Source organism: Puma concolor, chromosome E2 (genome assembly GCF_028749965.1).
Source record: "Puma concolor isolate L17-30 chromosome E2, mPumCon1.1.hap2, whole genome shotgun sequence".
NCBI classification, from domain to species: domain Eukaryota; kingdom Metazoa; phylum Chordata; class Mammalia; order Carnivora; family Felidae; genus Puma; species Puma concolor.
Window position 1 is genome coordinate 59136082 of NC_141681.1, and position 138401 is coordinate 59274482.

The 138401-nt window shown below is 51.6% G+C and overlaps 7 protein-coding genes and 1 long non-coding RNA gene across 14 annotated transcripts; 3 read left to right on the plus strand and 5 right to left on the minus strand.

The window, feature by feature from the left end:
• Positions 1–333: 333 nt before the first annotated feature.
• LOC112850915 (leukocyte immunoglobulin-like receptor subfamily B member 3) lies at positions 334–6796 on the plus strand. The gene is made up of 12 exons (XM_086690653.1): positions 334–397; positions 603–638; positions 805–1089; positions 1235–1534; positions 1775–2056; positions 2344–2643; positions 3135–3170; positions 4111–4227; positions 4612–4660; positions 4744–4784; positions 5006–5058; positions 5767–6796. The coding sequence occupies exons 1-12, from the start codon at positions 349–351 to the stop codon at positions 5956–5958; spliced, it is 1740 nt and encodes a 579-aa protein (XP_086546779.1). The 5' UTR covers positions 334–348; the 3' UTR covers positions 5959–6796.
• Positions 6785–13144, minus strand: RPS9 (ribosomal protein S9). Of its 2 annotated transcripts, XM_025914688.2 has the most exons (5): positions 13040–13144; positions 12679–12800; positions 12329–12451; positions 7897–8083; positions 6785–7039 (listed from the first exon to the last, which is right to left on the minus strand). In XM_025914688.2, the coding sequence occupies exons 2-5, from the start codon at positions 12773–12775 to the stop codon at positions 6862–6864; spliced, it is 585 nt and encodes a 194-aa protein (XP_025770473.1). In that variant the 5' UTR covers positions 12776–12800; positions 13040–13144; the 3' UTR covers positions 6785–6861. The 2 variants fall into 2 exon arrangements, with proteins under 2 accessions (XP_025770473.1, XP_086546791.1); XM_086690665.1 differs by lacking the exon at positions 13040–13144 and having other exon boundaries at positions 12679–12833.
• On the plus strand, positions 13065–27214 carry LOC112851150 (uncharacterized). 2 transcript variants are annotated; one of them, XR_015245055.1, is made up of 4 exons: positions 13065–13196; positions 18543–18794; positions 23717–24048; positions 24142–27214. It is a non-coding gene; the product is annotated as an uncharacterized LOC112851150 (long non-coding RNA). The 2 variants fall into 2 exon arrangements; XR_003222745.2 differs by lacking the exons at positions 13065–13196; positions 18543–18794 and adding an exon at positions 22382–22509.
• LOC147573840 (leukocyte immunoglobulin-like receptor subfamily B member 3) lies at positions 15976–22384 on the minus strand. Of its 3 annotated transcripts, none has more exons than XM_086690651.1 (13): positions 22251–22372; positions 22058–22093; positions 21591–21875; positions 21139–21441; positions 20618–20914; positions 20096–20398; positions 19723–19773; positions 18692–18808; positions 18319–18361; positions 18204–18241; positions 17967–18019; positions 17043–17198; positions 15976–16964 (listed from the first exon to the last, which is right to left on the minus strand). In XM_086690651.1, exons 1-13 carry the CDS (start codon positions 22282–22284, stop codon positions 16818–16820), a joined length of 1863 nt encoding a protein of 620 aa, XP_086546777.1. In that variant the 5' UTR covers positions 22285–22372; the 3' UTR covers positions 15976–16817. The 3 variants fall into 3 exon arrangements, with proteins under 3 accessions (XP_086546777.1, XP_086546775.1, XP_086546776.1); XM_086690649.1 differs by having other exon boundaries at positions 17967–18022; XM_086690650.1 differs by lacking the exon at positions 21591–21875 and having other exon boundaries at positions 17967–18022; positions 22251–22384.
• A 10262-nt stretch (positions 27215–37476) lies between the features above and the next one.
• LOC112851114 (leukocyte immunoglobulin-like receptor subfamily A member 6) lies at positions 37477–45517 on the minus strand. Its single transcript, XM_025914652.2, is given in 9 exon segments — positions 37477–37792; positions 37934–37981; positions 42914–43213; positions 43519–43638; positions 43641–43799; positions 44039–44338; positions 44484–44768; positions 44935–44970; positions 45176–45517. Coding segments are annotated over 9 exon segments (1434 nt in total). The 5' UTR covers positions 45225–45517; the 3' UTR covers positions 37477–37655.
• A 2652-nt stretch (positions 45518–48169) lies between these two features.
• On the minus strand, positions 48170–64537 carry LOC112851128 (leukocyte immunoglobulin-like receptor subfamily A member 6). The gene is made up of 18 exons (XM_086688676.1): positions 64444–64537; positions 64251–64286; positions 63784–64068; positions 63331–63633; positions 62982–63032; positions 61468–61587; positions 59271–59313; positions 59161–59180; positions 58885–58955; positions 57806–57999; positions 54372–54394; positions 54020–54094; positions 53827–53862; positions 53361–53645; positions 52912–53214; positions 52187–52306; positions 48600–48650; positions 48170–48453 (listed from the first exon to the last, which is right to left on the minus strand). The coding sequence occupies exons 1-18, from the start codon at positions 64475–64477 to the stop codon at positions 48317–48319; spliced, it is 2187 nt and encodes a 728-aa protein (XP_086544802.1). The 5' UTR covers positions 64478–64537; the 3' UTR covers positions 48170–48316.
• Positions 64538–82166: 17629 nt separating this feature from the next.
• On the minus strand, positions 82167–89817 carry LAIR1 (leukocyte associated immunoglobulin like receptor 1). 3 transcript variants are annotated; one of them, XM_086690668.1, is made up of 10 exons: positions 89667–89817; positions 89248–89283; positions 86603–86875; positions 86394–86444; positions 84231–84269; positions 83831–83941; positions 83691–83733; positions 83564–83601; positions 83345–83397; positions 82167–82812 (listed from the first exon to the last, which is right to left on the minus strand). In XM_086690668.1, the coding sequence occupies exons 1-10, from the start codon at positions 89698–89700 to the stop codon at positions 82666–82668; spliced, it is 825 nt and encodes a 274-aa protein (XP_086546794.1). In that variant the 5' UTR covers positions 89701–89817; the 3' UTR covers positions 82167–82665. The 3 variants fall into 3 exon arrangements, with proteins under 3 accessions (XP_086546794.1, XP_086546793.1, XP_086546795.1); XM_086690667.1 differs by having other exon boundaries at positions 89248–89366; positions 89667–89809; XM_086690669.1 differs by lacking the exon at positions 86394–86444 and having other exon boundaries at positions 89248–89366; positions 89667–89810.
• Positions 89818–122553: 32736 nt separating this feature from the next.
• On the plus strand, positions 122554–136806 carry TTYH1 (tweety family member 1). The gene is made up of 13 exons (XM_086690673.1): positions 122554–122784; positions 125384–125562; positions 127447–127558; positions 128025–128245; positions 130616–130711; positions 131976–132048; positions 132367–132442; positions 132872–132927; positions 133070–133162; positions 133305–133397; positions 136135–136277; positions 136397–136442; positions 136532–136806. The coding sequence occupies exons 1-13, from the start codon at positions 122659–122661 to the stop codon at positions 136568–136570; spliced, it is 1353 nt and encodes a 450-aa protein (XP_086546799.1). The 5' UTR covers positions 122554–122658; the 3' UTR covers positions 136571–136806.
• The last annotated feature ends 1595 nt before the right edge of the window (positions 136807–138401 follow it).

Consider the following 138401-nt stretch of genomic DNA (forward strand, 5'->3'; position numbering starts at 1 on the left):
TGGAACTGAAATTGGGCCGGCTCCCAGGTCCGGCCCACCCTCCCCGACCTTGGCTTCTGGGACCAGAGTCACTCTCTGGACTTGGGCTTGGCGGGGAACAGGCAGAGTGGCAGGGCCGTGTGGGGTCTGGTGAGACTCGCATCTGGTCTGAAAGGTCGCAGGGCCTCTGCTGTCGGGCGTCCTTCAGGGACAGCAGAGCAAGGCCCCGGAGGGGGTGTTCCCCTTCCTGTAAGGCCTCTCGTGAGGAACCCATGATGGGGACCACAGAGCCTGGGCCATGTCACACCCTGTGCATGTGTCTGTCCTGTGGACTCTGAGGACTTTTAAGCTGTCTGCACCGCTGGGACCATGGGAGGCAGCGTCAGGACCCAGACCCTCACCGCCCTTCTGTGTCTCGGTGAGCTTTCTGGACAAGAGGAGGGATGGGTGGCTCCCGCCCTGCCCCCAGGCCCTGGGCCCTGAGAGACCTCAGGACTTGGGAGGCATGTTGGGGGCAGGACTTCTGGGGGCCAGAGAGTGACCCCCGTGGTCATTGGACCTGACTGGGCCTGGAACAGCTACATGCGGTTGGGGGGACACTCTCACAGGGAACTCTCTTCCAGGGCTGTGTCGGGGTCCGTGGGACCAGGTACAGGCAAGTGAGTGCTCCCCAGACCTCCTGTTTCCACCCAACAACCCGCTGGGCAGCTGGGGGGCACAGAGGGTCTGGGCTGATGGTGACCAGTCCGGGAGGGGCCTTGGGGTGACAGGTGGGAAACAGGGGAGAAGGGCACCCTTGCAATTCCCCATCTGACTCCTTTCCAGGGTACCTTCCCAAACCCTCCATCAGGGCTGACCCCAGCCCCAATGTCACCGGGGGGACCCCTGTGACCATCTGGTGCCAGGCATCTCTGCAGGCTGATGTCTACTATCTGTATAAAGAGAGGGTCTCAGAACCCATGTCCATGGAGATCTCACAGGAGTCCAGCGACAAGGCCAGTTTCTCCCTTGGATTCACGAGTCCGCACAATGCAGGGCGATACCAGTGTCAATATCACAGCAGGAACAGCTGGTCACAGCGGAGTGACCTCCTGCCCCTGGTGGTGACAGGTAAGGCAGAAGCTGGCCCCTCCCCTGGGGCCCCTCCTCCAGGTGGAAGGGAACAGAGTGTGGCCTCAGGGGACTCTCGCTCACCGTCCACACTGGGGTACGTGGGGCGATGGCCCCTTTAACACTGCCCCTCCTTCTCCCTCAGGAGTGTACAACCCACCCTCCCTGTCAGCCATCCCAGGCCCTGTGGTGGCCTCAGGAGGGAACGTGTCCCTCTCCTGTAGCTCACCACATCCATGGCAAACCTTCCGTCTGCTGAAGGAGGGGGGAGCTGACGCGCCCCGACACCTGGAATTGAAGTTCCCTCGTGAGAAGAGGCAGGCACTGTTCCCTGTGGGCCCCGTGAGCACCTCCCATGGGGGGACCTACAGGTGCTACGTTTCTCCAGCTTCCTACCCGTATGTGTGGTCACTCCCCAGTGACCCTCTGCACCTTCAGGTCACAGGTGAGGGGCCCCTGCACTGCCCTGCCCCACCTACTTCCTGGGCCCAAATGACTGACCTAAGCCGTGTGCCCAGTGGAGCCCTGGGGGTGATAGAAAGTGGGTGGGGCACTGGCCTCCTGAAGTCAGACGACACATGGAAGCTATGGTGGAGGGGGGGCGGTGCTCATGAGAGCCTCGCCTCAGGCCCTGGGGCCAACGTGGGGTGTGCATCCCCTGGTGCCTCTGTCCCCTCCCGTCCAGGCGCCTACAGGGAGCCCACCCTCTTAGCCCAGCCGGGCTCGCTGGTGCAGCCTGGAGACAACCTGACCCTCCAGTGTCATTCAGAAGCCGGATTTGACACATTCGCTCTGATGAAGGATGAGGGGATCACACCTCCCGTGCGTTTAGATGGGCAGCCCAGCCCCAACTTCCCCCTCGGCCTTGTGAGCATCACCCATGGGGGCCGGTACAGATGCTATGGTGGACACAACCTCTCCTCCACGTGGTCGGCCCCCAGTGTCCCCTTGGACATCTTCATCACAGGTGAGAGACCCACTCCCCATATTTCTGTCTGCTCAGGGGGTTGGGGCCATGGTCACCGCTAGGGGTGATAGGGTCCAGGTAGAGGATAAGAGGCAGAGGCTGAGATGGAGTCTAGGAACAGGGACACAGAAGGCCAAGGAAACAAAGGACACCCATCAGAGAGACAAGAGGAACTGAGACGGGGCACACAGAGTCCCAGCAGAGAGGACAGTCATCACCCAGCTCAGGGTCAAGGGTGTGTGAAGGGGGAAGCAGATCTATACAGGTCATGAATTTTCCTCCCGCAGGCCTGTACAGGAAACCGTCCCTCTCCGCCCAGCCGGGGCCCTCAGTGTCCTGGGGAGAGAATGTGACCCTGCAGTGTCGCTCGGAAATCTGGCTCGACACCTTCTACCTGTCCAAGGAGGGGTCACCTGCTCCTCCCCAGCACATTCGTCTGCAGGACACAACTGCACCTTATCAGGTCAGCTTCAACATGAGTCCTGTGACCTCAGACCATGAGGGGACCTACAGGTGCTACGTCTCATCCAGCAACTCCTCCTACCTGTGGTCACACCCCAGTGACCCCCTGGAGCTGCTGGTCTCAGGTGAGGGGCCCCAGTCCTGTCCCCTGTGTGTCATCGTGGTCAGGGACCTGTCAACGGAGAAATGCTAGGCTGGGACGGGAGTGAGGGGGTCACAGAAGGAGGGGAGCGGCAGACGGGAACCTCAGCTCTCAGAGGGATGGTCACAGCAACCCCCATCCCTGCCTCCTACCCTGCCTGCTGAGGTCCTGACAGAAAGGAGGGAGGTGAGGCCAGAGGCCGACCACCCCCATCCTCCTCCAGTCTCCAGTCCTAAGAGCTCCTCACCGAGAGACACCAACACGAGAGTGGGGGACTAGCAGAGGCGTGGATCCCTGGGGGGACCAAGATCACCATCTCTGGCACGGCTTGTGTCAGGGGTGACCACGGGGCTCCGGGGGGCTCTGAGTCTGGGCCAGATGGCGGAGGGAAAGGTGGGCTCCCACCTGGGGGACCAGCACCCTGAAGTGGGGAGCAGAGAGCACCCCTCCTTACCTCTCTTTCCTGGTCCCCAGGAGGCTCTGAGGATGCACCAGTCACCCCATGGAGGGGTAAGTGGAGTCTCTGTTGGGAGATGCGGTTGGGAGGAGCTCAGCCTAGGCTTGCCTCAGTCTCTTCCTGAGATTATGGCCTGAGAAGCTCCTTCTCACCGAGACAAGTCCTCTGATTGCAAAGGGCAAGAAGGTGGCTGCACTGTGTGTGGGGTGCGGCAGGGTGGGGGGCGTGGGCACACACAGGAGGTGTCTGAGTTCACCCCCGCAGACGGCAACGGGGGCTCAGCCCGAGAGTTGCTGTGCAGTCGGGGAGAGAGCAAGGCTTGGAAATCAGGTTCAGGCCCAGATCTGCTTCTCCCCCGCTGTGGGATCCTGGACAAGTCCATCCCTTTCCGAGACCCATGGCTAACTGTCAGCACAACAGGCCTCCTGTCGCCTCCCTCAGGCCCACTGAGAGATTCTGGTGAATGCCCTCAGCATGGCCCCTTTTAGAGCTCTGGAAGGGGAGAGCCCTCCCTCCTGCCCTTGTGGACGCGTGTCCACACACACACACACACACACACACACACACACACACGGCACATCCACACAGGCCCCCAAGGGGTGTTGGGCCTGTGCACAGTGGGAGACAGATCTGGGCTTGGGCGGGGCGGAGATTGGGTTTGGTGAACAGGTCTCCACTCTGGTGTTCTGCCAGTGCGGGAGGGGTAAGGGGACAGCATGGAAAAAACCCAAAATCCCATTAGGAAACCCACAGCCCGGGTTCCAGTCCCAGCCCTGCCGCCTCCACGCTGGGCCACCTGGGACACGTGATCAGCCTCCCTGTGCCTCACTTTCCTGTCTGTGGAGTGTGGGGGGGGGGGGGGCGGCAGTCCCCTGCTGCGTGACCCTTGACAGGGTCAGAGGTGAATGCCCAGAGCCCAGCACGTGCCTGGCACACAGCAGGCGCCCAGTTAAATGGCATCACTGGCTCCTTCACGGTGTGGCTCTGCCCAAGGTCCCAACCGGTACCTGTACGTCCTCATCGGGGCCGCGGGGGCCTTCGTCCTGCTGCTCTGCCTCCTCGTCGTCCTCCTCGTCCGTCGCCGGCGTCAGGGCAAAGGCAGGAAGCCAGGTGAGAAGGGACGGGGGTGACCAGCCCCAGGGGGTGGTGGCTCTCCCGTGGGTGGATGGAGAGTGGCTCAGGGCGCCAGCCAGAGGGAAACCAGACGTGGGAAAGGCCAGCGTAGAACTCCAGCATCGCCCAGTGAGAAAGTCTGGAGAGAGGAGTACATGTGAGCATACGTGTAAATATTTTAATTTTTTGCCTTCTCAAATTTATGAAATGCTTGAAAACACATCCAAGTTTTGTTTTTTGTTTGGAACGTCTTTGTTTTGAATTCTATACGGTGATTGGAAGGGATTATAATCTTTCCAGTTCTGAGATCCTCAGCTTAAGGGAGGCCCAGGGGAGGGTTTCACGGTGGGGTGCCGGAGGCTGATTTCCAACTCCCCGCAGCAGCAGCAGCCACAATCCCAGCGCCTGAGGATGAAGGCCTGCGTGGGAGGTAAGACCTCTCCGAGACGAGACCCCACTGTCACCAGCTGGTGGCCCCCTCACTGCCGCCTAACAGCCCTGTCTTCTCCCCAGCTCCGGTCCCGCTGCCACGGCCGCCCAGGATGAGAACTTGTGTAAGGGGAAGTGTGGGGCCACCAGGGGGAGGAGGCGGGCCCAGAGAATGTGGGTGGGCAGTGGAGGCTGTGGATTGGGAGAGGGTCCTGGGCTCGGGTGTGAGAGAGCATCTGATCACCTTGTGGCCTGGTAACATCACTGATCTTCTCTGGGCTCCTGCCATACAAGATCTCAAGGGATCTTGGCAAGAGATGGGACCGCCTTTTTCTGTCCCTACCAGATGCTGTCATGAAAGACACACAGGCTGAAGAGGACAGACAGCTGGACAGCCAGGTGGGCTCCCTGTGGTCCTGACCAGGGCACCCCTGCCTCTCTGTTCATGTGATAAATCCAGCAGACACTCCACCCGGCAGCCCGCAGCCTCTCCCTTCTGGAAGCACGCCACTCTGGGCGGCTACAACCTCAGGGTCCTTGGTCTCTTCTGTTGAGCTGTTGGGGACACTCAGGCCAAGGGGGCAGGGTTGGAGTTTAGGGCTGCCTGTGCCCTGCACAAAGGGCTGAAATCCAGGCCCTGGGCCAGTAGAGGCCCAGAGGCGGCACCTCCTAAAACCTACACAAAGTGGTCCTGTAGCTTAGCTCAGTCCTCTTTCTGTTCAGTCTTTCCCCATCTGTCCCACCCACAGCCACGGCTGTTCACGCGATTCACCCTGGCCAACGGGCTGAACCCCCTGTGGGGGCGTGGGGGCCTGTCCATCCACGTTGATGGCCACACTCAATTCCTACCTCCAGCCTTGCCCTCCCCCAGCACCAGATTCCAGGGGCCAACCATCCACGTACCAGCTGTGTCCAGGCAGTAGGCACTTTGGACCCCAACAGCCCTCCTCCCCCAGATACAAACTGAAGGAGGGCAAGGGGGGCTCAAGACCATCCCTCACGGTGTCTAACAGGGCCTTAGACCCCCCTGTGGGTGCATCCTCTCCTCCCCAGGCCTCAGGGTTTCTTCTGCTCCAGCCACATGCCTTTTCTCTCCTTCTGCTCCAGGCTGTAGTCTCTGAAGACTCCCAAGATGGGACTTATGCCCAGATCAACAGCTTGGTCTCTGAAGACCCTCAGGATGTGACCTATGCCCAGCTCAACTGCCTGACCCTCAGGCGGGTGACAAGTGGACCCGCTTCCTCCCAAGAAGAGCCTCCGGCAGAGCCCAGTGTGTATGCATCTCTGGCCATCCGCTAGCCCAAGCAGGACCCACACCCCACACTCCGGGGGTCTGCGAGGTCTCCTGCAGGGAGCCTGAGGGCAAAGGAGCTGCCCACAGTGGGTTCTACCTGATCCCACCCAGCCTGGAGGCAGGACAAGGACCCAACTACTGGGACCTTGTGGAAACTGCTTCCAGGAATTCCCATCACCATACAGCTGACCTTAGGGTTCCTGTAAAGTGACCCTGACTCCAAGGATTCCCATGGAAATGCCAAGACCACCAAGTGGTAACCCTGGTGGTGGGGGGAAGGGCAGGGCCTACCAACCAGCACTAGGATAGGACTACTCAGGACCTTCTGTAGGCTTCGTGGCAGCCAGGCAGCCTCCCAGGACCATCACTGCGAAGCTGGGTCTTAAATGTCCTTTCCCACAGGCCCCTAATTAGGACTCACCCACTTCCCAACCCCACCAAAATGAGCTTTGAAATCAGTCTGTTCACCTTCTCAAGGGCTTCCTACCAAAACCCAACTACAGTAGTTCGTCTCCACCAGTGACCCCAGGTTCAGCTCTTTGCGCCCACCCCCAACATTTAACCCCTGACCCCCACTCACTACTTCTCTGCCGGGAAAGGACTCCACCCCACCCCACTGCAAACAGCTGGCTCCCAGCAGCAGACATGAGTGGGGTGCACTTCCCCTACCCCAACAAGGATCCCCAGCTGGTAGGCTCCCCAGGCCCCTCTAAGCAAGAGGCAATGCTCCAAGTGTGAACTTGCTAGGATGAGGAAGCCTGAACTTTTTCCCACCACAGAAGCCTGTGTGTTCAGAGAAGGAAGGAGAACAGACCCACCAATAAACACCAGTTCCAAAGGGTTGATTCTGTTTTATTATCGGACTAGAAAACTAGGCAATCCATAGCCCAGCGGTGGGGCGGGTGGGCTCAATCCTCCTCCTCGTCATCTCCGGCTCCAGCCCCACCCTGGCCCTTCTTGGCATTCTTCCTCTTCACGCGACCAGGGCGGCCGCCCCCGTATGGAGAGCGTAGGGAGAAGTCGATGTGCTTCTGGGAGTCCAGGCGGACAATGAAGGACGGGATGTTCACCACCTGCTTTCGGACCCTGGAGGGGGGATGGCAGGTGAGGGGAGGGGGGAAAGGATCCCAGCAGGATGAGACCCTACTCTCTGCTTCGACTCTGCAGCCGGCAGAGTGGGTGCTGCAGCCACACTGACCCCACAGCGCCTGTGCGATCAGGAGGGCGTCAGAGCATCGCGGGAGAGAGTTTTTCCTGTTCGCATCTTACAGAAGCGGAAACATCCACAAGTAAACCCCACATGTGACCACTAAGTAAGAAGGCAACATGGCAGCAATTCCAGGATCTGATTTTTAAAACTCAACTGAGCTTCAGGTGTAGTACCTGAGATGCAGCATCACAGTCCTTCAAGCAGCCACCCGTCCAGGTTCTCTGGAACCAGACAGAGGGCAAACAGAGCACCCAGATACAGAACCCTTCTGCCCTGACAGCTGCCACCTGGAGCCAGCCAGACCCCTGCAGTCCCTGGCACTTGAGCATCAGACCACGGACTGAGGCGAGCTTACCAAATTAACGCCCACATTGTGCAAGAACGTGACGGCCACCAGGTAGGGGGCCCAACAGACAGCCGAACCCACGAACCCAATCAAGCCAGCTGGGCGCACCCAGAGCGGTTACCTGTCCAGCTGTCTGCACGCCCGCAGAAGCCTTCACAAGGTGTACGGCTCAGGCCGCAGTGACCCTTGCGCTGGGCTAGGGGGAGGACGAGGCCGTCCCCAGCACCCCATGAGCTCTCTGCTTGGGTCAACCTGTACCCTCAAGGTATGTTCACACCCGTCACCTCCAAGGGCTGCACAGGAGGTAAGGACAGCAAACTCAGCGAGGGCAACCACCAGAGGAGAGGATGGGGTGGAAGAGAGACTCCGGGAGCCCAGAAGGAGTACCTGATATGGCGCTGGCGGATCAGCACGCGGGCATGGTGGATGGATTTGGCCAAGCCCAGCTTGAAGACCTGGGTCTGCAGGCGCCTCTCCAAGAAATCCTCAATCTTGAGGCCCAGGATGTAATCCAGCTTCATCTTGCCCTCGTCCAGCACCCCAATGCGCACGAGTCGCCGCAGCAGAGCGTTACCTGGTAGGAGGGGAAGGAAGCACGCATTCAGGCTTCTGGCTCACTTCAGACTTCTTGGGGGCTCCCTAGCATGGAGGTGGGATGTGAGTGGGAAGCAGGGCCCATGACTCTGATGTAAGATCCAACACAGTGGCCACAGTGTGGCTCCTACAATCCTCACAACCACGCAACACCTACCTGTCTTACCAAGGAGGGCAGGTGACCACACCCACCTCTGTTCTCTGAAACAAGGAACAGAACCTTCCGTGAGCTGTCAGGAGAGTAATGAGACAATCCTGCCAGAGGACTTAACCACTCCCCACCGCCCCCAAAGACTAGGTGCTGCGGCTGCTAACCCATTATTCCCACAATGGAGCGCAGCAGTCAAGACCTAACCTGCTGGAGTCAAGAAACCGCTACTAGTCAGTCAAATCTGAGGCTCAACCGCCTTCCCTGACAATATAGGGCCGTCAGCACTTAGCCTCTAGGCCCTAGAAGCCTCAGACTGGGCACACGTTTAAGGAGTATGTCATATGCTCTACCATTCTATCTGTGGTTTCCTGCTGAGAAATCATGGTGTGTTCATGCCAACAATGGCATGAGGTCATGCCCTTCTGCCAGTAACCCCCAGGTGCAGGAGGCCTTGCAATTTGCCCATAGCCCCTGACCACGCCACAGCGGCCAGGACTTGGGATCCCGGAGGCAAACCCTGTCCCCAGAGTTCATACTCACACAGGCTCATAGCCTAACACCGTGACACTGGGGTAAAAGCTCAACTTTGCTTTTCCTTAAAAAGGATTAGTTTCACTTCTCGTCAAGTGACCTTATCATTCATTACAGCAAGACAATTCAAGGAAGCTCTCTGTACTATCCCGGATTCTTGACATCATGACCCCTTGCCCCTGGAAAACTGCAGTCTTTCTAGCACAGCTAATGGAGAAAGACGATCAAAATGGAGACACACACTCTACCTTTCCCAACATCCCAAGTCCTAGTATGGCTTCGTTCTTCACTCTAACGAATGCTCAACCTAAGATAGGATATTTTCCCATTTACAAAAACATCAACAGGGGTGCCTGGGTGGCTCAATTCGCTGAGCATCTGACTTTGGCTCAGGTCATAATCTCATGGCTCATGGATTTGAGTCCCACATTGGTCTCTGCTGTCAGTGCAGAGTCAGCTTCAGATCCTGTGCTCCCCCCACCATCAAAAAAACAAAAACAAAAAAACCCCTAAAACATTAAAATAGAAAGGTATTCCATGCCTATGGTTTGGAAGTATTGTTACAATATCCATGATAACCAGGTGCCTGGGTGGCTCAATCGGTTCAGCCTCTGACTCTTGATTTTGGCTTAGGTCATGATCTCACCATTTGTGGGACTGAGCCCTGCAGCCAGCTGCGTGCTGATTAACAGAACCTGCTTGGGATTCTCTCCCTCTCTGCCCCTCCCCTGGCTTGTGCTCTCTCAGGATAAAGGGAAATGCAAATCAAAACGACAGTGATGTCACCTCACACCTGCCAAAAACAATATCAAAGACAAAAAAACAGTCCGTGAAATGTAAAGAAAGGGAACCCTCCCCTCATGCACTGTTGGTGAGAATGTGTAGGGGCGCCTGGGTGACTCGGTTGAGCACCCGACTTTGGCTCAGGTCAGGATCTCGCAGTTTGTGAGTTCAAGCCCTGCGGTGGGCTCTGTGCTGACAGCTCAGAGCCTGAAGCCTGTTTTGGATTCTGTGTCTCTCTCTCTGCCCCTTCCCTGCTCATGCTCTGTCTCTCAAAAATGAACAAACGTTAAATTTAAAAGAGAATGTGAGATTGGTGCAGCCAGTCTGGAAAACAGGATGGAGTTTCCTCAGAAGTCAAACCCAGAACTATGATGACATAGCAATGTCACTTCTGGATATTTATCCAAAGAAAACGAATGCGCTAACTGGAAAAGGGAAGCTCCCCCCACACTCTCTGTAGCATTACTTGCAGTGGCCAAGACATGGAAACAACTTTAAGTGTTCACCGAATGACAGCTGAACGGGTAAAAGATGCGGCACCCACAAAGCGGGCGATTACTCAGCCATAAAAAAGAATGAAATCTTAGCACCTGCAACAGCACGGACAGACCCCGAGGTCCATGCCAAGTGGAGTCAATCAGAGACAAAGGCCATGATCTCATTTATACATGGAATCCACACAAAGCTACCATCAAAAGAAATACCCCAAATTCGCAGACTCAGAGTACATTATGGTGGTTGCCGGAGTAACAAGGGCAGTGGGTGAATGTGGTCAAAAAGTACCACATTCCAGTTAGAATACTCACTGTATACGAGAAAGTTGTCAAGAGAGCACATCTTTAAGACTTTATTTCTAAAGTAATATCTGCACCTCACGTGAGGCTAGAATTCACAACCCTGAGTCAAGAGTTGCTGCACCAATGGAGTACATCTTAAAAGATCTCATTACAAGAAAACTTTTTTTAAGCTACAGATAGTGACAGAAATGAACTAGATCACTTATTGTGATCATTTCATGGTACAAAGAAATATCGAATCATGCCACACATCTAAAAACCACATATAGTCTGTGAATTATACCTTGGTTAAAAAGAGACATTATTCAAATATTAATACAAAAAATGCCCCCACACAAAAACTAGTTTGGGATTATCTACCAGCTAGGATACTTTTTGCCTTTTTTGTCCTCAGGCTAGAGAACAGAAACTTGACATCAATTTTAGAATCTCTTTAGAAATTTCTATGTAAAATAAAACCACTATCATTAAAAGGCCTTTCCTCGTCCTAATGGCACGAAACAAGCATTAAAATGCCTTAGTTTCTGATCTGAAAAATGGATGTTACACCTGTTTCTTTATAGCTGCCATGGGGATGGAGCCACAAACCGCTCCCAGCCAAGTGCTGGCTGCAACTAGTTTAAGAGGCAAAGCCTTTTTAATAAAAATCAGAACACTTTCTCACCCAGTCACTTGCCTTTAGTGGGGAAGGCTAGACCTCAGGCTGGACCAGTGACAAACACCTCCAGGGATAGGCAGAGAGCCTGCAGGCTCCTTCCTGTCTAGTCGGGCTAAACACCTTCGTTTACTAAATGCCTACAAACCTATGGGCTGCCTTCCCCAGTAAAGTCCACTTCTGCCATGGGAAACCACAAATACTCTGGGTTCACCTGCCCGGTCAGCCACAAGACTGCGTATCTGACCATGGGTTGGAGTAGCTTGATCTTCAGAAAGTCCCTCTGCCCTCAATTAACTGGCTGGCTCCACAAAGACTTTTAGATCAAGTCCCACCCAGGCATCCACAGGGGAGGGGATTCCTGAATTTTCATGATCACGTGATCTGTCGGTGACGGTTAAACAAGCTCCAGAGCTTTCTCAACCTCTAATATGACTGACTGCCCAACCATAACGGTGAAGGCTCAAATGTAAAAGCAGTTTCCTTCTCAGCTATAGATTGGAAAAGAAATCAAAAATTTAGAAACAAGCAAAACATGATTCCCAGCCCCCCCTATAAACCAAGTGTCCCCGAGCTCAGGCCAAAAGCAGTATGAGGAGGAGAGCTTCCAGGTAGCCCAACTTTAGGAGTTAACACAGAGCAAGTGACCTGTACACTTGTGACAGAAGCTTTCACAAGCCATTGTGGGATAGATACTCTGACTTCTTTCACATTCAGATACTGTTTCAACTGTTGGTCATGTTCTCTAAGCTTCCTGGAAACTCTTCTCAGTCCACCCCATCACTGAGTTTGTCTGGACCCACTACGAGAGGATCACCTGTAAAATGTATCATAAGCTACCCCTAGGAAGCTGTCCTGCAGATTAAGTAACAAATCTAAAAAACCCAGAAAAATAAAACTCCAGCTACTTTAACATTATTGCCATCTTACAACCCTGAAAAACAAGAAAATCATAAGGTGATTGAAATCAGCTGTTGCTCTGGAAAGGTGGTCAAGTTCCCAAATGATCTGCATTCCCTTCCCAAATCGTCACCCTACAGGCTGCCTTCCCGGTCAGGCTTTTGGAAAACACCGCTGACCACCTTATAAAAGTAGGCAATGCTTGGGGAGCCCCGCGTCACACGCTTACAGAAAAGGGGGATTTGGCTCCAGACCCACTTTTCCCACGGATGACTTCCACTCAGGGCCAGAGGTGGGCTCCCCCCGCTCAGCCCAGACCTTTGACCAACGGACGAGCAGAGGCGGGAGGGAGGCCGGCGGCGCCCCGCACCCAGTGTCCCTCCCGTGGGCTCGCGCACACTGCCTCACCTTCAAACAGCCGCCGCGGGTCCTTCTCGTCCAGCGTCAGCAGCTCCCGGGCAGCCTTGCGGATCTTGGCCAGGGTGAACTTGACCCTCCACACCTCACGTTTGTTGCGGAGCCCATACTCGCCTGCGAAGAGAGGAATCTGGCTGCTGGGCGAGCGAGCTCGGCCCCCCGGCCAAGTGCAAACGTAAGGCTGGACAACCCCGCCAGACCCCAAACCATGCCCACCTCCGGGGGGGAGGCGGGACGCTCACGCGAGAACGCCCGCGGCAATGAGCACGTGTGCGGCCTCACCCACGCGCCGGCCAAGCCCCACCTGGCCCGGAAACAGAAACCCGGGTCACACTACTCACCGATCAGCTTCAACTCTTGATCGAGGCGGGATTTCTCGAAGGGCCTCCGAGGGGTCACGTAGGTTTTGCGGCAAACCCAGCTCCGGGCCACCGGCATGTTGGCCGCGAATGTCCGCGTGCGCCTGCGCGGGACGGAAACCCGAGCCTATGAGAGCCGCGCACGGCGCCTGCGCAGTCCCACAACGCCGCCGCAGGCTCGCGAAAACCGCCCGCGACGCCGCCAAAGCCGGCTCGCCCAGCGCCACCGCTCTGCAGTCCCGTCCAACCACCTCCGACCGCCTTAACATACTCATTTCGTGTCGGAAGGTCCTTACGCCCCTGCAACCCACACCCTGACCAGAGAGCCGGGCAGCACACTCACCCTCACCGTAGTCTCCGAGAGCTGAGAAAGAGAAACCTCCGCGGCCCGGCCTCGCTTTTATAGCAACGACGCTGCCTGGTGACGTCAGCGCGCACGCCGCCAGCCTGCACCAATCAGAAGAGGTGGTGCCGAGCGGCAAAGCACTCGGAGAGGACAGGTAGGGCCAGGGCGGCGAGCTGAGTGTGCCGCCCGCGTCTGTCCTTGACCGGAGTCACGGCGTCCGCCCCCGGGGAAGTGAGGACCGTCCTGCGCCCCTGGGCGGTCACCTCACAGGGCCCGCTAGCGAGCCTCTGAGTGGCGATGTCCACCTTCTCTGGGCTGCAGCCGCCCCCGCTCTAGGATTATAGGCACACCTGGGGATGTTGGGGAATTAATTCCAGACCACCAATAAGGGAATATGGCAATAAAGCAAATGGAATGAATTTTTTGGTTTTCTAGAGGGTATAAAAATCCTGTTTATACTATACTGTGGTCTATTACGTGGGCAATAGCATTATCTCTTTAAAAAAAAAAAAAGTACATACCTTAATTTTAAAATGCTGGGGCTCCTGGGTGGCTGAGGTCGATTGAACATGCCACTCTTTCTGGGTCAGGTCCTGATCCTAGGATTGAGCCCCGCGTCAGACTCGCGCTGAGCACAGAGTCAGCCTCTGTCTCCTTCTCCTTCTCCCTTGCTCGCGCTCTCTTTCTAAAAATAAAATCTTAACGCAGAGTTGCCCAAACCTTCAGTGTGTAAAAACGCGCCATGAAGCGACATGTCATAAGATGAATCGTGCCTCTATCGCATGTAATTAAAACCTCTCCCAATTCTTTGGGACTCTGGGAATTAACCTAACACCTTAACTTATCCATATTTATTTTATTTTTAAATTTTATCTAAATCCAAGTTAGTTAACATATAGTGTAATAACAGTTTCAGGAGTAGAATTTAGCGATTCATCACTTGCATAGAACACCCAGTGCTCGTCATTTATCTGCATTTCTTACAATCTTAGTAGAGGAACATCACTGTATGATGCATCCAGTAAACATCCCCATGCAGATGGTGGTCATCTGCTTTCGCTGCCTCAGAGTTTGAAATAATGTGCCTGCGGCCAGCGCTCTGAAAGGAGAGGACCCCGCAGTTTGACCCTCTGCCTTTGTACTTGGTGCCCCTAACCTGCTCTCCCCATTCTCTGGGCCCCCAAAGTGGACGTCTGAAATGCAATTGATTTTTATTTTTATTTTTAAAAGGTTATTTATTTAGTGAGAGAGCAAGCATGAGTGGGGAAAAGGGCAGAGAGAGAGAGAGAGAATCCCAAGCAGGCCCTGCACTCTGATGTGGAGTTTGAACCCGCGAACCGTGACATCATGATCTGAGCCGAAACTAAAGAGTCGGATGCTTAATCAACTGAGCCCCCCAAGGGCCCCCTAGAAATGCAGTTGATTTTTGGACATTGATGATGTGTCCAGACACATTGCATAAGTCCTTTTCAAATTAGAATCATGGATCTTTATATGATTTTGAATAGTCCATGCACACAATTTTGGGATCCATTAATAATCAATACAGCATTATTCTATCCATTTAGTGCTTATCACTTTTTTTTTTTTTTGCCTTATTTAATTGGCTGGTTACTTATTGAATACAAGTGGCAGCACCGAACATGGTTGTCTGAGTCTCCTTCACAGCACAGTCTCCTTTTACAAGCTTTTGCCTGTAAAAATTATCCCTACTATAAATTGGCAATCTGTTTTATCAAAAGCTTTGCATCTGTTGCTATTGTCTTGCTTTACTATTTCTTATTTTAATGTTTGAAGTGTATTGATTTTGGATATAAAACTCACCAGGCATTCCTGAAAAAAAAAGATACCTGCATTGTCATGACATGTCAACCTATTTTATAGATCGCTGAACCTTGTCTCTGGATATTTTGTTTAGGGACCTATACCTGAGTCCATGCGAAGGAGCTCACCGTGATTTTCCCAGTTTGTAGTTTTCTTTTTTTTTTTTTTTTAAATTTTTTTTTTTTCAACGTTTTTATTTATTTTTGGGACAGAGAGAGACAGAGCATGAACGGGGGAGGGGCAGAGAGAGAGGGAGACACAGAATCGGAAACAGGCTCCAGGCTCCGAGCCATCAGCCCAGAGCCCGACGCGGGGCTCGAACTCACGGACCGCGAGATCGCGAGATCCCGCGAGATCGTGAGATCCTGCGAGATCGTGAGATCCTGCGAGATCGTGACCTGGCTGAAGTCGGACGCTTAACCGACTGCGCCACCCAGGCGCCCCCCAGTTTGTAGTTTTCTTGCCAATTTTTGTTTTTCTGGCCTGATAAAATGTGTCAGGGGAGCATTCCTTCTTTCTCTGTTCTCTGGGGAAGGCTGTGTAAGTTTGGTATGCGTATGTGTGCCTGTGTGTTCACATGTGTGCTCACGTGTTTGTGGATGTAGGTGTGTCCATATGCCCACGTTTGCATACGTGTGTTCACAGGTTCTTGTGTGTGTATGTGTGTGTTCCTGTGTGTAGGTGTTTCTGTGTCTGTGTGTGCTCAAGTGTGTGTTCACATGTTCACATGTATGTAGGTCTGTCCATGTGTCTGTGTGTGCGTTCACATATTTGTGTGTGTTCACGTGTTCACATGTGTGTAAGCCTGTCCATGTGTCTCTGCGTGCGTGTGTTCCTGTGTTTGTGCGTGTATATGTGTCCATGTGTTCACGTGTGCGTTCACATATTTGTGTGTGTTCACGTGTTCACATGTATGTAGGCCTGTCCATGTGTCTGTGCATGCATGTGTGTTCACGTGTTTGTGTTTATATGTGTATATTTGTGCCTGTGTGTCCACATGTGTGTTTGCATGTTCACATGTATGTAGGTGTGTCCATGCATGTGTGTGTGTATTTTTATGAGTACATCAGTGTTTGGAGGCATTCATCAGTGAAACTTTCCAGACTCAGTTCACTTTGTGGAAAAAACTTTAATTGTGTATTCAACATATTTTATACATACGGCATTTAGAGTTTCTATTTATCCCTATTCATCATTTTGCATTTTTGAGAATTGTCCATTTCCTCTACATTTTCTAATGTATTAGCACAAAATCGTTAATAATATAATAATAAGTAATAAAAATAAACAATAATTCTGTTATGTATTTAAAGTCTATAGGATGTGATGCTGTGCTCATAATGTCCTTTTTCTCTGTCTCTGTCTGTCTCTCTCTCTCTCTCTCTCTGTCTTTCTTGGCATTGTGGCTAGGATTTATGAATATGTTTCATGTTTTCACGAATAAACGTTTTGGGCTTTATTGATTATGCTCTATTTTTTGTTTGTCTTCATTAGTAGCTACTCTTATCGCTATAATTTCCTGCCTTCTACCTTGATTTGGAATAATTTGCTGTTTTTTCTAAATTCTTGGTACAATAATTTATGCCATTGACTTTTTAGGCTTTTTCTTTTCTAATACGTTCGTTCCTGGTTGCTAATTTTCCTGCGCCATAGGTCTGATGTGTAACATTTACATTATTCAGCGTAAGCATTCTCCCATTTCCATTTTGGTTTTCTTATTTCACTCACGGATTATCGAGAAGTCTGTTGCTTTATTTCCAAAATGTAGGGGCTCTAGCTATCTTTGATGGCAGAATCCGGTCACTCCCAGAGGGTCCCAGGAGTTCTTACTGGTCTATGTTAGGAGTCCAGGCTGGCTGGGGCCATTAGGCGGCCTCCGTGGGCAGCTCCTGCGCCTCCTGGGGTCCCCGCGGTCCCCTCCCTGGAGTGTGGGCTGTGGGTCCTTCCTGGGCTAGCGGATGGCCAGAGCAGCATACACGCTGGGCTCTGCTGGAGGCTCCCCGGCTCGGGAGGAATGGGGTGCACTCGTCTCCCGTCTGAGCGTCAAGCGGTTCAGCTGGGCGTAGGTCACATCTGGGGGGGCGTCAGATGCGGCAGCCTGCAGTGGGCGGAGGGAGAGGGGAGGTGTGTGGTTGGGGTGGGGCGAGCCTGGGAGCCTGGAGAAGAGAGGACCCACCTGACTGTCCAACTGCCTGTCTTCCTCTGCTTCTGTGTCCGGCAATCCCCCCCACAGGGGGGAAGGAGAAGTGGCCGGTCCCCGACTGAGTCTTGATCTTGAGTGGCTCACCTGGGCATACGTCGTTCCTTGGGGGTCTCCATCCTCCGCGTCCTGCTGGGGACAGACAGTGAGGGGGAGATTCGTCTCCTTGATTCCACTGGACAGCCTCGGTGAATTTTCCACACTGTTGCCAGAGTGATGCTTTCGAACTTTTAGGCAGCTTAGGTCAATCTCCTGGTGGACTCCTCAGGGACTTCCTGAGCCTTGGGGCATCTGGGTGCTTCCTACGGCTCTGAATCTGTTCCTGACACTGTTTCTTGCTCATTTGGCTCCAACCACATGGCCGCCACCCCCACCTTCCCGAAAACGCATGTTGCCGCCTAAGGACCTTTGCGCCTGCTACCCTCACCTCCTGCCTTATTTTCCCCAGCCACACTTTGCACTCCAGGACACTGCCCACTTCCTCGCATACGGTCTGTCGCCCACAAGGTGAGCTCGCCGAGCGTGGGTCAGGTTTGCTCACTGTCGTGCCTGCAGCACTAGGTGGGGCCTGGTAAACGGTGGGCTCTCTGTGCACATTTGCCGGGCAAATGAACGAATGGGGCCTAGAGACCTGCGGGTGATTCCTTTCTTCACGCACCCTCTTGAGACCCGGGCGAGCACCCCAACAACCGGAAGTCCGACGGCGGGTGAGGACCAGTCAAGGGGGGCACGTGGGAGGCCCCGCGAGGTCACGGCAAGAGGCCCCGGGGTGCCCAAGGAGGGAGAGGGCACCCGTGGGACACCGCCACGACCGGGTGGTGTGAGGACACAGGAGTGTCCGTTGGTTTACTTTTGGCACCAGGAGGGCCCTCGGGGTCTGCACGGGAGCAGGGGTCTCACCCGCTGGTCCAGCTCCACCCCCTCCTCGGGCTGTGCGTCTTGCACGGCGGCATCTGCTGGGGCAGAAAGGGGGGCGTAGCTCTTGGCAAGGTCCCCTGGGCTCACACCCCACCCCGCGGTCCAGGGGCTCCAGTGGCGGGTGAGGGGCCGAGGCCACACGTGCAGCAACGCCGTCCTCACTCCCAGCCCCCAGCCCCTCCCAGCCCCCACCCCCCGGGGCGGCCCCACTCCTCTCACAGAGGGTCTCCTCCTGGGTGGCGGCAGCTGGCCCGGAGCTGGGGAGGAGATGGGGTGTTAGGGGGCACAGACGGGCAGGCGGGTGGGGGCCCGGGGGTCTGCGGGCACGAGTTACCTGTCCTGCAGGCCTCTGTCCTGGGGCTCTGGGTCTGCGGCCCCTGCAGGAAGTTGGGAATCAGCCTCCCCCTGGGCTGGGAGGTTACGGACCCCTGCCACGTGATCCCAGAGGAAAGGAACCCTTCACACATATTGCCCGTGTTTCAACATCTCCCGAGACGGAAGAGAAGAAAACACCTCCAATTGGCACATGGGTGCCGACCTTAGGTGTTTTCTTTCTAGCCTCTCCGACGTGAGACTCTGCAGAAGTGTCTTTCCACGCTGGCCTTTCCCGCGTCTGGTTTCCCTCTGGCTGGCGCCCTGAGCCACTCTCCATCCACCCGCGGGAGAGCCACCACCCCCTGGGGCTGGTCACCCCCGTCCCTTCTCACCCGGCTTCCTGCCTTTGCCCTGACGCCGGCGACGGACGAGGAGGACGACGAGGAGGCAGAGCAGCAGGACGAAGGCCCCCGCGGCCCCGATGAGGACGTACAGGTACCGGTTGGGACCTTGGGCAGAGCCACACCGTGAAGGAGCCAGTGATGCCATTTAACTGGGCGCCTGCTGTGTGCCAGGCACGTGCTGGGCTCTGGGCATTCACCTCTGACCCTGTCAAGGGTCACGCAGCAGGGGACTGCCACCCCCCCCCCCCCCCACTCCACAGACAGGAAAGTGAGGCACAGGGAGGCTGATCACGTGTCCCAGGTGGCCCAGCGTGGAGGCGGCAGGGCTGGGACTGGAACCCGGGCTGTGGGTTCCCTGCGCTCTCCTCATGCTGCCCCCCCCCCCCAGGCCGACACCAGCTTGGGGCTCTGGGCTCCTCATCTGTAGGCGGGTCTGTCCCAGCGTCTTCGTCTGGGGCCGAGGGTCCTTCCAGATTCCCCTCACTACCTGAAGGCCCCCAGCCATTGTCCTCCCGCCCCTCCCCCTCCAGGGTCATCCCACTGCTGCAGAGGGCCAGGTCCCCATAGAATCCCGACCCGGAGGGGCTTCCCCGTGAGCCCTCCTCTCCCCGCGGAAGGGGGCCGGAGCCACGGCCAGAACTGAGGGGAAATCTAATCTGGGCCACGACTCTCTCCTTTACACCTGGGGAAACTGAGGCCCAGGCAGGGGAGGGGCGTGTCCTAGCCAGTGTCTCCAGAGGTGTCTGAACTGACGGTGTAACCAACCCCTGCTCCCATGGACCCACCCGCCTCCTCCTGACAGAGACCTTCACTTGCCCGCAGAGGCTCCTGGGGTCAGGGAGGGTGGGGGGTGGGCAGAGGGGGCTGCCTCTTCCCCAGCTGGGCCCCCACCCTCTCCCTCTGCCATGACCATCCCAGCCCTCCTCCCCCTGGCCTCAGAGCTCCTGGAGCCTGGTGGCCACCCTGGCATCTCTGAAACACGGGAAGGAAAGCCCTGGACAGAAGCCACTGTGACTCACCAGCTGTTGAGCTGGGATCTGTGGCTGGGGGGCCGGACTCTCCAGAGGATCCTGGGGGGAAAGACAGTAGTAGAGGAGGGGGCTGGAGTTTCCCTTCAAGACCCTGTCTCTGCTTACAGTCTTCTCCCTCATGTGCCCTGCGGCCCCCAGGGCCCTCCTCCTCCACCTGGAGAATTGTGGTGACGGGGACAAGGAAAGGGGCAGGGAGGGAGGGAGGGAGGGGCGTGTTTCCCTCCTGTGCTCTGAGGGGCGGACCCCTAGGGTGACACTTCCCCTGAGCCCCTTCCATTATGTCTCAGCCCAGGGCTCTCTTGGGCACAGGGCCCTGAAGACAACATTGGGACACAGAGGGGACAGGGCTGGGGCCCCTCACCTGAGACCTGGAGCTCCATGGGGTCACTGGGGTGTGACAACAGGTAGGGGAAGTTGCTGTATGAGCCGTAGCACCTGTAGGTCCCCCCTTGGGCTGAGGTCACAGGATTCATGGAGAATTTGGCCTGGTAATGCCCAGCTCCGTACTTTGATTTAAGACGCAGGGGAGGGTCGGCTGCCCCCTCCTTGGACAGAAGGAAAGTGTCCACAAAGCTCCAGGACTGACACAGCAGGGTCACATTCTCCCCTGAGGCCACCATGGGTCCTGGCTGCACTGAGAGGGAGGGTGTGTAGGAGAGCTGTCCTAGAGAGAGGAAGGCAGGTGAGGGGCTGTCCATCCTTGCTCTGAACTGAGTCTGTCTGTCTGTCCTCTGAGTCTCTCTCCTTCCCCTTCCCGTCTGTCTCTCTGTCTCTCTCCCTCCCTGGGGACCCCACACCCCTGACCCCAGCCACCACCACCTGGGACACCCCCAGCAGGGCCTGTGCAGAGTCTGGGGCCCTGACTGAACCCGTGTCCCCTCACCTGTGACCAGGATGTCCAGGGGGTCACTGGGGGCCGACCACTCGGAGGAGAGGTTGTGTCCACCATAGCACGTGTACCGGCCCCCGTGGGAGCTGCTCACTGGGCCCAGGGGGAAGTCGGCCCTCGAGAGCCCAGCCTGGGACTGCAGGCTAAGGTGCTGGGGAAGGTCATGTGCCGCCTCCTTGTACAGAGCGAATCTGTCATAGCCGACGTCAGAGCGACACTGGAGGGTCAGCCTCTGTCCAGGGGTCACGACGGGGCTCTGCTGGGTCAGGAGGGAGGGCTTCCTGGACATACCTGGGAGACAACCAGTCGTGGATTGAGGAGCAGATTCTCCCCAAACCTCTGTTCTCCTGTCCTGACCCCCAGGTCTCAGTGTCTCTCACATTCTGTGTCTCTGACCTGTGAGATCCCGTGTCCCCCTCACCCCACCCTCTGATCTGGGGCTCCCCTGGGAGCAGAGCCTCCATAACCTGTCTGGTGGTCAAAACACGGATGCAACAAAAATCAGCTTCCCTCACCTGAGACCAGGAGCTCCAGGGGGTCACTGGAGAGTGACCACATGTGGGGGGTGTTGCTGTAATAGCCATAGCATCTGAAGGTCCACCTGAGCCTGGGGGTCACAGGGCCCACAGGAAACAGGGCCTGGAACTGCCCACTGGTGTGTCGCTGGGAGTCGAGGGTCCAGGCGGGTCTGGGTTCTCCTTCCCTCATCAGGACGAACCTATGGAATCCCATCCACGAGGTGCACTGGAGGGTCACCTTCCCTCCTGAGGTCATGACGGGTTTGGGCAGGGCTGAGAGACGGGGTTTGCCATAGAATCCTAGGAGAGGAGGAGGGGGTATGTTAAATGGGGCTCAGATTCTACCCCCCACAACACCCCCAGGGCTGGACTGTGAGGGGAGACATGCTGGGAGGAGACCCCCTCCCTGAGGGCAGAGCCTGGGGCGGGGACCCTGAGGGGGCTCGCACCTGTCACCACCAGCTCCAGGGGGTCACTGCGCTCTGACAAGCCAGTGGGGCTTCGATAGGAACAGTGATACCGTCCTGCATGTCCATCTGTCATGTGTGTGATGGAGAACTTGGCCTTGTTCCCAGGCTCTAGTGTGGGCTGTCTGTCCAGGTACACTGAGCCTTCCTCTTTATACACATGGAGCTTCTGGGCCTCCAGGGTCCCCTGACACCAGATGTTCACAGCGCTACCCCAGGGGACCACAGAGCCTGGCTCAGCCCAGATGGAGGGTGTGGGGAGGGTCCCTGGAAGGAAACAGAGGCTGTATCACAAGACCTTCCCCACCCTCAGTTCTTAGCTCAGCCCCAAACCCCCAGACGTCCCCTCTCCATCTGCCCAGAACTGCTGTCCTCCATTCCCAGCTGCCTGGTGGGTGACCCCCGTCCCCAGTGAGGAGGTGGGATGGGACACCTGGGGACACACTCACCTGCCTGCACTTGGGTCCTGGGTTCCACACTCAGACCTGGAAGAGAGTCCCTGTGAGAGGATGGCCCCGAGTCCTGAGCAATACCCCACCTCCCGATGACCCTCCTGTGCCTGAGGTCTTTGACTGCCCAGGGCCTGGTTGTGGGGTGGGTCCCTCCCAGACTAGGGCATCCCCTCCCCTCCTGAGATCTCACCGAGGAGGAGCAGGGCCGTGAGGGTGGGGGTCATGGCGTCTCTGCCTCTGGCCCTGGCTGTGCAGAGGGAGGGACCTCAGTGCCCACAGGACAGACAGAAGCACAGGGTGTGGCCACTTGGGGGCTGGCCTGCCTGGTCATGGGGTTGTCACGTCAGCAGCCCCACAGGAAGGGGAACAGCCTGTTTCCAGGGGCCCAACTCTGGTGTCCGTGATGGTGCAGCAAGTGGACCCAAGGCTTCCTGAGATGACCCATCCAGGTGAGGAGACCAGGGCACGTCCTTCCCTCCCAGATCCTCCCCTACAAGTTCTCCTTCATTCTCAGCACATCCCCAGGGGTCCTCACCTCCCATGGGGTCCCCAGGCCCCGGAGATGCTGCAGGGGGTGTGGGTTCCGGCTCCTCTGCGGCCTCATGTCAGTGCAGACACAGCTGTGACATTTCTGCATGGCTCAGGTCAAGGTCACCAGGGTCATGCACACAGAGGAGAAACACAGGGAAACAGGGAAGGAAACAAAAACCCTCTCTTCACCTGGGGCCGGGGCTTTCTTTCTGTCTCAGCCTTCAGGGTCTTCTCTATCTTCCTGTGTCATCGTCCACCCCCCATCCTGGGAACACAGCTGTGAGTCCCTCCTGCCTCCCCAGTGCCCCTCATTCCGGGGGCAAAGCTGTCTTAGCCATTCTGGGGTCCTGCCTGTAAACTTTAGGGGACATTTATTTGGGGTAGAGGTTACATTTTGAAGGAAAACATCTTCAGCAAAATATTCCCGGAGCATCCACTGTCAATATGGCCTTGGGTGGTAATGTTCTCTCTCTGAGCCTCAGTTTCCTCATCTGATGCATTTTGTCCTGAACTGCAAACCCCGGGGTGGTTGTGGGGATTTGGTGCCAGGTGCACAGGAGTGAAGAGTCACTGTGAGTTTCCAGACCAGGCAAGATGAGCCTGGGCTGTGTCCTGATGACGTGATGGGATCCGGGGGTCTGATGCTGCAGTCAGCTGTTTGGTTGATGCACCCACTGGAGACCTGGTCTGTTCTGAAACCCAATATTGCCACTCACAGTAATTCTGAAATACGCAGCCATGGACAAATGCAGAGAAACGGGAAATGAAATTTCCAAAAATGGAGTTGGAACCGCAGCAGGGAAGAGAGAACAAAGTTGAGTTCCCACTGGTGCCTGGGACCATGGAGGGATCATAGAGAGGGATTTTCCATCCTTGTGGACCCTAGAGGGACCCCAGTGTCTTTTCACAGGGGAAATATCCAGGCTCCAGGCAAAGGTTGGGAGCTGAGGCTCCCCTTCCCCATGTTTTTGGATGGAAGTCTGTAATACGTGCCCCTGGTCCAGATTGAGTAACCCCGCCCTGTGTGGGCTCAAACAGACGAAATCTCGTGCTGCCAGCTATGGGCATCTCTCCCATGTGCGTATGCATGTGTCTGAAACTGACTCTCATGTTTGGATCAAACAGTCTCAAGGTACTCTCAAGTTGGGAGAAGTGTGAAGGTTAATACAGAGAAACCCCACAAAAAAAGGATCGTGAAGCCAGAAGGGGGAGCTTGCTCGCTACACCTCTTGGTCAAGAATCACCAATCGCTGACCCCACAGAGGAATCATCAACAGTACAGGATCCTCAAATACAGGCCCCAACAGAGAATGCTGGGAGGAGGCAAGAGCAGGTGGAAGAAGCCTTCGCTCACCCTGGAGAATTCCTTTCAACATTCCCGTCCTGAAATGAGTCTGCTTTTTGGAGACCTGTGTAAACAGTGGTGGCATCATCCTACTTCCCTCATTCACAATGAGGTAAATACAAATGTTGATTTGTGTTTATTTTTTATCTGTATGGAATCATACTTTTACGTTGTAAAAGTTGTCCTTTATCAAAACATATTTCAGGAAAGGAGTGTGGGATGGAAGTTGTGCAGACTGTGTCTCAGCTGGCTCCCCCCACCAGCAGGAAATCCAAAACCGCATGCGCGGCCTGTGACGTCGCTTGCTCCCCCCACCAGCAGGAAATCCCAAGGACGCATGTGCAGCCTGTGACTTCGCTTGTTCCCCCCAACCAGCAGGAAATCCCAAAGACGCATGCGCAGCCTGTGACGTCGCTTGCTCCCCCCACCAGCAGGAAATCACAAAGATGCATGTGCAGTGTGTTGCATCCCGGCCAGCCAGCTTTGCAGGCCTCACGGCAGTGCATGCGTTGAACAGCTAACTGTGCTGGCCGAGTTCAGCTTCACTGTGACGATGAGCTCAAGGAGGAAAACGGGGGAATATGGTGAGAAAACATGACTCTTCTCCTGGTTCCTGATTGTGGGTTTTCTCCCTGCCAAGAGCCCTCATCATGGATTTCCCTTTTCTTGCAACAGCGCCCACACATCTTGCTAGAAACGTAGCCCCCTGGTGCCCCTTGTTTCTGTTCGCAGGTATCCCTGCATTGCTCTGGTCCTGCCTTCAGCTTCGGGCTCAGTCGGTTGGGTTTGTGCTCTGAATATGAAGGGAAAACTGACCTTTGTGTAAAGATTCAACTATCAAAAAAAAAAAAAAAAAAGATTCAACTATCATCTAGTGACTGTGTGACTTTGAGAAATATCATCCAGTCTCTGAGCCTGAGTTTCCTCCTTGGGAGAGGTTTGTCATGAACCCTAGTGCTCAGAGCAGGTGTGGGGCCCGTGCTGTCATGTTCATGGGGTGGCTCAGTCATCACTAATTTCAGGCCAGATGAAGAGTCTTGGAAGAGGTGCATGAGAGGATGCGTTGTCTGACTCCACTGTCTAGGTAGACAATGGATGGGCTCACTCAAGAGCCCTGGTTCGTTCCTAACACCGAGAGATGCTATTTATCATATTTCTGAAAAATGTAGCCACAGCCAAGTGCAGAAGAGGAGAAAAGAAAGTTCCCAAATTGAGGAACCTCAACAGATACAAGAGGTCAAAGCTGAGTGGCCACCGGTGTCTGGGACCAACAAGGGGTCATCAGTGTGGATGTTTCCCCTCTGTGTGGACATGAGAGGAACCCCAGGTCTTCACAGGCAAGGATGGGATCAGATCTCTGGTGAGTTTGGAGGCTGTGTTGCTCCCTTCTCCATTTTTGTGGTTGGGCACTGGGATGTTTTTGCCAACAGAACCAGCCGTGGTCAGCACTGAGCCATGGCCCCATGTATGCAGAAGAGAATTCACTGTAGTTCAGGAAGACGTGGACCTCTGTGAGTGTGAGCCCTACATTGGACCCAACTATACGTGCAAGACACAACTATGCGTGGACACTAAGTTTGTGGGAGTGGATGTCACAGGGCAAAACAACTGCAGGCGTGCCTGCCTAATCGTGAATGACTCCCAGTGCAGCTGTAGGAGGAAACCTTTGTGGAAAATAAGGTGTGTGGAAATTCAGCCCTCCCAACAGGAGTATACTGCAAAGAGGAGTCCTGATAAGAAGAAACAGTGCTACAAAGTCAATCTTAATGCTCACTGAGAATTCTGCTAATATATCCATGGACATACAGTGCCAGGAATATGTAGACTTATCTTAAATTAGGTATGTGTTTCATATCAAAAAGATGATGGAGGAACTTGAATTTTAAAGAAAAATCTTTATTTTTGAGAGAGAGAGAACAGGAAAGAGTGGGGGATGGGCAGAGAGAGGGGGACAGAGAATCGGAAGTGGGCTGTGGGCTGACGGCAGTGAACCAAGTGCGGGGCTCAGATTCACAAACCACGAGCTCATGACCAGAGCCGGAGTGGAACGCTCAACCTATTGTGCCACCCAGGTGCCCCCGGAACTTGCATTTTTGAGAAAAGGATATGACTGATACTTGAAGAGGCAATGATAGAAATTAGTTAGAAATTTTTAATGGTGAAGAATCCAGTTGAGTGAATACGTTCTAAGCTTTCATTCTGTCAAGGGGAAGACCTGCCTGAAGAGTTTGTCAGGAAGCTGGAACACAATATTGAGGAAACTTTCCAGACTGCGGAATAGGCCAGAAATGGAGATTTCAGGTACTTGGGAATAGAATGAGGAGGGCCAAGGTCACATCTACTGTGTCAGGAAGAAAGGACGGAGAATGCTGTCTCCCAGCTGCCCAAGAGGCAAGTAATTGGAGTATTTTCCAAAGATGAGGAAAGACCATTTGAATGGTAGTGGATGCACATTTAAAAATAAAACCCGTATGTTGACACTTCATAGTAAAATGAAGAAATCCAGGGTAAATTAGATTTTAAAAATCGTACATTGAATTGTACCTGTAAAAATGGTTAATGTTATTCTTTGTGAATTTCACCTCAATTGAAAAATATGCAACAGAGGCTTGTTGGGTCTGCAGAAACGTCCTAAAATTACTTCCTGGGGAAAGTGCAAAGGCCACCTCCAGGCTCCATTTCCCAAAGGTAAAAATGGGTGCCAGAAGCTACTGACAAATATCCCCAAGGAATGAAGTGTTGGTAGGGAATTGTATACTGAGCCAAATTACTACTGAGGCCAATAGTGAAAGCATCTGCAGAGACAAATTCGTAAATTCTGTGGAATCATGTCACCCCATCTGCCCTGTTAGGACTCATGTCCCACATGTTAAAGTCACCAGGTCAGGGTGTGCCTTCAAGAGAGATGAGGAGGGGTTGTGGGTTCTTTCCTCAACTACCAGATTGATTTCCCCTCCAAGCATGTGCATTTTGTCCTCTCCTTGAAAAGAAAAAAAATTATGAAGTATCTGGATAAAGAGAGAGAACACTATCTGCCAAAGGAAATCTTTGTGGTGGCTTCCAAAGTCTCCCATACTATCCAATCTTCCCCCAACCTCATATAATTAAAAAGTTTATAAGTGTAATGCCTATTTTGAAAGCTTGTTTGTACTAAAAGAAATTTGAAAGTCATTTCTTTAAAATCTTGTTGGCCATTTTGTTCTGGTATTTAGATAGAATTTAAGGTACTACTGAAATATGGTTATAAAAAATAAAATAAGGCATTTCAGAGCTGCAAAGTCTCATCTGTTTTACTGATTTCACACTCAGTGAAAGCAACACTACATGGTGTAATTCAGTTAGAAGAACAAAATATCTGAAATGAAGGAAATAATATGAGATAGTGAGGGAAAATGGCAAAGATATAAACATTGGAAAATTACATGTATATATCCTTACACATATACATTTGTACTTAAGAAAGCTGAATCAAAATATTAGCTGAATCCAAATACCGAAATGTGTAGGTGAGAGACAGACAGAATGACAGAGCTTTTGAGAAATGTAAGTACTAAGAGTTGAGCCAAAGTTTGGGTCCTTTTACTAAAAGAGAGGAGGAATTAAAAAATTGTTCAAAATTATAAATGAGAATTCCTGTAATAACATATAACTACCTAAAATTAGAAGTACGATGTATATGGTACAAAAACAGACACATAGACCAATGGAATAGAACAGAAACCCCAGAACTAGACCCACAAACGTATGGCCAACTAATCTTTGACAAAGCAGGAAAGAACATCCAATGGAAAAAAGACAGTCTCTTTAACAAATGGTGCTGGGAGAACTGGACAGCAACATGCAGAAGGTTGAAACTAGACCACTTTCTCACACCATTCACAAAAATAAACTCAAAATGGATAAAGGACCTGAATGTGAGACAGGAAACCATCAAAACCCTAGAGGAGAAAGCAGGAAAAGACTTCTCTGACCTCAGCCGTAGCAATCTCTTACTCGACACATCCCCAAAGGCAAGAGAATTAAAAGCAAAAATGAATTACTGGGACCTTATGAAGATAAAAAGCTTCTGCACAGCAAAGGAAACAACCAACAAAACTAAAAGGCAACCAACAGAATGGGAAAAGATATTTGCAAATGACATATCGGACAAAGGGCTAGTATCCAAAATCTATAAAGAGCTCACCAAACTCCACACCCGAAAAACAAATAACCCAGTGAAGAAATGGGCAGAAAACATGAATAGACACTTCTCTAAAGAAGACATCCGGATGGCCAACAGGCACATGAAAAGATGCTCAACGTCACTCCTCATCAGGGAAATACAAATCAAAACCACTCAGATATCACCTCACACCAGTCAGAGTGGCCAAAATGAACAAATCAGGAGACTATAGATGCTGGAGAGGATGTGGAGAAACAGGAACCCTCTTGCACTGTTGGTGGGAATGCAAACTGGTGCAGCCACTCTGGAAAACAGTGTGGAGGTTCCTCAGAAAATTAAAAATAGACCTACCCTATGACCCAGCAATAGCACTGCTAGGAATTTACCCAAGGGATACAGGAGTACTGATGCATAGGGGCACTTGTACCCCAATGTTTATAGCAGCACTCTCAACAATAGCCAAATTATGGAAAGAGCCTAAATGTCCATCAACTGATGAATGGATAAAGAAATTGTGGTTTATATACACAATGGAGTACTACAGGGCAATGAGAAAGAATGAAATATGGCCCTTTGTAGCAACGTGGATGGAACTGGAGAGTGTTATGCTAAGTGAAATAAGCCATACAGAGAAAGACAGATACCATATGTTTTCACTCTTATGTGGATCCTGAGAAACTTAACAGAAACCCATGGGGGAGGGGAAGGAAAAAAACAAAAAGAGGTTAGAGTGGGAGAGAGCCAAAGCATAAGAGACTCTTAAAAACTGAGAACAAACTGAGGGTTGATGGGGGGTGGGAGGGAGGGGAGGGTGGGGGATGGGTATTGAGGAGGACACCTTTTGGGATGAGCACTGGGTGTTGTATGGAAACCAATTTGACAATAAATTTCATATATTGAAAAAAAAGGTACAATGTATAGCTTTCAAACTGTAATTGTAGAAAACAAAACAAAAAAATCTTCTTTTCAGCTAATTGTTTATTTTTTAATTTAAATTTGTATTTTTAAATTCAGGTAGAATTAACATACGGAGTTACTTTAGTGTCAAGTGTCCAGTATAATGATTCAACAATTCTGTCCATTACTCAGTGTTCATCAGGGTGTGTTCTTAATCCCTTCACCACCTCCCTTTCAGCAACCACCAGTTTGTCTCTGTATTTAGGAGTCTGGGGTTTTCTTGTTTCTCTCCTTTTTATCTTTGCTTGTTTGGAAAACATGTAAATCTTCATCTAACAAAAAGAAGGCTGGACAGTCAAAAGTAAGCTATGAGAGGGGGCGCCTGGGTGGCGCAGTCGGTTAAGCTTCCGACTTCAGCCAGGTCACGATCTCGCGGTCCATGAGTTCGAGCCCCGCGTCAGGCTCTGGGCTGATGGCTCAGAGCCTGGAGCCTGTTTCCGATTCTGTGTCTCCCTCTCTCTCTGCCCCTCCCCCGTTCATGCTCTGTCTCTCTCTGTCCCAAAAATAAATAAACGTTGAAAAAAAAAAGTAATCTATGAGAGGCAGGGTATCTTAATACATAATAAACCAGTCCTTCAGTAAAGTGGCAGTGATAATTCAAAAGTGTTAACATATTACCACACATCCACAGATTAACTCATCTCCTCAAGGATTAGATCAAATCACCATCTCCATAAGAAGACTCAAATGTACTCACAATAAATCTCATCTAAAACAAAATCATTAAACATGTTCTAAATCAATAAAGTGTGTCGGTCTGTGGTGTTATTATTATTATTTAGTGAAATTAGCTGCTAGCTATAACCAAAATTGAATATAAAACAAAAATGCTTTTATAAAGAAGTTTTTTTTTTTCTGTTTAAATAATTCGTTCACATATAAGATGCAGCACTTATGAACTACAATTGATCTAATCACATCTCCTTGAACTATGTAAGGCATAAATCAATACATAATTGGAAACTTAATGCAACATTTGTAAGATCGAATCTGTGGATGCAAAGGAAATTTATTTATGAATAGACAGTACATGGGTGCCTGGGTGGCTCAGTGGTTTAAGCATCTAACTGTTGATTTTGGTTCAGGTCATGATCTCATGTGTTTGAGGCCCACATGGGGCTCTGTGCTGACAGTGTGGGGTCTCCTTGGGATTCTCTCTCTCCTCTCTCTCTCTGCTCCTTCCATGTTCAGGCTTTCTGTCTCTCTCAAAGTAAATAAATAAACATTTTTTTGACGTTTATTTATTTTTGAGAGACAGAGAAGAAAGAGCATGAGCAGGGGAGGGTAGAGAGGGAGACACAGAATCTGAAGCAGGTTCCAGGCTCTGAGTTGTCAGCACAGCTCAAACCTGTCAGCTCAAACCCAAGAACTGTGAGATCATGACCCGAGCTGAAGTTGAAGGCTTAACTGACTGAGCCACCCAGGCGCCCCAATAAATAAACATTTTTTAAAAAAAGGAGAAATCATACATGCTCAGAGTGATGTCACAGAAATGGTGACGTGGAGACCACAGACTCTGTCCCCCTGCAAAGATCAACAACTGGACAGCTACCCATGAACATAAACAGCGCTGGGAGAGTTCTGGAGTCTACTTGAGAAATGTCAGTCAGTAATACTTTGGATGTTGCTAATCACCAAAGAAATGCAAATCAAACCTGCCATGAGATATCACCTCACACCAGTATGGCCATTATCAAAGAGAGAAGAGACAACAATGCTGGTGAAGATGTAGAGAAAAGAAGATCCCGTACACTGTTGGTGAGACTATACCTTGGTGGAGCCAAGTATGGAAAGCAATATGGAGTTTTCCAAAAAAATTAAAAATGGAACTTCTAGATATTCTGTTAATCTCACTTTTGGGTATGTATCCAAAGGAAATGAAAACAGGATCTTGAAGAGGTGTCTACACTCCCACGAACATATAGCCGAGACCTGGAAACAACAATATCCGTTAATGCCCATCAATGGATGAATGGATAAAAATATGTGGTACATTATCTATCTATCTACCTACCTATCTATCTATCCATCTATCCATCTATCCATCTATCTATCTATCTATCTATCTATCTATCTTATTCAGTCACGAGAAAGAAAGAATTCCTGCCATGTGCAGGAACAAGGGTGGACCTTGAGGGCATTATACTAAGTGAAACAGATCAGACAGAGAAAGACAAATAAATAATGTATGATTTCACTTATGTGTGGAATTTTAAAAAGTTAAGCTCCTAGAAGCAGAAACAAAGAAGAGTAAAGTGGTGTTTAGCAGGGGCAGTGTGGCTGGGGGAAATGGGGAGATGATGGTCAAAGGGTACAAGGCTCCGGTTATAAGATGAATGAATTCTGGAGATGTAATGCAGAGCATAGTGATTATAGGGAATAATACTGTATTAAATCCTTGTAAGCTGCTTAGAGAATAGATCTTCAATATTCTCACCACAAATAAAGAGATGGTAATTATGTGATGTGAGGGAGGAGTTTGCTAAAGCCATGGTGGAGTCAATCAACACTTGTACACCTTACATTCTCACAACGTTTATTATCTGTGCTTTCACTGCACTGCACCTCCTTTCCCTTTCAGTCATCCTGTGACTTGAAGCTGAAGTGAGTCTTCCGTAGGCAGCCTATAGTTGGATGTTATTTCTTTCTGTCCCTCAGTCATGCTGTCTTTTGATAATCCATTTACGTTGGAAGTGGTTGCTGATATGTGAAGACTTACTACTGCCATTTAATTAGTTGTTCTGGTTGTTGTTTTGTAGCTTCTTTCATCCTTTCTTACTCACATGAGGGGATAACAGGATCAGAAAGAACAGATTCACAGAATGTCATATATGAGGAATTTTGATGTAGAAATTCCACAGGAACGGGGAGCTACTTTTTCATCATGAACTTTCTCAAAATCCCCTCACTGGGGGCCAAGAGGAGGCCAGGCATGCTAGTTACAGTTCAATCTTGGACCAAGACCCATAGGATGCCCACACTACCGTCGAATGGGAAGTGGTTGGATCCTATCTCTGAAGTAACACTCATGTCCGTATTGATGACCTCCATCTCAGTTAAAAATTGTAGGGCAGAGGCCCTGTGACCTTTCAAACCAGACGTGAGTCTCACAAGACCCCAATTCTGCCTGCTCCCCACCAAGCCCAAGTCCAGACAGTGAATTTGGTACTGGAGCACGACGTGGGGGAGGGAGAACCGGGCCCGGGAGTCGGTCCAATTTCAGTTCTAGTTCTGCCTGTGCCTCTTGTAGAGGCTGTGTGATCTGGGTGAGACACTTTCCTTTCCTGAGTTCTGTAAATGGAAAGTTTCTTCCTTCTTTCCACCACCCTGGGAAACAACCAACGTTTAGTGAGTAGTTATCACATCTGGTCATGTCACCAAGCACTGGAGATTCATGTTCTGTAGGAGGATGGTGTTGATAGCCAGCAGTGTTAACCCTCTGACCTTAATCTAACCACTGTGTGATGAGCCGATCTGCATTCCACGTGGTGTTGTGGGTTCTTGGGATCCACTCACACACTCCCTGTAACAAATACATTCATAGCTGAGTGGGAAGAGGCAGCGAGAGTTCTTTGTTGTTTTCAGGGCCTCAGAGGTTTGGGAAGTAGTCTGCTGTGTTCAGATGGGCTCAGTGAGTACATCCCAGGAGGACACATGTATAATTATAACCTAGTGTGTGTGGTGTCTGGGGAGGGAGGAGGTGAACTGGGGTGAGTTTGCCTGTGGGGAGAAACAGGCCCTGCCTGGTCATCAGCACGTGGAGTATCAGGTATAGACACGTGGGTCTCATGGGAGGAAGGTGGAGACAAGTGGGTAGGTTTTGTATAGAGGAGGGTCGAGACAGGCATGTTTGGGATCATGAGAATAAAACAGTTCATCAAGGGGTGAGGTCTGGAGTGGGGACCAGAAGGAAGCTGATATGGTAACTCCAACATGATGTCTTGAGTCTTTGTGCTTTACTGTGGTGCTGGAGAGGGTCATGGAAAGAGGGTTCCAGGGCAGAGCTGTCTGGACTGTCATCATGTGAGATGTGGGAGTGAGGAATTGAGAGGTGTTCCACACCTGCCTCGGTTGACAGGAGGACCCAATGGGGCTGTCACAGGCTGGGTGACCCCAAGAGAAGTAGGATGGGGAACACTTTTATAATACTGTTCACTGACTTGCAGAGGGAACCACCCCTGGATCTGGGCTTGGGTTTGTAGGTTTGTTTCTCTTTCACACTTTCTCTCTCTGACCTAGTCTTCCTGTAACAGCAGTACCTTCTCTCCATCAAAACCTGAGTCATTCCTGCCTCCTCACTGCCTCTTGTCCCCCAGACAATTAGCTCTTTGTCCAGACTGTGAATCCTGTCTTTCACTTGGTGCAAAGCACAAATTGGAGGCAATTAATGCATATTTTCATTTTGTTTGTTTGTTCATCCATATATCTGTTGGTGGACATTTGGATTATTGACACTTTTTGTCTCTTGTGAGTCGTTTGTAAGCATACATGCATAACTGTGTGCTTGATGACTTGTATGCAATTCTTTTTTATTTCTGTTTTTCATTGTGGTAAGAGCACTTATCATGAGATCTACTCTCTTTGCAGGTTTCTGTTCCACTAACATATTGTTCGCTACCGGCATGTGGTTACACAGGGATTTCTAGAATTATCTATGTTGCAGAACTAAAACTTATGCCTAGAAGTGAAATTTCCTGGTTATATGGTAATTCTGGGTTTAACTTTTTAATGACCTGCCAAAGGGTTTTCCACAGTGGCCGATCCATTTCACATTTCCAAAAGCAAAATGTGAGGGTTCAGATTCCTCCACATCCTCAATGACACTTGTATTTTTTTCCAAATTATATAGCCAATATAGTGGGAGCGAAGTCGTATCTCATTGTGCTTTTATTTGAATTTCCTAATGATGAATCAGCTGAGATTCTTTTCATATGCTTGCTGCCCATTTGTGTATCCTGTTTGTGAAAATGTCTGTTCAAGCCACTTGACTAATTTTTTAAGTTGATTTTTTGTTTGTTTTTGCTGTTGAGTTAAAGGTGTTCTTTATATATTGTGAATACTACTCTCTGGTTAGATATTTGGTTTGTAAATATTTCTTACTATTTTATAGGCTGTCTTTTCCACTTTCTTTAATTTTTTTAGTGTTTATTCATTTTTGAGAGAAAGACAGAATGTGAGTGGGGGAGGGGCAGAGAGAGAGGGAGACACAGAACTCGAAGCTGACTTCAGGCTCCTAGCTGTCTGCACAGAGCCAGATGCGGGGCTCGAACTCATGAACTGTGAGATCATGACCTGAGCCAAAGTCGAACGCTCAACCAACTCAGCCACCCAGGCACCCCTGTCTTTTCCACTTTCGACTGCACATATATATTTAATTTTGATGAAATTCAATTGATTTGTTTTGTTTCTTTTACTACTTATCTTTTTGGTGTGATATCGAAGGAACTGTTGCCAAGTCAAAGTTATGAAAGTTTAGTCTATGTTCTTCTGTCGGACTGTAGAACTTGAGCTCTTATATCAATCTATTTACAGCTAATTTTTGTGTGTAATGTGTAAGGATCCAGCTTCATTCTCTTGCAGGTGGATATCCAGTTTTCCCAACAAATTTGTGGAAGAGATTATTCTTTATTCACTGAATGGTCTTGGTACCCTTGTCAAAAGTCAACTTATCAACTTATCATATGTATAGGTTTATATCTTATACTCCAAAAATGTTCCATGCATCAGTGTATCTGTGTTGATGCCAATAGCACCCTGTTTGATTACACTGTTTTTAGTAAGTTTGAAATCAAGAAGTGTGTTCTCCAACTTCACCCTTTTCTAGATTTTGGGCATTGTGAGTCTTTTGCAAAGTTTTTTAAACATGTTTGTTTATTTTTGAGAGAGAGCAAGCAGGGTAGGGGCAGAGAGAGAGGGAGACAGAATCTGAAGCAGGCTCTACGCTGACAGCAGTGAGCCCGATGTGGTGCTCCAACTCATGAACTGTGAGATATTGACCTGAGCCGAAGTCATACGCTGAACCGACCGAGCCACTGAGGTGCCCCCTTTTGCAAACTTTGCATTAAAGATTTGTCTTTTTCATTTCTGCTGAAACAGCCTTTGGGACTTTTATAGGGATTGAATTGATCTGGTAGATTGCCTGGGAGAGTAGGTATCATCACTTTTACCACATCACTTCTTACAAGCTGTGATCCTGGGATGCCATTCCATTGACTTAGGTCTTTTCAAATTTCTTTCAGCATATTAAAAAAAAAAAAAAAACCCTAACATGTAAATATTGCACCTTCTCTGCTTAATTCATCCCTGTGTATATTGGGTTGCTTTTGTGATTGAATTATGTCACCCAAATGATACATTCAAGTCTTCATCCCAGGTACCTGTGAATACATGTTTTTTGGAAATAAGGTCTTCATAGATGTCATCAATAAGATAAGATCATATTAAATGAGGATAGAATAATCCTGGTTTTCATAATCTTACATTTTCACTCTCATGTTTGAACATAAAAATACATGATCATTTGCAATCTATTGGTGTATTTTTACAGATATAGAATGTACAATTTTGTACATCCTACATAGGTCATAAGTTTTCTGTGTTTCCTCTTTTCTTGCCTGTGCATATAATCTGATGATGATTTTTGGTTAATATGAGTATCTCTTGTCAGTGTTCTTGTGAAATAATTCTGGTATGTATGTATAATATTCTCTAAAGTTTGTAGTTCACAGCTACAAGAGCAGTAGTACACAGCTAGTAAAATTTGTAGTTCAAGCTACAAGAGATCACAGCTATGTGTCTCTCGCTGTAAGGAGAGAAGTATAATCCTGTCTCTCAATTTCATGTAACTTGCATCCTACAAGTAATGTATTAGGTAGTGTGCTCACGTCCCTCTCCCATGATTGATATTATACTTTTTCTCTTTGCATCTCATCTGGATGTGCTGGAGCTTCGGTCTTGTGATTTCACCGAAACTGTGCCATAAACAGAAGTAGAAACAATTGTTACATTACACATCAAATACTGGGAAACACCAGTGCACTTTGGGGCCAGCAGAGTGGCATTAAAGGGATCCTATGTTGGCTTGTACTGTTTTGTGACATCAGTTCTGCACATGGCTCCCCATCGAGACCTCACAGTGGCACTTTGTTATTGCTTATGAAGGGAGAAGATACACCAGAGACACTGGTCAATGCCACAAATTAGCATTTTGCACAGTGGGTTTCTCAGAGGCAGTGCAGACCAGGTGATGGAAGTGAAGCGATGCATAGAAGTTGTTGGGTATTTTGTGGATTTATCTCATTCAGGCTGCATCTTTTTAGCTGATTTATGATTCTTTAAAACAGCCTGCATTAAAACATGAATAGACACTTCTCGAAAGAAGACATCCAGATGGCCAACAGGTACATGAAAAGATGCTCAACATCACTCCTCATCAGGGAAATACAAATCAAAACCACACTGAGATATCACCTCACGCCAGTTGGAGTGGCTAAAATGAACAAATCAGGAAAATGTGGAGAAACGGGAACCCTCTTGCACTGTTGGTGGGAATGCAAACTGGTGCAGCCACTCTGGAAAACAGTGTGGAGGTTCCTCAGAAAATTAAAAATAGATCTACCCTATGACCCAGCAATAGCACTGCTAGGAATTTACCCAAGGGATACAAGAGTGCTGATGCATGGGGGCACTTGCACCCCAATGTTTATGGCAGCACTTTCAACAATAGCCAAATTATGGAAAGAGCCTAAATGTCCATCAGCTGATGAATGGATAAAGAAATTGTGGTTTATATATACAATGGAATACTACTCGGCAATGAGAAAGAATGAAATCTGGCCTTTTGTAGCAATGTGGATGGAACTGGAGAGTGTTATGCTAAGTGAAATAAGTCATACAGAGAAATACAGATACCATATGTTTTCTCTCTTTTGTGGATCCTGAGAAACTTAACAGAAGACCATGGGGGAAGGGAAGGAAAAAAAAAAAAGTTAGAGAGAGAGGGAGGCAAACCATAAGAGACTCTTAAAAACTGAGAATAAACTGAGGGTTGATGGGGGGGTGGGAGGGAGGGGAGGGTGGGTGATGGGCATTAAGGAGGGCACCTGTTGGGATGAGCACCGGGTGTTGTATGGAAGCCAATGTGACAATAAATTCCGTATTAAAAATAAATAAATAAATAATCCATTTGATAATCTCAAAAAATAAAATAAAATAAGACAGCCTGCACTATCTGAACTGAAGGGATGGAGACCTCTTCATGGACCTCAAGGTACATGGTGATTAGAAGTGGAGGAAAATGGATTATCTAAAACTGTGCCAGAGCGTGATGGTATATGGAGGTGGGGAGTGATATCTACAATGTGGGATATAAGCTGGTTTCAGCGAAAGGAGAAAGAAAAGAGCCAGTCAAGACAACCCAACCATGGTTGGGAAAGAGAGTCCACAGTTTAATGGCAGAACAGTCCAGGCATTTTCCCTGTACATGAGCCATGAGTCCTCCTCCTCACAATGACGAGGGAGGAGTTCACATGGCACAGGGCCCACATACTATTGCAGAAATTCCCGGGCACACTAACTGTTGGCATTGTTGTCTCTTGTGTTTACCTCCTGGCCTCATCTTGGATTCTCCTTTGACTGGAGTGATCCCAAAATAGTAGAATCCCAAGGACCACCAGAATCAAGCCAGCCATGCCCATGCGGATGAGATTCTCCACTGTGTAATCTTTGGAGTGGGAGTCTAGGAATTGAAGAAAAAAGAGGACACTGAGGTCAGGGAGACAAAAATTGTCCTGATGCTGGATGTCCACTCAGAGCACCCGCCTCTTCTTGACAAGACTTCACATTCCACACCAGTCCCATGACAGGTTCGCCTACTCACCACTGTTGGGGTCTGACTTGTTCTGTGATGGGAGGATGGCGTCAGCTGCTTTGGGGAACAAATAAAAAGTGGGGGAAGGTGAGAAGCTGAATGAACTCAAACTTATCCCCTGGCCTGTGGGTTCTTCTATCTCCCCCACTTCTCATGATATAACTATTATGTAGTCCCTAAGCATACCCTCTGTTCTCATTGGATTATTTCTGTCTCCCTGTGTTTTGTGAATTGCAACTTTCTTCTGACTTTTTGGAGCAGAGCTTTGCTGTGCAGAAACACTTGAACCTCTGTATTCTCCTGTTCGTTCTAGGTACAGGACCATGCAAGGGAAGTTGTAGGTGTAAAAGCTTGTATTTATTCAACAACTGAGCACCCAGGATCCATGGATGAGGGGTTGGTTTTCACGGGAACCTGAATTTCAGGTGCACAGAAGGTTGAAACTCTGGGGCAGGTTCCCTTTCACTCTGTCTCCAGCAGCTTCCTTCCTCCAGGTCAGACTTTCAATCTTCACTTGCAAATTCCTCATCCAGATGTTCTTTCATTAAATCATTCTTCATATAGGTAGGTATACTTACAGTGTGACACATACACACACATATGCAGATTCATAATATGTTCTAAATGGTGTTATCAACTTAGTGGGACATTAAATGGTATTTCTGCCTTGGATTGTGATTCTCTGTGAGTCTATGTATGCAGGTAGTTCTGAACAGTGTCACAGAGAAGGCCTCACTTGGAGGTGACATTTCAGCTTAATCCTTAATAGGAGAAGACTGAAGGGAGTCACATGAGGACCAGAGAAGGTGAGTCACAGGCTTTGGGGAGAGCAAGTCCCCAAAAAGTTCTAAGCATGCTCTTCAGTAAGGAATGAAGCCATGTCTGTGGTTGTATGAGGGTCTAGAAGAGAACAGGGAGGTGGCATGTAGGGGCCTGGTGACACGAAATGGACCAGGTATGACAAGATAGATGAGGGAAGTTCCATCATCACCATTATCATCACCATCCCATCATCACCATCATCACCATAATCACCATCACTGCCATCATCAGCATCATTATCACCATAACTACAATCATGGTCATTACCACCACCATGTTCATCATCACCATCATCATCACCAGCTTCATCATCATCATAATTGGTATCATCACCTTCATTATCATCACCACCACCATTATCATCATATTCATCACCATTATCAGCATATTCCACATCATCACCATCATTATCATCATCATCATCACCATCATCACCATCACCACCATCATCACCATCACCACCGTCATCATCATCATGGCCACTATCAAAATAACCACCATCATATTCAACATCATCACCATCATCATTGCTATCAACACCACCATCATCATGACTGTGACCACTGTCATAATCACCACCGTCATATTCATCATCATCAATATTATTACCATCCTTCTCCTCCTCCTTCAATTCCTCCTCTTTCACCTCTTCCTACTCATCTCACTCTTTCCTTGTGTTTCTCTCTTTATCTGCCATGAAGAACTCTAGAAACTGCTGTAAGGGTTCAAGGAGAGAGGACTAATTATTTGATTTTTATCTTAAAATATAACCTCTCTTCTCTCCATATAAATGTCCAGAACCAAAGACATCACAGTCTTGATCTCAAAGTCGTAAGGAAGAGAAAATCAGTGGTGTTAGCAAACTGGGTGAGCAAAAAATTTAGGTAGTCCTTCAACTATATTTTAACTGCTTTGACCTAAAAATGAAAAAAAAAAATGATTTCAAAAAACAAAAACCAATTTCAGGTCGCTGCTTTTTATAATCTCCATGTAAAAATTTTGAGTAAGCTTATATAATTCAGAAAGTAAGAATTAGGTGCCTGGGTAACTCAGTCAGTTAAGTGTCCGACTTCAGCTCAGGTCATGATCTCACAGTTTGTGAGTTCAAGCCCCATGTCAGGCTCTGTGCTGATAGCTTGGAGCCTGGAGCCTGCTTCAGATTCTGTGTCTCCCTCTCTCCATGCCCCTCTCCCACTTGCACTCTGTCTCTCTCTCTCAAAAATAAATAAACATTAAATTGAAAAAAAAAAAAAGAATGAATGACATATGTCATCAGAGTGTTTGAATGATAGATGTCATAGAACAAGTCAAGAGCCTTCAGTGTATCTCACCATGGCCAAATTCAGGGAGAAAACATAATTGTTCATGAGATGTTCAGTTGTCTGGAAAAAATTCCTTGTTTGTTGTTTAAAAATGATTTTTTCCCTAATAAGCCCCTGAAGTAATGGAAAAATAAACTGAAATAGATAAGTCAGTAATTCTATGCTTAGAAAATAGAAATTTTTGCTGTGTTTGCCTGAAAATAATTTGAGTGATAAAAGAAGGTATTTCCTTAAAAAGACCTTCACATCCATCTTAACATTTTACGTTGATATCGGTATCATGTGGTATTTAATGCAAATAAAATATATGTATAGTCTGAAAATTAAGAAGCGAGATTTCAATTTTCTTGTGATGGATGTAATTATTATCAGTAAGTCAGAAGGGTTCCATTGAAAAATAATTGACTTCTTAGAAATATAAAATAAAAATTATAGTAAATAACATTTAAAACCAAACAAACCCAAAATAGACAAATTAATAAAAAGATTTTTAAAAAAGCAAACAGGTGACTAAATTACTCCTGGGAGCTGTGTGTGCCCCCACTTGGTCTCTGTTGTGCCCCGAGTGGCACAAAGGCCCCCAGGTCTGCACAGGGGGCAACAGAATGGTGCCCACAGGAGGGAAGGCTCTTCTCTAGGGGAGTGTCTCATGGAGGCTGACACCACGGTTCAGATTCTGAGATAGAGGCATCAGGAGGTGAGTAGGAGGCCTCTGTCTACTCATGATCATCCTCATTCACCCACACCTCATCCAGCCCACCTAACTCTCATCTCCGCTGAAACTGCAGAATCAGGGACACCTGGTGTGGAAGCCCCTGCTCTTTCCACCCTCTCCTGGGCTGGACCCTCCTCTTTGGAGGCCTCCAGATCCACACATTTGTCACTGTCTCAGGCTTTCCTAAAGGCTGGCTCTGAGCTGATGGAACTCAGAAATGTCATCCATTCAGATGAGATTCTCTGCTGTGTAATCTTGGCTGTTTGAGGCTAGCGAATGTGGACAAAGTGATTGTTGTGATCAGGGCAGACTGAAATCATGCTGGGATGCCTGCGTGTCCACTGTGTCACCTGCATTCATTGACAGAATTTGAACCTGTCAGCCCAGTGCCATAATCAAGAATTTCTCCTCACTCATCTTCTTGGAGTCTGGCTTGTTTTGTGATGGGCTGAGGGTATCAACTACTCATGAGAGTCAAAAATAGAGTGTGGTTGAGGAGACATAGGAATGCATAAGTAATCTCTTCTCTCATGTCGAGGGAGTCCCTGAAACTAGCTAATGACAATCTCAACGCCTGGAGGGAAGCATCTCCAGCGTCTCATCTTCCATCTAATTAGGAGGCAAAAAATAAACATTTGAGGCTTCATTTTGCTCTGAGAATCAGGAGTGTGATGGAGTGAAAGTCTGGATACCTTATCATTCCTTCACATCAGCCAGCTCCTTATCATCCCTGATTTGTGACTGTATTATTTCCAAAGCAGTTTTATTCTTTGACTATCAATTTATTCTTTTTGAAAATAAATGATGGATTCTACACCACACATCAGGCATTTTTCTAGGAGCGAGGATTACCATAACTCACATTGCTTCTAATTATTCAGTTTGTCATCTAGGTATGAAGACTGATAAGAAATGCAAAATAAAGATAAATGACAAAATAAAAATGCAGATGGACACATGAACAAAAATATAGAGATCTACAGATATGAGATAGGCTTTGATCAAATGACGACAGAAATATCAAGAAATAACAAGTACCACTCAGATGGGAGGAGAGAATAGGAAACATGAAATCTTATGAAAGATGTTTTGGAGGATGGCCTGATCCAGCTGACAATCGGGTGCTCACGGAAATTGGGGAGAAATCCAGCCTTTCCCTCCTTCCTTTCAAAAAAATGTCAGTGATTACTGAAGTCCCAAGAGAGAGGAATTCCACCGAATTTACTGACACCAAAGTTCAGAACCGTTTTAGTCTTTTAAATTGGGGATGGGATTCTGCCTTTGACAACTGAGAGAACAAACTCTCAGATCTGAATAGGATTTTGTCAATGACTCAGTGAAGAGTGGCTGAACTGACACAACCTGCGTTATGACTTCCAGTGAACCCCCATCCTCCTGACCAGAAAATGAGAGACGCCCCTCCTCTGCCCTTCATATTGTGGACCTATTTCCATAGGTGCCATGATCCTCTTAGTTTCTAGATATCAGCACCAAGGACAGAGGCGGAGTCTGCTCTTTTCTCAGCACTCAAATGGGCTTCTTCTCCCTCATGCATTTCCCCTCACACTGACTACCACCCAGTGGGCACCAATGAGCTCAATGCTGCTGCACACTTGAGGCCCCTCCCTTCACTTCCCACCTCCCCTGGCCCCAGGTCCTGTGGGAACGGCCTCTCTGTAAATATTCGAAGTGCAGAGGAAAAGCAAAGTTCAGCCTAGGACTGGGGAGGCTGTGTTTCCTCTAGGCTAAGAAGATTCTGTTCCTGGCAGACATGAGGATTGCCCATGGAGGTGACGCTCTGCAGACTCCTAATGCTGTCTGGAACAGGAAGGAGGCTGTGGGTTGTGGTCCTCATGTCCCCCTCAGCACCACTGCTCTGCTCAAAGCTCGTCCTTTAAACTCTTCAGTCTCCTCCCTGCAACCACCTGGTGCTGCCCCATCCCTCTTGTGGTGGTAACACATGGAGATGGCATGGGGCTCCCCATCTTTTCCATCCCCTGTGGGGAGGGATCACCCGGTGGCTGATCCCCCTGTTATTCCTCCTCCCCATCCCATCCCAAAGCTGTCTCGTAACAGGGCGGTGACCCAAGTGTCTGGGTCCAAAATGGACACAAAGTCTGGGTTCCTCACCTGAGACCAGCAGCTCCAGGGGGTCACTGGGGTGTGACAACAAGTAGGGAGAGGTGCTGGATGAGGCGTAGCACCTGTAGGTCCCCTCATGGTCTGAGGTCACAGGACTCATGTTGAAGTTGACCTGATAAGGTGCAGTTGTGTCCTGCAGACGAATGTGCTGGGGAGGAGCAGGTGACCCCTCCTTGGACAGGTAGAAGGCGTCGAGCCAGATTTCCGAGCGACACTGCAGGGTCACATTCTCTCCCCAGGACACTGAGGGCCCCGGCTGGGCCGAGAGGGACGGTTTCCTGTACAGGCCTATGGGAGGAAAATTCATGACCTGTATAGATCTGCTTCCCCCTTCACACACCCTTGACCCTGAGCTGGGTGATGACTGTCCTCTCTGCTGGGACTCTGTGTGACTCCCTTTCAGCTCCTCTTGTCTCTCTTATGAGTGTCCTTTATTTCCTTGGCCCTCACTGTCCGTTTCTCAGTCTCTTTCCTTAGACCACAGCCCCATCTCAGCCTCTGCTTCTGACTCTCCGCCTGGATCCCATCACCCCAAGCAGTGACCATGTGTCCAGGGTCCTGAACAGACTGGTCAAGGGGAGGGGGCTCCTCACTTGTGATCAGGATGTCCAAGGGGGCACTCGGGACCGACCATGTGGAGGAGAGGTTGTGTCCACCGTAACATCTGTACTGGCCCCCGTGGGTGGGGGTCACACAGCCCAGGGAGAAGTTGGGCTGGGCTGCCCATCTAGACACATGGGAGGTGTGAGCCCCTCATCCTTCATCAGAGTGAATGTGTCAAATCCAGCCTCAGAGTGACACTGGAGGGTCAGGTTGTCTCCAGGCTGCACTAGTGAGCCCAACTGGGCTGGGAGGGTGGGCTCCCTGTAGGCGCCTGGACGGGAGGGGACAGAGGCACCAGGGGATGCACACCCCACATTGGCCCCAGGGCCTGAGGCGAGGCTCTCATGAGCACCGCCCCCCCTCCACCATAGTTCCATGTGTCGTCTGACTTCAGGAGGCCAGTGCCCCACCCACTTTCTATCACCCCCAGGGCTCCACTGGGCACACGGCTTAGGTCAGTCATTTGGGCCCAGGAAGTAGGTGGGGCAGGGCAGTGCAGGGGTTCCTCACCTGTGACCTGAAGGTGCAGAGGGTCACTGGGGAGTGACCACACATACGGGTAGGAAGCTGGAGAAACGTAGCACCTGTAGGTCCCCCCATGGGAGGTGCTCACGGGGCCCACAGGGAACAGTGCCTGCCTCTTCTCACGAGGGAACTTCAATTCCAGGTGTCGGGGCGCGTCAGCTCCCCCCTCCTTCAGCAGACGGAAGGTTTGCCATGGATGTGGTGAGCTACAGGAGAGGGACACGTTCCCTCCTGAGGCCACCACAGGGCCTGGGATGGCTGACAGGGAGGGTGGGTTGTACACTCCTGAGGGAGAAGGAGGGGCAGTGTTAAAGGGGCCATCGCCCCACGTACCCCAGTGTGGACGGTGAGCGAGAGTCCCCTGAGGCCACACTCTGTTCCCTTCCACCTGGAGGAGGGGCCCCAGGGGAGGGGCCACCTTCTGCCTTACCTGTCACCATCAGGGGCAGAAGGTCACTCCGCTGTGACCAGCCGTTCCTGCTGTGATATTGACACTGGTATCGCCCTGCATTGTGCGGACTCATGAATCCAAGGGAGAAACTGGCCTTGTCACTGGACTCCTGTGAGATCTCCATGGACGTGGGTTCAGAGACCCTCTCTTTATACAGATAGTAGACATCAGCCTGCAGAGATGCCTGGCACCAGATGGTCACAGGGGTCCCCCTGGTGACATTGGGGCTGGGGTCAGCCCTGATGGAGGGTTTGGGAAGGTACCCTGGAAAGGAGTCAGATGGGGAATTGCAAGGGTGCCCTTCTCCCCTGTTTCCCACCTGTCACCCCAAGGCCCCTCCCGGACTGGTCACCATCAGCCCAGACCCTCTGTGCCCCCCAGCTGCCCAGTGGGTTGTTGGGTGGAAACAGGAGGTCTGGGGAGCACTCACTTGCCTGTACCTGGTCCCACGGACCCCGACACAGCCCTGGAAGAGAGTTCCCTGTGAGAGTGTCACCCCACCCGCATGTAGCTGTTCCAGGCCCAGTCAGGTCCAATGACCACGGGGGTCATTCTCTGGCCCCCAGAAGTCCTGCCCCCAACATGCCTCCCAAGTCCTGAGGTCTCTCAGGGCCCAGGGCCTGGGGGCAGGGCGGGAGCCACCCATCCCTCCTCTTGTCCAGAAAGCTCACCGAGACACAGAAGGGCGGTGAGGGTCTGGGTCCTGACGCTGCCTCCCATGGTCCCAGCGGTGCAGACAGCTTAAAAGTCCTCAGAGTCCACAGGACAGACACATGCACAGGGTGTGACATGGCCCAGGCTCTGTGGTCCCCATCATGGGTTCCTCACGAGAGGCCTTACAGGAAGGGGAACACCCCCTCCGGGGCCTTGCTCTGCTCTCCCTGAAGAACGCCCGACAGCAGAGGTCCTGAGACCTTTCAGACCAGATGTGAGTCTCACCAGACCCCACGCGACCCTGCCACTCTGCCTGTTCCCCGCCAAGCCCAAGTCCAGAGAGTGACTCTGGTCCCGGAACCAGAAGTGGCAGGGGGAGGTCCTAGCCTGGGAGCCGGCCCAATTTCAGTTCCAGTTACAGGCCTCTTACAGAGAGAGGCTGTGTGATCTGGGAGAGACACTTCCCTTTCCTGCGTTCCGTAAATGCAAATTCTCTTCCTTCCTTCCACCACCCTGTCAATCAACTAACATTTAGTGAGTAGTTACCACGTCCAGTCATGGCACCAGGCCCTGGAGATTCATGTTCTGTAGGAGGATGGTGTTGATAGCCAGCAGTGTTAACACTCTGACCTTAATCTGACCACTGCGTGATGAGCTGATCTGAATTCTACATGGTGTTGTGGGTTCTTGGGATCCACTCACATAATCTCTGTAACGAATACATTCACAATCGGGTGGGGAGAGGCAGCGAGAGTTCTTTGTTGTTTTCATGGCCTTGGAGGTTTGGGAAGAGTCTGCTGTGTTCAGATGTGCTCAGCGAGTACATCCTGGGAAGACACACGTGTATTTATAACTCAGTGTGTGTGGTCTGGGGAGGGAGGGGGTGAACTGAGGTGAATTTGCTTGTGGGGAGGAGTGGGCCCTGCTGGGGCTGGAGAGGTTACCTCAGCCTGGTGTCAGCACATGGAGGGCCATGTGTAGAGACATGGGTCTCACGGGAGGAAGGTGGAGAAAGGTGGGCAGGTCGTGTATTCACGGGAGGGTCAGTGACAGATAGGTTTGGAGCCATGAGAATAAAACACTTCATCTGAGGTGAGGGTTGGAGTGGGGACCAGGAGAAAGCTGATATGGTGGCTCCAACATGACGTCTGGAGTCTTTGACTACACTTCACTGTGGTGCTGGATGGGGTCATGGAGGAGGGTTCCAGGGCAAAACTGTCTGGATTGTCATCATGTGAGATGTGGAAGGGAGTGAGAAATTGAGAGGTGTCCCACACCTGCCTCAGTTGACTGGAGGACCCAATGGGGCTGTCATAGTGTGGGTGACCCCAAGATGAGAAGGATGGAAAACACGTTATCATACGGTTCAGCGACTCGCAGAGGGAACCACCCCTCCGATCTGGGCTTGGGTTTGTGGGTTTGTTTCTCTCTCACACACTTCCTCTCTCTGACCTTCTCTTTCTGTGACAGCAGCATCTTCTCTCCATCAAAACCTGAGTCATTCCTGCCTCCTCACAGTCTTGTCCCCCAGATATGAGCTCTTCTGGACTGTGGATTCTGTCTCCTGCTTCGCACAAAGCACTAGTTGGAGACAATTAATAATTTTGTTTTGGTTTGTTGGTTTGGTTTTAATGTTTGTTTGTTTATTCATTCTCAGTTGTTGGACATTTGGATTGTTTCACTTTTGCTTTTTGAGTCCTTCTATGAACATACTTGCCTAAGTGTCTGCTTGATTACCTGTATGTAATTCTGTTTTCTCTTTTGATTTGCGTTGTGGTAAGAGCATTTACTATGAGATCTACTCTCTTTACAAATTTCTGTTCCAGGACAATGTTGTGCTTTCTACCAAGGTGGCATCAGTGAGGTTGGATGGGCAGATAATTGCAAACAGGCCTATTTGTAGACAGTTGCCCTAATTCTGTGTATTTTGACAAATTATTTCATGAGTCTGAGGTCATCTTTATAAGGGAGGAGATGACTCCTACCTAAGAGTTCTCTGGTAAAGACTCAGCAATGGGGTGTGTGCAGCACCCAGTGCAGACCCTGGCACCTGGGACACATCAGAAAATGCTGATCTGTACTGTCGTGTGCAATAACCAGATGGCCTCTGCTCTGTGTGGATCTGGATGCATGGGTGGTGATCTGAATGATCAGACAGGGCTCCAAACTAGGCTCATGCTCTACACTCACCACACTGGTATTTGAACATGGGGGACTGCCTGTTCATTTTCTTCCTTTCTTTGGAAAATGCATCTTTCTTTTTTAAAGTTTACTTATTTAAATTCAAGTTAGTTAACATAGAGTGTAGTATTGGTTTCAGGAGTAGAACCCAGTGATTCATCTCTTACATATAACACCCAGGGTTCATCCCAACAAGTACCCTCTTTAGTGCCCATCACCCATCTAGCCCATCTCCCCTCCCACCCCCATCTCCCCTCCAGTGACCCTTAGATTGTTCTCTGTATTTAGAAGTCTCTTATAGTTTGTCTCCCTGTCTGCCTGTTCATTTTCTATGCTGCCCCACAAATCATGTAGGCGACCCTGCCTCTACAGTTTGCTTTGTCTTTGATTAGCTCATGTTAGTTCACTACTTTTTTGTTAAGTCTCTGTGAGTGGAGTGCAAAAGAGGAACTCTTTGTACCAGGACTGAGCAAGGGACCAAATATACATAAATTAAAGGTGAAGGCAGACAGGGAGGATGCTGAGTTAATTTATTGCAGATTGCTGTGTATGTTTGTGTGGAGGTAAACTTTTCTGTCTGTCTTTCCATTTATAATCAATCCTGAATCCATCCATCCTGCCAAGAATCTATACAAAAGTTAACTAGATTTCACACAATGCACCAAGCATGAATACTAAAGTATGTGCTAAATTCACATGGATCCTGTTCTCTGATCATTACTAGTCCTGGGAATGTTATGGGTGTCAAATAAATAGTGACAAAAGGTATATACTTGACCACTATGTCGTGTGGTATGTGGAATAAGTCCTTGGAGGTTGGAGATGATGTCACAGAGGATGAGGACTGGTCTGGGCAACATGGAATGTTGACAGTTCCCACAGCACATGCCTCACATACTCTTCCAGAAATTCCTGGGCACATAAGATGTGCTTCCCAGACTCTGTCATTCTGATCGTTGCATTGTTCTCTCTTGAGTTTACCTCCTGGATGCATCTTGGATTCCTCTCTGACTGTAGTGATCCTGAAATAGCAGAATCCCGAGGACAACCAGGATCAAGCCAGCCATGACCATGCGGATGAGATTCTCTACTGTGTAATCTTTGGGGTGGGACGCTAGGAATTGAGGACAAAGTGGTCACTGAGGTGAGGGGAGACCCAAATCAGCCCAGATCCTGTATGTCCACCCAGGGTGCCCACCTCCCCTTGACAGGACTTCACGCTCCATGCCACTTCCATAACTGAGACTTTCTCCTACTCACCAGTGTTGTGGTCTGACTTGTTTTGTGATGGGCTGATGGTGTCAGCTGCTCCTGAGAGCCAAAAAAAAGTGGAGAAAGATGAATTTCTGATGAGACTTAAACTTGTCCCCCAGGCTGCGTGTTCTCGTACCTCCCCTTGTTCTCATGCTATAACTTCTTATGCAGTCATTAATTGATACTTTCTCTGTTATAGAAGGATCCTCTCTGTTCTAAATGGATTATTTCAGTCTCCCTGTCTTTTTTGAATTTAGACTTTGCTTCTGAGTTGGTTTGGAGCAGAGTCTTCCTGTGTCCCCCTAGCTCAGAATTTAGTGAGATAAATCATCTCTCAATACAGAAGTACTTGGGCTCTTGTATTCTCTGTGTTTATTCTGAGCACCTAAGCTACCTCTTATGGATAGGAGAACTTGTATTTTCAACAATTCAGGACCTAGAGTCCATGAAACAGGGGTTGGTCACAAATATAATGTATATATATATATATATATATATATATAGAGAGAGAGAGAGAGAGAGAGAGAGAGAGAGAGAGAGAGAATTCAATGCATACAACACAGGTTATGTTAATTACTTGAAATGCCCTAGGTAGGAAGGAGACATGTCTGAACAATGTCAGGGTGAGGGTTGCACTTGGAGAGGACATTTAAGTTGATTCCTGAATAGGAGAAAGAGGCTGAGAGGAGCAATGTGAAGACCCAGAGAGGATGTGTGTAAAGAGCAGGTCCCCAGAAAGATCTAAGCACGCTCTTCAGAAGTAAATGAAGCCATGTTTGTTGTTGTAGGAGGATCCCAGAGGAGAATAGGGAGTCGGGGGGGGGGGGGGGGCTGGTGCATGGAAGATGGGCCAGGTGTGGCAGGATAGATGAGGGATGCTGCATCATCATCATGATCATCATCATCATCGCCACCATCACCACCATCATCATCACCACCATCACCACCACCATCATTATCGGCATCTTCATCACCACCGTTATCATCACCATCCCCATTATCATCATCACCACCACCATCATCAATATTACCACCAACATCATCACCACTGTCCTCCTCCTCTTCTTCTTCCTTCTCCTCTCCTCACTGTCTCTAACTCTGTTTGTCAATCATAACTCTGAAAACGAATGTAAGATTTCAAGGTAGGACACTAGTCATTTGATTTTTATCTTCAAAGACCATCTCTCTCCTCTCCATATAAATGTCCAGAACCAAGGATGTCACACTTCTGGTCTCAAAGCCATAAAGAGCAGAGAAAATCAGTTTTGTTATAAAACTGGTGAGCACAAAATTAGGTAATCCTGCAAACCTATTTCAATCCATTTCACATAATATGCAACAAGATAAAAAAAAAAAAACAAAAAAAATGCAACAAGATAAAAAATTATAGATCAGTCTAATTATAAATCTCCATGTGAAAATTCTACATAAGCTTATAGAATTCACAGAGTATGAATGAAGAATACACATCATTCAGTGGGCTAGTATGCAAATCTTTGGTACCAAGAAGTCTTTCAAATGTATCTCACTGGGGCTATAAATTTAAAAGAATAAGCCTGGAGTTGTACAAGCCCAGAAATAATTCCTAATTTATACTGAGTAAAGAATTTTTTCTGAAGCACCTGGGTGGCTCAGTTGGCTAAGCTTCCCACCTTGGCTCAGGTCATGATCTCATGGTTCACAGGTTTGAGCTCTGGGTCAGGCTCTGTGCTGACATCTAGGAGCCTGGAGCCTGCTTTGGATTCTGTGTCTCCCTCTCTCTGCCCCTCCCCCACTCGTGCTCTGTGTTTCTCTTTCTCAAAAATAAATAAACATGAGGAAAAAAGAAAAGATTTTTTTTTTCTAATGAAACCTGAATGCAACAGAAAAATAGACTGAAATGGACAGGTTAGTATCACTATATGTATAAATATATAGATTTTTTATGTTTGTCTTAAAATAATTAGGGATATCAATGAAGATATTTTCTTAAAGCAACACTGAGTTTTGTATTAATGTCTTACATTGTCATCATTATTATAAGGTATTTGCTGTAAGTAAACTTGGTGCACAATCTGGAAATGAAGAGGTAAGTTTCTTTTTTTTGAGTTTGATAAAATTATTATCAGTAAATCAAAGCAGATCAATTGTAAAGCAACTGAAAAGTGGAGAATCTGTACTGAGTTAATAGAATCATAGAATATAAAACTAATTTAACCAAACCAGTATCGTTTTGTATATACTTAACTATTATTTAGAAAGAAAAAAATCATACTTATAAATGAATAAAGTAGTTGAACAACTTTTAAGCTTTGAGTGTAGACAAAATAATGAATAATACGTTAGAATGTGTCTGCATTATTTATAAACCTCATTTCTAAGCATTTGTATAAAAGAAAACTTCATAAGGGCAGCAGAGTGGTGCCCACAGGTGGGGATACTTCTCTTTCGGGGATTGTCTCGTGGGGGCTCCACCTGCACCCACAGCAATTTCCACCTTGGCCTGAGAAGCTCCAGTCATGATGTGAGAGGGCTCAGGTGTGGGTGGTCTGCCCTCTATGACTGTCCCAGGTCCCCACCTCCACCAGCCCAGCATCCTCACTGTGCTCCAAGTCAGGCCTGGACACCAAGCGCTGCCATCCCACCCCCTCTCCATCCTGTATCCCACACATTCTCCACACCTGGCTGGAGGCCTAAGAATTGTGGTGAAAAGGGCTGGGTGGCTTTTAGGAGAAAATCCCACGGTTTTGTGTGAGATGAGGAGGAACTGAGATGCTAAATCAATGGGGATTTCTGTTCTCCATCGTACTGGGACTTCCTCTTGCCCTGCTGAGACCCAGGCCAGATGCACAAAATCACATGGACCTGCATCTCCCACACCTTTCTGAACCTTCCCACGTCTGAGTTCCGGGGAGAGGCAGGACAGTGGGAGGCCAGAAATGGGATCACTGCTGGCAGCCCCCCCTCTTCAGACAGGGAGCACCTTTCTTAGAAGCTCCACCTCTCGGGAGAGCTGAGCCCACAAAGACTCAGCCCCACAGGTCATCCTCGTCTGTCCTACCTGCCTCCCAGTTGAGCAGCTACCCTGCCCCTGCCCCTGGCTAGCAGCCAACACCCTGCTTCTGAGCCAGAGACACCAGGAGGTAAGTGGGTGGGACCTCTGCCCTGTAACCTCAGTCTGACCTCATTTCCTCTCAGGGTCGAGGGATCTAAGTCCATGCCTCTCTCTCCTCAGCCCTGTCTGAGATTGCAGGGGTGGCGATTCCCCTGGTGGGAGGTCCCGCCTATCCCAGCCCTCCTGGGTGGACCCTCCTCTGTGGAACTGCCCCTTGTGATAGTCTTATTGCATCCTGTCTCAGAATTTCCTGTAGACAGCATCCTGAGCTGGCCTTTTCTGCCCAGAGAGGACAGCAACAGGGAGGGACTCCTCACCTAGGACCAGGGTCCTGCCGCGAATCACCATCTCAGGGAGCACTGAGACCCCTCTCCACCCCATACCTCATAATCAAAGGACAGGGAGGTGAGGTGGTGCTGCTCCCCTAGCTGGGCCCTCACCCTCTCCCTCTGCCATGACCATCCCAGCCCTCCTCCCCGCCGCCTCAGAGACCCTGGACCTGGTGGTCGCTCTGGCATCTCTGAAACACAGGAAGGAAAGCCCTTAGACAGATGCCACTGTGACTCACCAGCTGTTGAGCTGGGATCTGTGGGTGGGGGGCTGGGGCCTCCAGAGGTTCCTGAGGAAAAGGTAGTAGTTGAGTAGGGGACTGAGGCTTCCCTTAGAGACCCCGTCTCTGCTCAGTCTTCTCCCTCATGTGCCCCATGACCCAGCCTCAGAGCCCCTGGACATATGTAGTCACCCAGGCATCTCTACTGGAATCTCAGTTCCCCTGAGACACAGGATTATTTCTGAGTATCTGAGAGGGTGTTAGATCCTCTGAGGGGCTCTCAGAACTGATCTTGGGTGATCTGTGCTCAGAAGGAGCACAAACAGCCCAGTAGCACAACAATCTTGAGTTGGATCCTGTGTGTGTGTGTGGGGGGGGGAATTGGGGCTAATCCAGGAGTCCCCATCTCACTCAGACTTCTTCTACACCTGCCCTGTGGCCTCCCCATGACCCTCCCGTTGCTCACCTGGCATCTTTAGACCCAGGAGAAGGACAAAGGGTGGGCAGGTGTGAGAGCGTTTCTGTTGACCTACTGAGGGGCAGATCTCCCTTTGAGTGACCCTCTTTGGAGCGCCACCCCCCCCCCGGCTCCCATCCCAGCCCAGGTAACTCTTGAGGACAGAGCCCTGAATAGATCATCAGGACACAGAGGGCATAGGGCCGGACTCCCTCACCTGAGACCAGGAGCTCCAGGGGATCACTGGAGAGTGACCACATGTGGGGGGTGTTTCTGAAGTAGCCATAGCATCTGAACGTCCACCTGGCGCTGGGGGTCACAGGGCCCACAAGAAACAGGGCCTGGAACTGCCCACTGGTGGGTCGCTGGGAGTCCAGGGTCCAGGTGGGTCTGGGTTCTCCTTCCTTCATCAGGACGAACCTATGGAATCCCGTCCATGAGGTGCACTGGAGGGTCACCTTCCCTCCTGAGGTCACCATGGGGTTGGGCAGGGCTGAGAGAGTGGGTTTGCCATGGAATCCTAGGAGAGGAGGAAGGGACACGTTAAATAGGACACAGATCCCCCCACAGTATCACCAAGGCTGGGCTGTGAGAGGGAGACACTCTGAGAGAAGACCCCCTCCCTGAGGGCAGAGCCTGGGGCGGGGACCCTGAGGGGGCTCGCACCTGTCACCACCAGCTCCAGGGGGTCACTGTGCTCTGACAAGCCAGCGGGGCTCCGATAGTAACAGTGATATTGGCCTGCATACTGCTCTGTCATGTATATGATGGAGAACTTGGCCTTGTCTCTGGGCTCCACTGCGGGTTGTCTGTCCCAGGGCACTGAGTGTCCATCTTTATCCAGATAGAACTCCGCGGCCTCCAGGGTCCCCTGACACCAAATGGTCACAGCGCTACCCCAAGGGACCACAGAGCCTGGCTCAGCCCAGATGGAGGGTGTGGGGAGGGTCCCTGGAAGGAAACAGAGGCTGTATCACAAGACCTTCCCCACCCTCAGTTCTTAGCTCAGCCCCAAACCCCAGAAGTCCCCTCTCCATCTGCCCAGAACTGCTGTCCTCCATTCCCAGCTGCCTGGTGGATGACCCCCATCCCCAGTGAGGAGGTGGGATGGGACACCTGGGGACACACTCACCTGCCTGCACTTGGGTCCTGGGTTCCACACTCAGCCCTGGAAGAGAGTTCCTGTGAGAGGATGGCCCCGAATCCTGAGCAGAACCCCTCCTCCCCATAAGCCTCCTGTGCCTGGGGTCTCTGAAACCCCAGGGCCTGGCTGTGACGCGGGTCCCTCCCAGACTAGGGCATCCCCTCCCCTCCTGAGATCTCACCGAGGAGGAGCAGGGCCATGAGGGTGGGGGTCATGGCGTCTCTGCCTCTGGCCCTGGCTATGCAGATGGAGGGACCTCAGTGCCCACAGGACAGACAGAAGCACAGGGTGTGGCCACTTGGGGGCTGGTCTGCCTGGTCATGGGGTTGTCACGTCAGCAGCCCCACAGGAAGGGGAACAGCCTGTTTCCAGGGGACCAACTCTGATGTCCATGATGGTGCAGCAAGTGGACCCAAGGCTTCCTGAGATGTCCCATCCAGGTGAGGAGACCAGGGCACATCCTTCCCTCCCAGAGCCTCCCTTACGGGTTCTCCTTCATTCTCAGCACATCCCTGAGGGTCCTCACCTCCCACGGGGTCCCCAGGCCCCGGAGATGCTGCAGGGGGTGTGGGTTCCACCTCCTCTGCGGCCTCATGTCAGTGCAAACACAGCTGTGACATTTCTGCCTGGCTCAGGTCAAGGTCACGTGGTGATGCACACAGAGGAGAAATATAGTGAAATAGAGAAGGAAGTAAGATTTCACTCTTGGCCCCAGATTTGGGTTTTCTTTGTATGTCAGCATTCATGGACTTCTCTATTTCCCTGTGACAGCGTCCATGCCCCAAGCATGGAAACACGCCTGTGAGTCCCTCCTGCTTCCTCAGTGCCCCTTGCCTTTGGGGCAGAGCCCTCCTCCCCATTCTGGGGGCCTGCCTATAAGATTTAGGGGACAATGCTTAGATTAAGTCCCCAATTTGTTGGGGAGAATTCTTTATTGAATTCTTTATTGAAATATTTGTCTTTATTGAATTCTTTATTGAAATATTTGTCTCCTCCCCATTATGCATGTGAACGGAGCAGTAATGTAATTAGATATTTCCCCCCATTTTTTACGTTATTTTACATCTAAGCGTATGTGGGAGAGCAAAGTGTGATATTCTTGTTACGAAATGTACGGGAATGCATTTGCTATAAAAATGTCTATACCAATGGTGTTTGTCATCCATAATTGTTCGGAGGCGCTCACAGTAAAATTTGCTGGGCCCGGAGTGAGTTTTGTGGGATCATTTTAACCGGCAGTGTAACTGATTTAAAAGCTCAAAGGTGGGGCATCCGGGTGGCTCCGTGGATTACGCATCTGACTTCGGCTCAGGTCATGATCTCACGGTTCATGGGTCCGAGCCCCGCGCCAGGCTCTGTGCTGACAGCTCGGAGCCTGGAGCCTGCTTCGGATTCTGTGTCTCCCTCTCTCTCTGCCCCTCCCTTGCTCTCTCTCTTAAAAATAAATAAACATTAAAAAAGAAAAAAGAAGAGGCCCAGAGAGCGCTCTCTCCGTCTCTCTCTACGTGCTCACAGCGAGCAAAGGCCAGGCGAGCACACAGGAAGAAGGGGCTCCCTGCAACCCCAGCCGACAGCCCAAACCAGACAGCAGCCGTGCTGGCATCTTCCCTGAAACTTCCGTAGCTTAAACCACCCAGTCTGCGATCTTTGTTAACAGAAGCCGGAACAGACGAATGCAGATTTCAGTACCAAGAAGTGCGGTGCTGTGGGAACAAATATCCAAAATGCGGAAGCAGCGGGGGGGGGGGGGGGGGGGGGGGGCACCCGGGCAGCTCAGTCCGTTAGGCGCCCAACTCTTGGTTTCCGGCTCTGCTCATGATCTGTTTGTGGGATCAAGCCCTGGTTGGGGCCCTGTGCTGACAGCGTGGAGCCTGCTTGGGATTCTCTCTCTCTCTCTCTCTGTCTGCTCCTTCCCCACTCACGCTTGAGCCCTCTCTCAAAATGAATAAATACAACTTAAAAAAGAAAAAAAGATGCGGAATCTTTGAGAGTGACAACGGTAAGAGGCTGGAGGAGTTTAGAAGTGCCAAACAGAAGTATGGGCGGGTAACTCCGTTCGGGCAGGACCTCAGGCCAAAATGAAGAACGAGGCACTGGATCGTGGGGAAAAACGTGACCCCTGTTTGAAAGCGGCAAAGAACGTGGCTGAGCTGTGTCTTGACGTTTGTGGAGCACAGGGCAAGCGCCCCACACAGTCGCATGTTTCGCGGAGGAGACGCCTAAGCAAAGGGTTGGCGTGTGCCCGGAGCAACGCGGGTGGGGGCCCCCCTGAGACTCCAGAGCGGGGAGGTGGACGGAGGCACGGACTGTTGAGCCAGAGGACACAGAACAAAGAGCGGGAAGACTGTCCGACAGATGAGAGAGAGGAGCCAACATTAAGGGACCGTAGGAGCGGACGTGCGGCCAGGGGACGGGGACTGTCCCCTGGGACAGCGGGAATGAAAGCCGTCAAGTCTTCTCAGACTCTACGAGATGGGACGGTGGGCTTGTCTACAAACGTGTGCTGGTTTTCCAGAAGAGGGAAGAATGTCCCCCAAAAGGCAATTCAGAGATCAGGCTGGCTCCTTGGTTTCAGTTTGGAAACTGCCTCAGTTTCCACAGGGCAGGCCCTGCGCGGAGCCTTGGGGGGTCCTCACCCAGAAGGACCACGCAGCCGTGCACCACGGAGGTGGCGCCGTGCCACGGAGGGCCTGGCGGGCAGAGCCTGGAGACCAAGAGGGTCATCCTGGAGCCTGCCGATCTATGGAAGCTGCGTTGCTCCACTTCGAACACCGTCACCTCTGTCTTCTTTCTTATCGCTTCCTCAGGGAGTGGGAATGCTCTCTCCTACCCCTGCCCCGGCTTTGTACTCTGGAGGCACATCACTTGTCTGGCTCACGGGTTCACACCTGCAGAGGAATTCTGCCTTAGAAGGAGCCATACCCCGAAGCTCCCCCATATCTGATTTGTAAGATATTTAGATGCAACTCTGGATGTTAGATTTGACTGTTGATGCTGGAATGAGTGTAGATTTCGGGGAGGGACGGGCTGTAGGGATGGAATGAATGTACTTTGCGTGGGAGAAGGACGTGAATCCTGGGGGAGGGACACAGGGTGGAATGAAACGGTCTGGGTGTCTATGTCCCTCCCCCCTCCAGAAATTCATGTTGAAGCCTTAACTCCCAGTGTGGTTGTGTTTGGAGAGGGGGCCTCTAAGGAATGATGAAGGTTGGTGAGGCGGTCATAAGGGTGGGCGGTCAAAGAAGGTAAGTGACCCTATAAGAAGAAACAGGAGGGCTCTCTCTCTTTCCCTCACACACCCACCGAGGAAAGGCCACACGAGCAGCCGTCCGTCAGCCGTGCGGAGAACCCTCGAAGGACGCCAGACCACCAAACATGTCAGCACCTTGGGCTTGGGCTTCCGGACTCCAGAATTATGAAGAAATACATTTCTGTTGTTTAACGACACCGCCTCCCCCATCTATGGTATCTTATTACAGCAGCCCAAGCTCACGCAATTGATTGTTCTCTTTTTTATTCTTTGCGATCAGCGTAAGGTCTTCTGATTTTCACCCACTGCCATGGGATGAATTTGCTATCCTTTCTCCAGCTCCCATAGAACATTGCCTGCATTGTTGACTTTCAGGCTGTCTTCTCTTGGCACTAATTGCATTCAGGCACTGACTTTCCCCATTTCGTGTTGGCATATGGCATTTACATTACCATTTAGGTAAAACTATGCGTTGTCATGGGAGTAAAAAAAAAAAAAAAAAAAAAAAAAAAAGAAATCCTATCTTCATCTGTGGCTGGCTTCTCTTGTCCACTGGTTATTTAGAAGTGTTTTCTTTTCTTTCTAAAAATATGGAGCTGATATTTCTCTTCATCTGGCGAATTAGATGACTTCTGAAGCTCCAGGATATCCTGCTCCCATATGAGAGGTCCCCAGGCGCAGGGGGTATTAGCTGAGTGTCCTTTGGGGCAGCCTCACTGCGTCCTGGGGTTCCTGCAGTCCCCTCCCTGGAGTGTGGGGTGTGCGTCCTTCCTGGCCAGAGTGGCATACATGATGGGCTCTGCGGGCAGCTCCCCTGCCCGTGAGGAAGGGGGTGCACTTGTCTCCTGTTCGAGATTCAGGCTGTTCAGCTGGGCATAGGTCACATCCTGGGGGTCTTCAGATGCCGCAGCCTGGAGGGCAGGGAGTGGGAGTCAGGTATGTGACAGGTGGGGGAGCCAGGGTGCCAGGAGCAGCAAGAACCCCCCTGACTGTTCTCTCCCACTTGTCTGTCCAACAATCCCTCCCAAGGGGGAAGGAAGAGTGGCCACCCTCACCCCTGAGTGGTTCCCCTGGGGCACAGTCACTCCCCTGGGGGACTCACTGTCACGGTTCTGCTGTGGGATCCAGGAGGGGGGTGGAACTCGTCCACTATGTCCTTCTTCACTTACCTGTCCACCTAGACGCCAGAGTTAATTTTAAAACATAAATCGGATGAGGGCGCCTGGTTGGCTCAGTTGGTTGAGTGTTGGACTTCGGCTCAGGTCATGATCTCATGGTTCGTGAGTTCAAGCCCCACGTCGGGCTCTGTGCTGACAAGTTACAGCCTGGAGCCTGCTTCGGATTCTGTGTCTCCCTCTCTCTCTCTGCCCCTCCCCCGCTCACACTCTGTGTCTCTCTCTCTCTCCAAAATAAATAAACATGAAAAAAAAACCCAAACCATAAATTGGATCATGTGAATCCCTGGCTTGGGTACTTTCGCACTCATGTGACCTCAAGTAGGGTCTCAATCCTCACAATCACTATTGTGCAGTGCACAAACTATACAACCATGCCCGGCAGCACTACCATTATGGACAACCAGCAGTTAAAAGGAGACCGAGAAGAAGGGGCCCACGTGACGTCAGAAAAAAGCCACTGAGAAGTGGTGTCCCAGCAGCCTGCGTGTATCACCTTTCAAGAGGAAAGGTGAGGTCAGATGCTGCTGAGTTGAGGGATAGGAAGCTGGAGAGGCAGCCCATGGATTTAGCTAATTAACAAGGCTGTGCTGGGGGCCCTGGACAGGAGCTAAGGCTCACCCGACTGTCCATCTGTCTGTCTTCCTCAGGTTGGGACTCTCTCCCCTCAGCATCTGGAGAATGAGAAGATTCTATTTCATGCCAAGATTCCCGAAACCCTGCAGTCCCACACGCCCCTCCCACCCTCAGATAGGGAGACTGCGGCCCGACAGGGGGCGGGGATGTACCTGGAATCACACAGATTGGCGGTTTTCATGCGAAGCCCAGAACCTGTCCCGACCCCTCCTCCTGGCCCTTTCTCCCTCCTTCCCAGTTAGCCTGCTTCTCCTCCTGGACGGGGAGCCACGGAGTCGGAGCTGAGGGAGGACAGCAGGGCCATTAGGCAGCAGTGAAGCGGCTACAGGCAGAGGTGGGAGGTTGGGGGAGGATCTTTGGGGAGAAATTACCTTTTCTGCAGGGCTCTGGTCTCAGCCTCAGGATGTAGAGCACCTGCACAAAGTTAGAAATTCGCTTCTAACCCACCCCAGAACCTGGCCCCCGGGGCTGCATTAGGATCTCAGAGATCTGAGCCCTGACAAGGTTATACAGCCGCCGCCATCAATCTGGGATTCAATCTGGGATTCAGGGCCAACACGAAACCAAACACAAAACACGCAAAACACACTAAACTCTAACACACAAAACGTGCATGGATGATTCAAATACATTTTCTTTTTCTAAAACTGAAAGAACATCTTTAAAAGTCTAGGTCTGGGGCGCCTGGGTGGCTCAGTCAGTTAGGCAGCTGCCTCTTGGTTTTGGCTCAGTTCATGATCTCATCGTTTGTGGGTTCGAGCCCCGTGTCGGGCTCTGCACTGACAGTGCAGAGCCCGCTTGGGATTCTCTCTCTCCCTCTCTCTCTCTGCCCCTCCCCTGCTCTCACTCTGTCAAAATAAACGGATAAACATTAAACATATTTTAATAAAATAAAATAAAAGTCTGTGTCTGTTCTTGGGGCGCCTGGGTGGCTCAGTCGGTTAAGCATCTGACTTCGGCTCGGGCCATGATCTCATGGTTTGTGAGTTCGAGCCCCGTGTCGGGCTCTGTGCTGACAGTTCAGAGCCTGGAGCCTGCTTCGGGTTCTCTGTCTCCCTCTCTCTCTGCCCCTCCCCCACTCATGCTCTGTCTCTCTCTGTCTCAGAAATAAGTGAACATTAAAGTGTTCCCTCTGCCCCCATGCATTCACTAATTTACTCTATAAACTAGTGGATTTCCGTTATAGCCAGTGCATTGTAATCCAATACTTGGATGCTCAGATTATTCTAGAGTTTTCCAAAGGGAGTTCCTTCCAGCTGGCTCCTGGGTCATTCTGCCCTGTCTCCATCATTCTTTGTGAATGTTTGCACTTTCTGGCACACTGAGATGCCCCGGCAGCCTCCAGTAGTCCCCCTGTCCCAACCTGGAATAAAGAGTTTCTCCAATGAAACCTAATTCCTTCTTTTTACGAAACATTTTAAAGTCGATTTGTTTATTTTGAGAGAGAGAGAGGCAGAGAGAGAAAGAATCCCAAGCAGCCTCCACGCTTGGTGCGGACAGGGTTGAACCCACGAACCGTGAGATCATGACCTGAGCCTGTATCAAGAGTCAGACGCCAGGGGCGCCTGGGTGGCTCAGTCGGTTAAGCGGCCGACTTTGGCTCAGGTCATGATCTTGCGGTCCGTGAGTTGGAGCCCCGCGTCGGGCTCTGTGCTGACGGCTCAGAGCCTGGAGGGAGCCTGTTTCGGATTCTGTGTCTCCCCCCACTCTGACCCTCCCCTGTTCATGCTCTGTCTCTCTCTGTCTCAAAAATAAATACACGTTAAAAAAAATTAAAAAAAAAAAAAAGAGTCAGACGTTAAACTGAGCCACCCAGGAGCCCCTCCCCCCCCCCCATTCCTTTTACTACAGGGCGGTATATAAAAGCCAGAACCTGGATGGTTGTTTGCTGTCAGTGTCTAGGTTTTATTGGTGGACATAGCTGGGACATACGTGTGCGTGTGTGTGTGTGTGTGTGTGCACCCGACAACCAACACACCCATACAGCTGTTTTGTGTCCGTCGATGTGTAAGGATATCTCTTAATGAGGTCACACTGACACTTCCAGTTCCGGTACGACAGCTCAGAGTTTTTTCTAGCCGCCTGCCTTTGCACATTTATAAATCCCTGCAGATCTTGAGCAACTGGGCTCCCTTTATCCCCGACATACTTACATATTTGCTCAAAGCAACTCATCTCCCAACTACTTCCGCATCCTGCTCCCACTCCTCACCGCTGTGACCTCTCCCCCCTGCTCTTGGCCGCAGGGAGACTGCATCCCTCCCAGAGGCCCCCCTCCTCATCACCGGCGTGGTTCCTCGGGTGTTGGGTGCAGGTACCCCCATGTGGGACCCCTGCCCTCATAACTGCGCTTCCTGGGAATCCCCATCTCTGTCCCAAGGAGGTTGTGATGGGAAGAGATTCCTAGACATTTTTTTTTTTTTGTTATTGTTCATTTTGGAGGCTTTTCCAAACTGAACACGTCTTTCTGTTTTGGTGCCATTTGTTTGGTGCTCTAAGAAAAGCCACTTCATGTCTTTAGGGTAAGATCTCCCTTCTCAGCTAGACCAGACATCGCCATCCGCTTACCTGACTTGCAGCATTTTTTCTGGTGCCGGAGTCGGAGAAGGAGGAGGAGGACGAGGAGGGCAAGCAGCAAGATTAAGGTCACAGAGGCCCCGATCACAATTTTCTGGTACTTTTCAAGACCTTGGACACAAGTGATGTCATGAATGAACCAATGATGTCAGTTAACTGAGCACCTACTGTGTGTGGACCCGTGCTGGGGTCTATGCATTCATTTGCCGCTAATCCCCATAATAATCATGCACCAGGGGAAGGCCACCCTGCCTTCACCCATTTCACAGACGAGGAGACCAAGGCTCAGAGCGATCAGTCAGGTGCCTCAGATCCCCCAGCCAGGAAGCGGGTGACAGAGCTGGGATTTGAACCCAGGACTGTGGGCTCCCTGTGCCCTCCTCACACTGCCCACCCTAATGGACACCTGCTTCAGGCTCTGGGCTCCTACCTTGACTGGGATGGCCTGTTCCATCGTCCCCATGTGTCCTGCCCTCTCTTGTAGCCAGAGGTGAACACACCTCCTATTGTCAGAGGCTTTGGGGTGCTCAGAACCGGGCCTGCATGGGACGGACTCCATGCCTTCCCAGGTCCAGCCAAGACCCGTCCTCCCGCTGCAGACCTCACACTCACAAGTGGGGCCGGTCTGGGTTTTTCAGCATGCCAGTTCCTGCACACCCCGTGGGTCTGTTCCACGCAGAGGAATATTATTTCCAAGATCCCACCTAAACCTCTCAGCAAACCCATGAGGGAGACGGTAGGAGATGCGTTTAGTAAGGAGTGAAGTGGGGACTCAGACAGGGAAAGGACTTGTCCGCGGACCCACAGTCTGGAAGTGGCTCATCTGGGATTTACATCCTCTAGAGCCCGACCGCCAAGCCCTTGTTTGTTTCTGTTTGATGCTGATTTCTTTCCATCAGGGCTGCCTGGGTAAGGCCAGGCTGAGCACCACAGGGCTGGCAGAAGAGTACTGGGGACGTCACCAGCATCACTGCTCTGCTCTTCTCTGCACCCTGCAACCCACACTGTGCACCTTCCAATTCTACAGACCTAGGGCAGCGCCCCTACGGGGTCAGAGAGGACATGACCATGAAATCTGAGCCAGGACTCTCCCCTATCACAAAGAGAGAAACGGAGGCCCTGATGGAAAGGGACCTGCCCCAAATCACCGTCTCAGGGAGCACTGAGACCTCTCCCCTCAGTGGGCCCTACCATGTACATCATAAACCCAGGGCAGGGAGGTGAGGTGGTGAGGTGGTGAGGTGAGGCTATCCGAGCTCCTCACTTCAGCCTGGCTCCTGCTCCCCCAGCTGGGCCCCCACCCTCTCCCTCTGCCACGGCCACCCCAGCCCTCCTCTGTCGGCTTGGAGCCTGGTGGTCCCCCTGGCATCTTTACTGGACTCCCAGCCCCCTTGGATGCAAGATGGTTTCTGAGCATCTCAGGGGGAGGTAGATCCTCTGAGAGGCTCTCAGACTCCCTGAGATTGTCTGTACTCCTTCTGAGCGAAGAGGCCCCAGTGACTCACTCTCTGTGGAGCCAGGTCCTGTGGGTGGGGGGCTGGGGCCCCCAGAAGTTCCTGGGAAAGAGACAAGAGGAGGGTAGGGGGCTGGAGCTTCCCAGACAGACCCCCTCTAGGCTCAAACTCTTCTGGTGGATCTTCCCTGGAGCCCCGAAAGACCCTCCTGCATCCACCTGGAGCTTCTAGTGATGGGCTTGTAGGAAGGGGCAGGGGTGGGAGGACCCCATGGCCCTCCATTCCTCTGAGGGGTGGCTGTCCCTCTGGATGACCCTCCCTTGCAACCCCTCATTCTCAGCCTCTGTCCCACACAGAGCCTAGAGGAGACCACAGGAACACATATGGGACAGGTTCTCACCTGAGACCAGGAGCTCCAGGGGTTTACTGGGGTAGGACCACATCTGGGGGGTTTTGCTGAAATAGCCATAGCATCTGAATGTCCACCTGACGTTGGGGGTCACGGGGCCCACAGGAAACAGGGCCTGGAACTGCCCACTGGTGGGTCGCTGGGAGTCGAGGGTCGACGAGGGCCTGGGTTCTCCTTCCTTCCTCAGGACAAACCTGTCAAATTTCTCCCATGAGGCACACTGGAGGGTCACCTTCCCTCCTGAGGTCACGATGGGGCTGGGCAGGGCTGAGAGACGGGGTTTGCCATGGAATCCTAGGAGAGGAGGAGGGGGCGTGTTAAATGGGGCTCAGATTCCACCCCCCACAATACCCCCAGGGCTGGACTGTGAGAGGGAGACGCTCTGGGAGCAGACCCCCTCCCTGAGGGCAGAGCCTGGGGCGGGGACCCTGAGGGGGCTCGCACCTGTCACCACCAGCTCCAGGGGGTCACTGCGCTCTGACAAGCCAGCGGGGCTTCGATAGGAACAGTGATACCGTCCTGCAGGTCTATCTGTCATGTGTGTGATGGAGAACTTGGCCGTGTTCCCAGGCTTCTTTGGGAAATGAACATCCCAGAACCCTGAGTGTTCCTCTTTATCCAGAAAGAACACTTGGGCCTCCAGGATTCCCTGACACCAAATGGTCACAGCACTACCCCGGGGGACCACAGAGCCTGGCTCAGCCCAGATGGAGGGTTTGGGGAGGGTCCCTGGAAGGAAACAGAGGCTCGGTCACAAGACCTTCCCCACCCCCAGTTCCCAGCTCAACCCCAAACCCCCAGACGTCCCCTCTCCATCTGCCCAGAACTGCTGTTCTCCATTCCCAGCTGACTGGTGGGTGACCCCTGTCCTCTGTGAGGAGGTGGGATGGAACACCTGGGGACACACTCACCTGCCTGCGCTCGGGTCCTGGGGCCCACACTCAGACCTGGAAGAGAGTCCCCATGAGAGGATGGCCCCAAATCCTGAGCAGAACCGCTCCTCCCTGTGAGCTTCCTGTGCCTGGGATCTCTGAAACCCCAGGGCCTGGCTGTGACGCGGGTCCCTCCCAGATTAGGGTGTCCCCTCCCCTCCTGAGATCTCACTGAGGAGAAGCAGGGCTGTGAGGTTGGGGGTCATGGCGTCTCTGCCTCTGGCACTGGCTGTGCAGAGGGAGGGACCTCGGTGCTTAGAGGACAGACAGAAGCACAGGGTGTGGCCACTTGGGGGCTGGTCTGCCTGGTGATGGGGTTGTCACGTCAGCAGCCCCACAGGAAGGGGAACAGCCTGTTTCCAGGGGCCCAACTCTGGTGTCCATGATGGTGCAGCAAGTGGACCCAAGGCTTCCTGAGATGACCCATCCAGGTGAGGAGACCAGGGCACGTCCTTCCCTCCCAGAGCCTCCCCTACAAGTTCTCCTTCATTCTCAGCACATCCCTGAGGGTCCTCACCTCCCACGGGGTCCCCAGGCCCCGGAGATGCTGCAGGGGGTGTGGGTTCTGGCTCCTCTGCGGCCTCATGTCAGTGCAGACACAGCTGTGACATTTCTGCCTGGCTCAGGTCAAGGTCACGTGGTGATGCACACAGAGGAGAAATATAGCGAAATAGAGAAGGAAACGTAAACCCTCTCCTGGTCCCAGAGTGTGGGCTTTCTTTCTGTCACAGCCTTCATGGACTTCTCTATTTTCCTGTGTCAACATCCACCTCCACTTCCTGGGAACACGCCCATGAGTCCCTCCTGTCTCTCAGTGCCCCTTGTGTCTGGAGCAGAGTACTCTTTCCCATTCTGGGGCCCTGCATGAAGATGTTTATTTATTTGGGTTAGAGCTCTGATGTCGGAGGACGTGGTAACCTTTATCTAAATATTCATCTATTACCCGGGGTGTCTGGGTGGCTCAGTCAGTTAAGCGTCCGACTTTAGCTCAGGTCATGAGCTCACAGTTTGTGACTTTGAGCCCTGCGTTGGGCTCTGTGCTGACAGCTCAGAGCCTGGAGCCTGCTTCGGATTCCGTGCCTCCCCCTCTCTCCGACCTTCCCCCATTAGCACTCTGTGTCTCTCTCTCTCAAAAATAAATGAACATTAAAAATATTTTCAAGGGGCGCCTGGGTGGCGCAGTCGGTTAAGCGTCCGACTTCAGCCAGGTCACGATCTCGCGGTCCATGAGTTCGAGCCCCGCGTCAGGCTCTGGGCTGATGGCTCAGAGCCTGGAGCCTGTTTCCGATTCTGTGTCTCCCTCTCTCTCTGCCCCTCCCCCGTTCATGCTCTGTCTCTCTCTGTCCCAAAAATAAATAAAAACGTTGAAAAAAAAAATTAAAAAAAAAAAAATATTTTCAAAAAATTAAAGGAGATGTTTAATTTTTGATGCAAGAATATGGTTCATGTTACAGAAATATAGGCAATTCGTGAAACGATTAAGAAGTTTCAGAGATGAAAATCCAATAAAATCAATACATTCAAAAAATCCATTCCATTAGGGACGAGGCAGAGCTGAAGAGCCATTTATAAAACTGGAATACAATATTGAAGAAATGTTCCAGAATGTAGCATACAGAGACCACAAAGGGAAATTCAAGATACTTAGGGAATAGAACGAGTTGGGCCAATGTCCTATGTGTTGTGTCGGAAGGAAAGGTGTCAGAGGGCAACCTAGCAACAGCTGAAGAGAGACGATTGAACATTTACAGAGACCAGGAGACAACACCCCACTGAGTGTTAGGATGCATATATTTTTAATTTTTTTTAACGTTTATTTATTTTTGAGACAGAGAGAGACAGAGCATGAACAGGGGAGGGGCAGAGAGAGAGGGAGACACAGAATCTGAAACAGGCTCCAGGCTCTGAGCCATCAGCACAGAGCCCGATGCGGGGCTCGAACTCACGGACTGTGAGATCATGACCTGAGCCGAAGTCGGACGCTTAACTGACCGAGCCACCCAGGAGCCCCCCCTTTTTTTAAAATTTTTTTCTATGTTTATTTATTTTTGATACAGAGAGAGAGCATGAATAGGGGAGGGTCAGAGAGAGAGAGAGAGGGAGACACAGAATCCGAAACAGACTCTAGGCTCCGAGCCCGACGCGGGGCTCGAACTCACGGACCATGAGATCATGACCTGAGCCGAAGTTGGACGCTTAACCGACCAAGCCACCCAGGAGCCCCCCTTTTTTTTTAATTAAAAAAAAATTTTTTTCTATGTTTATTTATTTTTGATACAGAGAGAGAGCATGAATAGGGGAGGGTCAGAGAGAGAGAGAGGGAGAGACAGAATCTGAAGCAGGCTCCAGGCTCTGAGCTGTCAGCACAGAGCCCGACGCGGGGCTTGAACTCACAGATCGTGAGATCATGACCTGAGCCAAAGTCGGAGGCTCAGCCAACTGAGCCACCCAGGCGCCCCTAATTTTTTTTTTAACGTTTATTTATTTTTGAGACAGAGAGAGACAGAGCATGAACAGGAGGATGCATATATTTTTAAATGACGTGCACCGGACCCTTCGTTGTAAATGGAGAAAATGGAGATGCGTTTGAGGGGGTAAGAACTTTGCCAACGTCGTCCCTCTCCAGGTGGCACGGTCAGGGTCTGAACCAGCCGACGTGGAAAGGGAGAGTGGTGAGCGGGGGCCCACTCAATGCCAGCCAGCCGCAGCCCAGGGGCGCTCTCCACTCCCCACGTGCGAAAACCCACACCTCCCTGCACACCGCGGCCAGATATTTTGTGCAGGCTCAGAAAACAAACCGGGGTCTGTGGGCAAGAGAGAAGCCACAAATATGTAGCAAAGCAAAGGAGCGGTTCCAGCAGCCAGCCTGGTGGGTTGCAAGAACCAGAAAGGAAATACAAGCTCACGAGGTTCGTAAGAAGGAAGGACCGATGAAAACTATCTCCTGCCTGAAGACAACTAAAGATATACGGAGGTGAGCACCACCTCAGATGCTAAAACGGCCACGCAAAACTCCGAGGACCGTGGGAGTCAAGGACACGCATCACCACCAAAAGATAAGGACAGCCTCCCAGTAACCGAGCTCACACTCGGACTTTTGCAACACAGCTGACGACGGTTTCAAAACAGCCGCATTGAGGAAACTCATCGGGCTACGGGAACACACAGAAAGACGAAGAAATAAAGAGAGCCGTAGGTGAACAAAAAGAGAAATTTAACAAAGAGGTAGCGGTCGTAGAAAAGAACCAAACACAGGGGCGCCTGGGTGGCGCAGTCGGTTAAGCGTCCGACTTCAGCCAGGTCACGATCTCGCGGTCCGTGAGTTCGAGCCCCGCGTCGGGCTCTGGGCTGATGGCTCAGAGCCTGGAGCCTGTTTCCGATTCTGTGTCTCCCTCTCTCTCTGCCCCTCGCCCGTTCATGCTCTGTCTCTCTCTGTCCCAAAAATAAATAAACGTTGAAAAAAAAAATTAAAAAAAAAAAAAAAAAAAAAAAAAAGAACCAAACACAAATTCTAGACTCGAGGAATTCAGTTAATGAAATTAAAAAAAAAAAAAAAAAGCGGGGCGCCTGGGTGGCTCAGTCGGTTGAGCGTCCGACTTCGGCTCAGGTCATATCTCGCGATTTGTGGGTTCGAGCCCCGCGTCGGGCTCTGGGCTGATGGCTCAGAGCCTGGAGCCTGCTTCGGATTCTGTGTCTCGCTCTCTCTCTGCCCCTCCCCCGCTCATGCTCTGTCTTTCTCTCTCTCTGTCAAAAATAAATAAACATTAAAAAAATTTTTTTAATGTACTGGAGACCCTCTGTGGCAGAATGGAATAATTAAGGCTACAGAAAAAGAAGAGAGAGGGAGAGAAGTGGGCAGAAAACTTATGTAAAGAAATAACCGAGAACGAAAGGTTTTCGATGATAGATTCTGGAAGGGTTAAATTGTAGTGTAGGGCTAACCTGTAGCCTTAAGAAATAACAGCTTAGTTTTAACACTATAGGTTAAGAGATAACAGCCTTAGCCTGTCAATCAAGGGATGTGATTAGTGTTTCATCGGATTGGGGCAAGGGCCTGTTTGAACTGTTTCCACCTGGGAACTATTCCTTTGTTCTGTTCCCAGGTGATAATAAGACGATGTGGTCGGCTATAAAAACTCTGTACCCCGGCTGTTCGAGGCCGCACTCTGGTCGAGAGCGTCGGTCCCGATAGATCTGTTTGCCTTGCCTCTCATTGCGATAAATTGAATTTTCTCTCTTTTTTTCCCCCTTTAGGTGGTCTAACAAAGTTTGTCAATTTGGTTTCTCTTTTCAAGTAACAAACTCAGTTTCCTTGATCTTTTCTTTTTTCTTTCTTTTTTTCTTTCCCTCTTACATTTATTTCTACTCCCATCTCTATTTCCTTCCTTCTGCTAACTTTGGGATTCATTTATTTTTTTTTTTATCCTTCTAGGTTTGAGGTTGGGTTGTTTATTTGACATCTTTCCAATTTCTTTTTTTTTTTTTAAATTTTTTTTTTTTTTTCAACGTTTTTTTTTTTTTATTTATTTTTGGGACAGAGAGAGACAGAGCATGAACGGGGGAGGAGCAGAGAGAGAGGGAGACACAGAATCGGAAACAGGCTCCAGGCTCGAGCCATCAGCCCAGAGCCTGACGCGGGGCTCGAACTCAGGGACCGCGAGATCGTGACCTGGCTGAAGTCGGACGCTTAACCGACTGCGCCACCCAGGCGCCCCTCCAATTTCTTAATATATGCATCCATGACTATAAACTTCCCTCTCAGAAGTGCTCTTGCAACAGCCCATAGGTCTTGCCCTGTTGTGTTTCCATTTTTGTTTAGGGATGTTTTTTGCTCCTGTTACAAACGTTTTCTTGGGTCACGTGTTGTTCACCAGTGTTCTGTTGAGCACCTGCAGCCTCTGGAAGGGACACAGCCCTGCTGACACCTTCACGTGGCCCGGTGGGACCGTGTCAGCCTTCTCCGCACAGAACCGCCCGGGCATAAACGAACACTGTTGTCAACACTGAGTTTGTGGCGGTTTATTTCACAGGAAGCTGGAAGAGTGGAAAGTGGGGTACAGAGCTCTAGCTGGAACGGGCTGACTTCCATAAAATAGCCACCTGCGCTATGTGGGGGCGTGGGGCAAAGGGGAGGGGGTGAGGAGGGTCATCGCGAATGTCCCATGTTGGGGAGTTTTCGCTTTTGAAACCTACGAACGTCCTGCACGTTCCCAAACACAGTTAAATCATACAAGACGGGGAGAGCACACTCTGACACGAATATGAACACGTCAAGGTAAAGATACGCTTACACCCGATTAACAACAAAGCCACAGGGCGAAGCGAAAATGTAATTACGTTAATTTATCAGGAGCAGGGATTTGAAGTATGAGAAATACAAGTGTAACCTAAAAAGTCCATTGAGGCACCTGAATGGCTCCGTCGGTGAAGCATCCGACTCTTGACCTCAGCTCGGGTCTTGATCTCAAGGTTGTGAGTTCAAGCCCTGCACTGGGCTCCATGCTAGACATGAGGCTTACTAGAAGAAGGATGGGAGGGGATGGGAGGGGAGGAGAGAGGAGAGGACAGGACAGGACATCACATCGAGGCTGGGAATACCCCCGTGAAAGCACACTACCCACCCTCCCTGAGTGTTAACTTGCTCCCTAAGGAACAAAAAAGCCCAGTCGCCTGAGTTCACATAACCCGCACATCTTGTTCTGTAAATACGGCTCCCCAGTAAAAGGAGCCCGAGAACTCTTGGAGAAAAGGTGGGTTCCTGGTCCAGGGCAGGAGGGACACGAGATGAGTCTGGGACTCCACTGAATCCGGAGAGCAAGACAGAGCTGATGATGGGCCGGGTCCCCTCGGGAAGCACAGCGCCGGGCTCAGAAGCGCCTGCCACGGCCGAGTCTGGCAAGCTGAGTGCCAAAAAGTGCAACGAGGACGCTCCATACTCTGGGCAGGAGGCAGGGGCCCTGGCAGGCAGCCTTCCTGTCCTTCGTGCTGAGGACAGTGCTCCAGGAGACGGACACAGTGGGGGGGGGGGGGGCGCACAACTGCTGAAGAGAAGTCTGCGAGTGGCCCCTCCATCCCTCTGCTGAGAGAAAGGACACCGGAGAACCACCGCGCGGAGCCCTGCCTCCTGCAGAGATGCAGCGACGCCGGGGAAGGTCGTCCTTCATCCTGTATCCCGGCCACACTGGGACCAGTGCTGCGCACAAGCCCCTGGCCCCTTCATCCTGTATCCCGGCCACACTGGGACCAGTGCTGCGCACAAGCCCCCGGCCCCTGCAGAGCCGCAGAGATGGGGCCCAGGCCTCCAGAAGGTGGCCAGGCTGGGCTCCGGGCACTGGTGGTCAGAGGTGTGGGATGAGAGTCAGGGACTGAGGTCGGAACGCTGGTCAGGAGAGGTTGGCACCGGAATCCGTTTCCAGAAGCTTGGGAGACCAGGCGTCTGAGACTCCTCGTCTGCCGGAACACAGGAGCGCAGAGGGGGACGCTTCCGGCAGCAGGTTCATTGGGATGGTTAAATCCTGGGGGGTCAGAACTCTGACGTGGGTCTGAGCCCCCCTCTCCCCCCCCCCCCCCCTTCCTGGAGACTCAACCCGTTTCGCTGCCTTTTCCAGCTGCTCCAGGCGCCCGCCCTCCTGGACACGTGGCTCCTTCCTCCTGGACACGTGGCTCCTTCCTCCGTCTGTGGAGCCCACACCTGCCACTAGGGTCCTTACTCAGCGCCTGAGCTGATGCTAATTATTGGCTTCCCTCGTCCACACCTCAGGAGCCTGCGGCTGTAGTAGCGAGTGTGGATAGCGCCGGCGTGGACGCCAGGGCGCCCACCTTCCAAGGCCCAGCTTCCGTTGCTTCGGCCTGCGCGCACCGAGCTGGCGTCGCCGGGTCCTTCTTCCCGCGCGCGGGGCGCTGGGACGGCCGGCTCAGTGAGCGATTCTGGGCTCACTTTCTGGGGAACTGCCCCCCGATTTACGCTCGCCCCGCCCCTGCATTAATTAGGGTTCCAGTGTCTCCACCTCCGCCCGGCACCTGTTACTTTCCCTAAACAACGTTCTAAATCTATACAAGCCATCCCAGTGAGCTTGCGGGGCTACCTCAGCGGGGTTTTGGTTTCCATTTCCTTCCCTGGACTCCTGATCCCTCACAACAGGGCCCAGGAGCAGCCGGCAGACGGAGGAAGGCACAGAGCGCCCGGGGAAGAGAAGAACCGGGACGTGTGGAGACCCATGGCGGGTGCACTTGGGGGCCTCCCTGAGTAAGGCGGGTGACAGGTGTCAGTGAGAGCCGGGGGGGCCCGTTCCCGGAGGGCAGCTGGGAATGCGGGGCCGCAGGATGGGGGAGGCGGGAAATTACACCCTGGAGCCCTCCACTGAAATGTCAAATCGAAGCCCCCAGATGCTGAGATCACCAAAGGGAGAAGCGCGAGTACCGCTTAATGGCCTGAGCGGAGCGCTTGGAGCCGCTGAACTGGGGGTGAGGGGGAGGAATAGAAAAAGGGGGGCAGGTGTGGGGTGACACGGGACCCTGTCTGGGAACCGCGGGGGACTGAGGAAGCAGTGGGGCGGGAGGAGAGGCACCGTTCTGAGCATCAGCCCCGGAGGCAAAGCTGGGACAGAGCCTGGCTGACTTGGGAGAGGCGGGGGCAGTGGGGACAGTGGGGATGGAGGGCTCTGAGGATAGCAGATCCTGGCGGGGGTGGAGCCCAGCGGGAGGTGCTGGTGGGACCCACAGGACTCTGAGGGATGGACGTGGGGCGGGCTCAGGGGGACTCAAGGACCCCATGTGTTCTCTGACCCGGGGCTGATGGCCCTCAGAGAAAGGGGAAGAGGGAGCTGGCGACAGTTGTGGGCGAGAATCTCAGTCTGGCGGGCTGGGCTGGACCTGAGGCGTCCTCGGGGATCTGCAGCCAGGGGCTGTCCTCATGCAGCTGAGGACAGCTGTGGTCTCTGCACCTCGGGGCCTGGGTCCCTCCCGGAAGGAGCAGGACTCCCGTCCGGGGCTGCCCCAGAGAGCGTGTGGACGGGACTCGCCCTCCTGCGCGTGGATCGCCTGGCGAGGCGGAGCGCTGCAAGAGAAGCCCGGTGAGGGACACAGTAGCCACCGGTTCCCTCCCCGGGGGTCAGCGTGCTGCCGACAAGGATGTAGCCGTGTGACCTTCACACCTCCCTAAGTCAGCAGGACCCCCCCCCCAACATAGCTGCCTCCCCTGTCTCTGGCTGCAGACAAGTCTCTGGGACTCCCAAGCAGACGCCCCCCTCGCCTTGCCTGTGTCTGGCCCCCCTCGCCCCCCGCTGTCCCAACCTCTAGCACACCTGTCAGAGGCCCCGGGCCCCACGCTGCTGGCTCAGGCCCAGGGGACAGAGCGGCAGGGCCTGCAGAGACCGTCCTCCCTGAGGGCCAACTGAGGTGAGGCCTGGCCCCCGCTGGCGTCTCCACCCCCCTGCCCCTGCCCTCCCCACTCACTTTACCGCATCCAGGGAAGTGGATGGGGCTGTGGGACATGGCCGGCATCTCTGCGCTGTCCTAGTCCTGGGGTGGCTGGACAGGGGCCTGCGGGTCAGGACGTGAGCAGGAAGGGCTGTGAGGGCCTGGTGTCTGTGGTCTCACGGAAAGGAAGCGGGGGCAGGGGGTAAGCCCTACCTTCCTCTTTTGGATCACAGAGCGGCCTTGACTTCTGGAAGCCGTTTCTAGTGAGATATCACATCACCAGGCTGAACGCCTGTCAGGAGGAGGCCCACCTGGTATTAACCCGTGACAGACAGAGACAGAGATGATGGGAAGGTAGAGATAAGGAGATGACGGATGGTAAGTGGGTGGATAGAACATGCGTAGACGCGTGGATATGGGTGCAAATATGGACACGGTGGGTTAGGGATGATGATACGGCAGAGACACACAGACGATAGGACGACGGGTAAATGATGAACGTACCCATAGGGGGGTGAGTAGCTCCCCAAGTAGGTACATCGGACATGAGATGACAGGTATTCACATACATACACACACGGAGAGACACAGACACAGGTGCAAAGATGCATAGTTACGTGGATAGACACAGACAGAGGGGGCGCAACACAGAAAGGGGTTTCTGGCTCCCCTTCTGGTCCTAACAGGCTGACTCTTCTCAAACTACACATTTCCCACAGGCAAAAGGGGCTCTAGAAATTCTCCTGATGATGTCATGTTGGGGGGGGGGGCGAGTGCCCAGAGAGGAAGGAGGCAGGCGGCACGCTGTGCAGGTAGGACGTCCTGTCTCCGGGTCCTGTGACTCTGGGCTGTGCTCTGCACTCACTCACCCCTGCCCCCCAGCTGGCTGGGTTAGGCTCTCTAGCTAGGGGGCGCTGACGGGGCTGCGGGCGCTGGAGGAGGGAGGCCAGACAGGAGGAGTTTCCTGCTCAAACATCCCAGTTGTAACCGAAAGCCCTCAAGTCCTGGATGCGGTAAAGAGACCGTGACGTCCGTCCAAACGTTGGTGGGCAGGGCTTCCTGTGCCGCTGGGGCTGGGATGGGGGCTGGATTCCTGTCTGGACCCCCAGGGGCCTCTCTGGGTCCATTTGTGGCACAGAACACAGGACCGTCAGTAGGGAAGGTGGGCTGGAGCCCCTGCCCCTGTGGACAATGCAGAGTCCTAGCATCACCTCCGCCCTGTCATTCACCGCCCTTCCAGGCCATGGTGACTTAGGTCTTTTGCGTTTCCTCCATTCTTAAGAGCTTCTCTCACAGTCTACTGGCTTTACGTTTCAGTGAACCCTGTGTTTCTCTCGCACCTTCTACCAGGGCCTGGTTCTTCTAGGGACTTAATGCCTCCATGGGATTCTGATATGTCCAGTGGCCTCGTTCACATTCTGTGTCACCTGCTCACACTGGGGAGGAAGGCTGAAGATCCCCATGTGTCCTGGGGCTTCTAAGACCCACACTGACCTCCCAGTGGCGGGGGCGGGGACTGTGAGAGGAGACAGACAAGGGAAAGGCCTGGGGCTTTTTAGGGTCAGGGCCCAAGGGAGTGTCTGGCTGAGCCACTGACAAGGTGGGCTCAAAGGCAGAGCTGGAGTCTGGGGGAAGGGAGAGGAGGTCTGACAGGGACAGAGGAGGGGTCTGTGGTGCCCTCCTGGACTGGGGTGGCCCAGCCTCTCGAGGGCACAGACCTGCGGCTCTTCCCAGACCTGGTGCACAAGCCCAGGGGAGACCCAGCCGCTGTGGCTACTGTTTCTCAAGGACAAGAGAATCAATATATGTCAGTATATCTCTCAATATATCAATATCATAGTTCTCTATGTCCACCATCCCTGCGGGCATCAAGGCCCACGTGCTTTATGATTCTTGGCCTGAAACCACACGACTGACCCCCCAGACCTCCATGTTCCACAGCCTCGATGGAACAGAAGGTCCAGACCCACGGGCTGTGCCGTGAGACACAAGCCAGGAAGCAGCCGTGCGGATTCAGGGTCGGTGCGGCCCCAGCAGAGGGCGTCCCCCACCCACTGCGGGGAATCTGGGGTCTGGGGTCAGAGCCACCCTCCCCAGAAGAGCACTTCTCTTTCTCCATGAGAGCAACCAGCCTGGATTCCCAGAGAAGCAGGAGGAAAATGTGGAGAAGCTCTCTGTGCAAACTCACCTACGGAAAGACCCCAGCTCCTGCCGTGTCCTGCCTCCCACATAGTGACCCGTGTTAAGGTGATGTTGCCCTGCATGTACGTGTGTACATGTGTGCATGCGAATGTGTGCGTGTGTGTGTGTGTGTGTGTGTGTGTGTGTGTGTGTGTAGCAGAACGGGATGCATTGCAGGTCAGCCAAAGAAATAAAATGACTTTGTCTATCAGTGATCGGATGTCACTCATGAGCTGCCCCCACTTAGGCAGGGAGCACACACACACACACACACACACACACACACACCCAATCATTGCAAACGCTCCTGTATCTTGGCTGGTCTCCATGCTCCTTCCCAGGATGGTGTCCCAGGTGCAGGGAGCAGGTGGCTCTGTGTCCTCCTGCTGGTCCCTGGGTCCGAGCTGACTGGGGACTGCGGGGTTTGCTCACCAGCTTGCTGCAGGCCCAGCTGATGTCCATGCTCAGTGGTCACAGGATCCAGCCTTTCTCTGCTCCCTTGGGGCCTGGGGACCATTCTGGTGATCTCCGTGTCCCCTTTGTCCCAGGGGTTCAGTGCATGTGTCTGGGCGCCCGCTCCTGCCCCATCCGGCCCAGGTGGGATCTCTCCTCCCATGGCGACGGCCCCCCTGGCGTTCGCCCCCAGGGCACACCTCCGGAACTGGGGGAGTCCCAGGGCAAGGTAGCCCTCCCTCTCTGCCTGGCCACACTGGAGCCACCAGGGGTGCTATACCAGTCTTGGCCTCCAGGTGGCGCTCAGGGACCGCAACCCTCATGCAGGAAAGTAGGGACATCCAGGGGCCGAGTCCTGACCCTGGGGTCTGTGGCTGGAGGGTCAAGGAGGAAAGACTGGTCCACAACGTCTGCTTTTCTGTCCTCTCCTCTTCCCGCCAAGCCCCCGAGATAGAAGGCGTGTGGGCTTTATCTTGCTCTCCTTCCAAAATTCCCCCTAAACCCCTTCTGCTGCCCCTGCAGCCTCACTGCTGGGACTCATAGGTCTCCTTTTCACTAGAGCAGATGCCCCACCTGGTCGGCCGTTCCTCCTCTGGAAGGGGCAGAATATTCTGGAGTCGTCTCTTTCCCAATGCCATGCTGTCCGCCCTTCCCTTGCTAAGAGCCTGGCTCTGGTCAGGGTCAAACGAGCCAGATTTTGAGGGGAGACTCACCATCTGACTGTGATGGTTGTTTGTAGGTACAACCTGACAGGGGGGTGGGGGGAGGGCGGGCAGAGAGCTGGGAAAACAGGACTTCTGGGCCAGTGTGCGGGCGGGTTTCTGAAAGATTCGCATTTGATTCCGTGGACTGAGTGACGACGAGGTGGACCAACATCTTCCAACCCCCTCGGGGCCGGATGGAACAGAAAGGGGAAGGAGGTCCAATTCCATCTCTCTCTTCTTGAGCTGAGACAACCATCTTCTCCTGTCCAGGACATCATAGCGCCTGGTTCTTGGGCCTGCAGACTGGGGCTGATTTGTCCCACAGGCTCTCCTGGGTCTCCAGCTGACAGGTAGTAGATGGTGGGACTTCTGGTTCTATAACCCATGAGCTGATTCTTATGCTAAGTATATATTTAAATATACATATACATATATATGCATTTAAAATTTATCTCTATAAGTTGTACTTAAACATATAATTTACATTTAAAATATTATATACCTAAATATAATTTATATAACTTCTTACTTGATATGTCTCCAGAGGCAAGGGAAACCAAAGCAAAAATGAACTATTGGGACCTCATCAAGATAAAAAGCTTCTGCACAGCAATGGAAACAATCAATAAAACCGATGGAATGGGAGAAGATATTTGCAAAGGACACATCAGATAAAGGGTTAGTATCCAAAATCTATAAGAAACTTATCAACGGACAAAAGACATGAATAGACACTTCTCCAAAGAAGACATCCAGACGGCCAACCGACACTGAAAAAATGCTCAACATCACTCATCATCTGGGAAATACGAATCAAAACCACAATGAGATACCACCTCACACCAGTCAGAATTGCTAAAATTAACAACTCAGGAAACAACAGATGTTGGTGAGGATGGGGAGAAAGAGGAACCCTCTTGCACTGTTGGTGGGAATGCAATCTGGTGCAGTCGCTCTGGAAAACAGTGTGGAGGTTCCTCAAAAAACTAAAAATAGAACTACGCTACGACCCAGCAATTGCACTACTAGGTATGTAACCAAAGGATACAAAAATGCTGACTCAAAGGGGCACATGCACCCCGATGTTTATAGCAGCGCTATCGACAATAGCCAAAATATGGAAAGAGCCCAAATGTTCATCGATGGATGAATGGATCAAGAAGATGTGGTATATTTATACAATGGAGTATTGCTCTGCGATCGAAAAGAATGAAGCCTTTGCCTTTTGCTACAACGTGGATGGAACTAGAGGGTATTATGTTAAGCGAAATAAGTCAGTCACAGAAAGACAGACATCGTATGATTTCACTCGTATGTGGAATTTGAGAAACTCAACAGATGAACATGGGGGAAGGGAAGGAAAAATAAGATAAAAACAGAGAGGGAGACAAACTATAAGCAATTCTTAAATACAGAGAACAAAAGGTTGCTGGATGGGGGTGTTAAATGGGTGATGGGCATTAAGGAGAGCACTTTTGGGGATGAGCTCTGGGTGTCCTATGTAAGAGACCAGTCACTGGGCTCTACTCCTGAAGCCAAGACTACACTGTATGTTAACTAACTTGAGTTTAAATTAAAAATAAACACAAATTTTTTTTACACATATACATATACACACACATATTTTACACAAATATATATACACATATATATTCACTCTTTACAATAGACTCTATTGGTTCTGCTTATCTGGAGAACCCTGACTAATACACTAATAATTGGTAAAGAGAGACTTTGTCCCACATGACAAAGAGAAATTCAGTACACAACTCAATGAAGAAAACAAAGACAGAGAGCACAGGGCTAGGAAGCAGAGGAAAAACGTTGAGTACGAATAGAAATTAACCTTGAGCACAAATAGAAAATCAAAGCTCAGTGCAAGTTAAAATTGTGTTGGAGGGGCGCCTGGGTGGCGCAGTCGGTTAAGCGTCCGACTTCAGCCAGGTCACGATCTCGCGGTCCATGAGTTCGAGCCCCGCGTCGGGCTCTGGGCTGATGGCTCAGAGCCTGGAGCCTGTTTCCAATTCTGTGTCTCCCTCTCTCTCTCTGCCCCTCCCCTGTCAATCAGCAGGGTCTGTCTCTCTCTGTCCCAAAAATAAATAAACGTTGAAAAAAATTTTTTTTTAAATTGTGTTGGAAAACCAGGACCCCACCCTCTCTGAAACAGGACAGACACCTCCCAGCTGGCGAGATGCAGGCTGTCCTGAGGTCACCGAGAGGAGCTGCCCTATGCAGTTTGCAGTCCCCACCACTTAGAGCTGGCCGAGTGAAGGCAAGCTAATTAATGATCGGTCCCCAGTTTCTTCAAGAAAAATGGAGAAAAGGATAGGACATGTTCTGGAGGGTTTATATGAAGATTAAAATGTGTTAATGTTGGGGCACCTGACTGGCTCAGTCGGTAGACCGTGCAACTCTTGATCTCGGGGTTGTGTGTTCGAGCCCCATGGTAGATGTGGAGATTACTTAAGAATAAAGTCCTTAAAACATGTGTTAATGTTTGCAAAGAAGTAAGATAGAAATTGCACCAGAATGAGCTAGATGAGTTTAGGTTGAATTTTTATTTTTTTTAAGGATCACTGTGGGGCTTTAAAAAATGGTAATTTATTTTTGAGAGACAGAGAGAGAGAGGGCGATCAAGGGAGGGGCAGAGAGAGAGGGAGATACAGAACCTGAAGCAGGCTCCAGGCTCTGACCTGTCAGCACAGAGCCCAATGCAGGGCTTGAACTCACAGACCATGAGATCATGAACTGAGCCAAAGTCCGATGCTTAACCGACTGAGCCACCCAGGTGCCCCAGTTTAGGTAGAATGTTTAAAGAAATATTCTTTTAGTGGCACCTGGGTGGCTCAGTCAACTCTTGGGTTTGGCTCAGGTCACGATCTCATGGTTTGTGGGACTGAGCCCCACAGTCACTGCTGTCAGTGTGGAGCCTGCTTGGGATTCTCTCTCTCCCTCTCTGCCCCTCCCCTACTCATGCTCTCTCTCAACATAAATTAAAAACTTTAAAATAAAAAACATTCTTTTAATATATAATAAAACTTTTAGTACAAGACCTATAGCAGGCAGGCAGGTTTCTTACCGCCCCCCCCCCCACCCCAGGCCAAAGAAACGAAAGACACAAAAATCAACCAGAATGTTTCACTAATGCTCCCTAGCAGTTGTCAGGGTAAATTTATTTATTTTTTTTTTTAATTTATTTTTTTTTCAACGTTTATTTATTTTTGGGACAGAGAGAGACAGAGCATGAACGGGGGAGGGGCAGAGAGAGAGGGAGACACAGAATCGGAAACAGGCTCCAGGCTCTGAGCCATCAGCCCAGAGCCCGACGCGGGGCTCGAACTCACGGACCACGAGATCGTGACCTGGCTGAAGTCGGACGCTTAACCGACTGCGCCACCCAGGTGCCCCTGTCAGGGTAAATTTAAATCCCAGTGGGGTCCCCATTTAAATGGGGTCCCCGTTTAAATCCCAGTGGGGTCCTCGAGGCTGACCCCATAAGTCTGGTAGAGACACAACACGTCCGGCCCACAGTAGGTTCGGGGCTCTCCTGGCAGGGTGCCTTGGACACCCCATATCCTCTGGTGGCACAGCTGGTCCCACTCGGGGACGTGGTCGTGCAGACCCCAAACGTTTGCTGTAGAGGCAGCATGGGGCTGCCTTGTTTACAAACCCTGTAGCAATCAGCAACAGTGGTAAGTAAGCCAGTGGGCAATTGTGAACAGAAGCCTGATCTGTGCGTTAAGAAACAACAGGGGGAGGGGTGCCTGGGTGGCTCAGTCGGTTGAGTGTCCATCTCTTGATTTTGGCTCAGGTCAAGATCTCATAGGTCATGGGGTCAAGCCCTGCCTCAGGCTCCATGCTGACAGTGGAGAGCCTGCTTGGGATTCTCTCTCTCTCTCTCTCTCTCTCTCTCTCTTTCTCAATCTCTCTCTGCTCCTCCCCCACTCACACGTGCATACTTGCTTCCTCTCTCTCAAAATGAAAATAAAATAAATCACGGATCCATGAGGCCCGCCCACAAGGCTAGATCCTGGGGTTCAGGGAGAGAGGTGTGGGGGCACCTCCCAGGTGTGGAATTTGGAGACTAGGTCACGTGAAACAGATGCAGGCACTGAAACAGATGCAGATCAGCTGCCCAAGTATAGCACGGGTTCAGGGCCAACTACTGAACTCTGGAAGACGAGTAAATCAGAGCCTCTGGGGGCAGGTGGGGACACACAGGACACATCTGGAATCACCTGTGGGTGACCATGGGACCATAGCTGAGTCTCTGGAAACTGCCAGGGGTCTGTAGCGCTGGGTGTTTGTAAATGGGTGTACGTGGCCCTCTGCTCTCTGCACACCACAAGCCAGGGGGCTCTGGGGCAGCAGCCCCCAAGGTGCCCACACCCCGTTCCTAGGCCAGCACCCTGCCACTGTCTGAATGTGTGTGGTTAGGGGGCATAGAAGTTAACTTCCCACACAAGCAAACAGGAAAAAGCAAGCCCAACTCAGCAGTAGGGAGACTTAAGATCCTTGGAGCACCTCAGTCGGGTGAGTGTCCGACTTCGGCTCAGGTCATGATCGCACGGTTCATGGGTTCGAGCTGCGCGCTTAGCTAGCCACTAAGCACGTGGTAATTTGTTACAGCAGCTGTAGGAGACTAATGCCCTCACGTTACTGGAGGAATTGTTCCAAGCCCATTAGCAAGAACAAGGGCGTCAGCCAGGTGAGGGAGTGAAGGTCAGATGAAGGACAAGGTCTTCGAGCGGGATGGTCCTGTTGTGTTTGGAAATGCATGGTGTCCAGCGTGGATGAACCTGGGGCGGGAATGGGAAATGGGGAGCTGACGTGTCCCCCTGCGTGGACTAAAAGCCCCAGGGGCCCTCCCTATGCGATCACGACCTCAGCGACTCCGTTAGGGTCCACACATGTGTCCGTGTGTGTGCATACATTTACACAGTGTATACGGGGGGAGTGTGCATCTGTGTGTGCATCTGTGCATTTGTTAGCATGTGCGTGTGTATACATGTGTATTCATGAGCATGTGGGGTTGTGTCTGTGCATGTGTGAGTATTCGTCAGCGTGTGTGTGTGTGTACATGGGTGCATTCATGGGCATGTATGTGTGTGCATGTGTGTGTGTGTCCCTGTGTAAGCGGGTGCATGTGTGTGTGTCTGTGTGTATGTGTGGAGGGGTGTAGGGCTGTGTGTACTTTGTGTGTGTGTGTGCACGTGTGTACGTGGGTACATTCGTGGACATGTACGTGTGTGCATGTGTGTGTGTCCCTGTGTAAGTGGGTGCATGTGTGTGTGTCTGTATGTGTGAAGGGGTGTGGGGCTGTGTGTACTTGTGTGTGTGTGTGTATGTGTGCATGTGGGTGCATTCGAGGGCATGTGCATGTGGGGGGGTGGGGCTGTGTGTACTTGTGTGCATGTGTGTGCGCACGTGTGTATGTGGGTGCATTCGTGGGCATGTGCATGTGTGTGTGTGCGTGTCCCTGTGTAAGTGGGTGCATGTGTGTGTGTCTGTGTGTATGTGTGTGGAGGGGGGTGGGGCTGTGTGTACTTGTGTGTGTGTGCACGTGTGTACGTGGGTGCATTCGTGGACATGTATGTGTGTGCATGTGTGTGTGTTCCTGTGTAAGCGGGTGCATGTGTGTGTGTCTGTGTGTATGTGTGGAGGGGTGTGGGGCTGTGTGTACTTGTGTGTGTGTGTGTGTGCACGTGGGTGCATTCGTGGGCATGTACGTGTGTGCATGTGTGCGTGTCCCTGTGTAAGTGGGTGCATGTGTGTGTCTGTGTGTATGTGTGTGTGGGGGGTGTCTGTGTGTACTTGTGTGCGTGTGTGTGTGCACATGTGTATATGGGTGCATTCATGGGCATGTGCATGTGGGGGGGGCTGTGTGTACTTGTGTGTGTGTGTGTGTGTGTGTGTGTGTGTGTACGTGGGTGCATTCATGGGCACGTGCATGTGGGGGGGTGGGGCTGTATCATCCGCACTTTTATTCAGGCACACGTCCCCTCAGATGTCTCCCTCATTCCTCCGTGGGAGACTCAGTTCAGAAAACACGGATTCACCCTTTGTCTTGTTTCCTGCTCTCAGCTGGGGGCAGACACTAGGACCAAGTTACCGTGAGTCCTGCTTCCTCACGCGGGGCTGCTGCAGGCTGGGCCCGTGAAAACATTTATTGGCGAACAAAATGAAGCATGATCCAGAAAACAGGGTCTCAGCGATCAGCTGCCCAAGTATAGCCCGGGTTCAGGGCCAACTACTGAACTCTGGAAGACGAGTAAATCAGAGCCTCTGGGGGCAGGTGGGGACACACAGGACACATCTGGAATCACCTGTGGGTGACCGTGGGACCATAGCTGAGTCTCCGGAAACTGCCAGGGGTCTGTAGCTCTGGGTGTTTGTAAATGAAGTGCTCCACATTCTCTGTGAGCATCTAGTTGGTTTTCGGAGGGACCACGTGGTTAATGAACCTCCTAGACGCTGATTAGGAGTCTCCTGAGTGCACCTCTGGCCTCCGGGAGAGCTGACCGCATGGCTTTCCAGAAAGGGATGATTCTGTAGGGAAGCCCTCCAAATGGCCGCCTCATGCTTCTGCAGGAGTGACTTCCCGTGTCTCTAGGAGCAGAGGCCAGGTGGGTCCGGAGTCAGGGTCTGGCCAGGGATGCATACGTGCTGGACTCAGCCGTGGGCTCCGTGGGCCGTGGGAACGTGCCTCGGGCTGTCCTCTGTGCGAGGATCTGGTGGTCTAACTGAGCGTACGTCACGTCCTGGGGGCTTCCTGCAGGCGGGTCCTGAGACAGCGAGACCTGGGGTGAGTTAGGGCGGCCGGGCCGGTGGGAAGGGGAGCCTAGTGGCCAGCCTCCAGGTGACCCCCGTGACCCTACCTCCTGGGGTCACCACTGTGCAGTGCCCTCCCACTTAGAATCAGGGCTGGCCTGTGTGAGCGGTAGAATATGACAGAGTGAGACCATGCCACCTCCAAGGGGAGGCCTCAAAAGATAATGTGACCAGGGGTGCCTGGGGGGCTCAGTCGGTTGAGCTTCTGACTTCGGCTCGGGTCATGATCTCACAGTTCGTGAGTTCGAGCCCCGCGTCGGGCTCCGTGCTGACAGCTCGGAGCCTGGAGCCTGCTTCGGATTCTGTGTCTCCCCCTCTCTCTGCCCCTCCCCTGCTCATGCTCTGTGTCTCTCTGTCTCTCAATAATAAATAAATGTGAAAATAAGTAAATAAATAAAAGGTAAAAAAAGAAAGGTACTGTGACCAAACTGTTGACCGAGCTGCTAAAATTGGGGTTGTAGGTAGGTATTGGATACAAGGACTTACCGAGCTGGGCGCTTCCCTGTCCTTCTCAGGAAGTCTGCCGACTGTTGCCACATCTGGAGGGGAGAGGACAAGGGGTCAGGTCTCTGGGGTGGGTTTCGGAAGGCCAATTTGCCTGAAAACCCACAGCTTCGAATTTCACCATGCACTCCATCTAGAACATCCTGGAATGTTCTTAAACGTTCCCTCTCCCTGGCCGGTCCCTCCTCCTCGTCCTTTTACCTGGTGTCCTCTGGGGAAGGTCAACAGCTGGGCTGACCCTGTGGGGGGGAAAGTACAGTGAGCACTGGGGGGCCCCCTGGAGGCAGGGGCCTGGGAGGGGGGCCGGGGTTAGTCTCAGGGGCCTCACCTCTCCTGGGGCCTCTGCTCCTCATCTTGGCTGCCGGGGAGCCCTGTGGACAGTCAGGGGTGTGAATTAAGAAGAGAGGACTTCTTCCCCAACACCCCAAACAGCCTCCCCAGGCCACCCCACCTCTCCCTGAGACCTACTGTGTTTTTTCCGACGCTGACAATGGAGGAAGGCGAGAACCAGGAGGAGGAGACAAAGGAACAAGGCCACAGAGACCCCAACGAAAATATACACATGCTCTGTCGACAGGTCTGGGGAACAGGGAAGGTGGAACCAGATTATCAGCAGCGTGCATTTATGGAGCACCTACTGCATACCCCATGTTTGCTGGGGGCTTGTCACGTGCACACCTATGTACAAAAGGTCTCCAATTCATAACAGTTCTGTGACATAGGAAGCATTATTACAAAACCAGGGTCCTGAGTGCTCAGGTCCTCTGTCCACAGGGCACTGGCAGGCCTGGAATACGTCCAACACCAAAGCACATTCTTTCCCCAAGAAGCACACACCGGGTCCTGCTCCTCTGCCCCCCTCACTCACCTGGGCTGTCACTGTCATCCCCACGCATCTGTGTGTCCCCTAGGAAGGAGGAATCGAGCACACGGTCAGAGGCCTAAGCTGGACAGAGAAGGCCGAGTCCTCCTGACCCACCCCCCAACGAGGGCGCTCCTCTGGAACGAACCCATGGAACTTTCCATGGGGATGGGAATGCCCTACATCCGTGCTGTCCAGTGTGATACCCTCACAGGACTATTTGCACTGACATCCAAGTTAAATAAATAAAAGCCAGATTCCCAGCTGCTCTGGCTACCGTTCCAGGGGCTCAGTGGCCACACCCGGCTAATGACACTTTGCCGGAGGGTGCAGACACGAGGCATGGCCTTCCCGCCGTGGGCTCTGTGGGACAGTGCTCTCCTGGCTCCCCACCCTTCTGTTTCTCACAGCAGCCCCCATGGGGGTGGCACCTTCCTCCTGGGAGTGAAGAGACCGAGTCTCCGCGTCCTGATGTCCCCTGAGGCCCGTCCATCCAGCACCAGCAAGGCCTGGGTTTGGTGCATGAGCTGTATGTCCTGCTGGGCTCATCCTGGCTGAGGGTGGAGCCCCTGTGTCCCCTCTTCTGGACAGTGCCCCCTCCCTCCCGCTGTCCTGGAGGCTGAGTCCTCAACTTCCACTCCTGGAGCTTCCCTCCCTGAACACTCTGTCCTGGGTCCGTGATCTAGGACCCCACCTGCTCTAATATATAATAAATACAAATATACATTTTAAAGCCTGTGTTTTAACTTATATAGGTATCATTTAATTGCTATAAATAATTGTGATTATATATCATTTAAAATTACTTAGAACATGTGAGATATATGACTTATATCTCAATTATACAGATTTATTATTAGATGACACCTATTTATGTTGAGATTTACATATATAAATCATAGAATATATAACACATAATATATGACATTATATAATATATAATACTGTATACTATATTAATATGTAATGATTAATTCATGTATTTTATAATTGTAATTATATTCCTTGTGTTTAATATATGTTAGAACTATATTCCAATATATTTAGATGTATAGGTCTGAAATTTTATATTGTAAGTTGTATGTTTATATTTATATAGAGAGATATAAATACTTTATAAATATAAATACATTATATATAGCAATACATTATACTTAAATATAGATACATTGTATATGGTACATTATACTTAAATATAGATACGTTATATATGATAGACACATACTAAATGCATTAAGTATAATGTATATAATGTACATATACACATTTCCATTCCTCATTCTGGTTAACTTTCCCCACTGAGGTTGGGAGGGCAGGGACCCTTTCTCCTCGTCGCTCGGCATGCGTCCAGCGCTCAGCAGGTGGGTGTCAGGTGCACACTTAACCAGAAGGAACTACTTCCTCAATGTAACAAGACCAGCACGTCCCCAGCCTGTCTGGTTCGCCAGGCCTTGACCTAAGCGCGTGCGCTGTGCACACAAAGCCCTCTATCCCCGAAACCGCGCTCCCGCGTCCGTGCCTTTATTGCCCTTTTTTTGCACACGAGGAAACTGTGACGCGCACGGTTTGGGGTATTCACCGCGGGCGTGGGACTGGGCTCTCAGCCCTGATCCCCGCACGGTGGATCTTCAGTCTTCAGGGCAAGAGATGGGAGAGAGGGGCGATGTGCGATGCCCTGTGCGATGTAGGATTCTCGGGGTCTCTCTTCCTCTGTGACCTAACGCCACTCTTGTGACCTAATGCGGAGCCCCATTCTCTCCAGCAGCGACCGAGTTTGGAAGACGAGCGGTCAGTCCCTCTGCCCCTCCGGACCACTGTCCCTTGCAAAGCTGCCAAAGGTCGAACTCTGCCCCGAAGGGGGTCCCCCCACCCCTAGCCTTGGGCTGGTTCCAGCCCTTCAGGGCCTTCTGCTTTGGGGCATGAAACTGCTTTGCTTTGTACACTAAACGAGTGGGGGACTCTCAGGTCAGGGGGATGCCTCCCACCCGCCGCTTTCATAGGCCCCTGGCACAGAGAAAGTTCAACCAGTTAGTGTCCCGGTGCCCTGCAGGGGGCACTGTGGTCTTACCAGTCCCTCATCCAAGCCCGGCGCCGCGGCCCGGCGCAGAGCTCCGCCCGCCCCGTCACCACCCCGCCCCGCCCTCCCCGAGGTCCTGCAAGGTCACTCACCAGGTGAGCTGTAGGTCTGTGGTGGCGGGGAGCTGACGTTTCCAGGGGTCTCTGTGAGCAGGGCAGGGGAAGGACCCAAGCTCTGTGGAGGCCCCAGGGTCTGTCCCGCCCAGCCCGCCCCCTCTGTACCCTGAGCATCCATCTGAGGGCCCCATCTGGCCGTCACTCGGTCCCAGAGAAACCCGAGGGCCGAGCGGAGACCTTCTCACCTGTCACCACCAGCACCAGCTCCGCGCTGCGGTCAGACCAGGTGCCGTCTTTATGATAGACGCAGTGGTACTTCCCCTCATGCGCGATGATGTCGAATCTGGCCTCCGTCTCGCCCGGCGGTGCCTCCATCACATCTGGTTTCAAGGCATTCCCCTCCTTCTCCAGGCGGAACGCATCAAACCCGCCAGGGCTCCGGCACACGATGGTCACACGCTGCCCCAGGGCGACCAGAGGGGCCGGTTCAGCACAGATGGAGGGCCTGCGCAGGGTCCCTTGCGAGGAAACAGAGCGGGCTCTCAGGGTCTACTTGTGGGGAACTCACACTAACACGCAATTAATTCACCCCTGTGACACGCTCAGGTCACTCTCAAGCAAAGTCACAGAGTTGCGCAAACGTCAATCACAGTCCTTTGGAACATTACCACCCTCCTCGTCCTGACTGTGTTCCCCTGTCCCCACACACCACACGGTCATCCTTCTCTGCTGTTTCCATCCCAGCCCCCTGGGTCCCCCCAGAAAGTGGCCGTGGGCAGGAAGGGAGCTGCAGTTTGTGGCAGACGCATCTGGCCTCCCAGCCTGCTCTGATATATAGTATGTAAACTATAAATATAATACATTTATATAATAAATATAAAAATTTATATAATAAAATCAAATACACATTTTAAACTCTGTGTTTTAACTTACATATGTATATATACAATTATACATGTATACAGGTATATGTATGTATGTATTAATCGATAATTTAATGTATAATTTAACCGATATAAATAATTGTAATTGTAATTTAAAATTACTTATTATAGGTAAGCTACATATATGATTTATATCTCAATTATACATATTTACTATTAGATGGCATGTGTTTATTTTAAAAAATTTTTAATGTTTATTTTTGAGAGACAGAGACAGAGCATGAGCGGGGAAGGGGCAGAGAGAGAGGGAGACACAGAATCTGAAACAGGCTCCAGGCTCCGAGCTGTCAGCACAGAGCCCGACGTGGGGCTCGAACCCACGGACCGTGAGATCATGACCTGAGCCGAAGTCGGACGCTTAACCGACTGAGCCACCCAGGCGCCCTACAATGTATTTATGTTGACACTTACATATATAAATTATAGCAATACATAACATGTAATACAATGTATGACATTATATAATATGTAATGCTGTATACTATATCCATATGTAATAATAATTCATGCATTTTATTATACCAACTATATTGTGTATTTAATATAAAGGTAAATATATATCCTAATATATTTAAATTTATAGATCTGAAATTTTACATTTTGCATCATTAGTTGTATGTTTATATTTATGTATAGATATATAAATACATTAGACTTGAATATATCTACATATGTCATATATATAAACATAAAAATATATGTCTATACATATATCTGTATATATACACGATGCAAGCCTTCTGTGGAGCTTGTGTCTGGGTTTCCTCTGTGTTTTCTACCCTCATCTAAGCCTAATTTCTGCTTCCATGTTGTTAAGGTTCTTGAAAAACCTCATCTGCCTCAACTAGGCTGGAGGCAGGAGAAGGCGAGTTTGCAGCCCTGAAACAGGAAGGTGACATTAAAGTTACAAAACCCCTCAAAGAGGCAGGAGCTGAGGGAGGTTTATTTGCTCATTTAACTGCCTTTACTTTCTTTCTTCCTTCCTTTCTTTTCTTTTCTTTCTTTCTTTCTTTCCTACTTTCTCTTTCTCTCTCTCTTTTCTTTCTTTCTTTCTTTCTTTCTTTCTTTCTTTCTTTCTTTCTTTTCTTCCTTCCTTCCTTCCTTCCTTTCTTCTTTTCTTTCTTTCTTTCTTTCCTACTTTCTCTTTCTCTCTCTCCTTTCTTTCTTTCTTTCTTTCTTTCTTTCTTTCTTTCTTTCTTTCTTTCCTCTCTCTCTCTCCCTCTCTCTCCCTCCCTCCCTCCCTCTCTTTCTTTCTTTCCTACTTTCTTTCTCTTTCTCTCTCTCTCTTTTCTTTCTTTCTTTCTTCTTTCTTTCCTCTCTCTCTCTCTCTCTCTCTCCCTCTCTCTCCCTCCCTCCCTCCCTTCTACGATACCTATCCATGGACACATGCCCTCCATGTGCCACTGGTTCCACAAACATGAGAGACACATGATCCCTGCCCTCTCAGGGCAGGACGTACAGAGACACTGATCAAATACTTGTCCGCATTTCACCCCGAAATAAAAAAAACATATATACGAAAGACAAATTCCAAAAATGTAAGTGAAACTTAAAAATTACCATGTCAAATCCTATCACTGGGTGATGTGTTGTCTATCGAGGGTGAAGGAGTTGGAATCAAGCATGGGGTCTGGGACTCTGCCCTTGGTGGCCGTCTTGTTCTCTGCCCAGGGGATGCTGAGGGGGGTCTGGGCTGGTGTGGGGGAGCCTGTGGGCTCAGCCTGGTCCTGCAGGGTTTGAATGGTTTGCGGCGGGGAGTGGTTGGGGGGGGGGGGTCTGTCAGGAGCACAGGTGGAGAATAGAGAGAGACCTGGCAAGGGTCATACGTTTGGGGTTGCTTGCAGTTCAGGATAAGTCTCAGGGCCTCTGCTCGTGTCCTACCAGGGTCAGCACCCTCAGTCTAGAGCTGCCTTTTGGGGTGCAGAGGAGACGGGGAGCAGACTCACCTTCCTGAGTGAGGTGCACCCAGCCCAGGCAGAGCGCTGGAAGACAGGTTTGGTGAGAGAGATGCCCGCCCCTGGTTTCCTCGGGGGGGGGGGGGGGCGATGCCATCCTTCTTCTTGCTCTGAAATAGTCTCGAGACAAGCCCCAGTTCCCCTCTTCTCTCCCCCAGCTGCTCTTGAGTCCGAATTTATCTCCACACCCGGGAACCCGTTTCTACGACTGAGCCTGCGTGGTCTGACTTAGGTCGGGGCAAGAGCAGGGGGTGTAGACCCCGGGGGGATCCACTTTGCTCCCCCAGAGTCCCACAGTCTTCTGGACAGGAGTGAGGACTGGGAAGGGAAGCAGACCCCCTCCCCCAGGCTCCGCCCCCCCCCCCCCTTCCTCTGTCCCTCCAACCCTTTGCCTACATTCCAGGACTCACCGAGGGCCAGGAAGGTGGTGGAACGGGGACACATGTCCAGACCCCTGTGGCCTGCACCGTCCTGGGGCCTGTGGGTTGAAGGACGGAGTCTGACGCTGACAAGGGGACAGGATGTGTCAGCTGGGGCACGTCTTGGGGTTTCTACATCAACAGTCTCCCACAAAGGGGAAGAATGCTCGCATGTCCTTCCCACTCTTCCCACCAATGAGACAGAACGAGGGCCTGGGCCTCCTAAAGATGATTCTCCCCTGCTCTGCTCGGATGAGGGCTGACCTCCTCCCCAGATGAACCCCTGGGGTGAGAACGTGATCCTCGAGCTCTGGGACAAGGCAGAGTGTGGATCTGTGCGACAGGCCGACCCGAGTCCCCGGGCCGGAGCCACAGAATACCCATGTGTTCTCGGGCCAAGTTACACCACTGCATGACATTTCCTCATCTGTGAAATGGGAAGCTGGAAATCCTCTCCGAGTATTTAATATTGTGGCATCGGTTACATTCTCAGTCAGGGGTTGGGAACTTTACAAATATCCTGTTGACACGAGTTCTCTTCCCCATCTTCCCCCCAGTGTCTCTGGAACCAGGGACAGGTAGGGCGCCCATCCGTGCGTGGAAAATGCAGAAGGGTTGGAATCAATCCAGAGGCAGACCTCAGGCTTGGGGCTGTGGCCGGGGAGAGGGTGGGGGTGGGGGATCGAGTTTGGCTTAAGATAATCTAGCACTCCCATTGGCAGTCATTGGGGCAGAGTGGGGGGTCCGTGACCAGGTGTAGCCAATGCTACTTAAAGGAGAGGATATCATGGGGCTCCTGGGTTAAGCATCTGACTTTGGCTGGGGTCGTGCTCTCGCGGTTTGTGGGTTCAGGCCCCGCGTGGGGGCTCTGTGCTGAAGCCTGCTTCAGATTCTGTGACTCCCTCTCTGTGCCCCTCCCTTGCTTGCTCTCTCTCTCTCTCTCTCTCTCTCTCTCCAAAAAAATAAATAAAAATAATTAAAAAATAAATAAAGGAGAATATATCACAATATCTGGGAATCCTATTTCTCCCTTAATAATAGAGGGTCTCATGAGACCTTTTTCCCCTTTACTCCTGTCCTTCACTGACAACCATATCATGATGATGTGATAGATGGAGCCACAGCAGCCACCTCACAACCATGAGGCAACAAGCTTGGACACAACACAGAAACAACTTGGACAGAAGCACACGAGATCTAGGATCCTCTGCCCTAGATCCCTGAGTTGCTAAACTAACCCTAAATTTGCCTAGCCCCAGAATTCTTAATAAGTAAACAGCAAATATCCTAGAGTTTCCATCAAAATGTCAGACTAAGTCTATGGACCAACGTTTCGTCTTAAAATAGAATAATTATTTTTAAAAGCCTAAAATTGCATAATACAATATCTTAAGAATCTTCCTAAATGCCTTAAGGAAATGAAAATGATGTGGAGGCCAGGCAGTCAGAAACTAAAGGGAGGTGGGATTCCCCAGAGTTAGGTTGTCACTTTGACGGTATCTCCATGGCCTTGCAGACCATGGGGTCACCCCATTCGAGGAGTCTAGGGAGACTCTCCCTTTGCTAAGCCAGAGTCCAAAAACTTCCACTTGGTCACAAGAGTGCAGTGAAATCACACACCCATTTCTGAGGGCCGCTGAGAATACGTTTTTTTTTTTTTTAATCTTTTTGAACATTTCTTTATTTTTGAGAGACAGACAGAGCATGAGCGGCGGAGGGCCAGAGAGAGGGAGACACAGAATCCAAAGCAGGCTCCAGTCTCTGATCTGTCAGCACAGAGCCCGACGTGGGGCTCGAACTCACGGACCACGAGATCGTGACCTGAGCTGAAGTCGGCCGCTTAACCGACTGAGCCACCCAGGCGCCCCTCTTTCTGTCTTTTAAATACAAAGAAGAGTTTCTGTTTTCCTGGTTGGATCCTAATTCAGACTTTCAACATACCTGCACTGCAAATACCCAGGGAGGATGTGGGAGTGGGTTGTCTACTTAGAATAGGAACGGCTCTAAGTATCAATACCTATAGGCCTCTCCGAAGGCTGAGGTCAGAGGGTCCATCAGATTGGCCATTCTGGGTCTGTTGTTTGTTTGTTTGTTTTTAATGTTTATTTATTTTTGAGACAGAGAGAGACAGAGCATGAACAGGGGAGGGTCAGAGAGAGGGAGACACAGAATCTGAAACAGGCTCCAGGCTCCGAGCTGTCAGCACAGAGCCCGATGCAGGGCTCGAACTCACGGACCGTGAGATCATGACCTGGCTGAAGTCGGACGCTTAACCGACTGAGCCACCCAGGCGCCCCTGTTTGTTTGTTTTAATGGAAGATGATGCATAGCTATCATCCCTCAATGCTCTCAGGAAGCCCCTCAACCTTTGTATTCTTCTAAGATTTTGACCCCCAACTGGAGAATATTTATGTCAAGGCTCACTTCAGGATAAGCACAGCACATCTTCCGACAGAATCCTCCCTTGGACCCTCCCACGGTACCGATTGACCTTTCCTTTAATAGATTCAGATATATACACAACCTTTGTAAATTAAACATAAACTGGGAGCTTGCAAAGGCAAAAGTCCACAGAAATACAACGACATAAGATGCAACACGAAATGTGATTGAAAGAGGAGTTCTGTTTAAAAAGAAAGAGAGAAGAATTCTGTGAAAAACCAGAGTGGAAATGGTGGTTAGCTGCTGTTGGGGGCGAGGACATTGGTGGAGAAGTTGTTTAAGGGTGTATACTTGTATGAGTAGATAAATGAACCCTGGAGGCCTAGCACAGGACAGCGATTAGAGGCAACACCATTGTATTCTAAATGTTCTAAATACAATTCTAAATTGTATTCTAAACCTGCTGAGAGACTAGATCTGTTTGCCCCACAAGAGGAAATAAATGGTAAGTATGTAACAAAGGGCTAGTTAGCTACCACTGCAATGTATCAAATCAACCCCTTGTTCGCCTTCAATTCACACAATGTTGCTCAGCAATTGCACCTCAATTTCAAAAAAAAATGCATGGGATGTGGTCTGGTAGGTACCAACACCTCGGTTTAGGTAGTCTGCAAGTGAGGATTCCTCCATAACAGTGAGTGGTTTTCGCTCTGTACTGATCTTACCCACGTTGGGCAGAGAAGAGAACTCAGCTTCCTGAAAAGTTTTTTTTTTTTTTTTCTTACAGGAGACCCAAGGCTTCTGTGGCAAACTGAACCCACCCAGTTAGTGCCAGACATGAACCCCGTCTCTGTCTAAGCATCACATCCAAAGAGACCACAATTTGGTGTCACCAAATGCTTAATTCGTATCAAAGCTTTGAAAGCTTTTTTTCTTTCCTCTTTTTTCGGAACTACAAAGTATTATTATTATTGTTATTAATTTTTGTTAACATTTATTTTTGAGAGACAGAGAGAGACAGAGCATGAGCCAGGGAGGGGCAGAGAGAGGGGGAGACACAGAATCGGAAGCAGGCTCCAGGCTCCAGGCTCTTAGCAGAGAGCCCCAAGCGGGGCTCAAACTCACAAACCGTGAGATCATGACCTGAGCCGAATTGGACACTTAAACGACTGAGCCACCCAGGCACCCCAAAGCATTATTATTATTACACTATTCCTTTACTAACTGAGTATGTAAATATTCTTGCAAAAATTTTTTTAAACACACAAATTCAAATGATTATCCCAATTAGAATTTTGACCCACTATCACTTATAAAGCCCTCAATTTTCCGTCAGGAAAGAGTCGCTGAATGTGTCTTAGAGTTCTATATGATTAGTAATGTATGATGCATATAAAAACGATTTCTGGAGAATTTTATCTGAAATCCTCTTTTTAAAATGTTTATTATTTATTTTGAGAGAGAGAAGGCACGAGCAGGGGAGGGGCAGAGAGACAGAGGAAGAATCCCAAGCAGGCTCCACACTGTCAGTGCAAAGCCCGCCGTAGGGCTCACCAACTCACGAACCTGGAGACGGTGATCTGAGCCACAGTCAGGAGGCAGACGCTTAAGTAACTCAGCCACCCAGGCGCCCCTCCTGGTTTGGGTTCTTTACCCAGATGTTGAGTATACTCTGCAGTGTCTTTGAGTGTGTCTGGGTCCTTTCGCTCCACCAAACGTGGGTAAGATTTCTCCATAATAACGTGGGAAATTGCAGGCCATCAATGGTTACTGCTGTAGAGTATGCTATTGTGTGAAGAGCACGGTAACCCTGTGGTTACCCGCTCAGGGTCAGCGGGCGTCAACTCAGCCCCGAGCGGACAGGTGCACGCCCGTTGGTGTGGACCTGGGAGTGTGAACGTGGTGTTTTCCGCTATGCGTTCATTCACCTTTGGTAGGTGCGGCCAGCAGTTTTCAAAGTGACTGTATCCATTTATACACGCTGCACTCGACGGTACATTCTCTGTACATTCTCACCGACTGTCAGTTTCACGCCTTCTTTGTTCAACCATGCCATTGCCAGTCGTGCTGTCTTCCCTGTGGTTTCAGTTTGCTTTTACTTTGATGACTAATGCTGCTGGGAACATTTTCATATGATTGTGGTCATTTGGATTGTGTGTGTGTGTGAGTGAGTGTTTTTGTCATTTCCTCATTTTAAAAAATTGGGTTGGCTCTCTGTTTTGAGTCAACGGCAGGTATTAACGCGCCAGAGTTCTCTGTCAGATATGTTCATTGTGGATATCTAATTTTTTAAAATGTTTATTTATTTTTGAGAGAAACAGAGCATGAGCAGAGGAGGGGTAGAGAGGGGGACACACAGAATCCGAAGCGGGCTCCAGGTTCCGAGCCGTCAGCACAGAGCCCCACGCGGGGCTCGAACTTATGAGCTGTGAGATTGTGACCTGAGCTGAAGTGGGATGCTTAACTGACTGAGCCACCCAGGTGCCCCTAGAAAATATATATATATATTTTTAATTTTTTTAAACGTTTATTCATTTTTGAGACAGAGAGAGACAGAGCATGAATGGGAGAAGATCAGAGAGAGAGAGAGGGAGACACAGAATCTGAAGCAGGCTCCAGGCTCTGAGCTGTCAGCACAGAGCCCAACACGGGGCTCGAACCCACGAACCATGAGACCATGACCTGAGCCAAAGTCGGATGGTTAACTGACTGAGCCATCCAGGTGCCCCTAGAAAAATATATATATATATATATATTTAATTTTTTTTAACATTTATTCATTTTTGAGACAGAGAGAGACAGAGCATGAATGGGGGAAGGTCAGAGAGAGAGACAGGGAGACACAGAAGCTGAAACAGGCTCCAGGCTCTGAGCTGTCAGCACAGAGACAGATGCGGGGCTCGAACTCACGGACCGCGAGATCGTGACCTGAGCCAAAGTCGGATGGTTAACTGACTGAGCTACTCAGGCTCTCCGGTTTTATTTTTATTTTTTAATGTTTATTTAGTTTTGAGAGAGAGAGAGAGAGAGAGAGAGAGAGAGTGAAAGGGTGGGCCTATGCCGGCCGACTCCATCTTGTTCTGTGTCCTTCACCTTGACCACACCTCCTCCCCTTGAGCAAGCCCCCCCCCCCACCTGCCTAACAGGACTCGGACCCTTCCCCAGCCAATCGGCTGAGGCCACAGCCATTACCTCACCTGTAAGGGTTAAATTGTACTGTAGGGCTAACGCTTAGCTTGAAAGATAACTTTGTTCTGACACTGAATGTCAAAAGGTAACAGCCTTGCTTTTACTCTTGTAAATCATACTCCATACTCTTGTGAATCAGGCTTTACCAATGAAGGAAACAAAACCTCAAAAAAGAGCATCAGAGACAAGGTCAAGGAGATCCACTGGTTGCAACTTAGCGGCAGAAAGTCTAAAATAATCACCTCATTTGATAACTGTTTCTGACTCATCTGGCAACTGTTTCTAACTCATCTGGGAACTGTTTCTCTGTTCTGTTCCCAGATAATGATAAAACGATGTGATTGGCTTTAAAAACTCTGTACCCCGGCTGTTCGAGGCCACACTCTTATCAAGAGTGTTGGTCCTGATCGGTCGGCCTTGCCTCTTATTGTAATAAACTTTGTTGCAACTGTCACTGGTGCCCGTAGTCTTCTGTTTCAGGAGTCGTGTGGATGCAACACACCAACTGCCCCTAGGCCCCAATAAAACCTTTGTCCTTTTGAAACTCGCTCTCTCTCCCCGGTATCTCACCCCTGCGTCGGTGCAGGTAGGGGATTGAGCTCGAGCTAGCTCGAATAAAGGCTCTTTTGCGTTTGCATTGGACTCGGCTCCCTGGCGGTATTTGGGGATACACGAATTCTGGGCATAACAAGTGCAAGCGGGGGAAGGGCAGAGAGAGAGGGAGACACAGAATCTGAAACAGGCTCCAGCCTCTGAGCCGTCAGCACAGAGCCCGACGCGGGGCTCCAACTCACGAGCAGTGAGATCATGACCTGAGCTGACGTCGGACACTGAATCCAGGCACCCCTGGATGAATTCACTTTGAAGCAGTGGACACTGTTTCTGCGTGTATCTTGGGTTTCTCTGAGCTTCCGGAAGCTTCTAGGACATCCTAGGTGGCATCTTGTCAGTGCTCAAGAGCCACATGGGGTGCCTGGGTGGCTCAGTCGGTTGAGCGTCCGACTTTGGCTCAGGTCATGATCTCGCGGTTCGTGAGTTCGAGCCCCGCGTCGGGCTCTGTGCTGACAGCTCAGAACCAGGAGCCTGTTTCAGATTCTGTGTCTCCCTCTCTCTGACCCTCCCCCGTTCATGCTCTAGCTCTCTCTGTCTCAAAAATAAATAAACGTTAAAAAAAAATTAAATAAATAAATAAATAAACATTAAAAAAATTAAAAAAAAAAAAAAAAAAAGCCACATGGGCCTCGTGGCTGCCATGTTGGATAGCACAGCTCTGCACGCCTCACACCCTTGGTGTCAGCGTCTGGGATTCTGGCTGCTCTAATGGGCCTATGGAGGCAACACAGTCTCTTAGATGTTGAAACAGGTCTATGGCGTGGGCTGCAAAGTCAGACACAATGAGATCTTCCAAACGTATCTGTGTGACTGTCATGGGTTTGGGGTTTGGGATTCGGGAGTAAATAAAACAGATACGGTCCCTGTGCTCCACAGAGCTCCCATCCGATGAGGAGACAGAACCAAACAGCTGATCATAAATTATTTAACTCCTGTTGGGATGTAAGGAAGGGTAGGTAACACGAGCCACAGCCGCGAGTCGACTCTAAAGATGCCCGTGTGAGGGCGCCTGGGTGGCTCAGTCGGTTCAGCGGCCGACTTCGGCTCAGGTCGTGATCTCGCGGTCCGTGGGTTCGAGCCCCGCGTCGGGCTCTGCGACAGCTCAGAGGCCTGGAGCCTGTTTCGGATTCTGTGTCTCCCTCTCTCTCTGCCCCTCCCCTGTTCATGCTCTGTCTCTGTCTCAAAAATAAATAAACGTTAAAAAAAATTAAAAAAAAAATAAAGATGCCAGTGTCCTTTTTTATCTTATTATTTTTATTTATTTTTTCTTTTTTTTAATTAATTAATTAATTAATTTTTTATATAATTTATTGTCAAATTGGTTTCCATACAACACCCAGTGCTCATCCCAACAGGTGCCCTCCTCAATGCCCATCGCCCACCCTCCCCTCCCCTCCCCCCCCATCAACCCTCAGTTTATTCTCAGTTTTTAAGAGTCTCTTATGGTTTGGCTCCCTCCCTCTCGAACTTTTTTCCCCCTCCCTTTCCCTCCCCCATGGTCTTCTGTTAAGTTTCTCAGGATCCACATAAGAGTGAAAACATATGGTATCTGTCTTTCTCTATATGACTTATTTCACTCAGCATAATACCCTCCAGTTCCATCCAGGTTGCCGCAAATGGCCGGATTTCATTCTTTCTCATTGCCAAGTAGTATTCCATTGTATACATAAACCACGTCTTCTTTATCCATTTGTCAGCTGATGGGCATTTACGCTCCTTCTATAATTTGGCTATTGTTGAAAGTGCTGAAGATGTCAGTGTCTTAACACAAAGGGAGCTTTTACTTCCCACTCTTGTAAATAAGCGACGTGGCTTTCCCTGGGCAGAACTGGAATGTCCTCTTTAAGATGATTCAGGAACATACCAGCTTCTTCCCACCTGTGGCCTCGCCACGCTCTTGGGCAACAATGTCCTCCACTTCCAACCAATGGAAACAGAAAAAAAGAACAGAGAATGTATGTCCACTTGCAAAAGTCCCTGGTGTGGAGGTGACACGTTATGTCTGCCCAGATTTCTTGGCTATAAGTAGTTATTACAGTCCTGTGAGGTTGCAGACAATAAAGGCCCTGTGGGTAGCCAGCTCCTGGTGACTCCAGCTGCTCCAGGAAAGGAAAAACACTCACTTTTCTGGTGGACGACCAGACATCTCTGTCTCATGCGGGAAGTAATCTAAAGACGAAATACATATGAGTATGTATAACAGAGGAGTGTGTTCTTATAACCCCTCCAACCTATGTACCATCTGGGGTGACTGTCTCCTCAGAATGCAACAGGAAATTGCCAAACTGGGGATTTGAGTCACAACACAGAGACACATTCCCACATTCCCTCCAAAACACAGCATGCGTCTTGGCTACGTTGAAGACAGTTGCCGCGACCCGCTAGAAGAAAGAGAGGTAGCTGTTGGGTCTTGCTCTCTTGTCCTCTTGGGTCTTGACTTTGGGCTTGAAAGGTTCCACCTGGCCCATTCTGCTGCCAGGGACGTGATGAGTAATTTGCCTATTTTTCTGCACTGCCAGCCACAAAGACAGATGAACAGAGTGGGGAGGTCAGAGACTCAGTTCCAACCACCCTGTGGTTTTCCTACCAAATGTTTAACAGAAAGGCCACCCACAAGACCTGGTTCCTCTTTCTCTTGATGGGAGGGTGGGAGAGGACTCACACACACTCATGCCCTCCTTGAACATTATCTCAGACCCAAACACCAAATCCAGATCGGCAGCACCGGCCCTGGGGTGTGGAGAGGGATTCTGAGCACTGACACGGGTGTTACGCATAAATGTCTCACGTAGAATATGGTACCTTAAGCAAATCAGCTCTCCAAGGGATGTTGATAAATGGGATTTGGTGAATTTCCTTTTTTTTTTTTTCTTCAACCAATACATATTGACTGAGTACCTCTTAAGGGTCTGTGCCTGTGCCAAATATTGGACAACTAAAAACCTGTGGAGCTCATGATCTAATGAGGACACATATTAAACTGTTCAAAAAATTATAGAATTGCAGTGGTGATATGTAACCTGTAGTAACCCCAGTTTTTTGTTTTTTGTTTTTTGTTTTTTTTTTAAATTTTTTTTCCAACGTTTATTCATTTTTGGGACAGAGAGAGACAGAGCATGAATGGGGGAGGGGCAGAGAGAGAGGGAGACACAGGATCGGAAACAGGCTCCAGGCTCTGAGCCATCAGCCCAGAGCCTGACGCGGGGCTCGAACTCACGGACCGCGAGATCATGACCTGGATGAAGTCGGACGCTTAACCGACTGCGCCACCCAGGCGCCCCTGTTTTTGTTTTTTAACAAATCAACCTCAAGATATCAGTAGTCCATGGCAATGGAATGTTTAGTGCTCATTCATGCAACACTTCAATACAGACATCCCAGGTTGGCACTTGGGGTGACTCACGCTCCCAGGATTCTTTTACCTTTTGGCTCCAACACTTCCCAAGACCTTGGCATAATCTGTTACTAAAGAGACTAAAAATGGCACATCCATTTCCTTAAAAACAAAAACAAAAACAAAAACAAAACCAACAACAACAACAAACAACAAAAAACCGTAAGGCAGGACATATCTCTTCTGGGCCACACAGTCAAAGAGAAGCCATGAAATTCTGGTGCTCCGTAAGCCATCCCTGCTCATGTGGGAAGTGCTCTAAGGAAAGCAGTGGCTGTGACATCAGGTAAAAAGGGGACTTGACCTTGTGTGCAGACATGATAACACTGAGTGTCTGCAGGAGTGCGTGGGCTGATAAACCACTGGCCTGGGAAAGCGGACTAGAGGGCTGAGAAGAATCTGGGCAGAGGCGACAGCTTCTGTGAGAGAGTCAGGGAACGATGTGGCAGTTCAGGAAAGCTGGGGCAATTCCAGAAGAGCTGGAGATGGGAAAACAAAGAGGGACTGAATGTGCAGGGCTTTCTAACAGGCCATGTAAAGACTTAGGATTTTATCTTTTCAACTATAGGCAAGGTGTTAAACATAAGCCTGGCATAATCAGATTTTTGTCTGAAATATTCATGGAGACAGAATCAGGGCAGGCAGTAAAAACAACAGTGAACATTTTCTGAGCACTTATCGTGCCAGACGCAGTTGTGAGTCCTGAATATGGATAGTTCACTTAATTGTCACCACGACTCAGGGGAGGGATTTCCACTATTATATCCATTTTAGTTTTTATTTATTTTTGAGAGAGAGAGAGAGAGAGAGAGAGAATCTGAAGCAGGCTCCAGGCTGTCAGCTGTCAACACGGGGCTCGAACTCACAGGCCAAGAGATCATGACCTGAGCTGAAGTCAGACACTTAACCGACTGAGCCACCCAGGCGCCCCAGATCCATTTTACAAACGAGAACACTGAGGCTCAGAGGGTTCATTAATTTGATTAGTGTGCTCATGGAGTAAGAGGTGAAGGTGTATTCTGATCGGAGCATTCCTATTTCTCACCTAGAATTGCTACGCTATACTTAACGGTAATGTAATAAACTGTATTTTACGTTTACTAAAGAAGATAAAAACCTGTGTGGATGGGAAGCTCCTGACCTCCAGGAGAGAGATGAGTTGCTCGGATTTAAATAAATTGGATTTCAATAAATGGATTTAAGGCTGGGAGGCAGTCCCCAAAGGAAGGCCGGTGGAAAGGTTTGGTGTCCAGGAATGTCAGACTAGGTTGTTTTGAACTAAATTTTCCACTAGGTGGTTTTGAACTAAATTGAACTAAATTGGTAACAAGTAGACCAAACCAAACCAAACCAAATAAAAACGTCTGTTTGTAGACCGTGGAGCATGCACCCATGATTCCGAGAGGCGGAAGGGAAGGAAGCCAAGAGAGGGGAATTTATCATTTGGGGGTAGTTTTACAAGGCCTGTTTGCTGATTCCAAAAGTGAAAGCAGAACACAGGAGGCTGACAAGCTGGAGAAACATTTGGCAGTCTACTTAAACAGCATTTCAAATCACTGGGCATCCAGCAGAAGGGCCCATCGTGGATGAAGGATGAAGCCACGCACACCCCAGGCTCCAGATTGGGACCCAAGGGTTTAGATAAAGGTTGACTGGACATTAGCAAGAACTCAGAAGGGCAGAAACCTAGTTTCAAAAATTTTTTTTTAATGTTTATTTATTTTTAAGAGAGAGAGAGTGTAAGCAGGAGAGGGGCAGAGAGAGAGAGAGTCACAGAATCTGAAGCAGGCTCCAGGCTCTGAGCCATCAGCACAGAGCCCCATGAGGGGCTCAAATCCACAAACCGTGAGATCATGACCTGAGCCGAAGTCAGACGCTCAACCGACTGAGCCACCCAGGTGCCCACAGAAACCCAGTTTCTTTTTTAAAAAAAATTTTTTTTTAATGTTTATTTATTTTTGAGACAGAGAGAGACAGAGCATGAACGGGGGAGGGTCAGAGAGAGAGAGGGAGACACAGAATCTGAAACAGGCTCCAGGCTCTGAGCTGTCAGCACAGAGCCCGACGCGGGGCTCGAACTCACGAACCGCGAGATCATGACCTGAGCTGAAGTCGGACGCTCAACCGACTGAGCCACCCAGGTGCCCCAGAAACCCAGTTTCAAATGAAGGCGCTTCGCTTGGTCCTGAACCCACCTCGCTGCCAGAGGCGCAAAACAAAATCCTCCCAGTGGGGGCGGGGAGGGGAGGGATATTGCCACACACCCACAAAGAAGCCTAAACAACGCCACACATAATTTTTGGCACGTATTCAGAAGCAATTATGTATCGCGAGGTCAAGATTAGACCCAACATCTCAGAGGAAAGAAATGTCAGAGGAATAGCCCACGCTGGATTTTTATTATAACTGTGACTATCATGTCAAACGAACAAATGGCAGGAACTAGAGAATATAAATGCAAATAAATGGAAGTTCTAGAATTTTCAAGAACGTAGCCACTGAAATTGTGAACTCAACCGATGAGGTTAACAGCAAATTGGACTCAATGGAAGAGAGAAATGGTGAACAGCAGCATGGGTCCGTAGACGGGAGCCAGATGGAGGCAAACTAAACCTTCCGGAGATCAAAGACTAAACCTTCAAGGGGCACCTGGGTGGCTCAGTCGGTTGAGCGTCCGACTTCGGCTCAGGTCATGATCTCCTGGTTCGTGAGTTCGAGCCCCGTGTGGGGCTCTGGGCTGACAGCTCGGAGTCTGGAGACTGTTTCAGATCCTGTGTCTCCCTCTCTCTCTGCCCCTCCCCTGTTCATGCTCTGTCTCTCTCTGTCTCAAAAATAAATAAACGTTAAAAAAAATAAAATAAAAAAATAAATAATAAATAAAAAATAAACCTTCGGGAAAGGACACGAGACAAGTATGCCACATGGTGGAAAAGGACTAACATTTGGACAAAGTCAGGCGTGAACAAGAAGTGCCCCCCCCCCCACCCCCAGTCCCTAGAGCCGGGAGGAAGCTGTCAGGTGAGACCCCAGTCTGTCTCCTTGGAGAGGGAAGGTCTAAGACACGAACGCCGCTGTCTCCTAACACCAGCCCCGGAACAGACTTGTGAGGATAACACCCAGGTATCCACAAGGGGGTGTCCGTCCGAGAGGCAGCTCCCCTGAGAATGTGGGCTTCATCTCCCCTGGGCACCGTGCTTTTGTGAAAACCAGACTCCTTTACTCCTCCACCCAGCAATCCCACTTGTGGGTCTGCATCCAGAGGAAATGCAAACAGGACCGCGAAGACATGTCTGCCCCCCACGTTCACCGCAGCGTTAAGTCCCCATGGCCAAAGTACGGAGACAACCTGAGCGTCTATCCACGGATGGATGGATAAAGAAGGTGTGGGGCGCCTGGGTGGCGCAGTCGGTTGAGCGTCCGACTTCAGCCAGGTCACGATCTCGCGGTCCGTGAGTTCGAGCCCCGCCTCGGGCTCTGGGCTGATGGCTCAGAGCCTGGAGCCTGTTTCCGATTCTGTGTCTCCCTCTCTCTCTGCCCCTCCCCCGTTCATGCTCTGTCTCTCTCTGTCCCAAAAATAAATAAACATTGGAAAAAAAAATTTTTTTAAATAAAAAAATAAAAGAAGGTGTGGTGTCTATAGACCACGGAATACTATTCAGCCATGAAAAAGAAGGAAATCCTGCCGTTTGTGACAATATGGATGGACGTTGAGGGCATTATGCTAAGTGAGGTAAGTCAAATAGAGACAGACAAGTACTAGATTGATGTCACAGTAAGAAGACACGATAATTATGTTGCACACAGAGGTATGCGCTAAAGCCAGGTGGCAATCCTATTGCAATGTAAATGTATCAAGTTAACACATGTACACCTTAAACTTATACAATGTTATAAGTCAAATATGTCTCCATTGAAAAGAAACAGAATCTCTTGCCAGTGTATGAGTCTGATTCCACAGCGTAAAGCATGCTGTTATGTTAAAATACAATTTTCCCCTCAGTCAGATGTACAGGGCTCTGCATTCTCTTTCTCTCTCTCTCTCTCTCTCTCTCTCTCTCTCTCTCTCTCGTCCTCTCTCTCTCTTTAGTATTCTCATTGTATCTCCTACTACCCCACTGGCCAATTCTGCTCCAGCCACACTGACTTCTTTGCCCTGCCTGGAATGTCTCAAGTGTGCATCCGCCCCAGGACCTTTGCACTTGTCGTTCTCTCTGCCTGGAACGTTCTTCCCCCAGAGACTTCCTCTTACAGTCTTGCTCCACTGTTCTCTTCTCATTTACACCTTCCCGGACCATCCTATCTAAAATCGCTACACCCCCTCCAGATTTCACATGATCTTTTGCCACTTCCCCCCCTCCTCCCCTTCTTTGGCATGTATTAAACTACTAACCTGCTATGTACTTTCCATTTTGGTGTTCTTTCCTGCCTGTCTCCCCCTAAAGTGCATCCTTATCTTAGTTTCTACTGGATTTTATTTTACTACAGTGTTTCTCTCTCTCTCTCTCCTGCAGTGACCCCTACTGCATCCCTACATTTAGAACAGTACCTGACATATGTAGATATTCAACAAGCACTTCTGAATGATGATGAAGAAATAGATACATACAGGATAATAGGAAGTATATGGAGGCATCTTGTGCACATTGAACACACTTCCAGAGACCACATTTCTATGTTTGAATCCTGGCTCTGCCGGTTACAAGCTCTGTAACTTTGAGCAAACTAATTAATCTCTTTATGCCTCCGCCCATTCCACAGAGGCTGCGTCATTTCACATTCCCACCAACAGTGCACAACTCCTCCACATCCCCACCAACACTTGTTATTTTCTGTGTGTGTGTGTGTGTGTGTGAGTGTGAGTGTGTGTGTGTGTGTGTGTGTGTGTTTTAGTAGCCATCAGAATGAGTGTGAAGCAGTTTTTGTCTCCTTGGAAAGTCTGTTTTAAAATATCAGAATGTTGGATGAGAGCCCTCCCCTTCCTGAGCTCATCCTGCACGGTCTTTTGATGGACTCCAGGGCGTGGGATGATTTGGAGATGCGGTTTTCTCTCCAGTTTGCTCCTGCGGCCGGATCCCCTACCAAGCACAGGGACATAGGCACATGGGGAATTGGGGTCTCCCAAGTTTCCAACAGGTGCGATGGGGTGCCTGGGTGGCTCAGTCCGCTAAGCATCCGACTCTTGGTTTCAATTCAGGTCATGATCTCATAGTCGGTGAGACTGAGCCCCGTGCCAGGCTCTGTGCTGACAGCCCGGAGCCTGCTTGGGATTCTCTCTCTCCCTCTCTCTCTGCCTCTACCCCTCTTGCTCTCTGTCTCTCTCTCAAAATAAATACATAAACTTTTGGGGCGCCTGGGTGGCTCAGTCGGTTGAGCGTCCGACTTCAGCTCAGGTCACGATCTCACAGTTCGTGAGTTCGAGCCCCGCGTCGGGCTCTGGGCTGACGGCTCAGAGCCTGGAGCCTGCTTTGGATTCTGTGTCTCCTGTCTCTGACCCTCCCCTGTTCATGCTCTGTCTCTCCCTGTCTCAAAAATAAATAAAACATTAAAAAAAAATAAAAAAAAGCTATCTGTTGCATTAAAACAATTAAAAAAAATAAATAAATACATAAACTTTTTTAAAAAATAAACAAAAGAGGTACTAGAATCCCAGAAATGGACCAGGTTCATCATCACAGATCACCCACCTGGGGCTGGAAAGACTTAACATGTATCTCGTGCTCCCTCTTGTGGTCACAGTGAAGAAATTCCCTTTGAAGTCAAAGGGAAACTTTTTTCCATCTGAGAAATTAATTTTTTTTTCATTGAATAAGTATTTGCTGATATTTATTAAGTATTTCTTCATTGAATAAGTATTTGCTGATACTTCAAGACTCTTGAGATCCAGGGGCACCTGGGTGGCTCAGTTGGCTGAGCATCTGCCTTTGGCTCAGGTCGTGATCTTGTGGTTCATGAGTTAGAGGCCCGTGTGGGGCTTTGAGCTGACAGCTCAGAGCCTGGAGCCTGCTTCGGATTCTGTGTACCCCCCCCCAATGTCTCTGCTCCCTCCCCACTTACTCTGTCTCTCTCAAAAATAACAGGGGGAAATGGAGTTTGTGGGATGGTGACCCCAGAGTTGTGCAGTGCACAAACTACCCAGCTGTACAGGAGGCCCTGATGTCTTCCCTCTACAGCCCCACCAAGTTCTGTGCTGGCTACATCATTTCTCCGGGTGGTACAGTGTCTTAACTTCTCTCCTCCCCACAGCCTATGAGCTCTTTGAGGACCAGATAGAATCAGAATCCCATCTATGTCCCTGGTACCCAGAAAAGGGACTGAGATACTGGAGGCCACAACAGCACCCTACATAATAAAGAAAATAAGCAAATTGTCTGGGTAATTATGACTGGATTTCTTTTTTTTTTTTTTTAATTTTTTTTTTCAACATTTTTTTATTTATTTTTGGGACAGAGAGAGACAGAGCATGAACGGGGGAGGGGCAGAGAGAGAGGGAGACACAGAATCGGAAACAGGCTCCAGGCTCTGAGCCATCAGCCCAGAGCCCGACGCGGGGCTCGAACTCCCGGACCACGAGATCGTGACCTGGCTGAAGTCGGACGCTTAACCGACTGCGCCACCCAGGCGCCCCATGACTGGATTTCTATACAAGGCCAGATATTATGGCAGTGTTCTAGGAATTGGCCATAATTATGCAGAGTCACTGAAGCATGTACAGTCACTGGAATGAGCTAAGAAATCACTGCGTAGTCTCAGGAACCAGCTGGATGATTGCACGAGGGGCTCCTAGAGCCAGCTGGGTGATTACGGTGGAGTCATGGAGTGAGCAAGAGTCCCAAATACAGACGTCAGGAGATGGCTGGGGACATTTTTAATGGTGACAACTCGGGGTGGGGAGAGAGGGTTACTCCTGGCATCCCGCAGGTGGCGGCCAAGGACAGCCCCCACAGCAAAGGACCATCCAGCCTGGTCTTAGTTTGGCTGCTGTAACAACAGCACCACAGACAGGGTGGCCTAAACCACGACCACTTCTCACGGTTCTAGAGGCAGGGAAGCCTGAGATCAGGGCTCCTGCGCAGTTGGATTCTGGCGAGGCACCTCTTCCTGGTTTCTTCACAAGGCCGAGAGCCCCCCTCCAGACACCGAATTGCTGGAGGCTTGATCTTGGGTTTCCAGCCTCCAGCACCGTGAGGAATGCACGTCTGCTGTTGGGAAGACACCCGGTCGGTCGGTGGGATTTTGCTCCCGCAGCCCAAGGGACCACGACACTGGCCAGCGAATGAAAGTGCTGTGTGCACACTTAGGGTGATGAGCTTTTTGGGGGGTGATAGTGGGGCTCGTGGGGTCCGGAATCGATGGCCAAGAAAGAATTCTTGAAGACGTCTTTGGGGAGCAAAAAGGTGATTTTACTAAAGCACGGGGACAGGACCCGTGGGCAGGAAGAGCTGCCCGGGGACCAGGAGGAGACTGGGGGAGGTAAAGTCCGGGGGAAGTTTCCAGTGAGACTTTCATATGCTAAAGAAGGCCCACAGGATACTACTGGAAGCCTTAGCTATTGTCAAAAGCTAAGGTTGTTTGCCCTCTTGCAAAGCATTAGCATTAAGACCTAGAGAGTTCCTAGAGAGTTTTACTCCGCAGGCCTCAAGTATTTGTAACGGTCTGCAGGTTATACGGAAGTTTGCTTCTATCTGGCATTTCCTTCTGCCTTTGTTGCCCACATCACACTGTGGAGGGATGATGGAGACCCACGTCCTGAAGGACTGTGATCTCTATCAGTTAGCCATTGGTTTTCCCCTTTCCTTTGTTCTTGGGCGGCCAGGAGTGCCCCGAGGAATATCACAAATCCCACCTGGTTGGGGGGAGGTGTGGGTGGCCTGCCAGCTTGCCCGATGCTCCCTCATCAAGGTTAGTTGGCAAAAAGTACCAGTGATTGTGCAGAAAGGGAATACATCGCCAAGACTGTTGAGGGAGCATGAGGCAGCCGGAGGGCACAACGCAAGCTGGCCCTCCCCTCCATCCCCGAGGTGGGACATTTGTGACATTCCTTGGACACTCCCAGCTACCCCGAAACAGGAAAGGACAAAAAACAAATGGTGAAACTGATAACAAGTCTCCACCAGTTTACCAGAAAAAGGCAATCCCATCATAGCCTAAAGTCCAGGAACTCCCTACTGTCTCGATGTTAATGCCTCGCCAGAGAGAAAAACAACCTTAGCTTGACAGGTGAGGGGAGAGGGCGCCCTCCCCGTGCCTGGCCGTGTGTCCCGAGCTGTATTCAGTTTAACAAACGGGTGATCTGGTAAGTCAAATGTTCTGAGTTCTCTTGAGGCTGCTCTTGCAAATGGATTCATCACATCCAAGGAGGGGGTCACGGGAACCCCTGATCTGTAGTGGACAGAAGTAGATAGATAACCTGGATTTGGATCAGCCTCTGGGGGGTGGGGAGGGGCCGTCCTGGGGGGCCGAGCCCTCACCTGTGGGATGTGACTCTGCCTCTGGGCGGCTGGTGTCAGAATGGAGGCTAGGGCTCCAGCCGGTGTGCAAGAATCACTTGGGGGGCAGGGGAAGTCAGAGACACAAGATCAGATGATGGGGGCAGCGAGCACCCGGACCTCCCTGGAGGAAGGCAGAACAGACCTCACCTCTTGCCGCGTAGGGAAAGGGTCCCTGTGCAGACAGCCGAAAATGACAAATGTATCCTACGTCACCAAGCAGACCAATCAAGGTGATTCCTTAAATAACCCCTCTCTTCCCACTCACTTTCTGCCAGGTGCCCAAAGCCTCTTTCTGCTAAAAGACACTCAGGAACCTATAAGGGAGAAAATTGTTACAGATGGAGAGTTTTTCTCCAACATTTAAAAAAAAAATTTTTTTTTTAGTATTTATTTTTGAGATAAAAAGAGAGAGAGAGGAGAGAGATAGCGGGGGAGGGGCAGAGAGAGAGGAGAAGACACAGAATCCCAAGTGGGCTCCAGGCTCCGAGCCGTCAGCACAGAGCCTGACGCAGGGCTTGAACTCACGAACCGCGAGATCATGGCCTGAGCTGAAGCTGGACACTCAACCGACTGAGCCACCCGGGCGCCCCAGCTCCAACATTTTATTATGAGAAATGTTCATTTTTTTTATTTTTAATTTTTTTAAATGTTTGTATTTATTTTTATTTTATTTTATTTTATTTATTTTTCAGAGAGACAGAGCGTGAGCAGGGGAGGGGCAGAGAGAGAGGGAGACACAGAATGGGAGCCACCCAGGCGCCCCAGGAGAGAAATGTTCAAAACATACGGAAGAGTTGAAAGCATTTTTATGGTGAATACCCATATACACGACACTTACATTCAACCTCTGACAATTTCCTCTACCTGGTTTATTACCTAGCTGCCCACCAAACCAGGCTGGGTGTTTGGGGTGGGTTTCAGAGTAAGTTGCCAACATTAGTATGCTTCCCTTTGGGTACTTCACCAAGCACCTTATTGCCTAAGGCTCCAGCTTGGCTTGGAGTGCCTTTCTTTTTCTTTCGTGTTAAAATTTGCACGCGAGGGGCGCCTGGATAGCTCAGTCAGTGAAGCATCTGACTTCGGCTCAGGTCATGATCTCACAGTCCGTGGGTTCGAGCCCCGCATTGAGCTCTGTGCTGACGGCTGTCATTGAGCTCTGTGCTGACGGCCTGCTTCAGATTCTGTGTCTCCCTCTCTCTGACCCTCCCCCGTTCGCTCTCTGTCTTTCTCTGTCTCAAAAATAAACATTAAAAAAAAATAAAGTAAAATAAAATTTGCACGTGAAATGCACAGGTCTTAAATATGCTAGTCGCTGCATTTGGACAATTAGACACCCAAGCCCTATCAAGACACAGAATACAGCTGTTTTCCCAGAAACATGGGGGTTGCCTGCCGGGGACTGGGGGAGAGGTGTGGGGAGTTGGTGTTTAACTGACAGTTTCAGTTTCAGAAGGTGAAAAAGTTCTGGATGGAGGCGGTGGCCGCCCCACTACACGAATGCATTTGATGACACCAGGCTTTGAAATGGTTCAAATGGTAAATGTTTTTTTTCAACGTGTTTTTTTTTTTTTTATTTATTTTTGGGACAGAGAGACACAGAGCATGAACGGGGGAGGGGCAGAGAGAGAGGGAGACACAGAATTGGAAACAGGCTCCAGGCTCCGAGCCATCAGCCCAGAGCCTGACGCGGGGCTCGAACTCCCGGACCGCGAGATCGTGACCTGGCTGAAGTCGGACGCTTAACCGACTGCGCCACCCAGGCGCCCCTCAAATGGTAAATGTTAGGGTGAGTTCATTTTACCACAATTTAAAAAGGAGAAATATTTGCTTGATGCAAAGCAAGAAACAGACTGTGAGCTATAGCCAACACGCTGATGGTCGCCAGATGGGAGGTGGGTGGGGGGCTGGGTTAAATACGGGGGGTGGGGGTGAAGGAGGGCCCTTGTCCAGTGATGAGCACCGGGTGATGTGTGACATATTGTGCACCTGAAACTCACACTACACTGTATGTTAACTAACTGGAATTTAATTTTTTTTAACGTTTATTGATTTTTGAGACAGAGAGAGACAGAGCATGAATGGGGGAGGGGCAGAGAGAGAGGGAGACACAGAATCGGAAAAGCCTGCTTCATTCTGTATCTCCCTCTCCCTCTGCCCCTCCTCTGCTCACACTCTCTCTTTCTCTCAAAAAATAAACATTAAAAAAAAGAAGATGGTTTAATTTTAGCACACTACTAGAGCTAAACACACCTACAGTGTCTGGGCAGGCACACCTCGTCCGGTCAAACTCCATTTGCAGACTCACTGTCCTGCCCAGGGTTACTTGGTACTTAGAACCTGCCAGCGGCTTCTGTCGCCTGAGAAGAAGCTCTAAGCTCTTCTAGACTTCAGACTCTGCAGGAGGAGCCCCTGCCCGCAGCCCCGCCAGCCTCTGCCTCTGGCACAGTGCCTCTTTTGCTCACTCCAGCCACCCCCCTACATGCACACACACATCTGCTGTGTTTCTCAGTTCCTTCAGTCCCAAGTTTCTCTCTGCCTCAGGGCCTTTGCACCTGCTGTTACTCCTGCCTGAAACTCTCTCCCTATAGCTTCTTGTCATCTTTCAGGTACCGTCTTGTATCATTTCCCGTAAAATATTTCCTCATCATACCAAATAAAATGGTGCTCTGGTTATACCCCAGGTAGTGCCATACACTGAGGTCCCTATTACCACCAGAAAATTAAAAAAAAAGCAGCAGGGAGGGGTGCCTGGGTGGCTCAGTTGGTTGAGCGTTCAACTCTGGCTTAGGTCATGATCCCATGATTCATGGGTTCGAGCCCCACATTGGGCTCTGTGCTGTCAGCTGGGCACAGCGCTTCGGATCCTCTGTCCCCCTCTCCCTCTGCCCCTCCTCTGCTTGCACACTCTCTCTCTCAAAAAGAAATAAAACCTTTAAAAAAAAAAGGCATCAGGGAAAAACACGCCGTGTCATGAGAAGGGTACATCACCTCTCTGGTTTTCTTCCCCCCAAATCCACAATCTCAGTCCAATTATGAAAAAAAAAAAAAAAAAAAAACAGACAAAACCAAACTAGGGAGGTTGTGCAAAATCCCTGCTGCTCAAAGCTGCCAAGGTCATGAAAACTAAGGAGTGAGGACTGTCACGGTCGGGAGGACATTAATGCCATGCGGGACCCTGGGTTGGAGAGAAGACATTAGTGGAAACTGAGACATTCGGATACAGATTGTGGTTTATTTAATGCTCCTGCGCCAATGCTGGGCCCTCGGTTTTGACCATGACCACGTTCCCCCGGCGATGTCAGGCGTTAACATCAGGGAACCGGGCGGGAGGGGTGCACGGGAACTCGGTGCTGTCTTTGCAGCTTTTCTGTACATCTAAAAAGTGCTTCACGATAAGAAGTAGAAAACACAAACAAAAACCAAACTAGCACAGGTGATTCCACTCCTGGGCACAGACCGAAAACAGCTGAGGGCGGGTCTCCAGCAGGTGGACCCGGTTCACAACAGCCCGGGGTCAAACGCGGTGCACGGAGAGGCCAAACGCGGCGCATGCGCACCGCCGAATATCATTCGGCCTCAAGGAAGCAAATTCTGGCCCGTGCTTCAACAGGCAGGAACTTGGAGACATTACGCTGAACGCGATAAGCCAGTCCCAGAAGACATTAGTATTCGATTCCACAGGTAGGAGGCGCCCAGGTGTCAACTTCATGCAGACAGGAGGTAGGATGGCCCTGGCCCGTGCCAGGGGTTGGGGGAGGGAGCATGGGAATCATTTAATGGGTGCAGGGTTTCAGTTTTGCACCAATTTCTGGAAATTGGTTGCATACCATTGTGAATATACTTAATGCCACCTAATTGCACACTTTAAAACGGCTAAGATGGTAACTTTTAGGTAGTGTGTATTTCATCACAATTAAAACATTTTTAATGTTTATTATTTTTAAGAGAGAGAGAGAGAGACAGAGTGTGAGCAGGGGAGGAGCAGAGAGAGAGGGAGACACAGAATGGAAGCAGGCTCCAGGCTCTGAGCTGTCAGCACAGAGCCTGACGTGGGGCTCGAACTCACGAACCGCGAGATCATGACCTGAGCCGAAGTCGGATGCTTAACCGACTGAGCCACCCAGGTGCCCCGTAATTTCTTTTTAATGTTTATTTTTGAGATAGAGGGAGAGACAGAGTGTGAGGGGAGGGGCAGAGAGAGAGGGAGAGAGAAAATCCCAAGCAGGCCCTGAGCTGTCAGCACAGAGACTGACGTGGGGTTCGAACGTGCAAACTGTGAGATCATGACCTGAGCCGAGATCAGACGCTTAACCAGCTGAGCCCATTCAGGCACCCCTAAAACATTTTTTAATTAAAAAAATTCAAAACAGTAAAAAACAAAACAAAACAACCACCACCACAAAGCCCCAACCTGTATGCAAAGTTCCAGAGAGCTGGGTGGTGGTTTTTCTGGGAGACTGGGAAACCCTTCTCAGAGGAGAGTATTTAGAAGTGTGTTGAAGGGCACGAGGAAGGTCGGATGTGTTGGTGATGCCTGTCATCACCCAGGCGCCCCCAATTAAGCTGGCTTTAAGAAAGAGGAGATTTTCTGGGGCCCCTGGGGGGCTCAGTCGGTTAAGCGTCCAACTTCAGCTCAGGTCACGATCTCACGGTTCGTGGGTTCGAGCCCCGCGTCGGGCTCTGTGATGACAGCTCAGAGCCTGGAGCCTGCTTCCATTCTGTGTCTCCCTCTCTCTCTCTGCCCCTCCGTGGGGCCGGGCCCCACCTTTTGAGGCGAGACTCACAGAGGGTGGTGTTCTTTGCCGTGTACTTTGCAGACTGGGGTGTGTATTTCTTCTTGTCGGGTATGATGGATGGAATGTGTGTCCCCCCGCCCCCGAAATGTCATATGTGGAAACCATACCCCCCCCCCCCCCCCGAATGTGATGCCGTTTGAAAGTGAGGCCTTTCGGAAGTCATTAGGATTAGCCGAGGCCGTGAGGGTGGGGCCCCCAGGATGGGATCAGTGCCCCTACAGGAAGAGGAAGGGACACTAGACCGTGCTGGCCCTCCTCCTGGGATCTGCGACTGTAACGAGCCACATTCTCAGATCTGTTGGCCTTGCTGTACCTGAATCATAACAAAACCTATATTTTAAAGCATCTCAGTGCCTCCAGGGGACTGAGCTGGAGCATGGTATCCCTGAAGCCTGGGTGTTCAGGTCAGCAGCTGGCTGGACTGCCCTTGCTGGCACCACAGGTGCACAGCAGGAGCCTCGTCTGACACTGTGGAAGCCACCAGTGTCAGGGTCACCTGCTGGCATCTTTGGGCAGGCAGGGGATCCCAGGGCCAGGCTGGAGCCTGCTGCAGGTGCACAGGCTAGAGTTCTGGGCTGAGCCTGGAGCTAACACATATCATCTCTGCAGGCGTGCTGGGTCCAGAAGCTGTCTCTGGTCTGGGAGGGACAGGAGGAGGTGATGAGAGCGGGGACCTGGCTGGCAGGCTGCTTCCCACCGAGACAGGGAAACAGGAGCCCAGGACTTACGGTGTGGACTCTCAGCCCGGCCAGGACGTCCCGGCCATGCAATCAGTCTCACAGAATAGCCCCCACCTCCTCACCACATCCAAATCCGGAGGAAGTTCTCTCTTCCTTTGACCCTGCTCAAAATGACCCAGTACACGGGAATCCCCGCGAGACCTTTTTTTTTTTTAATTTTTTTTTAACGTTTATTTATTTTTGAGACAGAGAAAGACAGAGCACGAGCAGGGGAGGGTCAGAGAGAGAGGGAGACACAGAATCTGAAACAGGCTCCAGGCTCTGAGCTGTCAGCACAGAGCCCGACGCGGGGCTCGAACTCATGGACCGTGAGATCGTGACCTGAGCCGAAGTTGGATGCTTAATCGACCGAGCCACCCAGGCGTCCCTCCCCACGAGACCTTCTTTCCAGCACCCTCTGTGTTCGCCTGCTCCGGTGGCCATGACCAAGCACCACAGATGAGGGGTTCCCGTGACAAATTTATTTTCTCCTAGTGCTGGAGGCGGGAAATCCAAGATCAAGGCGTTGGTAGAGCTGCTGTCTTCTGAAGCAGCTCTCTTCTTGGCTCGTAGATTGCTGTTGGGATATTGCGATTTATAATAAGAAACACGTATTGGGTCTTCACCTGCATCCCTGGCACAGAACTCCTGAAGCCCTTCTAGTTCCCAGGTGATGAGAGCCAGAAAGGTGTGATGTTATTTCAGAGAGGTGACCTCTGTGCCCTCCTAGAGACAGAGTTTAATCGCCAACGGCCAGTGATTAAATCAAGCCTGCCTGTGCAACGAGGCCTCCATAAAAACCCCAAAGGACAGGATTTGGAGAGCTTCCAGGTGGGTGACCATGTGAAGATGTGGGGAGAGTGATGTGCCCGGCCGTGCCCGGCCCCCAGCCCTGTGCACCTCTCCCAGCTGGCTGTCCCTGAGTCATGTCCTGTCACAGTAGACTGGTGTAATGTTTCTCTGAGCTCGGTGAGCCACTCGAGCAAATTAGTCAGCTCAGAGGAGGGGTGGGGAATGCGGTGCAGGAACCAGGATCTGCATAGCTGGTGGGTCTGGAGGCCGGTGACAGCCTGGTGCTGTGACTGGAATCTGAGCTGGGCGGTGGGGGGGTGGTCTTGTGGGACTGAGCCTTTAGCCCGTGGGATCTGATGCTGCCTCCAGATAGATAATGTCAGAATTGACTTGAATTTTTTTTTTAATTTTTTTAACATTTATTTATTTTTGAGACAGAGAGAGACCGAGCATGAACGGGGGAGAGGCAGAGAGAGAGAGAGGGAGACACAGAATCAGAAGCAGGCTCCAGGCTCTGAGCCATCAGCCCAGAGCCTGACGCGGGGCTCGAACTCACAGACCATGAGATCGTGACCTGAGCCGAAGTCGGATGCTTAACGGACTGAGCCACCCAGGCGCCCCAGAATTGACTTGAATTTTAAGATACCCAGCTGGTATCGGAGAGCTGCTCGGTGGTGTGGGGGGAAAAAAAGCCACATCAGAATCGGTGTCAGAATCGGAGCCACCTCCTTCCCGTGTCCTCACTGGTGGTCCCTCTGTGTCTGTGTCTTAATCTCCTCTTCTTATAAGGGCATCAGGCATATTGGATTAGGACCCATCATATGACCTCATGTAACATAATCACCTCCTTAGAGAGGAGGTGTATCTGTCTCCAGAGACAGGCACTTCTGAGGTACGAGGGGGGTAGGACGTCAACACAAGAATTTAGCAGGGACACAATGCAGCCCAGAGCAGCCTGCTACCCGGTGTGTGTAACCTCTTAGCTCACAACGTGCATTCTCTTTCACTGCCGTGAGTAACAAATCCAACATGTTCGATTCCAAGGGCGTTCCTGGTGGTCTTTGGCTTAAGAACGCCCATGGCGGCAATAATTTGACTCTGAGGAAGGGAAGCAGAAACTCTTGGTGGGCGGAGGGAAAGGGGAGGTGGCTTCCCTCTTTTAAAAGGAAGCCTTTACATTTAAAGAGGAGAGCAAAGTGACCCCAGCCCCCATCCCTGCCCTTGGGCTGTGGGAGGTCTTAGCTCAGGCGTCCCCCAGGAGACAGGGAGTGACTTTGGACGCCAAATGGATGTTTTGGTACTGAGTTAGGCTGGACTATTGACCCGTTGAAATTGGGACAGTTGGAAAACCCCAAAATGGCAAGAAAATTTGGAAGATCTGCTCCAGATATAGCCGTGGGGGAGGGAAGGGAGACTCAGGCAGATGGTGTGTGAAGGCTGGGTGAGAAAGAATAAAGCTGTTTCCTGTTCACGCCAGTGAGCCCAAACCTTTTTTTTTTTTTTACTATCCTATCTTTTTTTTTCATTTGAATTTTTTTTAAGTAAAATTTTTATTTTAGAATAGTTTTAAGTTTACAGAAAAGTCACAGGCTGGTACAGAGAGTTCCTGTACCCCCTTCACGCGGTTTCCCCTGGTGTTAGCATCACTCATGGCCGTGGTACGCGTGTCACGGCTGATGAGCCAATGTCGAGGCATCATTGTTAATGGACGTCCGCGTTTTATTAGGAAGGATCTTCTTAGTTTTTACCGAGTGTCCTTCTGAGCCTGGATCCCGTCCAGGGGGACACATTCTGTCATCATATCTCTTTATGCTCCTCTTGGCTCTGATGGTTTCTCAAAGTCTTCTGGTTTTGAGGAACACCAGCCAGGTGTTTTGTAGAATGTGCCTCAACTGGGGACTGGCGGATTTTTTTCTCATAATTAAAGTAGCGACACGGGGAAATACCGTTTTCATCACCCCATATGGAGGGCTTAATCAACATGACTTACCACGGCTGGTGCTGGCCCTAATCCCTGGGAGGCAGTGTTTGTGAGGCCTCGGGACTACAAAGTTACTCTCTTCCTCCAATTGTCATGCTGTTCCCTCTAGAAAGAAGTCCTTATGCTCAACCCAACCTTGAAGAGGAGAGAGTTTTCCTCCACCTCCCTGAGGGTAGGATAGCAGCATAAGTTATTTGTAATTATTCTGCATGGGAGAGCTGTCTTTTCTCTCCTGTTTATTGCATTTATTACTTTATCATTTATACCGTTTTGGACTTAGGGATATTTACTTCATTTTTGGGTTGTGATCCAATACTGCATCATCTATTCTGTTGCTCTAATTAGAGCCCTGCTCTTTTCTCCTCAATATTTTGCTATGAAAATTTTCAAACATAAAAATGTTGAAAAAATATTCCAGTGGGGAGGAAAAAACCCCAAATAGTCCAATTATAAGATGGGCAAAGACTCTGAATAGATAATTTTCCAGAGAAGACATCCAGATGGCCAACAGGGCATCAACATCGCTCATTATCAGGGAAATGCAAATCAAAACCACAGTGAGCTAAGAATGGCTAAAATTAAAAAAAAAAAAAAAAAAAAAACCCCAGAGATAAATGTTGGTGAAGATGTGGAGAAAAGGGAACCCTTGCACTGTTGGTGGGAATGTAAATCGGTGCACCTGCTCTGGAAGACAGTATGGAGGTTCCTCAAAAAATTAAACAGGAATACCTATAATTCAGCAACCCCATTCTTGGTATTTACCGGAAGAAAACGAAACCACTAACTCAGAGATATCTGAGTATATGTGATGTATATATGCAAAATGGAATATTATCCAACCATAAAAATGGAAGAAATCCTCCATCTATGACAACATGGACGGACCTCGAGGGCGTTATGCTAAATGAAATAAGTCAGGCAGAGAAAGACAAATACCACATGCTCTTATTCACATGTAGACTCAAAAACACCAAACTCATAGATACAGACAACAGATTAGTCCTTGGTAGGGGTGGGGTGGGGGTGGGGGGATGAGTGAAAGTGATCAAAGGGTACAAACTTTGTACTTACAAGATTTCAGTGCTGGGGATCTAATGTACAGCATTGACTATAGTTAGCAACAGCATATTGTATAGTTGAAAGTTGTCAAGGGGCGCCTGGGTGGCTCAGTGGGTTAAGCGTCCGACTTTGGCTCAGGTCATGATCTCGCGGTCCGTGAGTTCAAGCCTCTTGTGGGGCTCTGAGCTGACAGCTCGGAACCTGGAACCTGCTTCGGGTTCTGTGTCTCCCTCTCTCTCTCTGCCCCTCCCCTGCTCGTTCTCTCTCAAAAAATAAATAAACATTTAAAAAGATGGGGCGCCTGGGTGGCGCAGTCGGTTAAGCGTCCGACTTCAGCCAGGTCACGATCTCGCGGTCCGGGAGTTCGAGCCCCGCGTCAGGCTCTGGGCTGATGGCTCGGAGCCTGGAGCCTGTTTCCGATTCTGTGTCTCCCTCTCTCTCTGCCCCTCCCCCGTTCGTGCTCTGTCTCTCTCTGTCCCAAAAATAAATAAATGTTGAAAAAAAAAATAAAAAAAAAGAATAAAAAGTTAAAAAATGAAAGAAAGTTGTCAAGAGAGCAGATTATGAAAGCTCTTACCACACACACATACAAAACGTAACTATGTAAGCTCATGGATGTGCTAACTAACTTTATGTGATAATCGTTTTGTAATATATACATATGTCAAATCGTTATGTTGTACACCTTAAACCTACACAGTGTTCTGTATCAATTATATCTCAGTACAGCTGGACAAAATAAGAAATATTATGGTGACTATGTAGATTCTACTGTTAATATTTTTGCTTTATTACGTATCTGTCCCTGTGTCAATCCATCTTTTTTTTTTTTTTTTACATTTTTTTTAATACTTATTTTTTGAGAGAGGGGAGGGGACAAAGGGAGACACAGAATCCGATCCAGGCTCTGAGCTGTCAGCACAGAACCCTATATGGGGCTCGAACTCACAAACCATGAGATCATGACCTGAGCCGAAGGCAGACGCTTAACCAACTGAGCCACCCAGGCACTCCTCTTATTTTCTTTTTTGATCCGTTTGAAGGGACACTGAAGACCTGCTACACGCCCCCCCGCCCCTCCCCCCCCCACCTCCCCGATACTTAAGCAATACGTATCATTGGCTAGAGTCTTATTTTCTTTTGAGGTAACATTTACAGTGAAATGCACGAATCTTAAGAGGACCACAAACACAGATCCCTGTGAAACCCAAAGCCTTAGCAAGATACCGAACAATGCCTTCACTTCAGCCCCTTCCCAGTCAGCCCTGCCCCCACCTCCTCAGAGGTAAGCCTTACTCTGATTACTGTTGGTCCTGCAGGTTGGTCCTGTCTGTTCTAGGACACCACGTGAAAGGACTCTTGTGCTACACTCAACCACCTTGTTAAGCTGGGGAGTGTAAGAGTTTAGGTCCTGGGTGGGGAGGTATGTGCTGAATCCCATTAGCCAGGCCCTGCTCTGGTCTTCTATCAAGGGAGGTAGATCAATCAGGAGGCCTTCCTGGAGAAGGTGGCATTGCTGCCTCTCTCTGGCCCCCTTCCTGCCTGTCTGGTCTACTCCTCCGCAGCCCCTTCGTGGGCCCCCTTCTCCGCTCTCTGGTGCTGCTGAGCATGTGGCTAGACCAGAGCTTAGAAATCAGCCAGCTCCAACCCACAGACAGGTTTTATTTGGCCCACACAGTATTTTTTTTTCATATTTGAATTAGTTTTAACATTTAAGAGCTGAGGGATTTTGCTTTTAAAAATATCCACGTTTCTGTCTTCTCCTGGAAATTTGAAACATCTGGCAGTGTTGTGCCCCTCTTCCCGGATGGCAGGCATTGACTGACACTAGATAGAAACAACCATGTACTCTGAGCCCTCCTCTGCTCGCGGGGGGGTGGGGGAGGGCGGTTCTCAGGCACCCAAGCCCTGACTGGGATGGATGCTTTGGGCTTAACCAGTAAAGGCTAGAAGCAATCCCCTAAAGAATGTAAACCGTTATGGGACTCAAACCATATGTGAGAGAGACAGACAGACACAAGAGAAAGAGCCACAGGGAGAAAGAGGGAGATTGAGTCAACAAACCTTTTTCTTTTCTTTAAAAAATTTTGTTTAATGTTTATTTATTTGTGTGTGAGAGAGAGAGAGAGAATGTGAGCAGAGGAAGGGCAGAGAGAGAGGAAGACACAGAATGGGAAGCAGGCTCCAGGCTCTGAGCCGTCAGCACAGAGCCCGACGCGGGGCTCGAACTCACGGACCGCGAGATCTTGACCTGAGCTGAAGTCAGAGGTTTGACTGAGCCACCCGGGTGCCCCACTCCTTTTCTAACACCAACCCACGTGGACCTCTGGAATTCAAGATTAGTGGTTGTGTGTGTGTGTGTGTGTGTGTGTGTGTGTGTGTGTGTGTGTGTGTTTCGATTGCAAGTCAAGACCCATTAGCCAGTCATGAAACATTTAGGAGGTTGTGACCAGATTTTTATTTCTGAAACAGAATAAACATGGAGGATGTTGGAGAGCAATGTGCTTAGCGGAGGTCAGTTTTGTTTATGAAACTTTCACTTCGGAAGTGTATACACATGTGTGTGTGCCAGATCACGTTGTAAAACGTATTTGTCAGTGTGGCTGAGGTCCCACGAGTTGACAAGCGTCTACCCTCAAATATGATCTATATGGGGAGGGTGGACACAAGGCCAGATGGTGGGAGACATGAAAGCAGGACTTAGGGTGTTTATTTGACTTGATCTGATGGGCAATAGGGAGCCACTGAGTGCTCTTGAGTCGCTGACTCACAGTGACCACCTCACTCCACCCACACTTACACACGCCCAACTACACACATTAGGAATTTGAAATTCTTCTCTCCTTTAGCAAGTTCTGCTGGTTCTGTAAACATTGGCTGTGGATATGATATAGATTATCCGATAAGGGCTTTTAGGACAGGCTAATCTCACCTCTTTCAGATCATTTTACAGACAGGGAAACAGAGACTCCAAGATCAGAAATCACTAGCCTGGGGTCACTTAGCACAACTCATGGCTTCTCATCTCAGGAATGTCATTGTCTCCAGGTCCTATGCAGCCTGTCTGGTTGGGGACAGTGGAGGACATGACTCCAGCCACTGGATTTGGACTTGCAGGTGGGCTGGAGAAGACCAGGGCAGTGATGATGAGTGTGTGTGTGATGAGGGCAACTACCTTTACTCTTCTGTATTCATCATCACCACCACCATCAACATCATCATCATCACCATCATTATCCTGTCATTCCCATCAGCACCATCACCATAACCGTCAACACCACCACCATCATCATCATCACTATCACCATAATCACCTTCACCATCATCATCACCATCACTATGATCACCGTCACCATTAACATCATCATCACTATCACCGTCATCACCACCACCATCATCACCACCACCATCATCATAATCACCATCACCACTATCATTATCACCATCATCACTATCACCATCATCATCATCATCACCACCACCATCATCACCATCACCACCATCATCATCACCATCATCACCACCATCAGCATCAGCATCACCATCACCACCATGACCACCATCATCATTATCACCACCGTCATCATCACCACCATCATCACCATCACCGCCATCATCATCACCATCACTATGATCATCGTCACCATTAACATCATCATCACTATCACCATCATCACCATCATCAGCATCACCACCACCACCATGACCACCATCATCATTATCACCACCATCATCATCACCACCATCATCATCACCATCATCACCACCATCAGCATCACCACCACCACCATGACCACCATCATCATTATCACCACCATCATCATCACCACCATCATCATCACCATCATCACCACCATCATCATCACCATCATCACCACCATCAGCATCACCATCACCACCATGACCACCATCATTATCACCACCGTCATCATCACCACCACCATCACCATCATCACCACCACCACCACCATGACCACCATCATCATTATCACCACCATCATCATCACCATCATCACCACCATCAGCATCACCATCACCATCACCACCATGACCACCATCATCATTATCACCACATCATCATCACCATCAGCATCACCATCACCATCACCACCATGACCACCACCATCATTATCACCACCATCAGCATCACTATCATCATCACCATCATCACCACCATCATCACCACCACCACCATGACCACCATCATCATCACCATCATCATCATCATCACCATCACCACCATCATCACCACCACCATCATCATCATCACTATCACCATCATCACTATTACCATAATCACCGTCACCACCATCAGTAGCATCACTATCGCCAACACCATCATCACCATCAGCACTATCACCATAATCACCTTCACCGTCATCACCACCATCACTATCATCCCCAGCATTAAACATGATTTTTCTCTGAGCAATGGAATGGGTAACTACCTGTCCCCAGCCCTTTCTCACCAATCTGGGGCACAATGTTGGGATGAGAATTCTAGGTGGGGTGCTAACCTCCCCTTTTTCCTCCTGCCCATCTCAGTCCTTGCAGGGGAGGCCAGGGGTGGGGACCCCACGTGGCAAAGTCTAGCCTAGCTCTACAAGGGTGGGAGGTTCTCTGGGGCAATTTCTGGGAACCTTAGTTTTAGCTACAACAGTGACTGTCCGGACAGTGATGTCAAAGTGGCTGGGTCCCCTCCAAGGGTCTCTACTTCCCAACTTACTGGTGTGGCATCAGTGGGTTCCTGTGAGACTCAACATCGAGAGTGGCTGGAAAAATACTTTATAAACTGTAAAGTGAATGGCAAGGAATAGGGGGAGTGGGAAATCCTTATGTACATTGAAGTAATCCTTAATGAGCTTGGACAGGTTCTTAAACACCTGTCAGGCATTCTTATAAGGATGGGAGGGGGTCCCTGGAGAGATGAGCCGGGTTCTTCTATCTAGAGGTAGGAGGGGTCCTTAACACTGGTATGCAGGCGTACCTTCTAGAGTGGTCTGCACACATAGGAAGGTTTGTTGACAGAAGATGTGCTCTTATACACACTTACAAACGCGGGGCTTCTAGCCACATGGCATCCTTGATAAGCCAGAGTACCCTCACACACAGAAATGAAGGTTTTTTTATGGGTGCAATTGACCGCCGTTTGGAAAATGCTGTGCAAATACTTAGCGACCTTTGCACAGACCTAAAAATTCTTCCTAGAGATAAAGGCATCTTTCTGCCGCTGCAGGGTGAGATCACAGTATGAGCGGCCTCATTCGGACAAGGCCGTCGCCGGACCGAGTGGTACCTGCGCCCGCCACGGGTGGGAGCCGTCACCGAGGGGCGGAGCGCTGGGGGCCCCGCTTGCGGCGCCGCAGTCCCCCCGGCAGCCACCAGGGGCAGCACGGTCCCCTCCTGGCCCTCGCCTCCCCCCTCCTCCCCCAATCTCCGCCCCCCACCCTCTCCCTCCCCCTGCTCCGCTCCCCTGAGCCCCGCCAGACCCCGCTCCGCCCGCGCCCCGCTCCGCTGTCGAGGCTCCCGCAGCCCCGGCATTCGTCCCCGCTGCGCCCTCCCCGGGGGCTATGGGGGCGCCCCCGGGCTACCGACCCTCGGCTTGGGTGCATTTGCTCCACCAGCTGCCCCGCGCCGACTTCCAGCTCCGCCCGGTACCCAGCGGCTTCGCGCCCCAAGAGCAAGAATACCAGCAGGTGGGAGCGGGCGCGGGGGTCCTGGGGGCGGGGGCGCGGAGGGTGGGCAGAGCTGAGGGGTCCCGAGGGAGGAGGGGGCTGGGTGGCAGAGTCCTGTGTTCTCCGCAGGTGGGAGCCGGGCCCGGACTTCGGGGTATCTGAAAGAGCAGGACGTGAGGCTCCCCTACCTGGAGGTTCCCCTGGGACGGGCGCTGGGGGCCGGAGCCCTGGCTCCTTAAGTGAGGGAGGGCCCGGGGCCTGGACCCCTCAGTCCCACAAGGAAGGGACCCCAGGGTTTCGGGAGCTGTCTGGGAAGCGAGCCTCCAGGGCCACCAGGGAGACAGGTCCACTCTCCGTGTCCTAAAAGATGACCCCTCCCCTGATAGGGTTGGGGCAGTCCAGGTGAACATGTCCCAGGTAAGGTACGACTTGGGAGAGACAGGAACCGATCGCGGTGGGGAGGAAGAAGGCTGGGGTGCCTCGGTCCAGGACGGGATTGAGACCTGAAATGGGGAAGGGGCGTGAGGGGTTCAGGGCCAGGGATGGGGGACTGAGCTGGTGGTCCTGGCAGAGGAAGCTTGCAGCCTGTATGTACATTCCGGGGTGTGTGTGTGTGTTGGGGGGGGGGGGGCGTCCAGCGCGCTGGGGCGCGTGGGGGTGGGGATGAAGAGGAGGTTCCTTTTGGGGACCAGAGGATGACAGAAATGGGTCCGGAGGGTGGGGCTGGGTGGGAACCTGACAGGCAGCGGTCCCTGGGGAAGGGGGCCCAGCCTGGGTCAGCTCCAGAAAGGGGGAGAAAGAACTGTCCCCTGACCCAGTTTAATTCAAGTCCTTGGCTTTGAGATTAATGAGAAGCAAGGCTTGGCCGGGGACGGGGTGGGGGGAGTGCGTGTGTCGGGGGCAGGGTGGGGGGGTGGGGTGGAGCTGGGGGTCAGGGTGGAGCTAAGGGTCCCGGGCCCTGCCTGGAGGGTCTAGGCCCCTCGGATCTGTGCAGGAGGAGCTCCTGGGATAGAGGGCTGGGGATTGGAGAGCTTAGGGGTGGGGGGGTCCCAGAAAAGCAGAGAGGGGGATGTGTGCTGTATTGTGAGCTATTTGGGTCATGGCTGTGCCAGCCGGGAGCAGCTCCTCCCTGCCACTCCGCGCCGCCCTCTCCCCACCAAATGGGGACCGCCAACCCCCTTGCCCACAGCCTCAGGCTTACACAACGACGACCTCCAGTGCCGGTCACCGACGCCCCCTCACGGCCGGGGAGACCTGCCCACACAGCCAAGCACCAGTAGCTGGCCTGGTCCCAGTCACTGCCGGAGGCTCTCGGAGAGGCTCACTCCGCCCCCGTCATCGACAGGGTGACAGGTCTGGGACACGCACAAAGTCACACGGCCCGGGAGGGGACACTGCCCCCCAGGGAGATTACCACTGTGGGCACGGCTGGAAAAAGTCAGGCGCTGGGTGCCACCAGGCTGGAAGAGACACTCACACACACCCACATAGTCACATGTACATACACACACTCACACGCACGTTCCTGCCCTCACTTACACACTCACACATGCCCCATACTCACACAGTCACATAGACATACACACTCACAATTCCCTCAGTCACTCATACACCCCAAGCTCACTTGTATACACATACTTTCTCACCCACTTTCACATATATTCTTGCCCCCCCCCCCCCCACACACAGAGTCAGGTGTATCTCATGGTAGACAAACTCAGTCAAAGATAAAACACCCAGTTTCACAGCCAGACACGCAAATAAACCACACGCTTGTGTCACACACCCCACACTCCACCCTGCAGGGACAAAAGCAGAGAGCCTGTAGTTTATGGGAAATGGCATCAGGGAGCCTGGAGGTCTGGTTCTGTTCCCCACGTTGTCCCTACTGTGCTGTGTGGCTCCAGGTAACGCCCTGCCCCGTTCTGGGCGTGCGGAAGAGGACAGGAGTGCACGGCACCCGCTGTGAAATCCTGCCCTGTGGAGAGCCAGGTTGTGCCGCAAGGCTTTTCCAACTGCATGCGCCTGTTCTCTCCCTGCCTTTGGTTCTCTCTCTGTCTCTGTCCCAAGTCTCCATCTCTGAGCCTTGCACACGCTCTCACTGCCATGGAGGCTGTCACGCCCCCCTCCCTGTGAGTCCCTGGGTGACAGACTCACAGTGCGGTGGGTGTGCAGAGCTCAGCAGCAGGGGAGACAGCGAGCGGTGAGTGGGGAGGAGCAGCAAGGAGGAGGGGAGAGGCAGGCTGCCCACCCCCAACCTCGCGCACACATCTCCAGGAACAGGCGCCCCCGTCCACCCCCTGATCCCACTCGGTTCCGGAGACAGGTCCCAGCAGGCCCTGGGAGAGTCTCTATTCCAACTGCCTAGTGGGGGTGAGGAGGGACAGTCTCAGAGAGGGGAAGGTCACACGCAGAGTGGAACTGGAACCCAGGATTTGGGCCTCCGCTGACCCAGCTGCCAGCCTGGGAGGAGCTGGGGACCCCACCTTTCCCTACAGACTGAGAACCACAGGCTGGGCTTGACCCCCAATCTAGCCGGGGCTGCCTTCCACCTCCACTGGAATCCCCCACGTCCAGGACCTCCAGCCCCTCTGAGGCCTCCTGTCTCCCCCTTCCCCAGGCCCTGTTGCTGGTGGCGGCCTTGGCGGGCCTAGGCTTGGGCCTGAGCCTCATTTTCATTGCTGTCTACCTCATCCGCTTTTGCTGCTGCCGGCCCCCCGAGCCCCCTGGGGCCAAGAGCCCCCCACCCGGGGGAGGCTGTGTCACCTGGAGCTGTATCGCTGCCCTTCTCGTCGGCTGGTAATGGGGCCCCAGGGCGGGTGGGGAAGTGGGGACGGGGCTCCCCATGCTCGCGCTCAGTCTTCCGGAGGGTGTCCTAGCATCCCACCTCAGCCTTGACTCGGGAAAACAGCTCTCGTTGCGTGGATGGAGAAACTGAGTTTCGAGACGAGGAGTGACCTCCCAAGGACAGCCAGCCCTGCAGGAGGAGGCAGGGGTTAAGAGCTCGGGCTCGGTGGCCTTGTCACCGAATAGCTGTGCAGCTAGGGGATATAATCTCTCTAGGTCTCAGTTTCCACATCTCTAAAATGGACGCTATAGCAAAGCCCACCTGCTAGTTATGGTAAGATTAAATGAGAGCATGTACAGTGCCTGGCTCACAGTGGTACTCAGTAAATGGTGACTGGTGATGTCATTCATGAACTCTTCATTCATTCATTCATTCTGCAACTATTTCCTGGGGATCTACTGTGTGCCAGGAGATACCCAACTGCCCGGACAAGATTCTTGCCCTCATGGGGCTGATGATGTTCTAGTCAGGCAGACAGACATCGTAGGAATATTCAGAATCCCAGAGCAGACCCCGCGGCCCAGACCTGAGCGGGTCTCACTCCTTCCCACAGTAACCCACCTGGATTCAGGGTACTCACACCCAGGTTGGAAAGGCCAAGTCTCAGGGAGAGGCGGAAAGTAACTTTTCAAGGCCCTGCCTTTTTCTGTGACCCCCGGGGGGTGGGGGGAGAGGAAAGGAGGACTTGATGACCCACTGTTCAGCAGGAGCCAGCTCTAAGCACAGCCTTGGCCAGCAGGCCACACCCCCACCAGCGCAGGACAGTCGCCCTGTTCCCCAGGACTGGACCCGCTGGGGGCGGGGGGGGGGGGGGGGGGGGGTGGTGGCGGGCCGGGCTCTACCGCACCCCCTCGCTGCAGGAACCAGCAGAATGTGTTTGGGGGTGTCTGTGGGGGAGGGGGGCTGGGCGTCCTATATCCAAAATGCTTCCTCCTCGGGCTCTCTTGAGTGGGGGTGGACAGGAACGGTGGACAAAGGCCCCGTGGGGGAGAGACACGGCCGGCCCCCGCGGCCCGGGAACAAGAGCAGCTTTGTCTGCCCTCCAACAATGGGGGGGGAGGGGGGGCGCCAGGGCGGGCGTGGGATCCCAGGGCTGGGGGTGGGGCCCGGTAGTCGGGGCTGGGAACCGTGCGGGCGCCCGCCTCCCTCCGCCCAGTCCGGCGGCCCGGCCCCTCCGCGCAGGGACACTCCGGGGGCGGTGGGGGGAGGGACGGTCCCACATTCAGACCCCACAATGGAGCTCTGTGTGCTGGCCGCGGAGGGGCGGGGGCTCAGGCTTCTGGCCCATCGGCCCCACATTCCCTTGCTTCGCTCCCAGCTGGCCAGACGCTTGGGTCCTCGGGGATGGGGGAAGGCGGGGAGCTCCAGGCTGGGGTCCCCCAGGAGATGAGGGCTGGGGCCCTGCACTGCTAGGATCCCCCAGCAGGCAGGGAGGGGACGGCGGGGACCCCGAAGAGACAGGTGCTCCTGTCGGGGATGCTTGAGGGAAGGATGAGGAATGGATGTGCGGCCGGCGGTCCTGGGGGGGGGGGCGCTTCTCCTGGGGCTGGGCGTGCCGGGAGTTCGGCTCCAGTGAGGTTCGGGTTAAATCTGTCCCCCCCCCCTCCACCCACCATTAGCATCACAATGACGTCCCCGGGGCGGGGGAGTGGGGGGGGGGGGCTTCCCGTTACCTTGGCAACCGGTGGGGGCCAGGCTGGAGACGTTCCTTTCCCACGTCGGGCTGGACCAATGGGGTGGGGGTGGGAGCCAGGATTGGGTGTGTGAGGAGGTGGGGGGGACGCGGCCCCCAGGGTCCCAGGACAGGTTGTGATTTCCCGTCCCTCCCCTCTCAGCGCCGGCATTGGCATCGGTTTCTATGGCAACAGCGAGACCAGCGATGGGGTGTCCCAGCTCAGCTCGGCCCTGCTGCATGCCAACCACACGCTCAGCGCCATAGACCACCTGGTGAGGGGCCAGGCAGCGGCCAGACCGATCCCCCGAGGCACAGAGGGCCACCTCCCAGAGAAACTGGACCCCCACTCAGAGCCCAGCACCCATCCCTGAAACCCTGGGCCCCAGACTCAGAAGTTCAGGTTGCAACTTGTGGACCTCAGACTGGACACCTGGACCCCCATCCCTGACTGCCACCGGGACCTTAACCCAGATCTGGACCGTGGGGCTCGAACCTAGACCCCCCCCCCCTTCACACTTGGTCTCTACCGGGGACCCAAGCCACTGACCACCCAGGGTTCCTGATGGAGGCCGCAGGACTGTACCCCTCCGTCCTTTCCTCATTGCACAGATGTCCTAGCCCCTAGATCTCAGACACCTGCCACCGCTCACCTCTGCTTCACCCTCACAACTCTGTCCCCCAACCCTGGCCTCCCCGAAGAAGACCCTCCCCTGACCCCAGACTCACCCCTGCACACAGGTGTTGGAGACAGTGGAGAGGCTGGGTGAGGCAGTGGGGACAGAGCTGACCAGCCTGGAGGAGGTGCTCGCACAGCGCACGGAGCTGGTGGCTGCTGCCCGGGGCGCTCGGCGGCAGGCGGAGGCCGTGGCCCAGCAGCTGCAGGGGCTGGCCTTCTGGCGGGGAGTGCCCTTGAGCCCCCTGCAAGTGGCCGAAGATGTGTCCTTCGTGGAGGAGTACAGGTGGGTGACCGCTCCTTCAGCCTGGGTGGTTGTGCCTCCAGAGGACATCAGGCAATGTTGGGAGACGTGCTTGGTGGTCACCCCTGGGGGACGGGGAGCTACCGGCCCCGGTAGGCGGAGACCAGAGACGCGTCCTACAGTGCACAGGACGGTCCCTGCAGCAAGGGATGGCCTTTGTCAAGTGTCCGTAGTGCCCAGGTGGAGACACCCTGTGACACAGCTGGACCGAGTCGCCCCCCTCACCCCCGAGGATTCATCCGCTCACGCCCAGACTGGCACTACTCTTCTCGGTCACCCACCCATGTGACACGTGTATCCACTCAGCACACGTTTGTTTAGCACCTTGCGTGCAAGAGAGACATACCCGAGTGATTGGGAACGGGAGCTCTAAAGCCAGAGGGCCACTCCCTAACCGTGTGACAAGTTCCTCACGAGTTCTGTGCCTCAGTGTCCCAATCTGTGAAACGGGAATAATGGATAGTGTTCCCCTCATGGGATTGTTGAGGAGTAGACGCGTCCGTATCCGTTAAGTGCTTCCAGCAGCGACCAGCCCGTTCTGTACGGTTGTCTGTGAGATGTAAGTTTTTGTTAAGACAGACGACAACCCCTGCCCGTCTTCCAGGAAGGGGGCCAATAAGGAACACACACGAGTAAAATATTTTCTCCAAGGTGGTGGGTGGGGGGAGCTCGGGAGAAAATTGAGCAGGAGACATGGGTGGGCTGGGTCCAGAGGCTGGCAGGGGCTGGGGGCTGCAGGGGAGGCCTGGGAAGGCCACACAGAGAAGGTGGAGGCAGACTAGGACTGAAGCGGCCCGTGACGAGGATGGCCCACAGGCGGTCAGATGGGCCTGGGTCCCCGTGAGGACAGCTTCTGCTTTGTGGCTGAGCCCAGAGGCCGCACGTACCAGGCCTCAGCCCCCTTCCAGGGGTTCCGGTAGCTGTGCAGAACTCCACTGGGGTGAGGCAGGCCCACCACCAACGGGAAACATCTGAATGCACCAACATGAGAGTGCCTGGCACTTGGGAGTCGTCCCTCAACGAAGGTGGCCAGTTTCCTGCAAGAGAACCGGGGCCCCTGGAGGGAGAGCTTCCTGGCAGAGTTCCTGGAGGCTGAGAGCAGGAGTTCACAGCACACAACTAGGGCAGGAGGCTGGGCTGCCCCTGACGGAAGTGAGAGTGAGCTGCCGTGTGCATGTGCCGCGCGCATGTGCGGTGTGTGCGTGCGGTGTGCTGTGTGCCATGTGCCGTGGGGACACTGGCAGCGAAAGCGTGGAGGTCTACTGGGTCACGCGGCCCAGCTCCTTCCCTGGGAAGGAGGGTCCCTGCCACTCTGGGGCCCCAGCCTGGGCACAGCCGCGTGGGGAGCAGTGCGAGTGATGCCGTGCGCTGAGCGCGCTCTGGGGCCGTGCTCCATCAGAGTGAATCAGTCACTGAGACCTAAGTAAGTAACACTTGAAGTTCCCTGGCTAGCGTTCGAGCTCGTATTTAAGTGTGTCCATGTGCTTGGAACCCTTCTTTTTTTTATTATTATTATTTTTTTGTATTTTTAATTTATGTTAATTTATTTTATTTATGTTTTTATTATTTATTTATTTATTATTTTTTTATTAAAAAATTTTTTTTCTTAATGTTTTTATTTATTTTTGAGACAGAGACAGAGCATGAGCAGGGAAGGGGCACAGAGAGAGGGAGACACAGAATCAGAAGCAGGCTCCAGGCTCTGAGCTGTCAGCACAGAGCCTGATGTGGGGCTCGAACTCACAGACTGTGAGATCATGACCCGAGCCGAAGTCGGACGCTCAACCGACTGAGCCACCCAGGCGCCCTTGGCACCCTTCTAAGTGCTCTCCCACTAGCCTTGCGACAAGCTCTTGGAGTAGGTGCTGCTGTTCTCCCCCCGTGGTACAGGCGGGGAAACCGAGGCACAGGAGGCAAAGTCCCAGAGACAAGGGTTGTGTGCAGCTAGGAGGCAGAGTGAGGCTGGCCCCGAGCCCCAGGCCGTGCAATGTGACACTCAGCGCGCCTGGGAATGACTCACTTCACCCTGCAGCCTGGGGAGGCAGGTGGGGCTCCAGGAGGCCAATCACTTGTGCCTGTTAGCGGGCTTCTGCTCGCTGCCATCCGGGAACGGGTCCAGGCGCCCTGGCCCTGGGACCTGCGCCCTGAAGGGCTACGGCGGCCCGCCTCCCAGCGCACCCGTTTCATGATGAGCCAGCTGCAGCCCGGGGGCCTGGCGGCTGGGGAGGGGGGGGGCCCGCATGGTCAGGCAGAGCAGGGCATGCATGTTGGGGAGCCGTCCCCCTGTGCCAAGTCCTGGCCTGGGAGCCGGGGTGCTGAAGGCTGATTTGTCTCACTCTGTCCCTTCTCCAGGTGGCTGGCCTACGTCCTCCTGCTGCTGCTGGAGCTGCTGGTCTGTCTCTTCACGCTCCTGGGCCTGGCAAAGCAGAGCAAGTGGCTGGTGATCGTGTAAGAGCGGGCGTCCTCGTGGCAGGCGGGCTCACGTCACAGCACGAGGGGACCTCTTTCCATCCCACGGCGCTCTTGCGAGAGGGACCACTGCCGTCCTTCCCAGCCTCGTACTGCTTTCGTGCCCCCATCCCACAGGCTTGCCCCCGAGGGTCCTGGGCTGGGCCAGCGCGTGCAGAGAAACCAGGCCTGGAGCAGCCCGGGAGGCACGGGGCAGACCTGGAAACGCAGGATTCGAGGCCACGCGGGTGCTCCAAATCCTAGAAAAAAGCCTGTAACGGTCGTGCTTGGGAAGGGGGTGATTGCTGACTTCTGCTGAGGACTGTGCACACACAACCACCTGTGAACAAGGGGCCCCTCAGGCACCTGATGTGCAGAGGAGGGACCAAGGCAGAAGGCAACCACATCCGAGGCTGCGTGGCCATTGTGTGGCTCAAGGGAATCTCAGTACCACTCTCTGATTTAACGGCTCGTTAAATACGGCCAGCTCTCTTCTGGAACCTGCAGGCTGACCCTGTGAGGAAATGCTTTCCTTCTCCCCATTTGACACAGGGGGGACTGGGGCTCGGAGAGGTTGGGCCTCCTGCTCAGGGCTGCACAGCCAGGGAATGCTGGAGCTGGTGTTTGACTCAGGCCAGCCTATGCCACTCAGGGGGGCCCTTGCTTCCTCCCTGCCTCTGGGGGCCCTGCTGGGGCTCCCTGGTCTCCACGCCCACCTTGGGTAAGAAGTGCCACTGTCCCATGCAGGCTCCCCCTGAGGCTTCCGGACGGTGACCACCCTCCAGTGCTAACCCTCGCGCCCAGACCCCATCCCTAGAGAAAACTCAGGCTGCAGTTTCAGCCTTGGCTATGTCCCCGCTCCTCGGGGGAGGAGTCTGGACAGAGCAGGAGGCTGACCAAGCTATGCTCAAACCTGGGAGGCACGTTTGCGGCTTGCTGGGCTCCTGTGAACTCAAAGCCAGGAAGGAGCCCAGAAGCAGGCGGTAGCTCTCCCAGAATCCCGGTGCAAGGCAGGGGCAGAGCCGGGCTGGGATCTGGGGTGCTGGCTTGCCAGCCCAGGGCCCTCCTCACTGTCTTCCCCCCTCACCCCTGGGGAAGCAAGCTGAAGTTGTTCAGCTTGATGTCAACAACCACAGATCTACAACCTGCACTCCCCACCCCCGCCCAGTTTCTCTGCCCCTACTTCTGCCCCTCCAGGCTCCAGAGGGTGGTAGGGAAGGGGGGCTGTGATGGGATGGACCGTGATGAGTCCCCCCCTTTATAGGATGGCAGTGATGAGTCTCCTAGTTCTTGTCCTGAGCTGGGGCTCCATGGGCCTGGAGGCGGCTACAGCTGTGGTGAGTGCTGCAGGCCAGGCCCCTGGGCCCTGGGACTGCATCCCGGGGCAGACCCTGAGAGGAAGGACTTGGGGCCAGGATCCCAGGTTCTGAGGTCTAGATCCTGAGGGCTGGAAGCTAGAGCCTTGGATACGTGTGTTCTAAGGGAGGGGGGGCTGGGGGCCCAGACTCCTGGGTCTGAGGGAGGAGGGGCTGGGGGCCTGGACTCCTGGCTTCCCAGGGCTGGGGGCTGGGCTGTTATCCAGACACTGAGTTCTGTGCGAGTGTGGAACTAGAAAAGTTTCTGGTCTGAGCCCTTTTTCCTGATGCTTCTCTCAGGGCCTTAGCGACTTCTGCTCCAGTCCTGACACCTACATCCTGAACCTGACCGAGGAGGAGACCGGGCTCGATTCAGGTGATCCCATCAACCCAGCGCAGGCCCTGGGTCCTCAGGCCTCTGTGCCCAGTCCCACCTGGGGTGGGGTTGGGGGCTCAGTCTCAGAAGCTCTCGGCACCTCTCCTGATGGGCTGGGAAAGAGAGGGATACAGACCAGAGGAGGGGCTGGGCCCGCCTCCCCAGGAATGGGAGGAAATGGGACTGCAGAAGATCCGGTTCCAGGGGAGTGTGGAGAGCCGCGTGTTTCTGACTGTGGCTGCAGAAGGGAGGCTGTGTTAGCCTGTCCCTGAATGCCAGGCCTCTGGGACCACAGGAGGGTCCTGGGCTGGGGAGACGCCCCTGGCCCTGAGGGTGGAAAGACAGGGCCCTGCCCCTTCCCACCTTTGCCCTAGGGAGGCGCTGGGGACCCAGGCTCATGGCCTCCCCCCTCTTTCCCTCCTGCTTCAGACATCCTGAACTATTATTTCCTCTGCAACCAGGCAGTCTCCAACCCCTTTCAACAGGTTAGGGGTGCGGGCAAGGGAGCCGGGCGGAGGAGGGCGGGCTGGGGCCTGGACTGCAGGTTCTGGGGGGGGGATGTAGGCGCCAGGATGCAGAGCGGGCCGGGGGCGCGGACTACCCGGTTCTCCCTCTGTCTTCCCGCAGAGGCTGACTCTGTCCCAGCGGGCTCTGGCCAACATCCACTCCCAGCTGCAGGGCCTGGAGCGAGAAGCTGTCCCCCAGTTCCCTGATGCGCGGGTGCGCAGGCCGCTCCCAGGGGAAGGAGGCGGGGCGGCGGGTGGGGGCTCGCGGCCTGTGGGCGGGGTCCGTCCAGAGGGGCGGAGCCCGGGGGACCGCGCGGCCTGAGGAGTGCGTGGGGTAACACTCCACTCCCGTGCAGAAGCCTCTGCTGTCCTTGGAGGAGACGCTCAATGTCACAGAAGGAAACTTCCACCAGTTGGTGGCTCTGCTGCACTGTCGCGGCCTGCACAAGGTGAGCCCTGTCCCTTTGTCCAAATTCTTCTTCCAGGGAGCCCTCCGGTCTTTCTCCCACCGACCCTGAGAAATCCTTACGTTTATCTCTATTATTTATCTGCCATATAGCTGTTCTCTACCTACCTACCTATCACCTATCTATCATCTGTATTCCTCCTCCCCGCTCACCCCACCCCTCCCTTGCTCCCTGCCTTCCTCCTCGAGCCTGTGCTGGTTAGGGAATTCTGGAGCAAGACATGCCTGGGGTCCAGTCCTGGCTCCTGACCTCAGGCAAGTCACTACCTACTCTGTGCCTCAGTTTCCTCGCTTATAAAACCGAGGTTGCAGGGGGTCAGCAGCTGTAAAGCTCTTGTGGGGGGGGGGGGTGGTGGTCTCATCGTACTGAGGCAGCACGGGTGGGCAGGGCACCCCATAGAAAGAATGCCTGGTTTCCTACAGACTCAGTCCGCTTTGGCCACTGGCAGGGGAGCACCCCTGAACCCCGGTTTCCCTCCCCGGTGAAAGGAGGGAGAGGACACCTGCTTTCCTGCGCGGGACCGCCGTCCTCCCCGCACGCACGGGGCTTTGCTGTGTGCGTTACTGCTGGTAGCTCCCTGAGCCCTCATTCGTCACGCTGTCGGTCGGAAGGAAATGCTGTCCTTGCCCCACCTAACGCACTTGGAAGATAAGGGGCAGAGGACTGGGTCCCAGAGGCCTCGTTCCCCTCTCTCTGTGAGCCTCCACAGCCAGGCAGTCACCCAGTGTCATGCCCTGATTTCTTCGTCCCACCCCCATCCCAAGGGCCCACTGCAGCTCAGGCCTCTTTTCCCCTGGAGGACACGTGCCTCCTCGGCCCTTGTGGTGTGTCCCCTCATGGGCCCTCAACAGGGCTGCCAGATGTACCAAACAAATAACCTCTTTACTGTTAGGTATGTCCCATGCTGTGTTGGGAAGGTGCTTGTACTAAAATTTTTTGCTGTCGGGCATCTGAAATTCAAACCTAAGTGGGCATCCTGCCTTTGTTCTGGAGACCCTATCAGGGATCTGAACAGGCCCTTGCTGTGATCACATCCCTTCCATAGCTCCCACTGTCCCCAAAGCTTCGGAGGTTGGCACTCTAACAAGGGGGCCATGGGGGACACAATGAAGCAATACTCAGGGTTGCTGAACACCTGAGCTGCAAAATCCTGGAAAGCACCCCGACTTTCCATGGAAGGGCAAACTGGGCCCCACAGATCACTCACTCTCTGGTCCAGGCCAACACTGGGCTGGACTGTGCTTCCCAAGGTTCATTGTGGACAGAGGGAAGGAAGGGAGGGAGAAGGGTGGGTCAGAGTCTCACCTTCCACTGGTGTGCCATGTGACCCTTGGCCTCAGTTTCCCCTCTCTAGGCTCTAGGGTCCCCACATACTAAAATCAGGATTGACATCAGGGATAAAGTGCCAGGAGGGTGGGTCTGGAGCCTCAGAGGCCTGGCTCCAATCCCAGCTCTGCCCCTTCCAGGCTGTGTGACTCTGGGCAAGTGGCTTGCCGTCTCTGGGCTTCAACTTTCTGCCACTGCAAAAGGCAGCAGTGTGAGGGGGAGCTGATCTCTGCCTTGCAGGGCTATGAGGAGGGTAGGTGCCTGATACAGTAAAAACAGAAGGCCCCACCGCCCCGACGGGCCCCTCCCTTGTGACACACTGGCTCAGTACCAGGCACCCCTGCCCGCCAGCCAAGGACTCAAGCCAGAAACCTTCTAGAAGCATCCTTCTTGCTGTCTGTCAGCAAGCCATTACCTCCCGCAGCCATTCCCCAGGCAAGTTCTGCTGGCCCTTCCTCTGAAACCCACCCGGGCTCTGAGCATGACTCACTCCACCCCTGCTGTACCCTGGTCACCCTCCTCACCTCCCACCCAGTGGCCACACAGTATTTCCCCTGTTCCCCTGCTTGTCCCCCCCACCCCCCATCTGTCCTCCCCGAAACAGCTAACAGCTGGCTGAGCCTCACACACAATCCGATCAAGTTCTTTCTCTGCTAAAACCCTTCAGCGACTCCCCTGCACACGGATTAAAGTCCAGTTCCACGCCTCGCCTGCAGGGGGCCCGGGCTGCTCCTAGCCTCCGCCCCTCACACCCCCTCCCTGCACAGGCCACAGCAGCCCTCAGACGGCTCCGGCTCCGGGGCCTCGAGCGGGCACGTGCCTTCCTGCCAGGATCCGTCCCCGCTGCTGCCAGGGCCCAGCACTGCCTTCTGGTCCCCTCTCGGCTTCCTGTGACCTGAAATGACCTCACTACGTGCAAGGTGCCATTCTGAGTCCGTGGCTCTTCTTAGCGAGGTTCTGAGCCAGAGATCCTGCCCCCAGGGGACGTTTGGGGGTGCACAGAGACATGTCTGGGTTGTCACAACCGGGGAGGGGGTGCTACTGGCATCCAGTGGATAGAGCCCAGAGAGGCTGTCCAACATCCTCCAGTGCACGGGACAGCCCCACACTAGACCAAGGCTGAGCTGGTGTGGCGGCTGGGGGTGCAGTGGAGAGGAGGCCATGATTTGGGTTTATACCTCCAGGTACAATGACTGTGCTTGGAGCACCTCCAGGGTGCTTGGACTGAGTCCAGGTGACAGGGGAGGAAACCGAGGCACAGAGAGGTCAAGTGACTTGCCCAGCAGGGCACAGCCAGGTGGGCGGTCTGAGCCGTGCACACTGTGTGTGTGTGTGGTGGGGGGGACCTGGGGGAGGGGCGCTGCCCGCTGACACCCTCCCCCGCCCACCCCAGGACTACGGCGCTGCCCTTCGGGGCCTGTGTGAGGATGCCCTGGAAGGCCTGCTCCTCCTGCTGCTCTTCTCCCTCCTGTCCGCGGGGGCCCTAGCCACCGCCTTGTGCAGCCTGCCCCGCGCCTGGGCCCTCTTCCCGCCCAGGTCAGGAGGGGAGGGGGCGTGGTCCCGGGAGTGGTGGTGGGGTGACGACCCCTGGACCGCGGCTGGTGTTGGGGGTCAGCCTCCTCATGGAGCCCCCATCCTGCCTCTCTGCCACTCAGTGACGACTATGATGACACAGATGACGACGACCCTTTCAACCCTCAGGTAGTGGACCCGCTGGTCTGGGGGAGGGGCTGGGGGCCTGCACCACGGCGCCAGACCCCCTCCGTGCCCTGTCCCCAATCTCCCTGCAGGAATCCAAGCGCTTTGTGCAGTGGCAGTCATCCATCTGAGCCCCTCCTCCACGCCGGACTGGAGCCCGTGACCCCCACCCCGGTGAGCTTCCAGAGAGCGACACCCCGGTTCCCGGAGCTGCCGCTGCTCTCCTGTCCCTCACTCTGGGGACCGGGGCGGCCCTGCCGTCTGCATCGGGCCCCTGTGTCTGCCTCTCCCTGCGGTTCCTTCCCTGGCGGCCGGAGAAGATCCCACTGACCCAGCCTGACCGGGCTCTCACCACTAACAGCACCTCTACTATACGCTCCTACCCAGGGGGCAGGCCGGGGCCTGGGGCTGGCAGGCAGGGATGGCCAGCTAGCCCCGCACCCTTCACCCTTGGCCACTAGGCCCATCCTTGCAGGGACACAAGTGCCCGGCCTCTGCCATGCCCCAGGGGGCTTAGGGCTGTGACCTCCACTTGCGGCACTAACTTGGGAATGGGTTGATTTGAAATAAAAGGGAAAACTTTATTTTACAAGCAGCTGGGTCCTTATTTCTCTCCTCCCTGATCTGGCCTCCCAGCTGGGGCCCAGGGACCCCCTCACGGCAGCCGGAGGCTGCCGGGCACTTCTGTTTCCGTCCAGGCTCTGTGGCGGTTCCAGAGGTATTGTTATTTTAAATAGTAATAATGACGATAACAACTTTTTTGCCTGATTCTAAAAGCAGGACCCAGGTCCTGACCCAGACATCCCTGGAATGGACCAGACCACCCAGAAATAGATCTTAGAGTGTATGTATAGGACAGAAGACAGACGTCAAGTCAGAGTGAAGGGGCTGCTTGCTTTCAAAGATCTGCGAACACGGCGGCCCCCCACCCGGAAGAAAACATTCTACGTACAAGACAGGTGAAAATCTAAATGTAGACAAGGGAAGGGGCAGAAATATTTCAAAGAGTAAGTAGGAGATTTTGTATCTGGTATACCTTGGTTGGAAGGGGAGGATTTTCAGCAAGATCCTCTAAAGCTAGAAAGGAAAAGGTAATTTATTTGACAAACTGTGGAACTAAAAAAACAAAAAAAACAAAAAAAACAAAAAACAAACAAACCATAAAGCCAAGAGGCAAATTAGTAGTCTAGGGAAAAGTCATTTTAATACATATGGAAAGAAATGTGTTATTATTACTACATAAATCTGCAAAGCTTCCATAGACTAAGAAAAAGACAACTTGACTTGAAAATAAGCAACTAAAATGAACATCCCAACACCGGTGAACAGACAAAAAGATGTTCAAACCCTAATAATTAGGAAGTGTGATTTGCAAACAAGCAGGATCGGTTTTCCAGCCCGCGTTAGCGACGCTAACACGGAGTCAGCGCGAAGATTCCCTGATGGCAGGGCTGTGGAGGTGCGGGCACTCAACCCGCGGCTCCTGACACTGGGAATCGCCATCCAGTGACAACAGTCTGCTCACGGGTGGTCAAATCAAAACAGCGGAGACCCTCTGACCAGGCAGGCCTGCTTTGGGGGTTCACTTCACAGAAGGAGAGCAGAGGCATCTAAATCTAGGGACGTATGTTAAGGGTTGTCTGCTGCAACAACACTTTGGCTTCTGGCTAAATTCGGAGCTGAAGGCCACAGAAACAGGGCGAGTCCAATAAATAACCGTATGGCAGGGCTCTCCGGAACACAACAGCCCTTGGCTGGGTTCGGGACTTTAGGGAAGGCCTAGGAAAGGAGAGAACGGAGCTGGGTGTGACAGGCGGTGGCAGCACAGAGGACAAATGTGCAGGCTGTGATTAAGGGCCTTGCCTGCTGCTTACTTACCATCAGATGGCTGTGGTCAGTCACTTGACCTGTTGGGGCTCAGCTGCCTCACCCATCATAGCGGGGGACATATGACAGGTCCCC

What these genes read in the sequence shown, in the direction of transcription:
- RPS9 (XM_025914688.2), bottom strand. Translation starts at nt 12,775, where the DNA reads ATGCCGGTGGCCCGGAGCTGGGTTTGCCGCAAAACCTACGTGACCCCT. An exon ending in CCCGCGGCGGCTGTTTGAAG is followed by an intron (nt 8,084 to 12,328) that starts GTGAGGCAGTGT and finishes CCCTCCTACCAG; the next exon opens with GTAACGCTCTGCTGCGGCGA. An exon ending in ATCCGCCAGCGCCATATCAG is followed by an intron (nt 7,040 to 7,896) that starts GTACTCCTTCTG and finishes TCCCCCCTCCAG; the next exon opens with GGTCCGAAAGCAGGTGGTGA.
- LOC112851128 (XM_086688676.1), bottom strand. Translation starts at nt 64,477, where the DNA reads ATGACCCCCAACCTCACAGCCCTGCTTCTCCTCA. An exon ending in TGCAGGAACCCCAGGACGCA is followed by an intron (nt 54,395 to 57,805) that starts GTGAGGCTGCCC and finishes CACCCCCTGCAG; the next exon opens with CATCTCCGGGGCCTGGGGAC. An exon ending in GATGCCAGAGCGACCACCAG is followed by an intron (nt 48,651 to 52,186) that starts GTCCAGGGTCTC and finishes TTTGGCTCTCAG; the next exon opens with GAGCAGCTGACACCATCAGC.
- LOC147573840 (XM_086690649.1), bottom strand. Translation starts at nt 22,284, where the DNA reads ATGACCCCCACCCTCACGGCCCTGCTCCTCCTCG. An exon ending in CACGGCCCTGCTCCTCCTCG is followed by an intron (nt 22,094 to 22,250) that starts GTGAGATCTCAG and finishes ACTCTCTTCCAG; the next exon opens with GTCTGAGTGTGGAACCCAGG. An exon ending in GGGCAAAGGCAGGAAGCCGG is followed by an intron (nt 18,362 to 18,691) that starts GTGAGAAGGGAC and finishes AACTTCCTGCAG; the next exon opens with GGGCCGCAGACCCAGAGCCC.
- TTYH1 (XM_086690673.1), top strand. Translation starts at nt 122,659, where the DNA reads ATGGGGGCGCCCCCGGGCTACCGACCCTCGGCTTGGGTGCATTTGCTC. An exon ending in GGAGACCGGGCTCGATTCAG is followed by an intron (nt 132,443 to 132,871) that starts GTGATCCCATCA and finishes CTCCTGCTTCAG; the next exon opens with ACATCCTGAACTATTATTTC. An exon ending in ACGACCCTTTCAACCCTCAG is followed by an intron (nt 136,443 to 136,531) that starts GTAGTGGACCCG and finishes ATCTCCCTGCAG; the next exon opens with GAATCCAAGCGCTTTGTGCA.
- LOC112850915 (XM_086690653.1), top strand. Translation starts at nt 349, where the DNA reads ATGGGAGGCAGCGTCAGGACCCAGACCCTCACCGCCCTTCTGTGTCTC. An exon ending in GTGGGACCAGGTACAGGCAA is followed by an intron (nt 639 to 804) that starts GTGAGTGCTCCC and finishes ACTCCTTTCCAG; the next exon opens with GGTACCTTCCCAAACCCTCC. An exon ending in CCTGGAGCTGCTGGTCTCAG is followed by an intron (nt 2,644 to 3,134) that starts GTGAGGGGCCCC and finishes CCTGGTCCCCAG; the next exon opens with GAGGCTCTGAGGATGCACCA.
- LAIR1 (XM_086690667.1), bottom strand. Translation starts at nt 89,353, where the DNA reads ATGGCATCGCCCCCCCCCCCCCCCGAGGAAACCAGGGGCGGGCATCTC. An exon ending in ACAGACCTACAGCTCACCTG is followed by an intron (nt 84,270 to 86,393) that starts GTGAGTGACCTT and finishes CCTCCTTCCTAG; the next exon opens with GGGACACACAGATGCGTGGG. An exon ending in ACAGGGAAGCGCCCAGCTCG is followed by an intron (nt 82,813 to 83,344) that starts GTAAGTCCTTGT and finishes TCGCTGTCTCAG; the next exon opens with GACCCGCCTGCAGGAAGCCC.